At 39.9% G+C, this 127,431-nt stretch overlaps 4 protein-coding genes across 7 annotated transcripts; 3 read left to right on the top strand and 1 right to left on the bottom strand.

Moving 5' to 3' along the window:
- Nucleotides 1-13,259: 13,259 nt before the first annotated feature.
- FAM89A (family with sequence similarity 89 member A) lies at nt 13,260-17,455 on the top strand (the record flags this gene model as incomplete). The annotated part of the gene is made up of 2 exons (XM_080615644.1): nt 13,260-13,511; nt 17,297-17,455. The coding sequence occupies 2 exons, from the start codon at nt 13,260-13,262 to the stop codon at nt 17,453-17,455; spliced, it is 411 nt and encodes a 136-aa protein (XP_080471770.1).
- An 11,214-nt stretch (nt 17,456-28,669) lies between these two features.
- On the bottom strand, nt 28,670-49,619 carry ARV1 (ARV1 homolog, fatty acid homeostasis modulator). Of its 3 annotated transcripts, none has more exons than XR_013956717.1 (6): nt 49,497-49,619; nt 38,681-38,800; nt 36,834-36,987; nt 35,395-35,619; nt 34,693-34,934; nt 28,670-32,332 (listed from the first exon to the last, which is right to left on the bottom strand). XR_013956717.1 is itself a non-coding variant. In XM_080616776.1 (5 exons), the coding sequence occupies exons 1-5, from the start codon at nt 49,593-49,595 to the stop codon at nt 34,828-34,830; spliced, it is 705 nt and encodes a 234-aa protein (XP_080472902.1). In that variant the 5' UTR covers nt 49,596-49,619; the 3' UTR covers nt 28,670-34,827. The 3 variants fall into 3 exon arrangements, 1 of the variants encoding a protein (XP_080472902.1); XR_013956718.1 differs by having other exon boundaries at nt 28,670-31,815; XM_080616776.1 differs by having other exon boundaries at nt 28,670-34,934.
- Nucleotides 49,620-49,729: 110 nt separating this feature from the next.
- TTC13 (tetratricopeptide repeat domain 13) lies at nt 49,730-92,173 on the top strand. 2 transcript variants are annotated; one of them, XM_080615219.1, is made up of 23 exons: nt 49,730-50,042; nt 53,490-53,584; nt 56,425-56,500; nt 58,870-58,940; nt 61,170-61,235; nt 62,127-62,219; nt 63,371-63,487; nt 64,297-64,407; nt 66,887-66,969; nt 69,628-69,769; nt 71,057-71,231; nt 71,616-71,772; nt 72,909-73,039; nt 73,367-73,499; nt 73,982-74,074; nt 78,227-78,310; nt 79,493-79,577; nt 81,825-81,931; nt 83,256-83,385; nt 84,077-84,156; nt 85,264-85,342; nt 87,226-87,305; nt 91,016-92,173. In XM_080615219.1, the coding sequence occupies exons 1-23, from the start codon at nt 49,838-49,840 to the stop codon at nt 91,137-91,139; spliced, it is 2,517 nt and encodes an 838-aa protein (XP_080471345.1). In that variant the 5' UTR covers nt 49,730-49,837; the 3' UTR covers nt 91,140-92,173. The 2 variants fall into 2 exon arrangements, with proteins under 2 accessions (XP_080471345.1, XP_080471344.1); XM_080615218.1 differs by having other exon boundaries at nt 81,822-81,931.
- A 4,279-nt stretch (nt 92,174-96,452) lies between these two features.
- On the top strand, nt 96,453-115,648 carry LOC308220375 (uncharacterized protein C1orf198 homolog; the record flags this gene model as incomplete). The annotated part of the gene is made up of 4 exons (XM_080616299.1): nt 96,453-96,800; nt 104,355-104,405; nt 113,153-113,704; nt 115,592-115,648. The coding sequence occupies 4 exons, from the start codon at nt 96,453-96,455 to the stop codon at nt 115,646-115,648; spliced, it is 1,008 nt and encodes a 335-aa protein (XP_080472425.1).
- Between the last annotated feature and the right edge of the window lie 11,783 nt (nt 115,649-127,431).

Raw genomic sequence — 127,431 nt, 5'->3', positions numbered from 1 at the left:
TTCTGCCTTGTTGACCATTTCAGCAACTGTTGCAAGGGTGCTATTTTTCTCAGCACTGTTTCCAGCAACTTTTCCCTTCCTTTTGCCACATCTTTCTTTTTATTTCTTTCTTTATAGCCTCACTGGTTACACACCTCACCCTACTACTGGACCAATATCCCTCAAACTCACACTGCATATTTGCTTGTTCCTCCCCATTATCTTTGCTCTAGCCAAAACCCCAGTGATCTCTGAACTCAGCTCCTTCTTCCCTGCAGAGGTCTTAACCTCAAAAGAGGCTTTTCTTCTCTCATTACCTTTTTATCATTTCACTGCAACTTTTTCAGTGTCATTATCTCTCTTTTCCACCACCAACACAACCATCTCAAAGCTACCCTTCTGTTTTTTCTTCCAGCCTCTCCCGAGACTCTCCTCATTGAATTTCCCATAAGGATCCCTGCAAAGATCACAAGACCCACAGAAACCCCTGCCAAAGTGATGAAATATGCATCGGCTCTACCTGTGCTGATGGTGGTAGCCCTTTGGAGCCTCCCATGTCAATCACAAACTCTGCTGTTCACATGGTATCCTGCAAAGACGATAAACTAAGCACAGACTCCTGCAGAGAAAATAAAAGCCAGAAGGGCTCCCCTGGTGCTTCACATTACATTGGAGCTTCAAAAAGGCAGGGATAAATACATTCAATGTTTGAAAGCAAGGAAGTGCAGCAAATTGTTGTGGAATGACTCATTTAAAAGATTTTCAGAAATGTGAAGGAAATACACAGCACTCAGTTAAGACACAAGAGTGATGTGGAGCAGAGTGTTATAAAACTTAAGAAACTGCATAGGGAAAAAGGGAGATCAGGAGTTAAAACCTGGAAATTCAATGTTAAGTTAGCACAACTGCTGCGTATATAGGCAATCAGGACCAAGTTGACTTAGAAATGCTTAAACCTCTCTCAGCACCTTGCTGCCTCAGGCTCTCTAATAGTCAGTGTTTGTCCCTAGACTATGAAGTACTTGACTCCCTAAACCCTCTGTAGCTTTATCAGTTCTTTGGCCCATATTGCCAATACCATCCTAAACTAGGTCTACCACAATTTAAGTTGCAGACAACACACATAAGGGAATATTCTTGTGCACAGGGCTGCAGTCTTTTTGCAAATCGTAAAAGCTTAAAGTAGTTAGCAATTTCCCAGGCACTGACATCAATAAATTATATGAGGAAAGCAGGTTGGAAATTAACTGAATCTTTGAATGAAGTACAAGGAGAAAAGGAGGGCAGGCACTGCTGCTGCCTTATTAGAGCAAGGACAGGAATAAAGTCTGGAATCTTTTCATGGCACTTCGGGCAGGTTGTTGGACACAGCCATGGCTCACCCTGGGGCAAAGGTGCTAAACAGATTTGAGCTCTTTCCCCTTCCAGCAGGAGGCAGCATGAACAAGCATCACCTCCAGCCTGTTCAAGGATGTGTCCCTCGTTCACTGTCTAACTGATATGGGACTTAAAAACCCATGACACCACTACTGACATTCATGCATGCAATTCATTTCACACTAGCAAATTTTGCAGGTGAAGCTTTTGCTCCAGACCAATGGATTCTGCTTCAACTGTCTTAAAATGTGTCTTGTTTTCTCTAAAAGTGCATTAAAAAGGTCCATTAAAAAAGACCTATTAAAGGTCTATTTAAACTAGATTTGCACACAGATTCATCCCAACCTTACCAGTTGGATGCCAGCACCTGTAATGAATGCTTGGAGAGATGCAGAGCTACTCCAGCTGCTCTGGCCAATAGGTCAGGTTTATTTATTTATGCGTGGAGACCTCATAGCAGCCTTCCAGTATCTGAAGGGGGCCCACAAGGATGCCGGGGAGGGACTATTCGTCAGGGACTGCAGTGACAGGACAAGGGGTAACAGGTTCAAACTTAAACAGGGGAAGTTTAGATTGGATATAAGGAAGAAATTCTTTGCTGAGAGGGTGTTGAGGCACTGGAATGGGTTGCCCAGAGAAGCTGTGAATGCTCCATCCCTGGCGGTGTTCAAGGCCAGGTTGGATGAGGCCTTGGGTGGCATGGTTTAGTGTGGGGTGTCCCTGCCCATGGCAGGGGGGTTGGAACTAGATGATCTTAAGGTCCTTTCCAACCCTAACTATTCTATGATTCTATGATTTGAGGCTCGGCTCAGATGCCTGTACACAAAAACACATAGTATGGGGAATAAACAAGAGGAATTAGAGATGTGTGCATGGCTACAAGGATGTGATATCATTGACATCACAAAAACATGGTGGGGTGACTCCTATGACTGGTGTGTTGGAAGGGAAGGTTATAGGCTCTTTAGGAAAGACAGACACAGCATATGGGAAAGGGGAGTTGCTATTTATATTAGGGAGAGGCTGGAGAGTATGGAACTCTGTGTGGGGGCAGGTGATCAGTCAACAGAGAGTTTGTGGGTGAGGGTCAAAAGGAGAACTGTGATGGGGGACATTACTGTGGGGATCTGCTACAGACCACCTGATCAGGAGAACTGCGTGGATGAAACCCTCTATAGACAGATAGGAGCAGCCTCACACTCACAGGCTCTTGTCCTCATGGGGGACTTCAATCACTCTGATATCTGTTGAAGGGATGGTACAGCCAGACACAAGCTATCCAGGAAGTTCCTCAGCCACGGTAGTTGTGGAATACAGGTAGAAATGAAACAATGCATGATGATTGAGAAAAAATACTATATGAGCCATGTTTAAATGTATATAGTTGTACAGTGCTGTAAATTGAGAGGAGAGGAAGAGCCGGGAGGAATAATCCTTTGGTCAGGCTAGGCTGCCTCTGCTATCTGAGAGGGCAAAATTAAGACAGTAGGGCATTGCCAGGCTGCACTTCCACTGCCATCTGAGAAGAGCCCAAGGGGAGTTGCACTGTGCTAGCTCAAGCTATTTTCCTTCCCATCTGCTCAAGTTGATTTAGAGAAGTGCATTACGCAATCTAACTGCTCTGCTATGCTGAGGTTCAAATGGATGTGGAATTGAAATTAACACATCTAGGAGAAGTTTTGAAGAAAAAGAGTGATTGTATCAAACTGGGCTTTTCAGTCTGCAGTGGTAAAGGTATTGCTATATGGTTATTAAAATACTCCAACAAACCAAGAAACCAATAAAAAAGACAAAGAAAACACCACAGGAAAGATGAAGATTAATACTAAGAAGGGCTAAGTGTGCTCAATTGTATTAGCAAGGAAGAGTAATAGCATGAAAACCAGTCAGGACAAGACTAAAGACTCATTACTTGTACAGCTTGGGTGTGTGGCAGCAACATAGTGATGTTATCGTACACTAACAATCCAGGGACCGGTCACCTGCATTCTTTCAGATTGTCTCATATCACTGCCAGTGTAGGAAGTAGCATTTGTAAATCACATGTGAAGTTCTTGCCTTCAGCTAAAAAGTAGTTAAATATTTTACTGGCTATTTGTGAAATGTGATAAAACGTTTCTATTAATATTTAGTTTAATGAAGTCCTTCCTCAAATTTCCTACATTTCCTGTGATAAAACTATCTGATGGTGTCCTCCACACACCATCATTCCTGATCCTTGTTTATGTATTATGCACCTCCCAGCTCTTTTTGGTAAATCAGTATTGCTCTAAGGACCTAGCTTCCCTAGGGAAAAGGGTGAAAGCAAGTTTGTTCTTCAACTCTTTTCTAAAACACTCAACCTTCAGACACCACAGACATTCAGAGCAGGGAGAAGTGGTTGGTCACAGTGATCTGTGTGACAAACCCCTTCCAGCTCAATCTAGCCTTGTTTCCTCTGGAGGTGAACAAGAAACCCCAAACACCATCATTACACCGATTCAACAGTACTATATGAAACTATCTCAGGCTGGTATGTCACAGGTTTGCACTACTCCCTAAAAACCCGATTTTCCCCAAGAACAGTCTGAGTTGCAGTTCAAGAAGGTTAACCTTCACCCTGAAGGTAGTTCAGGATGAAAAGCTAAAGAGGCCATACCTCCCTAGACAATACAGTTGCATCTGGTGCTGGCTTCAAAAATTCCCCATATGTATTGATTTGGCTTTATTCTGTGCTGTGTTTATATATTACAGACAGCTCTAAGAGTCACTGCTGCTGCTGGGATGGATTTGACAACAAAGATGCTGCCTACACTAAAAAATTACGTAAGCTCATCTTTGAGGTTGAGTATCACTTCCTCAATGAGCAGGACATTCACAGGCCTTCAATATGGAGCTTATTTCAGTCCTAGAACCTAACCCAATTCCCTCCACAGATAAGTCAGTGGACAGTCACTGACATCCATGAGATCTGGACTAAGCTTAGGAACGCCAGAGGTCTCCAGAACATATTAGGAAGCATCTTCCTATGAAAATACAGGAAACTATCTTAAATTGCATGCTTTTTGCAGTTCTAACTAGCTAGGGCTTTGCTGATATTTCACCAAATGAATGAGAATTAAAAGTAATTAATTTTTGGAATCAAGTCTAGAGCAGAGACAGCAAAGTATTTAAGTTCCAAAACAATTAAAAAATCATGGTATTTATAAATTATTACTTTTTTATCTTCTGATCTTTGACTGTTCACCACAGTGATATAAAACTATCATCATATCTCTCTGTCTCTCTCTGACTCAAAGCAACATCAGAGCAAAGAATGACTCAACAAGAATAAAGTTGTTAGATATAAATGGCCTCATCAAAAGAGCGAGTGCCACAGGACACAAGTAACCTGTTTTCAGAGTACTGACAGAATTATGTCGATTCTATTCTAAAAATGTTCATAATCATTGAAACATAAAAGAACTGGTTCTTGTTATTTTCTGCTTACAGTTGAAAATTTACCAGAATTATAAGGTACCTACAAGTTATTTCAGGTCACTGATACTTAAAAAAGTTTTGAAAACTCATAATTCATTAAAAATCAATTGCACTCAGAAAAAAAGAGCATATGAAAATGGTAAGGTGAATGCAAAGCATGCATATGAAGAAGAAGAAGAAAGAATAAGGAAGGATGCATAAGGAAGAAATTCTTTACTGTGAGGGTGATGAGGCACTGGAATGGGTTGCCCAGGGAGGTTGTGAATGCTCCATCCCTGGCGGTGTTCAAGGCCAGGCTGGACAGAGCCTTGGGTGACATGGTTTAGTGTGAGGTGTCCCTGCCCATGGCAGGGGGGTTGGAACTAGATGATCTTAAGGTCCTTTCCAACCCTAACTATTCTATGATTCTATACCTTGCACTCCAAACCTTATTTCTTACACTGTAGGGGTTTGTGGCCTTATATAAATTATATTTGCTTTACTCTGTCACAGTTTCTAAAACAAGAAGCTGTGAGAGTAAGTAGAGTGAGAAGAAACAAGTCCCTTTTGCCTGTCAGACCTGTAAACTCAAGAGCTGCAAAAGATTTCCACCACTTTTGTTTCACTAGCACTCTTTGGGGATGCAAGGGGAAATCCAGTTATTGATGGGCCTCAAAACTGAATTTTGGGATGTATTTTTCACTCTTGCCTACGTTTACACATCAGTGCGAAGTTGGTAGTTAGTGATGCACAAAGCATAGAGGAATAAACAGGATTCTATGAAACAATGAGCTTGTACAACGTCATGTTATCAAAAGTTCATTTTCATGGCATGTGTTGGACTCGTTAGCAACCGTATTTCTAATGGCCATAATTCAGGCAGTCTTTGTAGGCTTCCATCTCCCTTGACCAATTCAGCAAGGACAGACAAAGCATCCTTTAGTTTGCCTTTGCCCAGGCAGAAGGATTCATATTTTTCCAGACTTGCAAAAAATATTTCAGAAATCCCTGTTCTTTCCTTCTAACTCATTTGCATTCCAGTTTGTTCTTATCAGTGACTGATTATGGCTGCAGTGATCAGCTCAACCTGATCTCATTTCCAGTTGTTTAGTTTTCGCAGCTTCCTCTCTTTGTGGATATTTGTTGTCTCATTTCCCCCTGCAGGGGTTTTAGTCTTTTGTTTTACTTTAGGTTTTGTTTCTTTTTGCAACCTTAACAGATACTGCAGGTTGCTTTTTGGTTTAGGCTTGCTCTGTACCATGCTTCAAACAGCACCGAGTTGTTCAATGGCAAAGAAATGACTGGATTATCCTGCCACGTGCAAGTTGTCTCCAACCATACGACAGGTGCCAGGTATGCACAGGAATCGTTGCACTCCAGCATAATGCCTATCTGGCAGTGATCGCTGTTGGAATACACAGCTCTTCCCCAATAGCTCTGCCAAGGGACAACAACTCTGAAAAGTTAGAGGGGCTTCAGGGAGGGAAGATGAACCGAGCCCTTGGAACCCCCAGTGCTCTGCATGTACATCTCTCAGTCTACACATCTGTCTGGGACAACAGTGTCTGGCTGCAATAAACTGAGAAGCGTGATTGTGCTGTGAAGCACACAAGAGCTTAGCACGTGATGAGGGGAAGCGTCCTCCCTCTTGGCAGGCACAGCTTGAATAGGACTAAGAGAAGCAACCAAACAGTTTGTGGGACCTGAGAGGGGCATTTCTAATAGAAAAGGAGGGAAAAGAGGTGAATTGGCTTTTGAGCTATTTGAAACATGAACTGCTTTGATAGTGTTTCTCTGACAGGTCCACATCAGGTAAAAATCTGGTAACTGAAGTACTTACATCAAGAAGTTATTTTCAAATTTCAATACAAGTTTGCTGCATGTAATATATTTTATTTTTAAATACTGACAGTATTTTAAAATTATTCTTTGCCTATAGCCATTATAAAAGTTGATTGCCCATACTGAAAAGGCTCAGTCTTATTGCTGTTTGGGTGTCATGTACTAAAATGCTGCAAGAAGCAATGATCATAGTTCAGCTAGTAGAACATCTGCCTCTGAGTCAGTAATTACCGAGTGCCCATGCATTGAATTTAGGGGTCACTGGGCTGCTGAATGTGCTGTTCTTGTATGAAATACGAAGCAAAAATTCTAATCACTTGTTGGCTATTAAATAACTGATGACAGCTTTCATCAGAGACTCACAATAGCTTTGCTCTTCTAACTATGCCAGGTAATTACATTCTCTCTACCTAAATGAACTTTCAATTACAGAGAGTACTTTTCTCCTCTAAACTGTTTAGAAATAGTGTTATGCCCTGCTAAATTACTGACCTTGTCCCACCTCAGAGGAGGCTCAAGTTCAGCACAAGACAAAAAGATCCAGGTACATACAAGGACATTCCACACAAGCTTTGTTCCAGCCTTGATTCAGCTTCTGGATGCCACGCACCTGGAATTGCTGCAGCCTCATCCACTCTGTGCAACCCCAGCTGCTGGAAGGAAGAGGCCCTACTGAAACCTTTTCATTGCTCTCCCCTTCTGAGAGCAGGCATAGGAGCACATGCTGTTTGCACCATCAGGTAGTACTCCTGCTGTATGGGATAATGACATTTGGCCCAGCTGAACTGAAGGATATGAACTGGGGCTATTTTTACGGCCTCAGTTTTGCATTTTATTATTCAGCAATTCAGTTCAGGCACAAACCTGTCTACTTGCATTGTGGAAGGTCATTTTTCAAGAACTCAGGCAAGCCTGAATGTAAAATTATGCCCCCTTCCCCAGCAAGCATTATAGCCATTTATAGATGAAGAGAAGGGTTTATCCGCTGAGCAGTGTAATCTGCGTCTATCTTATGAAAACATGTTGTCCAACAGATTTACCCATTCAGCCTGGGAAAAAAAAAATCTCACACATACATTTACTACGGGATAACACACAAGAAAGAAGCAAGAAACCTGATCTCTTTATTAACATTAGTTGAACATAGTAGTATATACAAACTCCCATGTTTGCTTACAACTGACCATTTTTTCAGAGAAATAACTATTTCTTTTAAAACAATGACTACTACTCCTCACTCAATAAAGCTTCAAGGCAGATATCAAATAGCTAGAAAATCTGCAATATTCTGCACCCTGCAAGCACAAATCCTTCTTACTTCTGCATACCCGCAGCCATCCCTGCTCAGTAGTGCTTGCTTTCTGCCATGCAGTTTTGCCTAGAGATTTAGAACGCCTGTCATTGTTACCTCAAACGACCTCAGCCCAGCTTAGACAGCATCCTCCAGATTTGACCCCGATGCAGCCCTCACAAAAGGAAAGGACCTGCTCAGTGTCACCAGGATAATGAGACAAATACCTTTAAAGCCTGGAGCTCTGATCCCCTAGCTATCTGCTTTCAGTAATCAGATTCTGGAAAGCTGTTACTGTAAGTCTAGTCGGTACTGGTAAGAGTAAGAAGCAGAGTGTTGTGAGGCCAACAAACTGAACTAGCGGCAGAGCAGCAGTAATAAATGTCCCTTCAAGCCATCTTTTTGAAGAGACAAATGCTTATCAGAACTATATTGAACCCATAGAAAAGGGGAGAAAATATCAAAAGGCACTTTGAAGTCCTTTTCTTTTGTACTTTTGACACAGTAAAAGGAGATGAAGAGAAGATGTTCACAGTCAGTAAGAGCTGTGGACATGAGGCTAGTTTATTATGTAATTATCTCATAAAACTCTGCTGGGTTCTTTCATGTCTATGAATTTTCACATAATACTGAAATTATTCATTCCTAGAGCCTACCATTTTTTCTCATTTCATTTTGGGAGACTTGTTTTTACCAGTTGATATGAAACACTAAAATGGTTTGCTTTCTTAATTGCAACAGAAATCCTGAAAACAAGGATATGTTGCAGGAATATGAATCTGGTGTGGTCTAAACAACAACTCTTTATTTTCTGCTAGAGTTCACATAATGGGGAAGAATCTATGAGACAGGAGAGGTAGGGAAAAAAGACTGATTTAATATGTGAGAGGACAGAGTGAGGAAATTTTAAAACCAGTGTGGCAGAGCACTGAGTGATGCACTGTGGAGAAGATTCTGTTTGATCCAAGGTTAAACAGAGACGTGAACAAGTCAGACTTTGGCATCATCAGGGAAATAAATGGTTGGTTACCTTAACTGTAAGTCCCACCGACTTATTATCAGATCAAGCCCTTATTTCTCCTGAGCATGATCCTTCCTATAATCCTGAACCAGAATTTCTTCTATGAAAGTACAGACTTGATTCTTTTTTTCCCCATTGCAATACTGATCAGCAGCACTTGGTAACTGATTGCAATGTAAAATAAAACCCAACAAAAAATGTGAGAGATTGGAATTAGATCCTTCATCACTGCAGAAATGCTACGCATAAATTAGTTCAAAAATCCATAGCATACTCATTGTGAAAAGGAGAGAAGGAACAGAGCTCTGCTTTGAGTAGCTGCCACTTGCAAACAAAAAGGGGGAAAAAATACCCTACATATGCACATTATTGCTGGCTGGAAGATGCCTTCAGTGGTGAAACAGATTCTCACACACTTACAGACCTCTACAGACCAGTACTTCCAAGTAACTCCTGATTCCCGCTTCCTTTTGAATCTACTGCCATTGCTCTGTCCAGTCCCTTCCCTATCTAGATCCCCAGATTTCCCTATTTCTGTATTTCTAGCAGTTAGCTCTGAACCCTGAAGACAAAGGTTGAGGTGTCCTTCTTCGCTATCTATGTGGTAGCAGACCTATAAAAAAGGTAACAGCCCACTATTACTCCTGTTTACTCAGGTAGCTTAAATAGGAAGATCTCTGCTCTAAATCTAAGGATATTGCTTTTCTAGAGACCTAGCTGGAAGCCACTGTGATATGATAGTGTGTTTATTAGAATTTATGTGGGTTTTCACCTTCTAGGCATAGACATAGAAATATACCTGGAAAAAAAAAAAAGTGCCAAAATTAGGACCTCACCATTTTTACTTAAAACCACTTCTCTGATGAAAAATGATGCCTAGGAATTGAATTACCTTTAGCCAAAAATCTAATTTCTTTTTGGATATGCCACTATGTGGCGTTCTATATCAAGTGCCAGTTATACCCAGCATTTCTAAATTCTCCTTAGCCAAAGGACCAAATTTCACATCATTCCCAGAGCATCACAGAACAGTGTAAGAAACAGGGTATGTTCAGGCATTCTGACTACAGGATTAAATGTAAGAGTGAAGCATGTGTCACTGATTATTAATTTGTCTTGCATACACCCAGTTTGTGATGCATGGATCCTGACATGTCCTTGACAAACAATCTTGACTGCAGGTGAACCCAATGAGAAACACCTTGCAAACACAAAACTGACTTAAAAAGGCAGATGGTACTGATGGATGGGCTCTGGTGCATCTTGTTTGGCAGGCAAATTTCACAATATCCCTGTTGCACAGCAGACAAAATGTGACATTAGCCACATCACCACAAAAATCTGGAGTCTTACTTTAAATTTCTAATGAAAGTGGCTTTAAGCAAAGGTGCTACTCTGTGCAGGGGAGCTTGAAGCAGAGGCGCGCATCCTTCTGTCAGTTCTGTTGGGTGGAAAATCAGCCCTAGGAATCACAAACTAGGCACTTAAAATTACTAGGCTTTTTCACCATGACCTACCTTTAGCTCCCCGTGTCCTGGTTCCAGTGTGGATAACAGTAACACCTTCAGCCTTGTCATAAAGAAGAATTCATTAATAGTTGTAGATAAGTCAGTTGTTAGATGGGAAAGCATCACAGAAAAGGCTGTAGGATGCAGACTTAATATATCAATTCAAGATACGCTACAGTGCATATAGGTCACCACATTTGGAAAGAGGAACACTAGTAAAAGATGTATAAATGATAAACAGGCATTGTGTATTCCCCTAATGAATGAGGAAAGGAAAAGCCATTGTGCATGAAGATGTAAATTAGAAATATATCATAACATATCCTTTGTGTAAGGAAATGGTATGAGACACCTCTCTTCCGGCACTTCCTAATGCTTTATGACATATACTACATGTATTTCTATTGTGAGTTTTTTAACTAACGCCCTTAATAAAGGACAGTTTAGACAAGTAACTTGTTTCTGTAGTTCAATTCTAGGAACCAACAAAGACCAAGACGTTTATACAGCTAATGAAAGCTTACTCTGTAACCAAGACTCCAGCTTCCATTATCACCATGTTATAACTAGGTCAGACTAAATAAAGCAGTAGATTTAGATTGTAGAGGATAGTTATGAATTTAAGATGAATGAAGGCTAGATGAGGTTGCCAACTGAAAGAAGGGTCACTGACAGCCCAGAAAGTCTTTTTTTTATATTTCAGATGATAAAGTTGGGCAGTAAGCCAGCATAAAGATTTTTGCAACAGTAAAGATATGGCAACAAGGTGCCTAGAGGACCTGAGTGTGAAGAAAATGCACTTAGAATCTAATGAGATCAGGCAAGCTGAAAAAAATAATTAAGATAAGCTGGTCTAGATAAAATAAGAATATTCACAAGCTTTTCCAAACAGCTGTCATATGGAAAAAAAAGGGTAGTGGATTGGAAGGAGAACAAATAAATGTATATGCTAGTAAGCAGGAAGATAATAGTGCCTAGATCCTTAGGAAACGGGATCAATATTTTTGCTGTCAAGTACCTTTGGCCTGGAAGGGTACTTTTAATCTACAACAGGGATGGTTTTAAATGCCTTTAGATTCATAAAAGCTCTCAGCACTGTTTTACTTTCCACAATTGACTGGGGCAAAAGTGGCATCATGACAAACAGGGGAAAAAATATCTTCTTGATGCCAATGTACAAAGCACTGAAAAGCACATCAGGCTTTCTGAAAAATGAATCCCTAAAATAGCATGTAAACATGAGTAAGATTGGCAAACTCTTCCTCCACTGTTTTTAACTCCGTGGTTTTAAAACAATTGTCACAGAGTCTGATGACATTTAAACCATGGAAAAGCCATGCAAGTCTGGGAACAAAACTGAAACCAGTGTAGAGGCTTAACTCAAAATCATTGTATCTGGTTATTTCTTGAAGAGAAAACCCCACAAACAAAGGATGGATGTGGCAACATGACTGCACCTTTAAACAATCTGGCTTTGCAATGACAGCATGTTCCCAGAACTCCAGTTTTATACCCTGCTTCGATTTGGATTTTGAATGATTCAGAATTACCGTCATTTATTCAAGAGACTCCAGAGATACAAACGTGTCAAGCAAAAAGAGGCAAAAACCTAACGGCATACATATGCACTCACAATTGACAGACCAAGGTTGTGTTCCTGTGATGCCAGAGCTAAGGCCACACTGGTAGCTTCAGGGACTCCCATGGTGCATTCCCCCTGCCCCAAACCACCCCATCCTGCAGCATGGCACCCTTCCTATTGCCCGCTCACATTAGCATGTGGGTATGCATACAAGTGCATGTAGTGACAAGGACAAGGGGGAATGGCTTTAAATCAAATGAGGGTAGATTTAGACAAGATACAAGGAACAAATTCTTTACTATGAGGGTGGTGAGGCACCAGCACAGGGTACCCAGAGAAACTGTGGCTGTGCCATCCCTGGCAGTGTTCAAGGCTGGGTTGGACATGGCTTGGAGCAACCTGGTCTACTGGAAGGCGTCCCTGCCCATGACAGGGGGTTGGAGCAGGATGATCTTTAAGGTCCTTTCCAACCCAAACAATTCTATGTTTTTACGATTTCTGTAAGCCAGAGCAATAAATTGCCCTATGAATAAACCTGGAACAAAAAGAGAGCTGTCTCTCATACTGATATAGCCGATTCACAGAGCAGATACACCAAAGTTTGTTTAGTTGCAAAGCCTGGAGATACAGACTTTTGATACAAAACCTGGCTGTAAGGATGCAAAGGGAAACACCTTGATAGGAAAAGGAGAACATTTTGGTGTTACCAGGTGACTGAAATAACACCATCACCAAGAAAGAACCGGCTACCCTCTGCATTTAAGCAGCTTTCATGCTTGCTTTCACCGCATTTCACAGTCCCCTTCATCCCGGTACCCCTAAAGGCAATGTCTCGTCCTCGCAGGGGCCTTCCGCCTCCCCACCCCAGGGCACATGGCTGCCTCGGGGTGCTTCTGCGGGGCTGCAGCTGGAGGCAGGCCGGCGAGCAGCCGAGCCTTGCCCGAAGGGACGCGGCCACCGTGCTGCACCTCGCCTAGCTCAGACAAAGCAGCCGTAGTGCGGCGACAAGGCCCGCCCCCAGCGCGTCCAGCATCCCGGCACCTGCGGCCCGGCCCCGCCGCCACGGGCCCCCCCCTCCGCCAGCCCCACCACTGGCTCCTCCGCCCCGCCCGCCGGGCCTCTCCCCCGCGCCTCGGCGCCGGCCCGTAGGCGGGGCGGGCTGCGGACGGCACCTCCCGCAGCGGGGCCGAGGCGGCTCTTTCCGTCGGTCGCCGCCGCAGCATGAGCGGGCCGGGGCTGTTGGGGCCCGGTGGCGGTGCGGGGTTGCCGCCGCTGCCCAAGAGCCTGAGCGGGCTGCTGAACTCCTCCTCCTCCGGCGGCGGCGGCCAGGGCGGGCGCTGGCGGGACCTGGAGCGGCTCTACGCGCAGAAGTCCCGCATCCAGGACGAGCTGAGCGGCGGTGGCCGGGGCTCTCCGCGCCCGCCCAAGCCTCCCAACCTGGACGCGGCGCTGGCCCTGCTCCGCAAGGAGATGGTGAGAGGGGCGGGCTGGGCCGGGCCTCCGCGGCGGCGGCAGACGTGGCGGGCGGCGGCGGGGGGCGCTGCCGCCGCTCAACGGCCTCCCGGGGCCGGAAGGGCGCCCGGTCCCGGCGGCGGAGCGGGCGGCCCGGTGTGGCTCCGCGTAACGCGGCCCGGGTGCTGCCGGTGCGGGGCCCCTGACGTGCACCGATAACGGCGTCGGGAGGCAGCCCATCGTGGCTCTGTAATGGTGGGGCTCCTCCGCCTGCGGACTGAGTGGCCAGTGGCATCCCCCTGAAACTGACACCCATCTGACAAGGCTGTCGGTAAAACAAATAAGTGGCAGCACTGATTCATTCCGTTCAAGCGAAGTGCAGTTAAACATAGTTTTCTGCAGGACTGTGTTTTGTTTCTGCGGTGCGGCTTTGCTGATGAAATCCCTCTGGGCCACCCGGCGCACCTTTTGGTTAAACACTAATTTGGGTGTTGGTGCTTTGCTGGTGTCAGCTGCAGTTGTAATGAGTAATAATAAGCTAAGCATTGTGCAGTCGGTATTCTGAAACGTAAAATATGATCTGGCTGAAAGTCTGCCTGGTTTAAGGCTGATTTTCTCGTTGTAAGAAGGTGTTTGAGCTGAAGAAACTCTCCTGAAAGACTCTTCAGTGGATTTGGAAGGACACTGTAGCATGCTGAAATCTTAGTCTGCACCAGTGTTTCAACAAGTAGCTCAAATATAGTTTGAGATAGTATTAAAACTGTGTATTAGAACTGCCAGTTTGCATTGAAGCACAAGTGGCTATTGACCGCCAGGGCTTTTTTCAACAGTGCTCAAAGGGGAAACAAGGATATGATCTTAGCTGTCTTAATCCTTTCCAAAAAGGCAGAGATATCTCATTATAAAAGTCTAGTCTATTTTTCCTCCTGGAAAAATCAAATGAGATGCTTGTTAAGACGTTTGATAACTAGAGTTCTCCTTTAATACTTCTTTATCCTTGGTGATAATTTGCTGAAACTCTTCTGAAGAAAAAAATAACCCCTGAACACATCAAAGACTCTTGAGCAGCAGTCTCCTTGGTTCCAGGTGTACTTTTTTGTGGCCTGTACAAATTAGAGAGACTCTTGTGTACTAACAGGCTGCCTTTCATCAAGTAAATAATAGCACTTTATTGTTTATATTGAACACACTTTATTGCAGCAGTCAGAGATAGCATTTCTATTAAGCTTGCTTTAGATTTCAGTAAGAGAATGAGGAAGAAATGCATAGCAGCATCTTTCCCTGCATGAGCAAGCAAGGTACTATGTATGTAAGTTTTTAAAGATAAGAAGGTGATGGATTTAGGTGCTTTGGAGGGGGAGGGAAGAAAGGAGAGGCCATTTCAGACCTGTGGTCCTGAGGAACAGAGTCGATTGTGTGGGGCTGTGCATTATGGGTTGTCTTTTAGATGCTGCAGTATAACTCGACTCAAATGCAGGTTGGCTGGAATTATAAACTTTGTGATTGTGCTAACAGGCTTGGATGTTTCTTCAGGGTTTTGCTACCTTGGGGATCATACTGGGAAGTTGTGAAGAGCTAGAGGCTTCATTTTTCTCAATAGACTTTCCTTGTTTGATTGACACTGGTGGCAGCTACAGAAAACCAATACATTAAATGTAACTATTTGGGAACTATTAATGCCTGCTAAGTAATTCTGCTGAGCAGTTTCTGTCTTGGAGGTTGTGCTTGGCATAGAACTGCTCTTCGCAGAAAACACTGAAGTGCTTTATGGAGCTGAAATGTGAGATCTGCTGGTAAAAATGCTCCCTCTCCCTCAGGAGACAAAGAACCAGTTGTCTGTCTCCAGGTTGAGTTTTTTGGCTCAACTGCTCTTTGAACAGTTCTTCACCACTGTCTTGTCCCTCAGACATTTAGCTCTGATGCAAGTCTGCCTGGTGGGTCTCATGTTCACATGTCATAGCATTGAGTTCAGCTTCTCAGCATCCTTTCTTACCTGAGGCAAGCAGTTTGTTTAGGTGGGGTAAGCCAAACTTCATCAGCTGCCACCTTCAAAGGTTGATGTTAAGACTTAATCCTTGGGCAGATAAACAGTCATTAGCTCAACAAGTCTGAAGAAATTACTTCAGCACAGCCGGATGGAGGGGACTGGATATGGTACAAATACTTCCCTTTTATTTTTCCCCCTGCGATCTTGGTTGGTTCGTTGGCTTTTGTTTTACATCTTTTTGCAGAAAGCAAGCACAAGTGCTTGTTTCCTCTTACAGGATAGAGAGCATGGAAGAGCAGCATATGCTTCCTGCTTCATGCTTAAGTGACAAGGGGAGAGAAAGTTATGTTTGCTACAGAGGAAAATGGAAATGGGCAAGAAAGGCAGCATAGATCTGAAAGGCTTATCGGTAACCTCCTGGCAGCTAGCGCAGCGTTCCACAGCTTGGTTCATGCCTTGTCCTAAAGTCCTCAGGTTCGATCTGTATGCGACATCATGGCTATGTGACCTCACTGAGTAATTTGTGTTGGTGCTGAAAGACAACGTATCCTATTTTTCTGAGTTGGAAGGGCATTGTGGTGTATGGTACTTCTTGTTTTCTCTCCGTCTTGCATCTTCAGAAAAAGGAGCTGGTAGAATAGGTCAGTAACACCAAAGGAAGATCTTCATGCTGGCTTCTTGTGGTTTTCTTGTGTGCAGAGTATATCTGTCCTTAGAAATCAGACATGTAAGATTTTTGGGGTAAGAATCCTCTATACCCTAGTGTTCAGGCTGTGATAAAGGCTACTAGCATTATTTGATGAAACTGCATCTCACTAGTAACAGCCTGTTGGCTTAACACTGATTTGAAAATTGAGGCAGAAATGGCTGTTTCTTGAGATGTTGAATTGAGTAGCAGTTTTACTGCAAGACAAAACCTAGACTGAATTTGATTTGACTTGGAAGGGTAACAATATCAAATGGACAATTCCCTCTTTGTTGCTAGAGAGGGAATGACTAGCTTTATTTTGCTTTGTGGAGAGACATTCTGCTATTATGCCTGACATGAAGATGCAGGCTACAAGGTAACCTTTTCTGAATGTTGCCCCAAATCTTTAATTAGCTCTGGATGTAATATTTTAGAAGTTTGGGGACCAAATTAACAGCTGCTTCATTGTAAATCAAACCTATGCTTGAGCAGCGCATGAAAATATTCTGAAGATTTGCAGGCTACAGTGCAGGCTCTCATCTTACTTCTACTTTACTTTGCTGCCTTCAAGTAGCATGCTGTATTGTGCTAGACGTACCTAGCGGTGTCAGATGTCTATGTATGTCAACACAGAAAATTCTAGTAGAAGATACTTAGCTGGGAAGTGGAAAATCAGCCAGAGCTCCATTTGCAGCTTTTAATACAGGCTGTTTTAAACAAAACTAGAGAGCCTATGATACTGTGTGAGACAGATGTGTGAAAGTCACACAGTGTTACTAGAAATTTATGTCCTCTCATAATGAGGAATATAATTTATGAATTTATCTCTAATGCTTCAGATAGGAATGAACTGCTTATTGGAAGTTAAGCACGGCGATGTAATACAGCAAAATCCTGAAGAACACTTTGGTCGTGTTTTGCTGTGTCACATTGTGTTGTTCCTTGTTCTGTTGCCCAGTTTATCCCATGGGGAGTCTGTCACCTTAGGAAATGAATTCTACTTCCATATTTCATAACTGTTCAAGGTGGAAAGAACCTTGATCCTTTTGTTAACAGTGAGAGAGATAGAGCATTGTATTGCCAGTAAGCTCACAATTGTAATGCTCTTTGTTTTAATTCTTTCCCCCATAGGTTGGCCTTCGGCAGCTAGATATGTCATTGCTGTGTCAGCTGTACTCCCTGTATGAATCCATTCAAGAATACAAGGGTGCCTGCCAAGCTGATTCTAATGCGGACTGCACGTACGCTATGGAAAATGGTTTTTTTGATGAAGAAGAGGAATACTTCTAGAAGCAGGAAGATTCACCTCCAGGCTGACCAAGGTTCTTTGGTCCTCTCCCTGTAACACACCTCAGCAAGAACGACTAGAGCCTGTATGGATCCCTCTTCCTGAGGAGGAGCACCCAGCTACCCCAAGTTGTGTTAAATTCGCTTATTTTAACAGGCTGTCAGTACAAGTTACTCATGCAAATACCACTTGAGGAAAGTGCTGTACTCTTAACTTTTGAAGAGTCCTCAGACATGCTTGACAAGAGTTTTCAATTTAATTTGTAAGGTGGGTGTTTTCGACTTCAAACCTTGGTAGCTTATAACTGGAATTTTAATCATAGAAGGCAGCAGCGACTTCCTGAGTTGTAATAACTTTGGGGGGGGGGAAGCCTCTGCTGTGGTGTAAAATAGGTGCTTTTGTTTTGGTCAGCAGTATTATTAAATGCTTTTTGAACAGGCATCTGGATGCACGCACATCCTCAGCTCTACTAAGCTAGTTCTTGCTCTTAACAGCTGTATCCAGTTTTGTACTGGGTGGATTGTTTACACAGTTTAAATTTTTTTTCCTCTAAGGTAACTTTTACTTTTCCTTATTTCTAGCTTACAAGCTGTACATGTTATCAGCAGGGTTCTTTTCTGTTGATCTAATTCATGTTCTTGGTACTGCCACTTGGCATTAACTTTTATACTGTTGTCTGGATTTCTCGCATCAACATAGCTCTTTGACCTGCTAAACTCTGTTCTGAAATGGTTTGCGTAGCTTTTACTGCACTGCATAGTAAAAGCACAGATTCAAACATAGTCTGTCTGCCACTGTGTGGCTTGGGATAACATTGAACTCTTGTGCAAGTGTTCTCAATCATATGAAGAATAAGGAAACCTCTCATATGACACAATGGGACAAATTGCAATATTTTATACTGGGTGAACTTTGTTTCTGTAAGGTAGAGTACAGCTCTTTATAAAAATGCAAGATAAGTATTTTGAGCACATACTTTGCATATGTTAAAACTTTTTATACTAACTTGTTCTTTGAAGTATAACTTATTTTTGTTTTCAGAAGTTGCTAAAGCACTCGGTTAAGTTTTTATTATTTCGTAGTGTGTAGATATAAAGCTTAATCAGCTTAGAAAATGAGAATTGCCAGCTATTTGAGTCTTCACCCTTCTCTTTTTTTGAAGTAAAATCAGCTCCCAATGCAATTTTCATTCCTTAGCTTTAATTCTGAAGATTGCTGTAAAGCACAGTGCCTGAATCTTGACACAAGCTAATAATTAAGGGCTTAAATCTCAAAGGGTTTTTGCATGGTTCATGTCTGGCATGCATACAGTTTACAGAAAGAATTGGAGATCACATTCTGAGGTAGCGCCTCTCTTAGTTTTATCAAAGGCTAGGATGTTGCAGTGATAAAAGCCAAGAGACTTCTAGGGTGGAGTTTTTGTGCATTCCCTCTAAATCCGGCTTATTTTAGTGTAATTTAAGGGCCACAAGAGACTGTGCTATAATTGTGTATGTGTGTAAGTTCTTAATCTAGTCTGTGGCAATGGTTGGAATTTTCTTTAATGTTAATTCTGGTCTAATTACTTCACTCACCCAAAACTAGAATAAGGCAAACACAGATAATCCAAATGGCTACATCTAAATTTTAAAAGTTGTATGTGTTTGTGTGTATATACACACATATATGCAACAACTTTGACTTAAGAATGTATCAGCTTCGGCTATAATTTGCTGTGCTTTTTATATTTAGATGAGGCTTTCTGTAGTCTGTTGAAGTACTGATATTTTCTTGCTCTTCCCCCAAAAATAAAAAGCATGATGTTTAGCATAATTTTATGTTGTGTATATTTTAATTTACCATTTCAGCGAATCCAAACCCTCCCCCCTTCCCAACTCTTCCCTCAAAAACCAAGGACTAGTCGTCACCCCTGGATTGAAGCAAGCATTTTAAATTACAGTGGAAACTGTTCTACCTGCCTGTATTTGGAATGGTAATTTCCTCTTTCTCTGTCTTAATTGGATTTTACTTATTTTTTTAATTCAACAGAGAAATCCTGTCTCTAGTAGAATTAAAGATTCTGTTTTACAAATCCTTACACAGTGCCATTCATTAATAGTCCCACTGGTAAGAAGGGATTTGAGCAAGATTCACAGTACCTCTCTTAAAGCTTAAGAACATAAATAATTTTGTCTTCTAATTTTAATGCAGCATACTTGTGAGTTGGGGAATGTGGAAAGTTTGGCTGGTATTTGCTGTACGCATAAAAGGCATCACTCCACAACATTATCTGCACTGGAAAAAAAGAATGGATTATTAGGAATTCCTAGGTTTTTAGCACCTTGTCCCATTTAATAACATCTTCTTGCATGGGAGAGAAGTTACAAATGGGGGGAGGAGAAGTTACAATCTATATTTCTAAGGCAAATTCAAACACTGTGAAGGTTGGCTAGCTAGACAAAGGTTTTAAAACCAGTAAATTTGTTACTAAGTCAATAAGCAATTGTTCCAGAGGCAGACTTCTGTGCCTGGTGTTTCACTTGTGAGCTCTATCTGTTTACCACATTATAATTGCATGAAGTAGGGAAATTGCTTTGAAAGAGAGGTGCTTGGTGAGAAAGTAAAACTGAAATACTGAGTAATTGTTACATGCAGCTTCAAGTCAGAGTTTGGTTGACTGCATGACAGAACAAGCTGTATTACTACAAAAGCTTGCTACCCTGGGTCCAGACCACATACCAGCATACCTTTCCCATTTTTACTCCATAACCCCAATTTGAATTACACATAACCTTTTAAGGGTATAACAAAAGAAACTCTTGCAAACTTCCCTGCCCAGTGAATACTGCATGGTTCTTTCAGTCCCACAGCCAGATTAGTACTGAGCGGGTGCAGGAAAAAATGGGCTTACAAGGAGTCAGGCTTCTGCTGCTCAGAGACAGAAAACTGAGTACACAAGTTGAGAAGGCAGTCTTCAGTGGGTAACTCTTCACTGGCCTTTCTCCAAAGGGCCTACAAATGTGGTAAAGCGGTTAGAAATAAAGAATTATTGGGTCTGTGCTAGCTGTATTTGAAGATTTTTTTTTTGAACAACGTTCCACCCTTATTTTATTGCTGTGACAACTGTAGAGTCATACAGCCACAACTACATTACAGTCTAGTCCCTTGGAAATGATCTGTAGTCTACAAAAAGAGCAGTCTGGAAGAAGTGTTCTACTCTGGCGAAGGTAGGTGTCATAAAAATGGGTGGCTGATGCCCTGGCAGCTATAAGAGATGAGCATGTAGGTTCATCTTTAGCTCTTGGTGTGTTCATTGTCAGCCCTTTTGATTGCAATGGGGATAGACTTCGAAGCAGGGATCTTTTTCCTGAAATTGGAACTGATGCTTGAACTCTTATTTCCAAGACTGGAAGAGCTGCATGGTATCTGTACTAACATACAAGAGGTATTCAAATGCATGCTACAAATGTTTTCAAAGGTACCACTTTGTGTCCTGGTTTAGCAGTAGCAGTCATTTTTTCTCCTTCTTAGTAGCTGGTGCAGCGCTGTGGTTTTGACTTTTGGCCTGGGAACAGAGCTGACAAAACTGATGTTTGGTCTGAGCAAGTACTTTGTGAGTCTCATGCTCTGCCAGGGAGGAGGAGAAGCCGGGAGGAAGCAGAGACAGGACACCTGACCCAAACTAGCCAAAGAGGTATTCCATACCACAGCACGTCATGCCCAGGATGTAGAACTGAGAGTTCCCGGTTAGAGGGCTAGAACGCTGCGGGGTGGGGTCAAGGTATCGGTTGGTGAGCGGTTGTATTCTCTTCCCTTGTTATTTCCTTTATCATTATTATTATTGGTGGTAGCAGTAGTGATTTGTGTTATACCTTAGTTATTAAACTGTTCTTATCTCAACCCGTGGGAGTTGCATGCTTTTGATTCTCCTCTCCATCCCTCCAGGAGCGGAGGGAAGAAAGGTGGGGGGGAAGTAGACTTCGTGGTTCTAATTTACGGCCTGGGCTTAAACCACAACACTTTGTAATGCAGTGAAACACAGTAGGTGCTTGTTTAAATAACTTGTGAAAAAGATCAGTGTTGCTTCTAAGAAACAGTTTTCCAATAAAGGTGGGGCAAAATTACACTTTATGGATAGCTTGGATTCAGATGCTTGCTAAAGTTGAGTTTTACTGAAGAGTTTAAAGTTGAGTTGTTTTACTAAAGTAATGCAAACTTTAGTGTAGTCACCTGAAATTGGAAGGTCAGGAGAATTGTTATGCAAAAATCACTATAATATTTATAATTAATTTAGACCCTAATCAGAGGTAACCACATCATTTTGTGTGATTTTTTTAGAAATTATGTTGACATTTTCTTGCAAATAATGTAGTTTGCAAGATTTTAAATTCAGTGAAGAGAGTAGTGAAGGCCTGAGCAGCTGTCTAAAAAAAGTTGATCCACTTAGTACTTATTTACAAACCTAAGGTTTTGTCTCCTATTTAGTCTAGTTCCTAAGGAAACAAAGCTTATGCAGTGAGACTGTCTGTGCATTTTGTCAGTTTGCTATAAACCATACCTGATAGAAGTTAGAAAGTTGCTCTGCTTTTATAAACCATGTAAAAATTGGCAGCTGGAGGAGGAGAGAAAGTTACTGCTGCTTCCGCACACAGGATAAAACTCACCTTTTCATTGCTGTCTGGTCACTCAGCAGCCAGAAAGCAAAAGCCGGGTGGTCACCCAGCTGCTGGCAGCTCCACAGCAGCCGGGACATGTGCCATATCTTCCATGGTGCTGAATGAAGGGGGTGAGAGCCTTCAGCACATCTTTTAGTGAGTGAGGGTGGAAACAGGATACAGCAGAGAGCTCATGGAAGACCCCAGGTGTTGCCTTTGGGACTAAATGGGATGCTGGAAGAGGTGAGCTGTAGTGAGGGATGTCACATTTTCTGAAGGTTGGAGCTTCATGCAGTTTGGAAGACGCCGAGGTCCTGGGACACAAGTTAAAAGTTCTGTTTCGCTCATTCTGCTGCTACGACCTGGGGGATTTTTCATGTCTTTTTTTCAACCTGTTTTAGAGTCTGTGTATGTGTTACTTGGCATGTATTTGTAATGTTGCAGTCACTTGTTGCAGGTACACAGTTTTGCTTAACTGAAAAGAATGAGTTTTGTTTGCCTTGCTGCCCAGCTAATACCATTCATTTTGCTTGAGGGATTAGGTTGCTCTGAGGACCAGGGGAACTAATTCCCCCATTCTGTCATTCAGCTGACCACGGGGGAGGAATGTGAAACGGGAGCATTAATCGGGTATGTGTCAAAGGGAACCCTATCAACGGGTCTTTTCTTCTCCAGTGTGCAGCTTTCTGTCCTTCAGCAACTTTGAAAGAATGCACTCCTGTTTTCATGATACCTGCCTGTAGAGGATACATTACCACAGTGGTTTGAGGTTCATATTCCTTTTCATATACTAGATGCATTTTCTCAGAAAACAACTCCTCCGAAGTACATTTTTTGATCCATTGTTATCTTTGGTTTACTTGAAGCTACTAAATTTAACTAGACAATGCTGCATGATCTAAGGAAATAACTCCTAACTAGTTTTCTTAGCAAACTAGTTAAAAGTTCTGTCTTATTTTGCAAAAATCATCTTATGTTGATTTTAATATTTTCTGGAAGTTTCAAAGCTCCCAAAACTACATGCTAAAGCTTTCTAACTGGCTGTTCTATGATCCTGTCAACTCCCAGCTCCACAACTAGCTTTGCAAACACTCAGGGTCTGCTGTGAGGATGAGCTTCTGCCCAGGCACCTCAGGGTCTGTGTAGATGTGATCTGTGACAAACTCTCCTGAGCTGAGGTTGTCTGGAGGAGCAGAAGTGGCCCTGCAGAATCCTGATGTGCTCCAGGGTGGATGTGATGGATTAAACAGTAGGGGATGCTCCCTGTGTGCTAGACTGGTGCCTGCAGCTTGCAGGGCAGTTGCGCTTTGTAAGGAAGCGGTAGGGTTAGCAAGGGGTTCTCCCTCCAGATGACCAGCAGTGAGTTTGGCCATTTGCTTTTAAATGATGGAATTTGGAAGGGGATGAATATTCACTGCAGAAGTCTGTTTCCTTTACTTTTCTGGCTCCCTTTCAGCCTTTCTATTCAGGAAAATTCATTGCATGAATGTTGGAAACAACCAACCCTGAGTAATGGTAATTATATCCGATTTCAGAGGAATGTGCTTTTAGCAGTAGAATTTACATTTTTCAGATAAGGTTGGTATGCATTCTACAGAGACAAATCCATTTGTGATCGAAATACACAGGCTTAGGACTGTTTCAGCTCTTTGCTGAACTGTTGTCATGGGGTTTAAATGCATTCATGCTAAGACATTATTAAGAAAGTATCTTCAAGAGAATGTAATCAATTTAAAATGAGAGGAGAAATCCCATGCAAATCATGGATTTGTTGGAATTAAAAAAAATGTGACCGGAGCAGACTGTTTAGAATTGTTTGTGCATAGAGTTCAATCCTGTGTCAAACCACTGCCTTAAATTCATGTTAGCAGTTCAATCTTCCTCACAGTTTTTACCACTCTCTGTCAGAAATCACAAGCATTTCTTCCATGGGTCAGAAACATCCCTGTGATTATCTGGCTAGACATACGAATAAGAGTTTGAGAGCTCATTTTGGCTCAGGATACCAGGCATCGTCACAAACAATAAAGTTGCCTGTCTGAGCCCTACCAGCCCTTGTTTAAACTCTTCTGACTCACCAAACAGCAGAACCTTCTATGTTGCCTTTTTGTAAATGATTTAGTAAGGTCCTAACTTCAGTTATAAAAGCACCTGGGCCACAGGGACAGTGCATTTCATTATTTTTCCTCTCAATCTTTACAGTGTCTTTAGTTTAACTGCATCTGAAATTTAACAACAACCTGTAGCACTAATGACTTGTATTGAAAGCCCTTACAACCTACAATTTCATTAGGGTTGCTTAAGATGATGTTAAGTTCAAGCAGGTCGTGCAGAGGCGAATTAACAAGTAGTGATGCAAAGTTCCAAACAGGTAAGTACAAGTTTAAACAGGACCACATTTCTAACTTGTTCCATTACTACTAAATACCATCACAAGCTGTTCATGTCATGGAATAAAATGATTTTTTATATGCTACATTACACAAAAGGGTAAAGTACTGAAATATTAAAATAGTTTGGTATAGGGGAAGGATGTTTTATCAGAATCAGATGACAGAAAAATAATAAATCACAGTGAAAATTAGTTTCATATTGCACTAGAATATCAAAGTCCTCTTGCCACTTGGTGTTTATCCTGTATGAACACAGCATGTCTATATTCTCTGTAAGAGTCTCGATACTCCTTTTTCTTCTGTTTACTATTGTACTAATTGTATACAATCTTGGCTTGTATCTTTGGATTACCCTTACTCTTTCTGACTAATACTTAGTCACATTGCTCAAATTGCAGAAGCATTTCCTTAAATACCTTGCATCATACAGTATAACCTGTAGAGAAATGGCATACATAGCACCTATTCAGTGTATAATTTATACCTCTATTTGTGTGCATTTTCGGAAGAGGAAATACATTTGTGAACAAAGCTCTAGTGTATTTGGGGGACCGGTATTGCACAGTCATTGTGCTTGCATAAAGGACTGAAATTTAATGATAAATGAGAGAGGTAGAAATTTGTGTTAATCTCTGTGGGGAAGAAGGAATTCTGTTTTATGCATTTCTTTTATCCTGTCTGGTGTCCTTTTCTGTAGGATCTGCTTGAGGTCTGAGTTTTCATATGTAAATAGATGTGTTTTGTCTCCAGTGCTTTTTTTTTATTGGTTAAACAATAGGACTTTCTTCTACTTATCACTATCCAGTCATTCAAAAAGTCCTTTCTGTTTCTGTTGCAAACGTAGGACTGTTCTAGGCTTTGAATGTCACTTCTCACAGAGAATAAACCTCTTTTCTATGCTTTCAAATGCAGGTGTGTATGGACAGAATACGTCAATCAGTATTAAAGAAGCCAAGCACATCTCACTATTACTGCAGACATTAATTTGTGTCTGCTTTAAAAGTGTGCTGAATATGGAAATTTACACTACAATTTCTTTTGCAAATTAGAAGGGATTTTGTACAGATGTGTTTATTCTCCAGAAACAGAGATCTCAATTCACTGCACCCATTCTCTGTATTAAATGATTTCATTTGTAGGCAGTGATCTTATTTTTGTTTCAACTTAATTCTGGATAACCAAGCGTGTAAATCCTCATCAGAAGCCTGTAGTAGATCTGAAGAGGTACAGGCTGCCTTATTTATGTAAAAGTCTTAAATGCTTTGCAGTCTTACAGCCAAGGAATCTGTCAAATGGATTTTTATGTTGCTGGCTTAGTAAGGCTGTTGCAGGGGGTAGCAGAGAACTGGATGCATGCAACCTGGAGGATAAAAGTGGAGGACACAAACTTAGTAAAAGATCAGGCCACTGTCTTCACAATGGATTCCTCAAGTAAAATCTTGTATTTTCACAAAAGTGTGTTGCTTGAATAAATGGTCATAGTTGAAAAATAAGAGGGCATCAAACTTCCACTGCGCACAGTAAGAGCTGACAGGTCTCCTAATTTAGGAAAGGTGTTTAGCTGTGGGCTCTCTGAGCCAGTTCTCTGCCTGGCAGTGAGGACATCTGTCAAGAGTGCCCATCCAGCCTGACAGCTGGAGGAAGGACCAGATGACCTCTGCATTCTCTTCTAACCCCATCAGATCCTGTGAAAACAAAGCTGTCCCCATGGGCAGTGGCAGAGGCAGCTGCCAGCTTGGGATAAAGAGCTGAGCCTTCAGGAGCAGCTCCTGTGAGGATCTTAGAAGAGCCAGCACTTTTCGGTGTAACAGCATGAAATTACAGATAGCACCTTCCACCCTGCCGTTTATAGTGAGGAAGGATGTGCACATGAGGGCTTCCTGTTTTGCCATCCTCAGGATGCATTGTAGAGGATTAAAAACACCTCTCTGAATGTTCTGTCAAAGCACTCCTGCAGCTGAATCAGATTAGCATAACCATGCTGGTGGCTTTTTTAAATGGAAGCAGATGAGTAACAATGAGGGAAAGGAGACATGATCTGTACGTGTTTCTGATGCTGTTTTATCAGAGACACAACTTTCTGTTTTTTAAAACTGATACAATCTTGTCCTTTTGCACAATAGCCAAACTATTGTGGGGATAAGGCATCTTTCTCCTAGCTGTCCTTTTCTTTCACTGTGGGACCTTTATATGGTCAGAAGGTACATAGTTTCACACACAGGTAAGGCAGAAAATACACACACTATAAGAATAGGATTGACCTTCCCTTGCTCTCCATATATACACCTCCCACCACCACCCATTTAAATAAATTGCACAATTGAGCAGGAAAGATTTCAGGGAAAATCCACTTAAAAGAAGTGTAAAATAAAGTTTGAAAATATGTGAGTTTTAATACAAATCAAGTCTTGTCATGTGGTTATATAAAAACCCAAATACCTACCATTGTGTTCATCCACAGCAGTTAATTTGCTTTTCCAAAGGAAAGGTTTTGAATAATATGTCCGCCCTTGCTGATTCACTAATCAGCACTGTTCTATTTTCATTTTGTTCCCTCCCAGAATGGAATGAGTAAGAGCTGGATTGTGTTTTCCTTGCTGTGCAACCCACCTGCCATTTCCACACTAGGAAATATCCTCATAGGGAAACAGATTCATGTTGTTGAAAAAATTGATGAAGAGAATACTGAAAGCAATACATTTGCTTTTGCTCCCTATTCTGCAAAGTCCAAGCCATTTTTCAGCTGCTGTCATGTGGCACTTCATTATTCAGTGGATGCTCTTGATGAAGAATGTTTTCTTCCTAGTTATCATTATACTTTCATTGGCTTTTGATTTCTGGTGATCAAAAGAATTCTGTAGTCCTACTGAGAGAAAGAGATGCTATCTCTGCTGTAGCCAAGACATGATACATCAGTGGCTTTGAACATCAGAACCAAAGCTGCATACTGGAAGTCAAGTGAGACACCAAAGAAGGGATCAAAGTTCAGAAATTATGTATGTACAACATCATTGATGGGCTACAGCACACATGGCAGGGAATCACTGTAAAGGTAGCACCCACAGATGCTTAGAGAGTGAATTAGCCGTTCTGAAAAGAGAATGCAAGGAGAGTAGAAGTGTGTTGATGAGATTTTGTTTTCTTGTGTAAATGTGTGCAATGTTACTGGATTCATTTACTGAAAAGGTACCAATGGCTTGTAATATTTTTTTTTAAGATTATTTTTATGCAAGACCTGCCTGGGCTTTCTACCTCAAAACCTCAAACTGCCAAATAAGATACGTTAATTTTCCTTTCAGATAGCTGAAAGTAAGATCAGTTAATGTGCCAGCTCCCTCCCCTATGAGTTTTTAAACTAATTTCAGATTTATTTGGGCACAGAGCAGCTGCAGTAACTTGGGATTCATGATTTGCTGTATATATCCCTAAAATTCTTCAGATATGTATGTTATAGAACTGTATTCCAGCAAGGGTCAGAATTAAAGCTTCCCGACATAACGAAGACTTTAAACACGTCACCTTCAATATTCACACTTTCTGGCTCCTGGCATGTCTGTTTCCGTATTTGTCATTTGTGGTGTTCACTGACTCCCAACAACCTGCGGCTGAAAGGACGCAAATGCTTTTCATCTTTTTAAGCAGACATGAACAAATTAGTCCTCCCTCAAATCCTGTGATGATGAAGGTACAATCATTTTATGGAGCCACATGTATGACTTGCTCAAGGTTGCAGCAGCAGTCAGTCTTATATTATAGCCAGGATTAGGCTTCAGGTCCTAATTGAGGTCTCCGCTCCTTTGCTCCGACAGCTATGGCAGGCACTTCTGTGCAGCTTGTGAACAACAGTTCTTTTGCCTAAAGTGTACTCAGAATTACAGTTAAGAGATTACAAGACATTATGGGCATCATCTGGATTTATTTCTGCAGCAGTCAGCACTTGTACTATGGGTTCACACTTATACTTTATATAAAGGAGTTTAAACCACATTCTTACGCAGGCAAAAAACAACAAACCAAACAAACCCAAACCAGTATCTATTATCCTAATGAACAGAAATTGAAACAACATTGGCAATATTTCCTAACTGCTTTGCAGACCTGCCATTCATCTATACAGGGCTCAAAAGAGCTTTACAAATTCAGGACAGCAGGTCATGTTTAGGAAAAAGATTTTACAAAGCTGTTCATGTTCAGATCTTCTTTCTAGCTACCTCAGTAATATAGTAAGCATTATTGGAAAGATTAAGAAGGTCAAAACAGCATTATAAGAAGCAGGAGAGAAAACAGGAATCTTGTTATCCACCTTCCTGCAAGTTTTAACTGCAACAACCTGGGTTTCACATTAATTCAGCAACAAAATTCCTATTGATTTTTAGCAACAGAGGAACACATTCACTCTATCTTTTGCCATATGAATTTTCTCTGAGCTCAGTGAGGCTGCTCAGAATAACCCCAGTTTACACGACCGTTTGCCTTAAACAAAGAGCTGCCATGCTAAAATAATTTGCATTTTATAGCTTCATGGTGCATATATTGAATTGATCCTGATACCAAGTCTCCAAAACAAGTATTGTGACCTGGTTTTCATCACTAACTTCACTCAAATGGTTTTCCAAACCGAAAATGAATGTTAGGTTTAAAAGCTTGAATTTTGCAAAACAAAAATTAATCACAGAATACGTATTTACAGTGCTTTTATGTTCCTTCCAGTTTCGGAAACAGTGCTTCCTTTTCCATCTCCAGATGGCACTGTGGTGCTTAACACTACCCAGCTGGGGGAGAGCTGATGGAGTACAAAAGCACGTGAGGTCCTGAAATACAACAGCTTTCTTGTTTTATGAGAAATCAGCTGCTAATGGTTTTCCAGTGCAGATGTCCCATTTTACTGTCAGTTCAGAGAAGACTGGGCTAACAAATGGTGGTTTATATGCCTGAGATACAACTTGTCATGGAAGAAAGGACTCGCTTGTCTGTACGTGCACAAGGTCACAAGGGTGGTAGCCCTTGGCTCCAGCAGCAAACCCAAATGCTACGCACACTACTGCAGAATGCAGCAAGAAGCTCTATTCACAGTGACTTATCTCTGCAGCTGCTTATAAAAGTGTATTTTCAAGGATGAGGTGCAAACCATTGAAATAATGAGTTTATGGGCAACTCTTCTAGGGAAACCCATAGACTTTACTGGTTGGAAGACATCCTTTGCCATTTAATGTTATCACTTAGACAATTACAGAAATGTCTACTTATTCTTCCTTCATGTTCATCCTTTGAAAACTTAGGAGTAGGACTTAGGAATAGAACATTCATTCACTCATACTCATGACTTACATATTTTCTCTATTCCCTTAGTTTTCAGTCTTCTCAACTCTTAACTTTGTGGAAGTCTGCCCAACACCTCTATTCTCTTTTACGCCCCCTCCTAGCTTATACTCTAATTATCAAAATTTGTGTAATTTCTACATACTTGGGATCTTCCCTATGGACTCAGTTAAAATTCCCAGCCCCCACTGTGCAATCGCTAAACCATTACTCAACCCAAGTTTGAATAACATCTTCCATGTATTTCATCCGACAGAAGTCTGGAATTTGCCCCATAGGCTAACAAATTTCCTATAGGTCATGAAACCCCCTTTGATTCCAAGCAAATCTCAAAAGAGTTTACATGGGTTCATTTGCAGGCTGTTATATTTTTAACCCAAGTAAATAATTTCCTTAATGAAGCAACTGAACATATATATATATGGGGCAGGCTATTTGTCATACATCTTCCATCACAGATGACTATGTCATTACAAAGAGTTTAAGAAAGAGGAGGAGCTGGAAATATAAAAAGGAATAAAAGCAAGAGAAAGATGACTGTTTTAAAAAGGCAGTACCTTAAAATAGTCTCGGTTCTCTCCAAAGCACCATATGGAACACTTTTCCAAAGGCATCAAAAATGCACACACACCTTCCCCCACACACAGAGGCATTCTTGAGTTCCCCCAAGATTTATCACATTTTAATGTATTTGTCATGTTAGTTCTGGTAAATAAGTAGCCCTAAAACCACACAAGGCAGAATGTCCTACATCACCAGACAACAATGATGCCTCTGAAGACTGAAAACCTGTATACCACCAGTTTTCATTTCACAGCTCTGTAGCTATTAATTTTCTCCTCCATCCTCAAAATTGCATAAGGCCAGTGGTCGTGCCTGATAGCATTACAGAGTGCATAACTGATGTGTTACTGGCATATGTGACACAACAGATAAGCACTTCATCTCTCGGAATGTGTTCATGTCCATTATAGGTCTTCTGAATAAAACTCAAAAAATGTCCTGAAATAATTTCTTTTAAATTCAAAATAAACTTTAATTTAAGAAATCTGTCTCCAAACAAAATTTATATGTATTGTATTTACAATTTTGCTGCTGACTAGGTAATACTTACATTACATGTAATGCAAAATCTTCCCCTTCCATTAGTCACACTTAATGTGCTCCACTCAGCCTTTAGACTGAAACCAGTGCCAGAGCAGACAAGGGAGTAATTTCAGGGAAAAATAAAGTCTTTTGTGTATAACCATGACATATATGATTAATAAGAAAAGAAAAAAGAATCTAACCTAAAAGGAACAAACTAAGGCATTGTTGGTAAGCCATCAGAAAACCAAAATTGGCAGTAGAAAGAATATGTATTTTCTGAAGAGGGACATACAAAGTTGTGGTAGGATTGACCTTGGCTGGATGCCATGTCCCCACAAAAGTTGTTCTATGATTTCCGTCTTCAGCTGGACAGGGGAGAAAAAATAGAACAAAACACTTGTGGGCTGAGATAAGGAAAGGGATAGATCACTCACCACCTACTGTCATGGGCAAACCAGACTTGAATCAAGGAAATTAATTTATTACCAATCAAGTCAGTGTAGAATAATGAGAAATAAAACCAAATCTTAAAAACACTTTCCTCCCACCCTTCCCTTCTATCTGGGCTTGACTGTACTCCTGAGTTCCCTGCCTCTTTCCTCACCCCAGCAGCACAGGGGGACAGGGAATGGGGGTTGTGTTCTGCTGCTGTTTCCTCCTAAGGGGAGGACTCCTCACACCCTTCTCCTGCGCCAGTGCGTAGTCCCTCCCATGGGAGACAGTTCTCCACAAATTTCTCCACAGGCTGCAGCTCTTCAGAAACTTCAGTGTGGGTCCCTTTCACAGGGTGCAGTTCTTCAGGAACAAACTGCTTCAGCGTGGGTCCTCCACAGGGTCATAGGCCTGCCAGCAAACCTGCTCCAGCATGGGCTCCTCTCTCCACAGGTCCTGCCAGGAGCCTGCTCCAGCATGGGCTTCTCTCTTAAACTCAAGAGAGAAGGTGAAGGAGGAAAATGAAAGTAGTCTATACCAGTACCCCTGAAGCTTTTCTGAAAGATCTACTGCTCTTTCCCTTTGCATCTTCTCCACCTGCAGCCTCTGTTGCAACACTGTCTGCTGGTGTTGTGGGAGGAAGATGTGCACTACTCAAAGCACCTTTGGCAATATGCCATTGAAAAAAAGCTTTTTGGGGAGGAATATCTCCCCAGATCTAATTATGTAAAGGAAAGCATGGTCTAGGTACCATGTTGCCAAAGCTGCTGCTCAGCCAGCAAGTCCACTACACATCTACACTCAATTATCTGGCCACTAATTCACACCAGTAGCAAGGTGGATCCCTCATAAGCCTTCAAAACTATGTGCTTGCTGGAGCAATTGTAGTGTTAAACTGTCTCATGGATGTAAAGGGTTTGCAATTTGTTGGGGTTTTTTTTTACCTTCTCTACATGCTCAGAAAGGTGTGAAGTGTAACACAAATGGCACAGGAGTGGTGTCATCCTCTGACCTATTAAAACAGAATCAGCAACCGTTTGCTTTTCTGACCAAGTAACTTACCACGGCATGGGCAGTTGCATCACATAAACATGCCTGATGCCTCCTGTGCTCATAATCCAGACTTACTCTAAACCTGTTAGAAATTAACTTCAAGATGTTGCAAAACATTATTTGATGCATTTTGCAAAACAGAGATAGGAGACTGCATCTGAGGAAAATGAAGTACTACCTATAGATAGTACAGACTACCAGAACTGAAGCAGGAAAATTAAACATTGGATGGCACATAAGGGAAACTGGTGTGCACAAAAGGTTTGTGCCCTTTCTTTGGCTGCTGGGTAAAAAGGTGCAGAACTTCAGTGTGTGTTTCTTCACTAATTCAGACCTAAACACCTGAACTAGTTGGCTAGTTTGTTTAACAAGTACTACTCTAATGCTCAGCAGCCCCATACTTCATTTTTTGCTTCCACTAAAACTGCTGCCACATGAGGGCTGGGTGCAGGTGATGTGGCTTAACATTACATGTAATATCCCAAACAACTACGTACACTGGGGATCAGAGTCACAGTATCACAGTATGCTAGAGATTGGAGGGGACCTCAAAAGATCATCTAGTCCAATCCCCCTGCCGAAGCAGGAATACCTAGATAAGGTTACACAGGAATGTGTCCAGGCGGGTTTTGAATGTCTCCAGAGAAGGAGACTCCACAACCCCCCTGGGCAGCCTGTTCCAGTGTTCCGTCACCCTCACTGAGAAGAAGTTTCTTCTCAAGTTTAAGTGGAACCTCTTGTGTTCCAGTTTGTACCCATTACCCCTTGTCCTATCATTGTTTGCCACTGAGAAGAGCCTGGCTCCATCCTCGTGACACTCCTCCTTTATATATTTATATACACTAATAAGGTCACCCCTCAGCCTCCTCTTCTCCAAACTATAGAGACCCAGCTCCCTCAGCCTTTCCTCATAAGGGAGATGCTCCACTCCCTTAATCACTTAATCCACTCCCTTTCACTTTTTTCAGCTTCACGAACAAAGCAGAAGCATTTATGAGATCACATAAAATTTCAAGGCAGTTAAAACTATAGTTCCTAGAGATTACTCTAGAACTAGGTATTACTCTGGATTATTATATAAACATGCCAGAGAATGCGACCTAGTTTTCCCACTGTAGCTTTACTCTGCAATACCTGCCTTTTCTCTAATAACCTGTTTGCACACCTTTACTTCTCTCTTTGAAAAAATCTGTTTCTGCAGAAATACAGATTTGGGCTTTTCCATTTTCCTCACTGACTCTCTTCTTTCCTCTTAAGGGAACAATTCAACCTCCTCTTTCTGCCAAAATGCAGTGATTGGTAGCAGTGCTCAGTAGCAGTACTCATTTTTTTTAGTGTACCTTTTTTGTTACAGCCATAGCTATGTGGCCAGATTCATTAAGCTGGTAGGATAGTGATGTATTCATATGTTTTAATGAGAAAATAAACAAGCTAAGGCTTGTCAGCGACATGGACAATGTGACTGAGTGCACCCTCAGCAAGTTTGCTGATGATACCAACCTGCGTCGGAGCAATCCGAGGCACAGCTACAGGCTGGTCAGAGAAGTGATTCAGAGGAGCCTTGTGGAGCAGGACTTGGGGGTGCTGATTGATGAGAAACTTAACATGAGCCAGCAGTGTGTGCTCACAGCCCAAAAAGCCAACCATATCCTGGACTGCATCAAAAGGAGCATGACCAGCAGGTCAAAGGAAATGATCCTGCCCCTCTACTCTGCCCTCGTGAGACCCCACTTGGAGTACTGTGTGCAGTTCTGATGTTCTCAACATGGAGCTTTTGGAGCAAGTCCAGAGGAAGGCCATGAGGATGATCAGGGGACTGGAGCACCTCCCATATGAAGACGGGTTGAGAAAGTTGGGGCTGTTCAGCCTGGAGAAGAGAAGGCTGCGTGGAGACCTCATAGCAGCCTTCCAGTATCTGAAAGGGGGCGTACAAGGATGATGGAGAGGGACTCCATCAGGGACTGTAGTGATAGGACAACGGATAATGGGTTTAAACTTCAAAAGGAGAACTTTAGGTTAGATATAAGGAAGAAGTTCTTTACTGTAAGGGTGATGAGACAGTGGAACAGATCGCCCAGAGAAGTTGTAAATGCCCCATCCCTGGCGGTGTTCAAGGCCAGGCTGGACAGAGCCTTGGGTGACAATGGTCGAGGGTGAGGCGTCCCTGCCCATGGCAGGGGCATTGGAACTAGATGATCTTAAGGTCCTTTCCAACGCTAACCATTCTGTGATTCTATGAAGTTTTATGGCTCACCACATTATATAACCGAACTTCTGAGGTTTCTCAGTTTGACTCATCCTAAATCTGTCTACACTTACCACTAATGCAAGTTTTTGTTATCTGTCGCCTTCTTTATCATGATGGAAAGAGCGTCTTTGAAGCCTGCTGGCAGAGATCATTCTTAGAAAATGATTATCATGTTGTTGGTATTTCTTCAGATCTGGGCTGATGTTTCAAACATCCCATCTCAATTTCTGGACCAAGCAGACAACACCATTTTCCAGAATTAATCCAAAGAAGATAGCTAACCAAGGGAGAATTCGGTTCAAGTTCAATGTAACTGCAAAAGAAACCAGAACAAATTTATAACTTACCATTGAAGATGATCATGTAAACATGTGGGATTTCATATTAATTTGTATGTATAAGAAATCACACAAATACGTTAAAAGTCTGCATTCCAAAGCCATGCATAAAAACAACACGAAATTTTCATCTTCCAGACACACAACAAATTCTATTTTATGTTTCAATAATCCACGATGAGTTGTTTCAAATTCTAACTGATGGATATAATACAGCATATATAAAGAGATGATGGTGAGATGAGATTTTTATTATTTTAATAAAGTATTTTGTTTCATTCCCTTTCTATTAAAGTCTACAAAACAGTTTAAAGCTAGAGCCATTTCAGTCACATTTCTGATACTGATTAAAAATATAACAATAATTTCTGTAACAGCTGCATATTCTCACACATTCTATACAAATAATGTAAGTAATAAAAAAGCAAAACATACCTCTAATTGCCTGAGAGTTTGATATCAAGACAAACACTTTTATAAATGCAAGGCACAAAGGTGTGTAGTCATGTTCCCAAATAACAGCTGGAATTAGCAAAAGCTTTCCATAGCTGGACAACAGCAGTGCTTTGAGAAGTAAAATGAAGTCAGACTTTGTTTTCAGCATCTCAGGTCTCATCCACCATAAGGAAATAAAAATGCCAATCAAAAATGAAGTTTGTTCTAAGAGGAAATAAGAGGAGTTGGAAAGAGAGAATGAAGCACCAAAATCAAGTCCTTTCTTGGATGAATTTCAGTGAAACAACGTGTCCCAAATGCAACTTAGCCACTGCTATTTAAAAGACATATGCAAATACAAACGTCTTCCATTTCCTGTGTTCACTTTAACATGGGAATATTACTTACTTAAACTAATTCTGCATAATGACATTCAGAATAATTCATGACATTCAGAATAGGACTGTCATACTCAATTTCTGACACCATACTGCACAGGAAGTTTACAATTATTTTTCCTTTTTAACAAAAGGAGAGGGGTCTTTTTCAACTGTCTGTTAGCCTATAAAACATAATCAGTACTTGTCATCTTTGAAAAGGTCACCAGCAATGAACTCTTTCCATCCAGCATAAGAAGATTAAGGTGAAAATATCACTATTAGACTTTTTTTACCACTGTGTCATTGTGTAACACTAGAATTAATGCAGATGTCAAGGCAACTCTCATTACAGCTGTAGTAGATGAATTACTACTGAAAAATGAGTTCCAAAATTTTTACTGATGTGTTATGAAAACCTACTTAGAGCAACATGAGATGACACACAACTTAAGTTAAACTCTGAATGTCTATGGGGAATACAGATTTTAGTCTGTGGCCTTGATTTAAACACTATTAACAGAAAAAGTATTAGAATAAAGTATTAACCAAAGTAAAAGAAAACCCCTCCCCTGCCTTCAATGTAGTCTTAAAGCATAGAAGTATTTATTCTACTCAGTATTTATGTGTATTCATTTAAAAAACCCCAAACAATAGATACAGCTTTTCCCAATTATTTACTTCTGTAAGGATCATCCTATTGTTGCATCACCTTAATGAATAAACCTTGGATTCAACATGAAATATGGAATTAAGCTGAGCTTTACACTGGTCTTCAAGCTATGTAAATGGATTGAGACAAAGATTTCTTAAGATTGCCACTTTTCAGTGTTTTAATACCTAATGCTGATCATATCTGTCTGAACTGTAATCAGGATCAAAACATGCATCTGCATTGAATGGAGACAAATTAGAGAGTATGTGTATAATGGTTTAACCACGCTGGGTTGGACGTAACATCCATTCTGTGTTAATTTTTGCACTACAAGCTTGTTGAAAAACTCATGAAGTTATTCAGTGCTTAAGGAGTAGATAGTGACATGAACTAATCATTGACCTTACCTAAAGAAGCTATACCAAACATTCTATAAAAATCCCATTCCTTGGCGTATCTGATTAAGTCATCAGGATCTGTATTTTGGCTTGAATCCTGTAGTTGCAACCACCTGAGATAAGCTTCACAGAGCAAACAAAATATGCAGAGCTTCCCATGAATCTGGTAAATGAAATAATAATAAAAACATTAGTATTAAACCAGTATAAACTAAAGCATCAGTATGAAATTGGTATTTAAAATATGTTTCAACATCTCTACATAAACAAGCTCTGTAGCTTTATTATCTTTGTTTAGAAATAATAGCAAATTACTTCTGTTGAGCCACTAGTTCAGCACATCACCCTTTTAACATCAGTTCACATGATAGGCAAATTAGAGGGTGTAGAAAACTGCATGAGCAGTTCCATACAGAAGAAGGTATGAATGGCATTTCTAAAGCTTGCTTTATACTCTTTTTAAAATTGTGAAGGCTGTTTCAGCTAGGAATATAAAACTGAAGCTGTTCCGTAGAATTATACTCATAGAATTGTAGTATCAAAATTATTAGCATTAGTAGAATCACACTATCAAAAATTAAAGGACAAAAATTAAGGACAACTACTCCATTCAGTGAACTGGCTTAAATAGCCTTGTTTTTTCCTGGAACAATCTCCTTAGCAAAAAACTAGTAGTGTAGTTATACTAAAAACATTTCTTAGTTCAGTTAAGGGTGAGGGACCAAAAATAAATGAAGCAATATAACCAAGCAAAACTTAAAAATATCCTCTGAAGTGACTGCAAAAATGTTATCATGAGGGCCCATAGTTACCATGTTTCCATATTAAACAAGTCTGTAAGTCTATGTGCAGTTAATTCTGGTTTTATACAGATTTAAATAAACCAGTGTAATTTCTGTGCGTGGATTCTACTTTTTCCATTACAGACTAGTTATGCCAATTATGCGTACAAGCACAGTTTAAAATTCAACTCAATTTATTTGAATAGATGAAATTTCCACACATGTATTAGCTCTTTCAGAAGCCTTACAGAAAACATCATGACCAGTCTCCAAAAGCACTGCTTAATTAAAAATCTTAGATTTATGCCTGAAAGACAAAGCGAGTACATTTATCTACATTGTTAAACACTGGACTGGCCAAAAGGTATCAGTGTTAACACAGGATACACTTATTCTTGGACAGTTTGTTCTAGACAAGCTTCCCTCCTGGGAAATTAATCCTTAAAGTAAAAATACACGATTCTGTCAGAAAAGCTATACTTCTACACTCCAGCCTGGCCAGCACAACTGACTATGTAACTCTGCATCAACACTTCATGTGAAAGCCTCTATCTTTTCCTATAGTTTCAAGGGTATGGTTATATGACAACAAATTGGTACAGTAGGTTAAATTAACATAGTATTAGTAATACGGTATGTTATGCCACTATAGCTCATTTCAGAAAGAATTGTTTCCAACAGAAATTTAGTTTGGAAATTAATTTGAAATTAGATCTTTCCCTTCCAATGCAATTTAGAACATCATCCTTGTAACATCAATTAACATGAAAGGCAAATTAGACTGCGTAGGAAACTGCAGGAGCAGTTCCATACAGTTCCTTCTCTTCCCTTTACATGTAAACAGACTGCTGTATTTGCTGGTATTGCAGCATCACAACTGGAGACAGTAACTTTAACCAGCTGGAGTTTGAGATTTCATGTGCTCCACTCATGATATAACTGGTTCAGCTTGCTGGAACCAGTGGAAGGGCAGGAGCATAACAGACTCTAAAATTTTACAACTATTGCAATCAACTTGCCAAATGTAATACATCTTTAACAAAAAAGTCACAGGGTGGGGGCATAGCAACTTACATTTATCTTTGTATTGAAAAGAATGTGTCTGTATGCTTGTGCTTTACATAAAACAGCATTAATCAAGATGATAACAGGATCATACTCAATGTATTTGTCCACTGGTTTCTGGCAGGATTTCTGAAAGTCACAAAATAACAAGAATTAGGGAAAAAAAAAGGCAAGGGTTTATGAAATTGGTTCCTCCAGTTGGAGGAAACTGGTTCCCCCAATCTTAGCAAAACTACATAAATCCAAATAGCTATTCAATTCTTATTAGTCTTTCCTTAATGCAATCTTCATTTTCAATCAGTTTTTAATCCATTCAGAAAAATTTCTTCCCCATTATCAACACTACAGTTGACACAGACTTCCCTTATAAAGCAAAGATACATTACTGATTTTTACAGGCTTCAGATTAATACAGATAATAAATTCTGCAAGGATGTATTTAGTCATCATTTTGTGCCCTACAGATGCAAAAAACTCCAAACTACCTCCCCAAGACACAAGAAACGCACTGGTATCTTGTTAAAGGTTAACTGATCATGGCTTACCTACTGGGTATCTTGGTGGGGGTTTTGGAATTTTTGGAAAAAAAAACATTGTTTTCCTCTATCACTTCCTTCTTATCACATCCCCCTATCCTACCTTTTTCTTCCTTACAAGAAGACAGTAATTGTTTTTTTGCTGTTGCATTGTTCTTCCGTCCTGATAAATTCTCCAGATGTTTCAACTAATTTTTCATTATTGAACAAACACCAATATATTCATGGTATTGATAATGTAGTTTTCACAACACAGATACAACCAAAGAGTCTGAAGTTGCTACTGAACAGTGGTAAAACATTAGATCATTACTTGTCCAATACATCTGCTGTTTCCCACTGTGCTTACTAGAAGGGTTATTTCACCCAGATCACTGAGAAGTGCTTGTCAATCCCCTTCAGATTTATTGATTTATCTTCATAGTTGAACATTTCTTGACTTGAGTTAAATGAGAAGGGCTAACAGAAGACTGTTACACTAACTGTGAACAGGATGGTTAAATAACAGTCCTACAAAAGGCTCACCTAGCAGACCTCAGGTGGAAATAACTTCTAGCAGAGAGCTAAGGTGCAGCAGCACTTGATCACAGGAAGTACTTCAGCTCAAACAAGTGCATTCACAGAAGGATGCTTGCCTGCAGGTCAGTTTCTCCTCCAACCTGTCCTCAGCTAATCCTTCTCCCCAGGCCTTCACATTAGCTGCCATCCTCAGAGTACAACAGTCACAGAAACTATCTCTATTTCCATTTTAATGAGTGCATGGCTGCACATTGCCAGAATAGAAATCTATGCACAGAGCTTTCCGAAATGGTGTAGCAGTCAAAAATGCAGCATTAGAGAACCCATACCTAAAGACAAACTCTCAGGAAAGAACAAAAAGGGTTTTTTCAGATTTTATAGAGATTCCTTATGTTCAAAGTTAAGTCTGCCTTGCTATTTACCAGAATTATTATTGGAGAATTTGAGGTTGCAAAATTTCATTATCAAATTGACTCAAAAGTCCATTATCCACACCAAGAACAATATCCAAACATATGTGTAAGTTTAATAGTGTCTAAGGAATATTGCTACCACTAACCCTTATTTCTTGGTCCAGCTCAAGAAAAAAGCCTAACAAAGTCATTTGGATTAGACAAGAAAACACTGTGTATGACAGTACATAATTTAGAAGTAATGAATTCAAAAACTGACTCAATTCACCAACAGTTTGAAAGGTCTAAAATTATACTTAGTGAGACAGAAGAAAGGACATAATTAACAGAAGACCACAGCTAAAGGAGTTAATAGAGTCAAAAAGAAATTGCAACTATAACTAAAGGCACTGCCTTGCTTCATTTATTTCTACAGGGAAATCATGACCAGATATCCTTATGGGTGGTAATTTACATGTGTCAAATCTCTGGGAAATCTCTTTTTTTTTTTATAGGCTTATTCACACAAGCATTAGAGAAGAACACACAAAAGAAGATTACCCTTGAATACAGTAGGAGTCATAAAGGTTAGATGAAGGATATCCTGCATACCCCAGGATTTATTATGCTCTTGAATTTTCCTACGACAGAACATTTTTTGACCAGGGTCAAAAATCTTTCTGAGAAGAGGAAAGAATGGTCTTTTCAAGTGGAGGGTGTGAACCAAACACCAATCAAAAACCTTGCAGTTAAGAGGTACTGAAGATTTTCACTGACTGCTGACATGAATTTTAGACATTTTAAATTTATCAGACCAACCCTTCAGGCAAAACCAATGATAGAGAAATTCTACTGCAAATATGTCAGAAGACTGCGACAAGAAAATACACGAATAGTGGTATTACCCATAAGAATGTGTCTTCTGCTCCACAGATATGAGAATGAAGTTTAATTCAGTATTTCAGCATACCACCACCAAACACTTAAGCATCCTATTTCTCTTATGTTACTTCAACAGGAAAAGAAATCTGCTGGGTTTTGTTATCACAAAACAGCAGCCATCTTCAAGGACTTTTCACACACACACACACACACACACACACACATTCACATCTACCTGTCTTCTACAGCTAGATGAGAGCTCTATTCTTAATATACTTTATTTCTATTTGAGTCTCAACTGTATGAAGGAAAAGTCCTCTGTTCTTATCCAGGCTGAGACCTAGCCAGCGTGAGTTCATTCAGGGACTTGTGAGACCCACAAACCACTTTACTGCAAAGACTCGTGTGTGCTGCCATAGAACAATTGGACAACATGAAGATGCTATACCATGAGAACATTACAGAATTAGCAGACTCTCTAGGATGAATTTTTCTCCATACCTGGCTTTTCTATTATTTTTCTCCCAGCTGTACTACTACAACATTTGACATTAACCTTAAATGCCTTGGAAGAAAACTTGTGACTAGAGCCTGACTTCAGCAAAATCAGTGCAAGGAAGCGTTAATGCACACATAGGTTTAACCAGGTAGCTTTATCTAATTAAAGTAATGGAACTTTATGGACATTGATAATTACTAACACTTTCAGAGATCAGTATAAGCAGCTCAGATACAGAGAACTGCTTGCATGTTTAGTTTTAAGATTTTAGTCAAGCACTTTAGAGTGAACTACAATACTCGTGCTCACATCTCATTCCCAACTGCAGTTCTGCACAGCTGTATTCAATGGCCAGTTCAGCATTAGAGACACACATCTTTTAATCAAAATCTAGCTTTTTCAGTCTTTTGTGTTTTCTCAAAGAAATGCCTCAGTTACCATAACCAGGTCTAAAATGATCTAAAGAAATAACTGGATTTCTCTGTTATTTTACCAGTTTTTAATATCTTCTTTAACTATGTAACTGACATCAAAACCACGAAATGACATGGAAAAAAAACACACATTATTTTGATTAAAAGATACTTTCAGATTACGCTGCAGAAGAGAAAGGTCAAGCTTGACATCATAAATTCTATTTACATATCTTCTTCTAAATTGGCAAATTTAAGGAAAATTATGAATATTGGATACCGACACAGAAATCCAGTAGATACTGTGCTCCCCTAAAAAGGGTACTGAATGTATTCAATATTCTAATTAATTTAAATGGGTATTAGTTTAGGAATTCTTTGATTAATCAAATATTTAGGAATATACTCTTCATAGTGTGGCATCAGATTCTTTCTGATCAAAGCAATCCAAAACACTTAAGGAAAGTAACATACGTTTTAACATTTCAGTTGTATTAAATAAGACAAAAGAAGCACTGAAACGTTATTTCTGACTTGTTTATCAGCCTTTTATAAAACACTACTCAAAAGATATACCTCTGTTCACCAAGGATACTCAACTGCAAACACAGTTCACAAACGTATGCCAAATACAATGCAGTGTACAAATATTTGAGGACATACCTACTGTCACTGAAGGGCCGAAGTTCCTATATGACTTTCAAAGACCTCTCTCCAACATTAAAACATAACTGAATTTTTAAGTAAAGGTATTTTGGGATGGGGATGGTCAAAGGGAAAAATGTTCTTGAAGAGGAAGCCATAGGACATGATTGAAAATAAAAATATACATATAACCGAACTTCATTCTGAACTAATAATACCATGAAACCACACCAGAAATACATTTGGAAATCTCTGGACATTAGAAACACCAGTGAAACATTTTCATTTTAGTATTCATTTTGGAATGTTGATTTGGCATTTGTCAAAATTAAGCTACGTTACTTTGCTGGACTACTTTTACAGCAAAATTTAACATTTACATAGCTTCAATATGAACATAGGTCCATTTACATAAATTCATAGGGGAAACTAACACGGACCCATCATCCTGTGAGAGTGCCCTTAATCCCAGTTGCATCCTTAAACAATAAAATGTAATTAGCTCTGCTGCTTTCAGGAATGGGTTCTTTATTATGGATGTGGCTAAGTGTCATAAGCAGCTAAAAACCAAACCAGCCCAGTTTCAGATGAATTCCATTTCAGAAAACTGAAATTAAAACCAGTTTTATCAATTTCTTATGTGATGTTTTCCAGTAGCGAGTTATGTAAATAAGAAAAAAAACATACATTATTTCCCAGAATAATCTTTGTGCTCTTGATAGATTCTTTACCTAACCACACAAATGCTTTGCATTCAAGCATTCACAGTCTCTGCCTTACTGCAATAAAAGAGCTTTTCAATTATTTTTCCATTGCAGAAAAGCTAAATGAAGTGTGCACTGCTCAGGCAATTTGGCTTTCTTATTACAAAACACAAGGGGGATCCTGACTGAGCTCTACATATTACAATGAATAATTTCTTTCCCTTTGTTAGGGTCTGGCACAATTAACATTTTTTACATACATGTAAACATAACATACATGTAGTTTAAAACCAAATTTTTTAAAATTGCATGCTTTGCCTTCTATTTCTGAATAAGTAAAGTTTGCTAATTTCTTTTTATATGCATTGCACTGCGACTGCAGAATTTATTCCAGGTTAGCCAAATGTGATTTTTTTCCCCCTATAGTATTAATACCATAATGGTGCAGTGTTATCAAAACAGTGTTTTTTGTTACTATTATTAATGGTTGGTTCATAATATATTCCATGAAGATTTGCTGTACTATTTAGAGATCATTTAAGTTTTAAGGATCTCAAAATATCCGTAAGGTCTCCTTTATAAACAGCCATCTAGGCTTGCTTTCACCATCACTTCTGGTTTGGAATAGGGAAAACATCAGCACATTCACAGCACAGGACTAGAACAAGATCCATGAGCTGCAAAGTGACCACCAGCAGTCACTTTCATTGGAGGCAACTGTGACATGCCTGTGCACCCCACCACCCCAGTTACCACTGAACAGGTCGCCCTGAGGAGGTGAGCTTCTTCAGAATTTTATTATCCACTTTTAAGTACCTTTAAGTTCTTTTTAAAGAGCAATATTCCACCTGTCTCTTGTAACAGCACTTTCACAGCAAAATATATGCAGGATCAGAAAAAGGTATGTTCACTAAAAGCAAAGGAATGTGCAACACCAGATGTTTGGGCTATGCTTCTGCTGAAACTGCCCTTGATTAAAGAAAACATATTAAAAAAGATATTACAGAACTTGAAGGACCTGTGGCAGTTAGCCACACTGCACAGCTCTTAACAAAAGACATGACCTTTCCATCCCAAGTTTCATGGTACTCCATGGACTTAATACGCTTGACAGAAGAAGGTTCCTTTAGTTTCTTCAGTATCCATTGCAAATTTAATTCCACAGTGGACAGTAACACTTGTGAGGTCTTTCATGCTTGCTTGCATTAAAATTACAATAGCTCAAGTAAACTTTTAGTTGTCTTAAGAGCAACAAAAATGCAGCAGGAACTGAACTGAAGCAGCACCATGAATATTACGCTGAGTTTCCAAAATTGTACTCTAATATTGTGGGCTGAAAACAGATGCTCCCTAATGGAATCTGTTAGTATTTGTCTCTGGAAAAAAATGCATTATTCTCTTCAACAGATTAAAACCACAATACAAATTATGGTATTTCACTTAGACATTCAAATCTTCCACCTGAAAATTACACTCAGATCAGGTTAAACACACCCTAAAAATAAATGCAGAACTAAATAGAAGATGCCGTCAGGAGAACTTGGCTTCTTCAGCCTCAGGATCATTTTCCGGAAGGTGTTGAATGACAGGAACAGCCTGAGAATCGGCATCTCAGATACAGATAACTTTAAACTAGGACTGGGAGAAGCCTGTAGATCAGTATAAAACAGTAATGATCTTGGCAATGTTCTGCTTGTTCCCAATTTTTTGGGGCCCTTTATATTACATGTCATATGGAACACATCAGTTATTGGGTATGTTTTGGTTTTTTTTTCTTAATGTGTCAGTATTTTAATGTATTACTTAAAAATGGGAAACACAAGTATCCCAAAGCTTTCCAACAACAAAAAAATTATCTAGATGATGTCCACTGGCTGAGTATCATTCTACAACCTTTCCATATTCTTTCCACTTTTTCTCTCTTAAGCTATAATGCAGTAGCAGTACTCAATGCTCTAATTCCACAAAGACAGATGAAAGCTGTTCTCAGGGTGGGTGATCACACCTTCTAATTTTACCTCAGACCTCCAATTTTCCTTAAATATTTTGCCTTTTTGTAAGCTTTTAGAGCTTCTTAAGTTTTATAAATACCTGATATAAATAATGTTTCACACTGGTAAGCGGGATCTTTACAGTTTCTGAAGTGGAGAAGACTTCTATGCTATCCTTACCATTAGGTTAGGATGGTTCCTAACACCGACAAAATCATACTGCTTGTGAAAGTTTGAGAAGGGTATCAAATGACATTCTGTACTCAACTATTTTTTTGTTATCACTAGTGTGACGGTTGTTCACATCTCTGGCCAGAGCACAGCATTCCCTGCACGGAGTAGAATGCCTGCAGAGGGTAAGTGCAGTCTTTCCAGATTAAAAGGAAAAAGTAAAACAAGAATTGCCCTGTGAGAAACCATAAGGTCTTGGTAGCAGGAGACGACAGCAATGCTTTCCTGCACTACACAGATAAAACTGAATTCAGATCAGTTCAACTGAAGGAATCTTTTGATCTTGGCAATCTTCTAACATTCTCATTTCCACTTTATAAACCATGTGTTTCTTACTAATGTGCTTTCAATTGCTTGTTCCTCGTGTGGACCAACCCTACTATCAGCACTTCCTGGGTGTCCAGAAATGGAGAGAAAGGCTTAGAGAGGATGACACTGTCGTGGTTTAACCCCAGGAGGCAAGTAAGCACCACACAGCCGCTCCCTCACTCCCTCCCTCCCCACACCAGGATGGGGGAGAGAATTGTTACACTAAAGGTGAGAAAACTCATGGATTGCAGTAAGACAGTTCAATAGGTAAAGCAAAAGCCATGCACAAAACCAAAGCTAAACAAGGAATTAATTTGCTGCTTCCCATTGGCAAACATTCAGCCATCTCCAAGACAGCAGGGCTCCATCACGCGTAACGGTTACCTGGAAAGACAGACACCACCACTCTGAACGTCTTCCCCCAGCTTTATGTGTTGAGCATGACACCGTATGGTCTGGGATAGCCTTTGGGTCAGTTGGGGTCAGATGCCCCAGCTCTGTCCCCTCCCAACTTCTTGTGCACTCCCAGCCTCCACACTGGTGAGGAGGTGTGAGAAGAAAAGGCCTTGACTCTGTGTAAGCACTGCTCAGAAGTAACTAAAACATCCATTAATTATCAACACTGTTTCCAGCACAAATCTAAAGCATAGCCCCATACCAGCAACTATGAAGAAAATTAACTCTGTCCTAGCCAAAACCAGCATAGGCATGCACCAGGTAACAGCAACTACATCTAAGACTGAAATTGAACCGTAACGACCCACAGCATAGACAGAGGAAACAGACTGGTAGAAGCAAGTGAAAAATGGTACAGATCTAGACCTGCTGAAAAAAGGTGGACAGAATTCCCATTTGCTAGGAGCATGTGACTATTTGCTCTTTCTTTTACTCTTTTTGTAAGAGTTTGATGCTTATGATGAACACAGCAACTGAGACCAAAGTGTGATTCTACACAGGATACCACAGCTCCAGAAGACCGGGCTCTTTGGTCCGCCAATGGTTAAACAATAAGAGGAACAAGTGCCATCTACTTGCTCCCAGTTTGCCCCAGAGATTATCATGGCCAAATTTATTAGAGTAATTGATGACTTGGGTTTACACGATGTCCTAAATCTTATGTGATATGGCTGCAGGCATAAGCTTTATACTTGTCCTTTTGTATCCAACTTATCCTTGATCTCAAAGGCAAGTTTCAAGTTCCACATGAACTCCATAGAAACTATTCACATTTTCATGATGTACCAATGACACATTTTGACTGCATGATCTGACTACCAACGATCTGATGTAATTTATATTCACTGCTAAATACGATGCATTATACTAACACAAAAAAGCAACTAACAATCAGTTTCTCCTTGCAGTGTGCATGTCTGAAGCCTGCAGAAATCAATATCTGTTACTTTGTCTTCTACTTAAGAAAAACGCTGATCTCTCCAGCTTTTGAAACATCTGCAGAGATTTTTGTATATATTTTTAGTTGGTTTATGCTCTACAGCAACAAGCCATTTTAACTGCCTGCTGGGCTGGGAAAAAGAGAAGGATGTGAATCAGCTCCTTCTACACTCGTCAGTAATTTGTACACATCTTGTTTTCACAGGCTTTTGTTGATAACAGAAGCTGAGATCTAACACATACATCTTTCAGCTTGAGCTAACCGCTATTTCCCCAAATACAAACCGGTCACAGACCTCTGTGATCTGGCTGCCCTTGATCTCTATTTTTGATCCAGGAAATGTTTGAATAACTCAAAGTTACAAAGTTGTAAAGGAATTCATCACAGGTTTCATACAAACCTTCTTGTCATCCATTATCTTTATAGCTTCAGGATTAGTAAATAAACTCATCCCCTATCAGCATTCTCAAAATGCCAAGGGCTACAAAATCGGGGGAAACCATCCAAAAGGAAGTTGAATGATACACAACTAATCCCTTACAAAACACAACTAATCCCTTACAAAGCACAGCACTTCACCAATTTCATAAGGAGCAGAAAGGATGTTGTGAAACACAATCACAGATAAAAGGCTTAGGCAAGATGTATTTGCAGATCCCTCTATTCCAAAGTTCTTTTTCCCCTACACTGAAATAGAGGGTGTTAAGTCAAAACTAACCACTGGAGATAAGACTCCATAAACCCTATAAAAAATGAAAACAATAATTTAGAAATAGTTGAAAGGACACTTGGAGTATTGTGTGCAGTTCCGGTGTCCGCAACATAAAAAGGACATGGAACTGTTGGAACAAGTCCAGAGGAGGGCCACGAGGATGATCAAGGGACTGGAGCACCTCCCGTATGGAGACAGGCTGAGAAAGTTTGGGCTGTTGAGCCTGGAGAAGAGAAGGCTGCGTGGAGACCTCATAGCAGCCTTCCAGTATCTGAAGGGGGCCTACAAGGATGCTGGGGAGGGGCTATTCATCAGGGACTGTAGTGACAGGACAAGGGGTAACGGGTTCAAACTTAAACAGGGGAAGTTTAGATTGGATATAAGGAAGAAATTCTTTACTGAGAGGGTGGTGAGGCACTGGAATGGGTTGCCCAGGGAGGTTGTGAATGCTCCATCCTTGGCGGTGTTCAAGGCCAGGTTGGATGAGGCCTTGGGTGATATGGTTTAATGTGGGGTGTCCCTGCCCATGGCAGGGGGGTTGGAACTAGATGATCTCAAGGTCCTTTCCAACCCTAACTATTCTATGATTCTATTAAAATAGCAAATGTTGGCTTGTTGGTTGTTTTTTTTCCCGTGGCTGCAAGATCTCCAAGAAAACATAGCAGACACTAAAAGAGAAGAGTTATTTTAATATCATGAAAACATGTTGGAAAATAATGAACTCTGTGAGAGGCAGAGTAATAACAAGAAGCAGTGAACAGCCTAAAAAGTGCTGGAACCATTTGGGAAGTACAGCCACCATAGGTGGTCAGGAGTACAGAGCTCCACACCTATATGTTGAATAATCATCAGTCATAGAATCAAAGAATGGTTAGGGTTGGAAGGGACCTTAAAGATCATCCAGCTCCAAACCCCCTTCCAACACTTTCCACTAAACAAGGTTGCTCAAAGCCCCATCTAACCTTGCCTTGAACACTTCCAGGTATGGGGCAGCCACAACTTCTCCGGGCAACCTGTTCCAATGTCTTAGCACCCTACAATGAAGAACTTCTTTCTAATATCTAATCTAAACGTACCTTCTATCAGCTTAAAGCCATTCCCCCTTGTTCTGTCACTCGTCCCCCTTGGCCTTGTAAAAAGTCCCTCTCCAGCTCTCTTGAAGGCCTCTTTAGGCATCAGTCAAACCTGGATGCTTAAGTTCAGCTGTTTCCTAGCTGTGCTGAAGCTGTCTAACCATGAAGCCGGGCTCAGCTCTGCAGTCGGTGAGTGGAAGACACAGAGCGTGATGACAACCTCACTCTGGTGCCCAGCACGGGAGTGCCAACACCACTGAGCAGTGCTATTGCACAGGTGCCCTCGAGGAACTGGAGGGAAATTATGTTGGGAAGCTCTACAAACAGAAAACATGGATCCAGGGAACACGGCCATCTGCCGGCCTCTGAGCCGGCCCTAGGCCCAGGGCCAGGTCCCGGCCCGAGGCAGGGCCCCACAGCACCACGTGCCACCGCCTGCTGCTGCTGACATCGAAGCCTCTCACTTGTCCCCCTCCTCTACCCTCCATCCTCCCACGCCCACTGCCCGGTCACCCCGACTCACGCAGATAGAGATCCGCAGCACCCCACGCTGGTAGTCCCTGTACAGCTCCGCCGCCTCCCTGCTGCACTCGATGCAGCGGTAGGCGCCAAGAGCCGCCATGGTGGGTGAATGCACACCCCAGCCCGTCAGCGCTTCAAATCGCCTCACTTCCGCGTTCGGGGGCGGAGCCGGGCCGGGCCCGCACCGCCAGGCATTCTGGGAATTGTGGTTTTCTGCTGCTGCCGGCGGCCAGGCCTTGCCGGCGTGGGACTCCATGTCCCAGGGGGTAGCACTGCGGTGCCCGCCTAGCTGATGGCGGGCCCTTGAGGGAGCGCCCTCTGTCCCCGGGCTAGCCGGAAGAGATGCGCATGCGCCCTGGGAAGATGGCACCTGCCGGCTGCTCCGGGGCTGTGAGATTGCTGTGGGGGTCGCTGGCCATACTGGCCATGGCCCGGACCTCGCCGGCCTTGTCCTTGCTAAACCAGGAGCTGCACCGGCAGCGCCAGGGCCTGACGGGAGGCTGCGCCTCGGTGGGAGAGTGGGCAGAGCAGTACTCGGCCGAGTGCGGTGAGTCGGGGGCGTTGCCGTGATGACCGCCCTCAGCCCCGGGGCGGGGTGAGACGGCCGTGAGCCCAGCGGCATAGCGGGGCCCTGAGGCCGGGGGGCGGTGGTTCTCCTCTCCTCTCCTCTCACCTACCCCCGCCTTGCCACTGTGGAGGGTGGCGGGAGAAGAAGAAAGCGTGGCCGCGCCTCGCCTCGCCTCGCCTCACCTCATCCCACTCCACCCTGAAGCGGCATGGGGACGCCGGCGGTACGCGGTGCGGGGTCCCGGCCGCTGGCGGGAGGGCGGGCGGCCAGGCTGTGTGTGTTACTGCTGTTCGCGTTCCTGCTGTTCAGCTGACTCATAGTGAGGAATCTTCTGTGTGAGCTGCAGCCCCGAGTAGTGTTGGGCCGTGCGGAGCGGAGATGAGACTGCTGCTGTGGGACTGAGCGGGGGAAAAGCGCTCACTCCTAGAAAGGGAAAGCCGTAGGGCCTGTTGTATCTGTCACACAGCCTCAAGGATTCCTGTTGTCCCACTCCCCAACCTGCCAAGTCTAGTTGCTGTGCTCTGCGTGCTTTTTAAACTCGGCACTCAGTAATGCATAGACATGCCAACTCTTTGTGCTCGTATTACTGAGTTGAACACGACATGATTCATTTTCAACTAGAGTTATGTATATTTTGCTGATCAACTGAATGCTTTTCTTTACAAGCATCCCAAGTTCAGGTAGCAGATCTGGTCTTAGAATCGTAGAATGGTTAAAGTTAGAAGTTAATTGATAGCTTGTAATGCAGGTACAGTTAAAACTTTTTTTTTAATGTGTTTAAGTATCTGTTGCATCAGGGTCATGTGACTTAAGTAATCTGTTATGATCTTTGATCATGAGCATAGTGTGAATGTGCTGTTAAAAATAGTAGTCTGAACCACAATGTGCATGTAATACAGATGAAGAAAAAGCTTTCATCAGTTCAATGCAATATAGGCACTCACTGTTTACATGAGAATAACTAGTGATGTGTCATAACTGCTTAGCTGTCTGCACGTGTTTTTTTCCCCTTACTTCATACATTCTGTGCTCGTATCAACAACTGCTGTGGTCCCTAAGGACAATATGCAGTTAGTGTAATCCACTGAAAATCACAGGCTTTCTAGAAATACCTTGTTAGGAGTTTCCTACGTTCGCTTTTTTTTTTCCCCTCTATATATGTGCTTTTTTGTCGCAGTATGTAAGCGCTAAATTAGATTGAGAAAGTTATCTCAGGTGACCGTTGCTCCAAGTCATTCAAGCTTAAGCATAAAATCAAAAAGACTTTCACCCAGTGTTAACAGCTGTATACCATACAAGTTAATAAATGGCAAAGCGCTTCATTGCATTTCTTCTGATACTAGAACATGAATGACTGACTCAGGATATTCCTTCCCAGGTGTATTTGGAAGGTTAGATTTTGATCTAATGGTGTACCTTGTTTTAAAGAGACCAGTGTAACTGAGATTGATACAAGGAATTCTGCTTAAATCATGAGGTACCTCAGGTACTTTACGTACACTGATAATAAGATAGTCCTTAGTTACAGAACAGCATACTTACCCTGAAATTGCTGTATATCGGTTTGCTCCTTTCTGTTTACATCTTGTGGCTAAATAACTTGCTAGTTAAGATTCCCTTAAGCTTTCAGTCTTTATTTTAGTACAAGTTCCCCAGAAGCTGAGAATCAATTAAATAGTTTCTCTTGTAGCCTACTACAAGGTCCAGGGTGATTTCTTTGGCTGATGTTTCTATGTTTACAATGAGGCAGTGTGGTATGGGTTTGACTGTATCTAACTTGCAAACAAAGGCAGATCCATCTTCCCTGTGAGTAAAGCAGTCTGTTGCCCCAAGAATTGCAAGGTTTGAAGGGTCCTTTTTTCCCCACGTAACTTGTAACAGGCTGTTCTTACTCCCTACCACCTTATTAAAAGATTTGTTCACTAAATTCTTGCTGTTATGCAGAAAATTATTCTCAAGGTTGTCTGTGCCTGCACCTCTTTGTTTTGTTCAGCAAAAAAGTGTTCAGAGAGTCCACAGCAATGGCTCTTAACTGTCGCTGACTTACGAGCACCAACACAGAATAAGTAATGCGTTAATAATGCTGTAGCACAGGAGGGTTTGGCCAACATGAAGAACAAAGGGCAGTGTTGAAACCTCTTCATGGCAGTGCTTTTGCTGGAAAACTATGGGGGTCAGCCACTGGACTTTCTGACTTTAAACTGTTCTGCTTTTCACCACTCTGACTTCTGTTGTAAACTTCTCCCACCAGTTATCTTTTATGGCTCAACTTAGTTCCAAGTTTCTATTTACAGGGCATGATTTTAGATGCTGTTTTGACTTCTCTTTACAAGATGACCGTTTCTTTTTCTCTTTTAGCACTGTACTTGTGAGAAATGGGGAGTTAGCTAATTGCAACCCTTATGTAATCAAAATATAAGTATAGCACTGCCTGTAAAAGTGAATTAGAAGCACACACTGCCCCCAGCCTTTCCAACTTAGCATAAGATTATATTTACAAACATTAGGGCAGATGATAAAATTTGGTATTTGCAACATGGAATCAAAGAGATAATACTGTTTATTTGATTTTCTTGTTTATTTTTTAAGTATTTCAAGTAAATACAGGCTTTAAGATCTGAACATTTTAAAGCTAACAGTTCTGTTGGGATAGCAGTTAAAGCACTCTGTAGGTGAAGTAGTGACATCTGTAGTCTGCTAGTCTGGGGGATTCTGTTGATTATTTTTGTTTCTTATTTGTTTCATTTGTTAAACTTTGCTATGCCAACATGCTGCATTTGACTTATCATAGATTTGAATCAATCTTATACTTTTTGTAATGGCCTTCTTAGTAATATACCTGTGAGAACCTTTGTAGATGTTCAGTCAATTATCGTTTACTATTCTGTCTGCTTTATACAGTCTTTATACCTGTTTCCTGGACCTCCAGTAGCAGCTGCTCTTTCCCTACCTCTGTATGGTCAATTCTGTTTATTTTCCTCTCTGGGATGGGATTGGAATGATAATTTTGTCTTTAATTTCTTGGGCCAGAGAACGTAATCATAATGTCAAATGGGGACATGTCTAGACCAAAATTTTCTTATTTGCTTCCAGCTTCCTCCTTTTTTTTTATCCTGTACCCTCTTTTTTTTTTTTCTTTTTTTTTTTTTAGATTTTTTATTATTATTATTTTTGTATTTTTAGCCGAAAGCATAAGCAGAAGTAGTAAGAAAACAAATTATGTAAAAGCATTCATGGCAACTATTACTTCCCTGGCTGTGTGGATGTAGTGCTGTGGGCAGAAAGAAGTACTTCATGAAAGCTCTGCCCTGCAGAGTGCCCAGTGGGGAAGCTGTTCAGATGAAGATGAGGAAGTGTGAGGTGTGATAACGACACATAAGTGTAACTCTTTGAGTTCCTAAATGTATTGTATCTCTTTTCCCCCAGATTCATCTTTTTTGCACTTCCATGAATCCGATTGTGACATAGGAGGGTCTTCATCTTGTGAATCTGTGCTTTCTCTCAACACAGAAAAAATTCTGGTATGCTATCAAGAATATAATGTACAAACCAATTTTTAATAGATTGTTGAAGTCACAGATCACTTTAGCTGCATAACCGGTTAGAATGAAGTTCAGGCAAATAACTACAAATGGAATTTATTAATCAGTAGGCATAGGTCCCTAAAAGGCTGCTTGTGAAAGTAGTACTGCATCATGAGTCTGTAGGGCTAATTGAAGCTGATGTATCCACTGAAGGCAAACCTTCACCTGGATTAGTCTACTAATTAATATTTTATTTTTAGGGCTGCTGAAAAAGGGAAAGGTGTTAATTTTTTATCCAGATTAAACCTGAGGAGGCTTACGACAAAATGGGTGTGTAGGATTGATAACTTATAATTGCTACAGAAATAATGTGCACATATAATAGAGTTAGAGGCTTCAGACCATGTTTCACTAAATGTGATAACAGCATCGTGTGTAGGGAATATTCTAACAAAAGTAGAGTGTCTCTTGGTAGAGACATTTTAAGAGGATTATTTTGGAATTTGATTTTTCTTGCAACACTACTGTGAAGCTGTTGATCTTGAGCAAATATAATCTTAAGTCTACATGAGAACACAGGTTTGATGTTACTTCTTTAGTTCAATAGAGGCACAGACATTGAAAATCTTCACATAATTTCCATGTGAATATACAAAGAAGCCTTGGCCAATCTGTAGATATTATTGGCTACGGGGAAGCATGAAAACAGTGTTGAAATATGAAGCAACTTTCATGAAGGTGGCATTTGGAAATAAAACCACTCTACTGCAAAATCTACCAAGTTAGTTATTTAACTTGAATATTCTCCTTCATCAGATATTGATCAGATTTCTGTGTAAAGGTACCAGTAATTCTTCCTAAAACAGTGGAATGTAAATTAGTTTGTAAGAAATTTCCTGTTTCAAAAAGGTTTTGAAGAGAGCAACAATTCAACCTTTTGGGAGTTGGTCCTGTGCAAAGATTCTTCTCATTTCTGAAAGGCAGAATGACTCTCAATGTTTGCTTGTAGAACCGCAGGATGGGTAACCTATAACTATTCAGAATTTGTTGAAGTATGAATCCCCTTCCTGTGCCACTACAAGAACCAAATACTGTTCTGTTAGTCTATGATAACAAAACAGATGAGGACAGGGAAAACTGTGATGCTTCTCATGCTGAGTGTCACATGCAGCTCTGCAATTCATAGAATATTAATGTAATGCCAGATTCCTTTGGTTGTAGCTTATTTTTCAATACCCAGTGTGGAATATTGCTTTATCTTATCTTTTGTCCACAGACCAAGGTATATTGGCTTTCTTTGTTAGTCCACCAAGATAGAGGTTGTACTTTAGTAAAAGTTAACTTTTTTAACATTAAGACAATTATAGAAGAATAATGTTTTGCAGAGTTAAATATTGAAGATCACTTTCTGAAGTAAGTTTTCTGGAAATTACCTGAAGGCTGCTGATAACATGAAAAGGCTGTTTCTGGAGGTGTGTGATTTGTAAATCTTTATGGTCTGCAATGTAGATGTAGTTTAATAATTGGTATAGCTGCTGAACCCTGGTCATTCTTGTGATGGTTTTAGTGACTTTTTTTCCTATGAGAAAAAGAACTTTTCCATTCTGATACTGTAGGTACAGCAGCAGGTGGAGTAGCAATTCTCAGAATGTTATAGTGTAATCATACGTGGTCTCTAATTGCAGTAAGCACAAAGTTCATAAAATCCAGTTTGCTAATCATTCATACCCTCCAAAATACTCAAGTTTTTAGATCAGACCAAACTTTCTTCTCATTCTTGAGATTATTAGATGAACAGGGCAGAAACTGTGCAAAGGGATTTGCCAGTTACTTTTGTGTTTTGTAGATCATTTGAATGTCTGTGTCATAGACACAAGTAGTGAGGCTACTTTCAAACAAGCAAAAAAGAGTGGAAGAGAGAATGACTAAGTGCAGTCTTTTCAGTAGAGGAAATAAGTTAAATATGTGTTCTGAAGTTTAAGGTGTTTAGCTGTCTTCTCTGAAGTTAAAGATTAACTTAAAGTGCTGCTTAGTGAAAGCAAAAGAAGAGAACTGAGCAGTGAGAGAAGTTTTTTTTTTTCCTTTCTTGCTTACTAAAACAGTTTGGAATGCCTATCAATTAAATGAGCATTTTGTTCTCTTCTAACATAAATTGCTCTTGCAGGCTTACAGCTGTCCATGGAAAATACTTGTGAAAATGAATAGAGCATTTCTGTATTTCTGAGGGGTTGTCTTTGACAGTATTAGTTTCTGCAGGAGCATTATTTGGGGAACAGCCATCTTGGATGAGACTACAATTGACTGAACAAAGTCTATGACTGATAGAAGGTCATTATTGAAAGGGCAGCCTTTTTTACTCTAGTATGGCACAGTTAAGTTAAACTTGTCTTTATTGCTGGAGCGATATTCTTCCCAGTGTTTCATTTCTGTATTTTATTCTTCTGTAGTATCCTTCTCTATGAGGAGATAAAGGAATAATTAATGGGGTAAAGAGTATAAACTTTCATCTGTAACAGTATGTGTCTTAGACTTCCAAAACTTCATGTTAAGAAGATGCAATGAAAAAACATGGGCCACTGGTAAAACGCTGACAATGGCCTTTCATTGAAAAGGTTTGGTTAGTCTTATGTTAGAGAGGAAAACAGCAGCACCTGAATGAAGAGCGGTTTTTCTCCCTGTGTAAGGCTAGGGATGAATTTGTTTTCAGTTACTTTGAGCAATCACATTAGTCTGAACTTTTTGATGTAAGGTATTCTCTGAAGGATCTAAGACGCAGGTTTCCTATTAAATTCTGTACTGTTGTCTGCTAAACACTTAAAACCCATGATGTTTTACAGAGTCAAGCAAAGTTACTTGCAGAGCAGAAACGATTTCCATTTGCTACTGATAATGACAACACAAATGAAGAATTGGGTAAGATGCCTTACATAAGGTTTATGCAGGTGAATTATGTACTAATTATTAGCACTGAATGTTTTCAAACTGAACTGATGATTCCTCAGTGATGCATTAATTTTAAAGTGATCTTAATAAGCCTGAAAATACAGTGAATTTTCTCTGGTCATATAAAGCAAATATGTGTATCTCTTCCTAAAATTCTTTTCTGCTTTGTTCTGTAGAATTCTTCTCTGTCTCTGCTTAAGCAAGTGTTCAAAAAGCATTTTGATTTAATCCCTTAAACAGGCTCAGCTGTTTCTTGCTTCCTTTTCTCTGTAATTATTGATAATTAAAACTATTCAAACATCCAGAAATCTTTACCAATGGAATATGCTTTCTATCAAGCACAGATCTAGTATTTGTCTTTGCCTTTCCACACACTCTTGCTGTCAATGCTTATAGGCTTTCTGAATTATGTCCTTATGCAAGCTGCTGGCTGATGTTTTTTCAAAGCATGTTCAGCAGAGTAAATGAAGGCATTTCAAATAGAACAGCAGGAAATACTTCTCTCAAAGGACTTGAGGAAGGACTTACATGCACTGCTTCTCCTAACTGATGTCCTCTATAGGAAGCAGAGGTATTATGAAGCAGCAAAGAGATAGTTGAGAGTGTATGCCAAGGAAAGCAGCAGACTGTCTACATATAAGAGCAAAGGGAGACTTTACTCATAAGTTGTTTAATGAAATTAAAGCAATTTAGTAGTTTTTTGTTGACATAATTCCTGCCTTCACAGGAATATTTGGGGGCTTAATCTTTTTTGATATTCCTAGCATATATAACTATGTTCATAGAATCCTGCCAGAAATACTAAACTTAAGTCCAGCAGGAAATATTTTATGCTTTTAGTATGTGCTCTGTAGACTTGGAAGATTATGCCAGAAGATCCCTATCTTCATGTTTGACATGTAGGCTGACACCTACCTACCCACTTGATTTCAAGTATGTCATAATGTAAGGAGCCTGGATCTTTCTTGTTTGTGTGTGATACTTGTAGCTGTTCTGAGAGAAAGTAGTGTGAAATGTGTGGGGCATCCTGAAGCAAAGTTGACACCAAAGTACTAGGGCTAATGGACCACTGTTAGCCCTAGATTCTGTCATAGTAGGGTACTTGTATTTTTGTAGTATATAATTAAAGATGAAAGATTAATCAAAGAATTAAAATTTAAGAAGCTGATACTGTATCAGCTTCTAGCTGCCAATCACTTGCTATAGTTCTACAGACATAGTCTGTGACCTCCTCTGTTTAACCAAGAGTCTTGGATAAACAAAATAAATGCATTATCAGCAAGACAATGAGTCTTCATTATGTTGCTTCCTACATTTTTTTCCTTAATACTGGCATGGTTGAGTTAATTTTATTTTACATGCCAACTGTTCTGTGTTCTGGGATTGGAACTGTAAAGATGATACTAAGAACTCTGTAGTCTTGGAGAAGAATGAAATGAGCAAAATTCAAGAGCTCTTCAACCTGTCTTACTCTGCCAGTTTTCTTCCCTTTTTTGACAATGCTGTGTCTCTGTACCAATTGAAGCTTTTTATATATTGAAGAAAAAGCTTATATTGCACACAGTTACTTCCTTCTGCATAATAGAAATGCTCCAAGAATAAGTCAAACTCTAGATTAAATAAATTACTTACCTGTCTTTCATTTAACTTTGTTCCTCCTGTAATGAGCAGTGTTTAGTGACACTGCCAAACCAATGTGGCTCTGCCTGCATGAAAGATAAGTGTCTGTGTCCTATTAAAAATACCTTTGTTCCTACTGGCTTATTTATCTCTTCTCATGTTTGAGTAAGTAATTAAGCCAATAGGTGCCTCTTCTGCCCTGTCTGTGTGACTGCTAAAACTTGTTAGGAGTATGGGAAAGGTGAATTCCACTCTTAGTTTCACCGTCAGCTGTTCATGGGAACTGCCTGGGGAAACGTTGTACTGTAATAGCTCTAGTCCTCAAGATACTTGGTTTTTTCTGGGCAGCGTACACAAATCTTTGTCCAGAGTTCAGAACTGTGAGAGGTTAAAACATGCAACATGAAACAATCTTGACATATTCAGCTGTCGGAACTGAACTTCAGTCATGAAAGCATAACCACGGCTTTCCAGTCTTGTGACTTGACTGTGGTTTTTATATCTTGTGGAGATTATGGGAATATGTGTCTAGAACAGTGGTCTGTTTCTTTTTCAAACACTTGGCATCTATTCCAAAGCAGAGGGATATGCATAAACTTTAAAGCCTTTCAGAATTTTAATATGGGTAAAGATTCTGTGGTTTATGTATTAAAATGTATTTCAAAAAGTATAATCAAATGGTTTTTGTTGTTTTATTGACATTTATGATGTTTTGTTAGCAATTGCTTACGTGTTGATTGGCAACGGCTTGTATGATGAAGCCATACGACACTTTTCAACAATGCTGCAGGTAAGTTTTCTGTTTGGACCTCTAAAAAATCACTTTATGAAGTTATCTATTACAACATATGGCTTTAGTGAATAATTCAGTTATGGATTTTAAAATAAGAGTAATTATTCTAAAATTTTTCTTTTTTTTTCCCTATCCAATAAGAATACTCCTTAACCAAGACGCTGAATCACCTGAGTTTATTTGCTGAGTATTTTTCTTATCTGTAGGAATAATCATTTTTTGGCACTGACAAAAAGAAAAAGCATCTTCAAAAACCTGACTTGGGCAAAACTGAAATGCATTTAATTAGACTCTTAATGTGTAGGCTGAGATATTTTAATGTGGACTTTTTGGGTGACAGCATGTTGCCAGTAACATCACAGAAAACCTGACAGATCACTTAGGATAGTGGCAAGTGGCACATTGCTTTCATGATGATAAATGATTTTGTATGTTGGGTTTATTCTTCTTCAGTGGTAAGTATTTGATGAGTTTAATATATAAGTAAAATATAACAAATACTTCAACATCCTTTGTTTATCTGACCAAAGTAGAGAATCTCTTCTGAGAAGTAGAAGGTGACCACTCTTAAAACGAAACCAACCCAAACAGTTTGAAAGCTTCAACTAAAGCTGTTTTCAAAATACTGTATTTTTATAGCTAAGAAGCTGAGACTACCAGGAGCATGGACCTGCTTTTTTGATCTAAACTGCTTGTAATACACAAATACAAGCTGAAAGTAATACTGCAAATACTAACATGTTTGGGGGTTTTGTTTTTTTTTTTTTTACTCAAATATTATATGGCTTGTACTTCAGTTGAGTTAAAGCATGGTAATTTAATTAAATTATTCCAAAGAATTTATCAGAGGAACAGAATGTTTTTCTTGTTTTGTTTGATTTGGTGTTTAGCCATCTCTGATTTTTTTGTTTTAATGTGAGGATTTATTTTTATTTTTACCCTAATGAGAACTCCTGCTTCAAAAATTACTGGACTTATAAAGAGGAGGCATTATATTAAGAAGGAAAGGATCATTATATTAAGAAGGAAACGCAGTATAAGTGAAGATAAGCAAGATACAGTGATTAGAAAGATGTGAGATATGTAATAATAGAATACCTCTGCAATGCACACGTCAGTTGAAATTAATAAAATGCTTATTCTATGCCTGAAAGGCTGTAAAGTGATTATAATTGTTCACTCTGTTCTCCATAAGGCATATGAAGTGAATATTAAAACATTTAACAGAACAAAACAGCCTTGCTTAGCTGTGTTAAAAGTAAGGAAGTTACCTGAAGCTGACATTGGCAGGTGTACACTTGGAGTCAGCTCAAGTCTGGCAAGGTGCTGGCATTGGTATGCCACACGTATGTTGTTTTGTCAATGAAATGATTTGCTTGTTGGCAGTTGTCCCAGTTAAATGAGACCAGGTCTATGCTACAAACAGTTGTAGCACAGCTGTGTTGGTTGCAGGTGTGAAGATGGTGTGATTCCTGACTGTTTTTCAGGGAAACTGGCTGCATTGGCATCGTTGTGCCAAGAAAAGCAGTTTTGCTGTTGGAGTTCTTCAAATTTGAATAGAAAACTACATTTGGAGTAAATAACATTGCACAAGAAGTAGTTTCACTATCTAAGATGCATCCCCCTAAGTTCCCCAGTTGGAAAGTCACAGACTTTAACTCAAGGAAGGTTTGTTTAAATTTTGCAAAACTATTTTGGCAGGATACCTGCCTGAATACAAATTTCATCAGGATGTCACAATTTCCTGCTTCCAAATTTTATATCTCAAATTTAAATTACAAATAAAACGAGCTTTGAATGGCTGAATTGTATGTTTATTATCACTTCAGTGATGTTAGAAGTCAGATAATTATCAATAAGGTTTCAAATAATGAAGGTTGGACAACAGACTATACTAATGTGCACATAGCTTCTGATAGGTGGCTACTGGCACTATAACTGCACTCTGTTTAGCTTATTTTCCGGACAAATGCTCCAGAACAATTCCAGTAAATTGAATTGGAAGTTGCAAGCATATAAAAGTATGGACCATGATATAGCCAATTTCTTTGCCTGACAGTTGTGATTGTTCATTGCTTACTACTTAGGATCAGCAGGAAATAAATACATATTGAAGAAAGATACCTTTTAAAAAAACCAAAGAGCCAGCCCAAACCCCAAATAAGCACAAACCTCAACTGATTATTGTACTCAACTGATTATTGTGCTCATGTTTAATCTTAACAGGAAGAACCAGAGCTGGTTAGTGCAATTTATGGACGAGGGATAGCATATGGAAAAAAAGGACTACATGTGAGTAGATAATTATTTAAATTAATATCCTACTGAATTATTTGAATCTAAACTATAAGAAGGCCTGTAACAGGAGGAGCCAGTCTTGGCAGATACATCCCAAAGTCTTTGTGCCATCCCTACTATAATGATGTGTTCATCCCTTGGTAGGTGCTCCGCAGGGGGAATCTAGTGGATCATACTGCTCAAGCCGTGGGCACATTTGCTTTGTTTGACTATGGAAGTGAAGCAGGGGTGCCAAAGGAGAACATGCTCACAATTGTGAGTGGTGGATAGTAAAACTGGGAGCCACAGCCACTTGAGCGAGTTTTCTAATGAGATTGTTATATCACCAGTTTGGAATTTTATTTTATATTTTTTCCAAGTGAGTAATTACTTCCAACCTACCATTTACTGAGGACAGTATGAAAATTTAGATAGACAAGATGCTGGTGGCATCAACCTGCTTGCCAGTACTATTTGGTGTAAGTTACAGACAGCACTGATGAGTGCTCATTAGGCACTCACTAGTGGGTGAGAGAGTGTGTGTTGGAGTTCACGTGAGAACTTGAGCCAGCTTTGCTGCCAGGAACGGTACCTATGGAGCTGTAAACCTAATGGTTATTTGCAGAGTTTTATGAATAAATTTAGAGGTACAGCACAAAAATGATGTGTACAAGCAAAGTTTATTTTTCTTGTTTATAGCAGATAGGTGTTTGTTTGTTTTTTTTTTCCCCCAGCTATTTGTAGAATCCCACATCTTAATGTGATTAGCAAAGGTGTGAAGGGTTTTTAATGTAAACTGATAATTTTCAGAGACTTGGGCAATCTATTTGTTGTCCTTCAGTCTTCAGGAGTATATTACTTTAAATATTCACAGTTGTTTACCTTGTTTATTTTTCTTCTTTTCAGGATATGAAAAATGCTGAACTTGCTCTGTTTGAGCTCAGTAGGGTGGTTAGTCTAGAACCAGATCATCCTGAAGTATATGAACAGCGAGCAGAAGTGAGTATTTTTTGTGTCTTCAGGTTTTTTGAGAAGTTGCAATTATACAGTGTTTTCAATTATTTCTTCACTGATTTAATGACTAAAGCTCTTATCTGTGTTTTTTTGTGAACATTCCTCCTTTAAAAATATGCATATTTGCTCTCACACAATGTAATTTGTGGAATATTTATTTTGAAAACGAAACGTACCATATGGAGTTACTATAACCAATAGAATAGCATATATTGTATGTAGTGATTAGTTTTTGACATGCAATCCAGCAAGATCATGTGGGTTTTGGTGTTTGGTTGTTTGGGGTGGTTTTAATATTATGAGTCAAAATATCACTTGAACCTTACCTGTTTGCACTTAGTACCTCCGTAGTAAATTTGTTGTTAGGATGAGCTGGTAAAGTGCCAAACTTGTAAAGAATGAATTTTTAATGAAATAGTTTGTGTTCATATTTGTGCATAAAAGTTAAATAAAATTCAGATACAGATATTTTTAATTTTGAAAATCCAGTTTTGTTTTGTCAATTACAGAATGTAAATTTGAAGACGCAGCTTTGTAGACAAATCAAAAACATAAGCATTTATTAAATTCTTAAATATTATAAAATTATAATTATTAATTATAATAATTATTATTGATATTAAATATTATTATATAACATGGCATACTGTGTAATGTTAATTGCCATAATATGAAATTGTAATTCACAAGTTTCATGGGTTTAATGATTTGATAATACATTTGTTGATAACCTTGATCTGAAAATGCAAAAAGCATTCAAATAATTGCAAAATAGACCATTTTCCTTTGGGGAGAGTATCTTTAAAAAATAAAAAGGTTTGTGAGAGTACTTTAATTCCATTTTCAGTTGAATGTGTTGAAATAACTTGCAATAGTGTTTTGCTTTGGCTGATTTATTTGGAATACTAGGTTTCTGCAGATGTGATGTTCAGGTACACTGAATGCAGTTTTCTCCAAAAAAAAATATCAGTTTTTCCCTTTGATGTAAAAGCAATAAGTACTGAAATTTATAGTAGAACTTCTCAGCAAATATACTTACTCTGTTTCAGCTGAATCTGGAAAAGAATAATCTTCATATTTCTAAACCAAATCTGTTCAGCCTGCTTGCTGTAAAATGTTTTTTTTTATACTCTTAGATATTGTCCCCGCTAGGACGAATCAGTGAAGCATTGTCTGATCTCACCAAAGCTATTCAGCTGCAACCATCAGCACGGCTCTACAGACACAGAGGTACCCTTTACTTCATATCTGAGGTTAGTAGTTTTGGGGTGTTCTGTTTAGTTTTAATTTTATGAATGTTGATGAGTATTTTGTTGTTGTTTATCCCAGTTGTCACTTCTGTTCAAGAGCTTCTTTCCTATTTAAAACAAAATAATAACAAAACCCCTGAGTTCCCTGTTGACTTTGACAGTTCTGAGGTGTTCTTTTAAGTATTTAGTCTGCATATCTATTTAATACAAGGAATCAGAGGACAAGTACCTTGTATGCATGTCTCATTGTTTTGTGTGTTTGAGGAGTAGGATATGAATAAAGGATTTGACTTGATTTATAATCTGCAGCTATATTTAAGAAGTATACAGTCTAAAAGGAAAACAGTTATTCCCAAGGCAGTGACTGCCCTATACACTTAAAAAACCCCGAAGAAACCCACACCACACAACAAACAAACCAACCCTACCAAAAGCTAACATCCCATTTTGCTATGTAATCTGTGTGTGGCATTTTTACACTTGAATCTAAAACAAGTAACTTTATTTTCAAAGATTGTGTGAATACTAAATAGCAGATTTCCCACTTTATTCTTCTGATTTCACTCTACTTCCAGCTATTCTTCCCCTTATTTTATTACGTTTTATATAAAATTTGCTGTAAAAGCTGAAAGTGTATTGTGCATTCCTTATTCTTTGATGTTCTGACTGGCAGTTGACAATCATTGCTGCTTAGCTCTGAGACTACATGTGTTAAACAAAATTGTGTAGTTTACTTTTATGAAAACAAAAGTATTTATTCCTCTTTATTTGTATGGTGTTTTGTCTGTCACCTAAAATCTATTTTACCACAGGATTATGCAACAGCCCATGAAGATTTTCAGCAGTCACTGGAACTGAACAAGCATCAGCCTATAGCTATGCTTTATAAAGGATTAACCTTTTTTCACAGAGGACTTTTGAAGGTAAAGCTATGTTAAATAATAATTTTTGTAGAGCAATGCCATCTATTTGAAATTACTTCTGTAAAACAGTAGAAACGTCATAGGTGTTGATATACATATTTTCTCACTTAAGGAAGGCTTTTTAAGGCAAAAGAGTTCAAGCAAAATGCAAATGTGTAATACTTCATGGCATGACATGTAAATACTGCTGGTCTTGCTGGACCCTGGTAAACTAGTGATAACCAATGTACTTATGGAGTGATTTAGAAAGTGTATGTATTTGGCACCTCTGCTGATCTCTGTATGGTTATATTCAAAATTTCTTTCCATGAAATAGACTCCCTTAGTTTTGTGGAGGCGAAAGGGATGAAAGGGAAAGTAATTTTAAATTCTTCTTCAAATGAGCTAAAAAGTAATCAAGGAAACTGCTGATAGAGAGCTCTGCATCTATGCATGTGTATTTCAGTTATATGTAGATTCTGAAATGCTCGTATCTAAATTGAGAACAGTTGCTCCCTCAGATTTTAAAATCAAGCAGGCAAGTTCTTCCAATGCTTTCTTTAATGTCTGACCATTTTCTGACTCAAAGCTTCTCTGTGTTTAAGGTGTAGTAATATTGCACCTGCTTCTTGCTTGTGAATTCTTTAGAGATAGTGCTGCACTTTTCCCGAGTGGAAAGTAATTAGATATGTTTTTACAGTAGAAGCTTTTTTGTTTTGGTTTGGTTTTGGAGTTGTTTTGTTGTTTAATCTCTGCTACAGTTTGGGATTCATTAAGAGTTGTATGAAGAAATTCTGGAAGAACCTGGAGACAATCCAGGACTCCTGAATTTCAGCCCAGTGTCTTTCACGGGCAATCACTGCACATTTTGGGGTTGTGTGGGTTTTTTTGTGGTGGTGGATTTTTATTTTTTCTTGTTTGTGTGGGTGATTTTGTTTGTTTGTTTTGTTTTGGTTTTTTTTTTGTGGGGTTTTTTTGGGGTGATTTTTAAGCAAATAAGCTACTTTTCTATTTTCTTAGTACCCAAGCTGGTATTTTTTCCGATATTGTCAGTGTATGCTGTGAGAACTTCAGGCTGTCATTGAATTTGCTGTTTGTATCTTATTGCAGCCAAATGAGATACTTGCAAATAATAGTCTTGATTGAATTTCTGACATTTGGTGTAGGCAGCAGAGAGCCCAGAAAGTGATGGTAGAAATATAACTGGAAAGGATGAATAATGTCTCGATTTGCAAAATAAAAGTAATATTTTCTTCTTTCTGATGTGGAGATAAACACAGTTCTATGCCACCACAGTTTCTTTCCTTCAGTTTCTTTTCTCAAAGGAAGAAGTGTCTTCCCTCTTTAGTGTTCAAGTTTTGAGACTGTGACCTAGTGGGTTTTCATTCCCAGGTATACCTTAGCATTCAGATTCAGACTGCCTCTTAAAGGAAGGCTATACATGTCATCTGCTAGGTTTTACTAGGCTTGCTCAAAACCAAGGTTTAGGGTTAGGTGGCAGAGTCTTTGTTTTGAGTGAAAAGAGATCATTGCTTTTGGGATTAATCTTCTTGGTTTTAAAACTTATTTAGAGGACATGAGCCTATCAGTAATGGTAGGTAATTAACTTATGTTTGTTACATTTTGTTCAGTAGATCATTTTTGTGCATATCATAGTGCTCAGAATATATTTGATAGTTTTTCTGAATAAGAATCTCTAAATTGGCTGAAGGTGCTCTTGATTTTTCCTTAGAGCAGTTAATTTCTTGCATTATACACTTAAATACTTTTCAGTCATTCGTTCATAATACAAAGCAGTTCATTATTACATCCTTAATTCTAAGTCTTTATGCTGCATTTGCTTATTTATACAGACAGTCCAGTTTAAAAACCTGAGTTCTTAATCATATCCTTTGAAGAGGAAGATCTGTTTGAATGTATGCATATAATTATTTTTAGCTATTTTATTTTTATTACATTTTATTCACAGCAGCAGTACATGCTATTGTGTGAAGATGATCACTTACTGATAATCTCTAATTCTTTAAGAGAGTGTTTGTGAACTGTGCAATGAACTCAGAATGCAATAAATGCAGTGAAAGGCAGAGTACAGATTTGAAAGGAGTCTTTTGGGCTGAAAAAATTAAGAAGTGTATTGTGAATGAAGAAGGAAGACTATAAGGAGAGACTGCTTTGCCTTAGGGAACAGACTGAGCTTTGAAAACAAACCCTGGAGGGGTTTAATCTCTGTATTCTATTAAAATGCAAAAAGAATCGCTTATTCCCATAGCGTATTAGACAAAGGAATTCTGACTAAGCCTGTCATACTGTAAAGAGTGTTGCAATATTTCATTTGTTATATTATTATTACTCTATAGGTTTTGTAACAAATTCATGCTTTGTTTATTCTTTCCAAGGGTTTTGATGAATAACTTTAAATCCATGGCTAGTAACTACTGAGGATGCTAAAACTAAATGAATGCAATAAATGACAAATTTTTTTGTTGGTGTCTTTCTGTAGGAAGCCATTGAATCATTCAAAGAAGCTCTGAAGCAGAAAGCAGACTTCATAGATGCATATAAAAGTCTGGGACAAGCCTATAGGTAATTGCATTCAGAAATAGTTGTAAAGTCAGTTTTCAATCTCATTGTGTTCTTTAAAACACACTCTTTAAATTTTACATGTTTATTACAAGACTGTGCAGAATCATGTGTATTTGATAGTTCCTAAAGCCAATATGACTATGTAAGGATATGTTCAATATAAATAATTTCTAGGTTTGCTTTGTATTTTTAATTCAGTCTCCAGTAGTCTTCCAGACGCAAACATTAGGTAAGTAGCAGTTTTAAGTAAGATGTGTTTTAGGTATGCTAAATTATTTTTAAATGATAGGAATGATTAATGCAAAGTGTTAGTTCCCATCTGAGATTGTACTGGTTGAATATATGAAAAACTCATTGCATAGCATATATTGTTTGTAAACTGCCAGATCCTATATCAATTAGTTTCTCACCAAAGACATTTACAGTTCTGAGAATTTAGCTGCTTTCCTCTATGGCTTATTTTTTATATGGACATGTAGGTTCTTAGCTATTGATCAGATAAAAATAAAGTCAATCCCTATTTAGTAAGGTAACTAGTCAGTTTTTTCTTCTTTTACATATATATAAATAATTTATAGTTGAATAAAATGTATTACTTTAAAGGGGATCTGCAGATAACCACTAGGGAGAAAAGTACATATAGTTTGTATGTAAGGACAAGAACGTAACATAGTCAGCAACTGTGTATCTCTGCCCTTTGTAGTTTTTTTCCCCAACCTGCTGTGTCTTGTCAGCGTTTTAATCCTTGTTTTACATTTTTTAGCTTTGGAAAGCACTGAACTACGTCATAGATGCTGCTGCACTATAAACGGCTTTTGTGTAGCAGGGGTTAAGTTAAATAGAGTTGGTGTGCAAGCATCATGTGCTGTTTTTTCTTCAGGCTTTATGTTTCCTTAGCATATTCACTGAAGGCAGTGTCAATTATTTTTTTTTTATTTAGTTTTCTTTCTTTGTGGACTTGTGCCTTACTTACAGTATCTAAATTCTGAACTCAATGTAGAGTAACTAATTTCTTCATGAATTTTTCTGAGATACTTGTTATTGTGGCATATAAGTGCTTTCAAGGTGCTAAATAATAGTAATTTAGCCTGAAGATGGGCAGTTGCCGTATGTTTCCAATAAATGCATACATGCTTCAATTTTTTTGTTTTATGTTTGGATGTGGGACTGCCTCTCTAGCTGAACAGTTGCTCTACCCTGTGCTCAAGAAACCTTAATCTGAAGAAGCTTTATTTTGAAGGAGACTAAAAAAAGCAAGCCTTAAAATGTCTAATTTTGCATTGCATTGTTGTTGTACAGAGCGAAAGTCGCATAGCCAGAGCATTCCTAATCAGCTTAAATGTGTGGCTTTGATTCCCTCTCACTGTCCTCTGCCTCCAGAAATTTGCTGATCCTCAGGAAGTAATAGGGGAAGGAATGTAAAGAAATCCACCTCTGTTTTTTTTTTTAAGTACCTTATTTGCAAAGCACAATTACTGTTGACCCTCCTAAATCCTCAGCAGTTAGAGGAGGCTAGAAGATGAATTGAATATTGTTTAATAACTGAGGACACTGTGACTAGTGACCAACTATAAGTCTGAATTAGTTTCCCATGAACACTCAGGTCTTAAAACAAGCAGAAATAATAATCTCATTTCTCCAGGGCACTGTAAACTTCAGCTGTCAAATTATTCCTTCCTTCTAAAATCTCGTATTTTAAGTTCATGCTTGCTTGCTTGCTTGCTTTCTTCTGCATCAAATAAGTTTCAAATACAATGCTTAAAAATAACTTTCAAAGAATTCTTTTTATAGTGGAAGTTGACAATTCTTAGTCTGATTTATCCTTCTGTACAACATGAGTTACAGCATTTTACTTACTAATTCCTGTTTCAAATCTAGTGACTTCAGTGTTTGTGCATTTATTTGAAACTAAAGAGCTGTGGTTAATTGCTGTTTTGTCTAAAAATCCTTTTTGGCAAATGTATTTATAACTAGTAGATCTTGTTTGTTTTTTCTAGCATTGCTCTTGTTTGGATTTATTTAATTTGATGTGGAAAGGATTTCATGATCTTAAACTTAAAAACCAATGTACTGGATAAAAAAAAAAAGAAGAAGAAAAATTGTGTACTATTTCTATTTTAATTTTTTTTCCTTTTAATTTCTCTGTGGCTATTTTTACTGAAAGCTGTCCTGCCCATGGAGTAATTTCAGTCAATACATTTTTAGTTAGTTCCAGCTTTCAAATGCCATATGCTTTCTTCTTATTCAGCATTGAAATAGTATATTTTTAAAAACATGTTTATATTTATAAGTTCAAAACACCTGTTACAAATAATGTTTTCCAAGAACTTCCACTTCTGTGGAAGTTTTGTTTCTTTTAGTTGCTGAAGAAATACCATTGGTATGTGTTTTTATGTTTTGTCTGCTGAGGAGATTTGTGGTCTAGGGTTATATTTCAGAGTATGCATTTCTGGGATTGAAAAACTGTGCAGCTGTTCTCTTACTACCACTGAGGAACAGTTGCAGAATTACTGCTTTTGTTAAAGAAATTTTCCATTACTACTGTGTTCCTCTATAATGATATCCTCTTTGGACACGTGAAACCAACTTTTAACAAGTAATTTCATTGTCACTGTTGCCTTCTATAATCTTCACTTTCCACTTTATGGCATCACCTAGAGAACTTGGCAACTTCGATGCTGCTACAGAGAGCTTCCAGAAGGCTTTGCTCTTAAACCAAAATCATGTTCAAACATTGCAGCTCAAAGGAATGATGCTTTATCATCATGGTAGCTTAGTTGAAGCATTAAAGAACTTTAAGGTAAGCAGCCCTAAGTAAATACAAAATTAAAATGCTTTAACAAGGACTAGTATTCAACAAGTGCAATAAAATGGATAATTGGTAAAGTTTTTCATTCAGAATGCAGGGAGGTTGGAACTAGATGATCTTTAAGGTCTCTTCCAACCCTTAACCGTTCTAGGATTCTGTTAGCATTTGAACTAAAATTAATTATTTTTGTGAAGTCTGTCTTAAAAGATATACAAAAACTTTTAGTTTTTAATTAAGAATGGACTTTTCCTAAAACTAAGATACTTCCTTTGTTTTATGAATTTTTACAACCACGCTGTTTGAATTGCTTTATCTGTGTTTTGTTGTTTGTTTGGGTTTGTTGTGTTTTGTGGTTTTTTGAATTTGTTTGTTTGTGTTAAACTGGTAATTGTGGTTTTGTTAATATTTTAGTTGAAATCTAAAGCTTTTTTTGTATCTGATGGAAAAAGGAATGTAGTCTTTGTAATTTTAAGCTTAAAGTAAGTATACGGAGTTCCAGTGCTTATCTATTTTTTCTATTTTCTTTGTTTTGGAAAACTCGGAATATGTTGTAAATCATTGAGCTTGTAAAAATGTGTGTGTTTCTGTAGGTAAACGAAATCTGGCCTCTCTTCATTGGCATTAAATAACCGCCTCATTTTGTAGACAGAACAATAAAGACCTATGTTAATCATATGTCCATATTATTAAAGCAAGGAACGAAATAAGGTGTAGAAACCATTACATCCCTTTCTGAATGAGCGTGTGCTTATCCCAAGGAGAATGCTTTATGTGCATTATTGCTTATACACCTTCTGTAACACAGTTTGTAGATACTGGTGTAATTGAAAAGATATTTCAACTTCTAAGGTGCAGACCCTCTTCTGAAGACATGTAATTGCTAAAAGAATCAGAGCATTAATTTTTGAATGATAAATATGAATTTGCTATGTGTTTAACATAGAGTAAATAGTTGACTAACAGTGTAATGCCTGATTTAGTGAAGATATGGATGAAATAACTGGGCGAATATGTATGTTGAACCAGCCAAAAATTACTTGTTACAGTTACTTTCAGGAGTATGTTTATTCAACTAATGTGAAAACTTTTGTAGTTAGAGCAAACATGATCTATTTTCATATCAACTAGAATGTGATCCAAAGCATAGTTGTACTGACAGTAATTGATCTTAATAATCAGTAAATGTTTTAATGCAATCTTCTGACCAAACAGGTTAGTTTATTTGAAGATATTTGTTCTGTCTTGATTTATGAGTGTTTTGTTCTTTTAATCTCCTAGAGATGTTTACAGCTAGAACCATACAATGAAGTATGCCAGTACATGAAAGGTCTCAGCCATGTTGCAATGGGACAGTTTTATGAAGGCATAAAAGCTCAGACTAAAGTCATGTTAAATGATCCACTACCAGGTCAGAAGGCCAGCCCAGAATATCTGAAAGTGAAATACCTTCGAGGTAATTTGGAATTGTTTTTCTTTTATTATTTCAATTTTCTGAAATCCTTCAAGAACTCTTAAAGTGCAAGCATGCTTGTAGTTATACGATTTTAAGGAAACCATCATACATTCTCATGAGCATTGTTTAGTATGTCTCTTTAAAAAAATATACATTGATTCTTCTTTGTTTGTGCATTTAAAAGCTAGGACCGCAAATGGAAAAGAAATAGACTTATTTCTGTCTTGGAAATTAGCTAATAGCAAAATTAAATTATCAAAGAGTAATGACTTATTAAAGTCATGTTGGATAGTTGTCAAGCATATAATTTGGGTTTTGTTTTTATGTAAATACATAAGTAGGCTTATTATGCAAAAAGTATTTAATTTTATTTCTTTCCTACAGAGTATTCTAGATACTTGCATGCGCATTTGGATACCCCTCTTTCAGAGTATAATACTGATATAGATCTTCCTGGAAATTTCAAGGACCACTGGGCTAAAAATCTTCCTTTTCTCATAGAAAATTATGAAGAACAGCCAGGGTTACAGCCACATATAAAGTGAGTTTTGTTTTGGGTTTTTTAAAGCCTACTCCAAATGTTCTTTTCAGTTCAACTTTTAAAAGTGCTATTCTGAAGTGCATTATAACTGATAAATGTTTAATGCTATATGAAAGTGTAATTCCACTCAGTGTGTAAATCCTTTTCAAAATCATAGGGATTGAAGCTGGTTTAGCTCATAAACAAGGAAGAATGAAGCTTCAGATTATTTTCTTCACTTCTGTCTTCACATTATCAATAACATCCACAAAATGTTTCATATTCTGTGACCTTACTGAGTAAATATTCTATTTCTTTCTTGTAATTAATGTTAAGGAATTGATAAGTTTGAGATGCTCAGTGTAGCTTTATGTAGCACTTTTATTAGTTTCTTGTTGTGTGTTACATTCTTATTTTTTTATAGGTGTAATTTCCTAAATACTTAATAGATTTTTTTAATGGTAGGTGTATTTCAATTGGAAAAAGTATTCTCTGGAGTAACTTAGATAACCAGTATTTTAGATTTATAAAAGGGGGGATTTATAAGAAAAGGCTTCAAAAATATGTAGCTAAAGGAAAGATAGCAATTTCTCCTGGTGTAGTCTGGTTTCTAGATATATTTTAATGTAGTTACTCTATCTGTGTAAAAAAATTACCAAGTTAAAAATCTATGGCTTTTTTGTATATGGAATAGAATCCACCTTTTTAGCACAAGAAGCTTTTACAGAATTACAGAAGTTACAGAATAAGGGGTCTGGTTTCTGTGCATAGTCTTTTTTTACTTAGTGTTTAAGGTCCTCAGGGTGAGTGTAACATTGAAGGTTAATGTATTATCTGTGAACTTTCTTCAGTATCACTTATAATGAGCAAATCTGAAGGTGAGATGCTGGTTGTGACAGTGTCCTGGGTTCAGGCAGACAGTAAAAAGATCTGCTATTGAATTTAATAAGACCAGAATTTCAGCTGAGATACTGAATGTAACTGCCATGTGCTGTGTGGGTTCAGTGGGCTGGGAGAAGGAATGAGTGTTCTGTATACTGCTTTTAAATATTTCTCACACAAATGATGTTGATTATTAGACAGACAAATCTGTGTTTTACAACTTTCAGGACTTTTGTGCCAAGTTTTGTCTGATGCATATTTTTCTCCTCTATAAGAGATGTGTTATTTCAGAATTTTGAAAGCTATAAGCCTGATGTGCAAGAACTCGTATGTGTAGCTGATCATCTGGGTTCCATGATGCAGTATGAGACACCAGGATTTCTTCCAAACAAAAGAATACATAGAGGTATACTGAAAAAAAACCAAAACCCAACCCCAAAACAATGTGGTGATAATTTAATGTTATACCTTTGCTGTCTGAAAATTAGTTTTATTCTCTGTTCTTTTCAAATCAGATAAAAAGGTTAAAATGAAAATAATCCTTATGGCAGCAGTTTCTTGTCCTAATTGGTGACTGGAAATCATAATCACCCAGATTCTATTGATGTTGGCAATTCTTTTCCTATAAATACATCACTTTACTGTTTCTGTTTTCATATCTGTAGCAATTCAAGTGTTTGGCCATAATTGATTTTCTGTTGTTTGTCCCTCTATCCTCCTTCCCCACTCCCAGCAATGGGATTGGCCACTCTAGAAGTAATGCAAGCTGTGCAGCGGACTTGGGCAAACTCAAAAGTTCGGATGAATGGGAAAACCAGACTGATGCAGTGGAGAGATATGTTCGATATTGCTGTGAAATGGAGAAGGTAATGAGGGGGGAAAAGAGAGAACAAGCCTTATGGCAGTTGTAATACTGGTATACTTCAGTTAACCAAAGGGCTGAAGTCACAGATGAGAAAATGCTTGCTACTGCTCAAACTAGAAAGCCTTCTGATAAAGGAGAAGGATGATTTAAGTACAGAAGTGCCCTTCTGAAAATACTCAATTCCTCTTGTTTTTTAAAAGAGGAAAAGAGTTGGGAATAGCATTTTCTGGTCGAGGCAAAGCTGTGAAAAGCCGTACGATACATTGCAGTTTAGGCTAACAAATACTAATAGTTTCAAACTCCAGTAACATGAAATGCATATGAGTTGTTGCTTTTCTCATGAAAATCGTACATGTGTTTTGATAAAATGTTCTTTTTTAGTGATCTCTGAATTCTAGCTTTAGCCTAAAATTAGTCTGTGTGTGAACAAAGCTTGATTAAAAATACTACATGGAGTGAAATTCATGTCCTTTGTCTTTGTAGGATAGCTGACCCTGACCAGCCTGTGCTTTGGTTGGACCAAATGCCTGCCCGAAGCCTTAGCAGAGGTTTCAATAATCACATTAACTTAATCAGGTAGGAGAGTTTTACCAAACAGCTTTCCCGCACACACAAAGGTGTTGTACCAAAATTTACCAACTGTTCACAGAACAGCGTATTAGAGTATAAGCATATGTGCTTATTGGTTTGCTTTAATATTTATTTTATGTTTTCTAATGGAACATTTGGGGTTTGTGCACCTCAAATTTTCCCTTACGACATTTCTCCTTTTTCCTGAATTTCAATTGTACAACTGAGTTATAGTAAGATGTAACTAGGACCCTGAAGATGCGCGATTTTATGTGCTGTTTTTAATTCCCAAATTACCTGTAAAAATTAAATTAAGGTGATCATAGTTGTAATGTTTCAAATGTGCTTCTCAAAGATAGTGGCAGCAGTAATGAAACAGGGCTATTTTACTAGCTTCAATACTAATTTATAATAGAAAGGAAAAACATAGTTCCTTTAATTGTTTTCAAAGCAGGCCAAAGTAAAAGCAGAAAAGGCAAAACAAGTAACCTGTGAAAGGTAACAGTTGCACTTTCAAACAAGGGTAAAATTTAAAAGATTCAACCACTGTTGTACGTTCCATCTTCTCCCATGCTGCAAGACTCAGTATTGTAGTCATGACAGTGCTACCTACCATAAAGTTGTAGAAGTATGAGAGACTCAATGTGGCAATATCACTGTCAATCACAGGAGCAGAGTGTGTTTGTGTAAGTAAATATGTAGCCAGCATTCATGTTATTTCCCTTCCTCACATCCTTCCTTAGGAATTATTAAATCTTTGATCTGTCATTCTGCTTTTATATCTTTCTTTCTTTCTTTGAGAAGCTGTGGGGAAAAAAGGATAAAGGAAGCAAAGCTTTCTTAAGAATTATTTCAGGCTGAGAAAACCAGTGATATTCTGATGTTCACATACAGAGGATAATACTTTGTCCACGCTCTTCCACTTTGCTGGACCTTAGCAACATGCACTTTAGGGAGTGGGTGCAATTTAGCATTAAACTCCAATGCAGATCAGTAGTTGCTTTGCAGGGTGTGCTGCTCCTTGAACAGTTTTATGCTCAGGCTTTTGTCATCCCCCAAGCCGTGTTACATTTGAGCTCCAAGTTCTGTCCATTTTTGGTGTTGCTGCATTTTTTTCTTTTCACATGTATGATGCAGCAGAAACCACAACTATCCGTACTTTTGAGACGAGGATGCGTTCTATACTTCATCTGTTTCTTCCTGGTTTTATTTTAAATGACAGAGTAAAAGCTTAATTTCTAGGTGTCTGCTGGCAAAAAGGCATTCAAGTAACAACACCTGATTGCCATGCTAAAAATAACATCTGGGGAAATATGTCCCTCTACAAGATTTCTGTTGTCAGCAACTCTGTTTTTCACTGGCCAAAGTACTTCACTTGTTTTCTTTTCATCAGAGAATGCTGTCAAAACTCATGATTCACTATGTAGGCCCACAGTGAATCCAGTTCTAACCTTTTTTGGTTTTGGCTCAGCCTTCACTTTTGGGGCTCTCATCAGCATTTCGGTTGTGCTTTTTTGATAGCTAGGTAGAGGTTCTCTGAAAATAACTGATTTTCTTGAAGGAAGAATAGATTTGGAGCAGCCTAAATACCACTGCCTTAGGAGTTGATCACAATTTAGTACTGTGTGGTGTTTGCATCCTTTTTGATTCTGGAAGCCTATACTTTGATCATTTTGCATCCCAAGTAATAGCTGCTCTTGTTGGTCAGCTCTCTGTAGTGATTTGTTTCTGCTTTTGGATTGCCTCACAATGATTTCACATAGGGCTAGGGGTAAAAGAAATAATGTATTAAGTGGTGGTAGTTTTGTTTGTGTTTGGTTTCTTTTTAATTACTTTTGAAACATGTTCTAGTTCATGATGATTTCTGAATGACAATTTAATCTTAATAGATTATACAGATCTGTATAATCTCCTTCATTACTCAACTGAAATAGCTGCTGATTGAAGATATTAATAGGCTACACAGCTAACACCTTTTTGTTGATAATTCAGAACACTTTATGGTCTTTTGACTGTTTTTCAGGAAGACATACATTGCTTTATATTTGGCTTATTATTTGAAAGTTATTTTCATAACTGTATGACTAAGGCTGAATTCTTTGTGTATAATGGCTACCTGAAAATCAGGTGTAATAATAGATTATTTAGGCTGAAAAATGGCAGCTTTCATGGTTATTAAATATACCAAGGTATAAGATGTTCAGCCAAATAAGAAGTGTGTAAAAATAGCAGTTGGGTGTTCTTTTAGTATTTATAACAGATCAAGTCATGCTGAGCTCAGGCTGTCTCTAGGCTTTGTTTGGTCTAAATTGTACACCAGTATTTCCTGTGTGCAAAAAATTTAGATTACATATCTATTAACATAACCTTTTTCTTTACTCAGAATTCTTTGCATTTGAAAGCCATTATTGTTCAGTGATTTTTGTCAAATGAGTCTTGGCATGGAGGCACTAGCATTCGGTGACTGCTGAATTAAAGATTCTTTTCCAGAGTGGCAAAATGTGTAGAGAGCAGCAGGAAACAAAAAAAAATTGTTTGTTTGTTTTGAGTCAGTCTGGGGACCTGTTAAAGGTGTGTAAAAAAACATCTTGCACTTCACGGTGTTTGATGGGCTTCCAGATCTTAACAGTCTGAAGATGCAAGTATATGTGTCAGGTGTCACTACTTCATTTGCCTATAGACAAGTGTTATTTTGGGTTATCTCCTTTCTGGCTTAAATGATCAAAGCTGCCAAGTTTCATTTAAAGTAGAGAAAATATTTTTGAAAGCTGAAGTTATTTCATAGGCAAAACAAGGTTTGTGATCCACTAAATGTTAGTGATATACTCGATATCTTTATAAGAAAATTAAGACACTCTCTTGAACGCTGCTTCTTTTGAATTCTTGGTGGTAGTGTTTATTAAACAAGGAGAAAGAGTGGGAATAAACACAGATCACTTCTGGCCACCCACCTAAAGTCTTTTCTCAGTACTACTGTTTCTAGATGGCCTTGCAGAATGATAGGTCTGGTTTGGATGTATTTTTCTCAGATGCCAGGAAAATACAGTTGCTTATACTGACACACTTCTGCCTGTTGTACAGATATTTTTTTTTTTTTAATACAGATGGAAAATGATGGGACGTACAACAAGGGCAAATTATGTGTATAGATTTTTCTTCATCCTTCCACTTTCCCTACCTCCCTTTCTGATGTGCAGATATGTATACGTGATCTATTTCTGTTCAGTTTTTAAAGACTGATTCTGCCATTATTCAGAGACTAGACCTATTGAATTGTGAGACCAAGCCAAAAATCACTTAGAGTGGGGGAAAAACAGAGGTGTACACACTTTCCTGTGATTGACAGTGGTTTTGCTTCCTCAGAGAGCGATAACGTTTGCTTTATAAAATCTTGTTTTGTAGACTGGGAGAAGAGGAAGGACTCCTACAAATGCAATAATGGTATGTAATTTTTCCTCTGAGTGGTTATAATCCTAGCAGGTTTCTATCAAGTTTTCAATGTTTTGGGTTGTTTTTTTTTTTTTCCTTAGTAGTCCAGGGAAAAAAACAACACCTTTTTGATGTTCTTGTTTAACAGTTACTGCTTGTAACTGTTAGGAGTCAAAGCAGTATCCTTCAGTATAGGCTTCATGCAGACAGTATATACTTCACTGTTACTTCATTATAGAGGAATGTAGGTGAATAAAATAAAATGTGTGTGGGCTGTCAGAGCAGGTCAGCATATATATTGGCAAATACGTAGAGAGTGTTGTTTCCAGAAGTAAATTTATGGGCAGATTAAGAATTCTCTCCTTGTTATGCAGTATCTACGAGTGTAAATAATTATTTAAGAAAGGTTGTATCCTTATACAAGCTGAGAGTTATCATACAGATTTACTGAACAAGGGCACACTGAAAATGAACTACTATGAAATGTAGTTTATCAGAGAACAACGACAGTAATCATACATGAGCTTTAGCAAGTTTGCTATGGATTCTATATTCAAAATGGAGGATGGACAATTCATCGCTTTAGACAAACCTCTAGTTCATTACCTTAATTTACAAAGCATCTGTGGATAAAATGCTGTCAAACATTAGTGGGAAATATTTGTGTCTTAGCCCTGGAAGGGTGGGTTGAAAAACCAGACTTTAAAAAACCTCTTATTTTCTTTGTAGGGGACAGGTCATTAACATGCGGTACCTGGAATATTTTGAGAAAATTCTTCATTTTATCAAAGATAGGATCCTTGTTTATCATGGGTAAATTATTGATATCTTTTTTTTTCCTGCTTCACTCCCTGGTAACACTGATTTGAAATTGACATAATATTCCTTTCAGAAAGCCTGAAGGATATGTTCTTTTTAGTAAGTTCTATTTTCTTGGTATCTATAATTATTTCCTATTGGAAACGCAAAATCCTATTCATTGCCACATAAGGTAACTTTAATAGGAAAAAACATTGTGAATTACAGTATACCTAGAAACTAATAATGGTGTTGAATTTGTACCCACAATTCTCATGAGCGGGTTTTAAGTCTTTCTAAAACATGATTTATTAAAGATCTTGGGTTTTCTCTTCATAGAATAGAATACAGTTTCTCTGCATATTGAGAGTAATTTATTAAATGAAAAAAAAAAAAAAAGATAAGATAATTTTAATTGAAACTGGTGTCTGACAAGTGGTTTTAAAGGAGCAGAGAATCTTTGCTACCTGCTACATAGATAGGTTGGTAGGCTTTGTCCTGAAACAGAAGACAGTTTTAGAATCTCGAATGAAAAAATTTGACTAAAGGTAACCTGAAAATTGATGTTAATGTCTGTTTCAAACTTTCATTAGTTTTTTATGAGTAAAGTGTTTTTGCCACCTGTGGTTCATTTGCGGTGACACTGTTCTGATGACGTTAAAAATTAATTAGCTTTAAACTCTCATTTTTCTTTGGTCTGGTAACTTTTATTAAATACTGAGTTCTCTTTCTCAATCTCATTATGCTACTTGAATATCAAACAACGAAAGTACAGAAAATCCTTATAACAATTGAAAATATTTTAAGTTTTGTAAAATTTATGATAGTTGCTAAAGATATGCAAGTTCTGTACTACCAGGAAGTCTGTTGTCTACTGGGAGAAAATCTGTTCATAGGAAGTCAGCAGCATTTGACTTTAAAACAGAGCAATTTGTGCTGTACTTCTTAAAATAATTCTGTTCTTAAAATCTGGGTGTACAGTAATGAGTCAGTATTAGAGCACTAGTTAAATAGGTTTCTTCACAGTCCAGCTGTGCCTGCATCTGTATTATTTACTTACCTTTGAGGCTACACAGATGCATATATTTTGAGAGTTAAGCTGAAAAATAAGCTGAGCTGATGTAGGATGAAATTACTTCTTTTCAGAAATGCTATGTGTGTTCAACCGTGGCCATTCCGTATTTAACTTTTTTCCAGTGCTAATAATCCAAAAGGGCTATTAGAAGTTCGAGAAGCTTTGGAAAAAGTACATAAAGTAGAAGATCTTCTTCCCATAATGAAGGTAAATTAAAGTAAAACTTCAAAACATGACAAAAATAATGAAATGTGTTCTGGGAGATGTCCAGTTCCTCAGAATACCACCATTGTGTTATAAACTTAGAATGAATAACTAGAAACACAAAGTTATTTCAAATTCGCATGTGTGGAGTATGATCTTCCCTTTTGGTATATGCAGATGTGTGACGTGTATTTGAAACACTTGGCCTAGCTGTGAATTGGTAAAGAAATGATGGGAAGACAAAATGTTGCATGTAATTCTTTAAAGCTAGCCTTGTCAACTGGGAGAGTTTGTGGTCAGACCCACCATAATGGTATCACAATATGCCTACACAGTGTGAAGGAAAAAGAGGAAGATGTGTGAAAGGTTAGGAATATGGAAGCTCTCTTTACGTTAGGTTTATTGGTACAGGTTAGTATGTGGTAGGGCTGGTAGGGGGAAGCAGAGGAGTAGTTGCCCTTGGTGTCTGATATCTAATCTGAAATTAAATCTTGGTTTATGTTCTTGTGCTTTGGAGGCCTGTCAGAGAAGGAGCAGGGAAATGTGCAGGTTTTCTTCTTTATTTATATTCTTACCTCAAGTAATAAGGCTTTAGCTGGGTTTAAGTAAGAGGTCTTTCCCCACTCCTGCACGTTAAACTGGAATGAGTAGTGTCTAAGTATTCAGGCTTGGGGAAACCTGTTACAAAGTATTTCTTTCTAAAGGATTGGAATTGGAATTTAGTTAGAATAGGTTAACATTTGGGAAGAAGCATGTCTAAATAGAGACAAACTCATTGCTTTCCCCCCTTTCAGCTGCGTCCACATTGCATTTTTGTATCTAGGCAAAGCTGACAGATTGCCATAGAAAGAGCACTCTGAAGATATATGGCTGTTACTACTAATAGACTGTCTGGGTTTGGATTTGTTTATGGTAGTAGTGCTCACTCACTTGTGCACTGTAGGCATCTTTACAGCAGCTACATGACTCAAGAACTGCATTTTTATATTGGTTTCTTTTACTATGTATTACAAATATAAGTGTCTTCAAAGAACATATAATTTTGGAGGTAATTTTTACATTACTGTCTTGTTCTTTGCCTGGAAAGATGAAGCCAGGTGGGTACTAACTGAACTTAAGTAAAACCTTGTGATAAAGAGGTAATAGATGTTGGGATGGATAGACAATTAAGTGTTCACTACTAACACACAAGACCTGGAAAGCACCTAATATGGCTACTGTTAAATTGTAGGCCAGAAAAAACGTTACTAATAGAGGTAAAAATACAGATTGCTCCAAGAGAATGATGAAAATGTATAAACAGAGTGGACTAAACATGACTTAATGCAAAACAAATGTTTCAGCTGGCAGCAAATATTCTTCCTGGTTTTCGTAACCTGTACATTTTGCTCTGGTTTGAATCTCCTGTATCCCATTATGAATTGTATTGAAATGGAATGCTGTCTCTCATTAGAGGCTTTTAGTTTTGTTTCTTTAAAATAAATGCAGATTCTCTTTAAACAAAACAAGTGCTATCTTAAAATAAATAATCGCCCAAGTAATTCATGCAACACTATTGCATTATAGTCATTAATATTGCCTGTATAAAATTAATGTCTGCTAATATTGACGTAGTTGGGTTATTCAGGTAGCTGGGGAATGTATGTCAAGAGCTCAGCTTTTGGCTTTACTTAAATACAGTTTTGCCTGGTTTATACAACTCTGGCTACAGTATTACACTTTTAGATAATGTAGCTTTGTGAAATTCTAAAACTTTGTGATATTTTTTCCTTTTATGAGGAAGGAACATTAATTTAAACTGAATCACACTTAAATCATTGTAGAGAGCTGTGTTCTGGAGTCCACACTTAAACTGATGCTGCTGCTTCTTAGTGTAAACATAAAACAGGCTGTCAGATTCCTACTTTTGCATTTACGTTGTTACGCCAAAAGGTTACTGTCAACATGCAAGTTGGGGAGGAATCTGCACAACTCAAACTGCTTTGCATAGTTATTTCTCATAAACAGTGCTGCTTTATGTTTGCTATAGTTATAAAGTTAAATGTCAGTATGCCTCATTAAATATTTATGATTTCCATTCAGTAGGAAAAAAAGGATAAAAGAAATAACATAGTTGACAATAACTCTTTATCCTGTTTCCTCAGTTTGTCCATTTTCATTTCTACTGTATGTATTTTAAGGATTTCAAAACAATAGCTAGGCAGTCTGTCCTTCTTCACTCTAATATTACTTTTTTTCTTTTGAAAGCAGTTTAACAGTAAAACAAGAGATGGGTTTACTGTGAATACAAAAGTCCCTAGCCTCAAGGATCAAGGGAAAGAATATGATGGATTCACAATTACAATAACAGGAGATAAGTATGTTTGCTATTTTCAGGGGTTCAGGTACATTAGCTAATGATGAAGTATTAGCAATTAATCTTCTCAAATGCCATTTTTACCTGCATGAAGTGGAGTTTGTTTCTCACTCATGGTATTTCTGTAAATAAATAGAAAAAATTGTTCATTTGGGGAGTTCTGTTTCCTGTTGTGTTCCCTAATAAAGAGGGAATATGGATAACATTGATGGATTCCTCAAAATCACTTGTTGAGATGATTCTCTAATTTACAGCATAAAAGTGGAGGGAGACTTTGTTATTAATCTTAAACTATAAAATACCTAAAAAGGAAAGATCTCAAAAGTCTAAGTCTTTATTAATATCAAAATGCGTTTCTTTTTGTGAGACCTTATCAATTTTAGTGACTGCAAAGTCCTGAATGGAATGGGAATTTCTGTGTTCTAAGAGTGGAAGAGACAGACTGTCTTCTATTTCAATAGTACCTGTATGTACAAGAATGCCAACAGGGGGCTTTGGGACACTGGGTGAGATAGTAAATATCTGGCTTCATGGATCCTGACTCCTTCGTGAAGAATGAGCATTGATCTGAAGCTCAGAAGCTCTCTCCTGCTACTAAAACCTTTGGTTTATGTGATTCAAAATTCTATGCATTGGAATTTTTCCCAAAACTTGTGTGCTTTCAGTGAGTTGCATGGAAGCCAAGCTTCTTGCTAAAATGTTAACATTATCTCTTGGATTTTAATTTTATATACTGAATTATATGCCTATATGCAGTGAAATGGCATTAAATATATGGCCTCAAAGTTTGAGGAAAAATATTTTGATGTCAATAAAACTGTTTAACTTTGTTCTGCTCAAACTTTGTGTAGCAGTGAGTTGGTTTTGATCCATAATTTGTAACTACGCTTTTATGCAAAAACAATTTCATTTTGATAATTTTAAAGTTAACAAAACTACACATTACATTCTATACAAAAATCTCAAGGCCATGAAGATATTTTAAATTTTTATATTTCTTCTTTTTACCTACACTTTAAGTGAAATACTAACGCTTCTCAGGTATTCTTCAATGGAAATACTTCATCTGTGGTTAGACAGCAATCTTTATGAGTTTTTTTAGACAACTTACAATGTCATAAAATGTTTGTCATTCAGGTTTTTTTGTTTGTTTTTTTTTTTTTTTAAAGGGGGATAATGCACATAATCTTCTAGAGGAGAAATTATAGGGAAAAGTTCATGGTGTGGTATTTAACTATAGCATGTTTGTAACTTACCCTGGGTATTAGATTATGCATCTGTTACGAAAAATTCTAACCTTCTTTTTTGTTTCATCTACTTGATAGAGTGGGGAACATATTATTTTCGGTGGAAACTCAAACAACAGAAGAGAGAACACAGCTGTATCATGCAGAAATAGATGCACTATATAAGGATCTAACGGCTAAAGGAAAAATTCTGTCTGCAGAGCTGGGGGTGAGGCTGTTTTAATGGAAACGATGAATTCCCTGATAAAGTTCTGTTATGTTTTTATACTTTCTCTTTAACAGTCGCTGTTCTAATAATTTTTGACAGAGATTTTAAGCAGTAAAATCGACTGCTTGCTTAAATTCAATTATGGCAAATAGCATAAGAAGTTGTCATAATTTTATCTGTTACTGTAAGATTTGCAATGCTTTGCTGCAGTAAGAGTCCAGACAAGGTCTCAGTACCACAGTGTGTTCCTTCCCTCTCTTCCTTCACCCTTATTTTCTTTGTTTTCCTGTGTGTTCGCTGTTTCATTGTCCTTATAAGCACTGCTTAGGATTTGGCTCATGGTGGCTACATGTAATATGAGAAGTAGCACAAATTCATGAGAAACACTGGAATTATGTTTGTGTTGATTTGTATTGCAGTGATGATCTGACTGTATTTGAGCTTGTTGTCTCCATTTTTCATCCTTTAATACTTCACAGATGAAGTGTTTCACCTAAATTTTAAAGATCTAACAAAATAATTTGCTTAAACGTAGGTTAATTAGGCTTCAACTTCCCAGCTTGACATTTTTCACATTTGAAATTGTTTTAAAAAAGTAATCACAGTACTGTAAGTCTTTCCAATATGTGTTCCTGTATGTGGTGTTATCTGAATATTAAATTATCTTCACTTATTTTTTTCTGTTGCTTAGGAAGTAGATGCTGTTTGCAACTTGATCCTGTCATTAGTTTATTACTTCTATAATTTAATGCCACTTTCAAGAGGATCAAGGTTAGTGATTGTCTTTATCATGTCTGTTATCTTGGATGCATGCTGTCAAATATCCATGTGTTGCAGTATCTTAATATATTTTTTAATATTAAAAATCTAAAAGAGCCGTGGTTGAGTGGTGAGTTACACAGCCTCTCATTTTGTGCTGCCATGACAGTGGGTACTGACTTAGTACCGTTTTAAAAGCTGTTTTGTAATTGCTGATGGTAGTTATTCATAGCTGCATGTATATTTAAATGATGGGTAGTCTGTATTTATAGATTATTGCTCATAGAATGAAAAATGTAATTTTTAAATTGTAATGCTTAGGTTTCTAATCTGTATTATGTTACTCCACTGTAATTTCACTCAAAAAGCTTTACCAAAACATGTATTTGAGATGAAATATACTTTGAGATCATTTATTTTAAGGAAATACATTTAAGTATTATGTTAGTAATTTATTGCAGCTGTTAGGGTCACCGGATGAAATCCTGGAATAAAGTCCCATATGTCACAGATAAACCTGGCTATATCTAAGACTGTTATGAATCTGTTCCACAAAGCACTTACGATCTTTAAGCTCATTATTAAGCACAGTTCTGTAGAAAAAAAAATCTTAAAAATCCAGAGACTTCATTTTTATAACCAGGCTTTGCCTTTCTCTTGCAGAATGTGGAAATTAAATTCTGAATTTCACAATTAAAAAATTAAAAGTTAAAAGAAGTTAAGTAGCTGAAGAGCTTTACAGGGCCTCTGTCTCTGTTGCAGTAAAGTTCATAAGCTCTTCCAGGCTACAGCCAAGCTTCTGGGGAACAGGGGTTTGCTTTGTTTTCAGCTCTATGGAGTCTTAAAAGCTTGTAAGTCTGAAATTGTGATTCTGACTACTGTAGAAACAGTGCTTTTCAGCTCCATAGGATCATAACTACATTCCAGTGGTGCTGGAAAGTAACAGTGATTTCACTTTTTAAGTGTTTCATGCTTGGTTTTACATGTAAAATAAATTAACCAGCACAGTAATTTTTGCTAGCCTTCTATGAAATGGCACTATATTATATTTGTTTTGTAGTCTAAAATAGCATTATGGAAAGACTTTTACTGTTTTGTGGTTTTGTTGGGTTTTTTTAGTGTGATAGCTTATTCAGTGATCATGGGAGCACTGATGGCAAGTGGAAAAGAAGTATCAGGAAAAATCCCTAAAGGAAAGGCAAGTATCAAAATATATTGATTCAGCCGGTATGGAGGAAGTGATACTTATAGATATGAGGAAGGAGCTGTAAGAATGAATATGAGTTGCACACTTGTTTACTGGAGATGGATGAGATGCATGCTGTGGTGTCTTGCAGCCTGAGGGAGTTTTGAAAATCTCATCGCTATTCTGACAGCCGGTGAGATTAGAGATAGCATGTGTAATTCTGGTTAGTCAAATTGTAACACTTTGTATCCCGCAGTAAATACAGATTTGTAACTGAAGCTTCTAGTGTGCTGAGCTGCTTTTTGAGAAAGGTTCTGAGAGTACTTGGGCAGAATTAGAAATTTTCGGTCTTTACACTCAGTATGTTCCAGAGTATTTTAGGGCTTGCTAAGGAAAAATGTATTGGCAACTTCTCTTGATTTCTTGTGTTCTGCTTAATTGAAAATAAGTCCGAGCTTTTAAGTTACTACTCTTGAATATTATACCATCTCACTCAATAAAGGGTTTCTTTTATTCTATTAGCTGTGTTACCTTTTTAGCATGAAAGGAGTAAAAGGATGTCCATTTTTCTAACGTATTGTAAAAAGAAATTCCAGTGAGAATCAAAGTTGTTTAAGAAAATATCCTGCATGGATAACTGAAGAAAAAGGAACTTTCCCTTTTGTTCTAGAAAGTCCTGAAAACAATGAAGTTTGTCCTTTCAGTACAATGAAGTCCTAGTAGCTCTTAAGAACAAACTGTACTTGCTTAGTAGCAAGAAAGATTCCTTTTCAGTATGCCATTAAGCTAAAGTAAAAGACTTTTGTGGGTTTTGTAGGGCCTCTTCTCAAGACTTCATAGGGTAGTGTATTTTGCTGTCTGGTTTCATGCAGGCAAGCAGAGCTTCAGGTTTACTAAAAAGCAGGATTTCTGACTTACAGGAAGTTCTGGAAACATTTTTCATTTGAGATATTTTCCTGAAACAGAGTGCCTTACATGGAACCAACCTATTTTTTAGAAAAGCTTTCATCTGCTGGAAAAAGTTGTTTTCCCCAGTTGAATGAAACTGGAATATATAGATATAATCTTTACGGGGGGGGGGGGAGAGGGGGGAAGGCTAGATTCTCTAGAAGGGTATTTCTGCTCCCAAGCTTATGACAGCATGGATTATCAGTCTGCTCCGAAGACACAGACATCCAGTAGTCAAGAGTCCTGTTATTGCCTGGCATATCAGTCAGTAGCCAAGGTCACTGTAGCTTCCACTGTTGGTTGTGCAAGCCCACAGAGAGTTTTAGTGCCTGGCATGCATGCTGACTTCCAAACTAGTGAGTGATGAGGAGTGAAGTAGTCTGAGCACAGACTAGTAAGTAAGCTTACTCCCGTTTTACCAAGAATGTAGGTAGCATGCTCTCAGAACAATTCCTTGAATTCAAAGTTCACTAAGCCACAGATGTCTCCTTAAATGTTGTAGTACTAAGGAACTGATGCTTTTGACTGAACATTGTTTTACTGAAAACTTATTTTCAGCTGTAGATACGAACAGAGTTCTTAGCTATATGTAGTTAAGCTTGTCTGAAAACCCACTGTGGAAATGAGTAATACAGAATGCCCATAAAGTCCAATATAAATATAGCAATCACGTGATACAATAATTTGCTGAATATAGTACGTAGAAATCAGAAATTTCCCCATTTCATTTAGACATTGTAGTGAAGGGCAATATTTTCTGGCACTGACTCATTGGTATTAACTTCTTGTCAAGAGATTTAAAAATAACTGTATTTTGTCATAAAAGGAAGGAAATGTTTTTAAAGTAGAATGTATATGTTAAGAATATTTGAAGATTAACTTCCTGAAATTAGAGAATTTAGAAATTAGATATTAATTTCTTTGTATCTATTTTATTGCATTTTCAGCTGGTTGATTTTGAAGCAATGACAGCACCAGGCTCTGAAGCTTTTAGCAAAATAGCAAGGAGCTGGATGAATCTAAAAAGGTAATCTTTCTGTTCAGATGGGGGGGCAAGGAAATATGAAGTACTTTATATGTTCAATTTTAAAATGTACTAAAAAATGTTACTTAGAAATTATGAGCTGAGTAAATGATTCAGTATATATTTTTAACTGTTTAGGAATTGATAAGATTTGTACTTACACACAGTAGTGTATTTCTAGACTATTTCTAGGCTACTAGTGGTTAGTAGTCTAGACATTCAGTTATGTGTTATTCTCTGAGAAAATATAATATTTTCATTTCATTCAGTGGTCAAATTTGCTTTTTTATTATTATTTTTTTATCATTAGTGTCCTGGGTTCAGCAGCAGCAGTCAGTTTTTCTCCTTCTTAGTAGCTGGTGCAGCGCTGTGTTTTTGACTTTCGGCCTGGGCATAATACTGATAAAGCTGATGTTTTCAGCTGCTGGTCAGAATGTTTACCCTGACCAAGGACTTTGTGAGCTTCATGCTCTGCCAGGGAGGAGGGGAAGCAAGGAGGAAGCAGAGACAGAACACCTGACCCAAACTAGCCAAAGAGGTATTCCATATCACAGCATGTCATGTCCAGGATGTAACTGGGAGTTACCCGGAAGGGCTAGTTCACTGCTGGGTGGGGGTGAGTTATCGGTTGACGGGTTGTGAGGTGTTGTATTATCTTCCCTTGTTATTTCCTTTATCATTATTATTTTTGGTGGTAGCAGTAGTGATTTGTGTTATACTTTAGTTACTAAACTGTTCTTATCTCAACCTGTGAGAGTTACATTTCTTCAATTCTCCTTCCCATCTCTCCGGGAGTGGGGGGAGGAAGGGGGGGAGTGAGTGAATGAGCTGCCTGGTTGGGTTTAAACCATAACAATTAGTAATTCAGGTGATTGAGTGAACAAAGCAAGGAAAAATAGTAACTTTTTTTCCGCTATTCTTATGCGTCTCTTCAAACTATATATCAAAAGTAATTTATTTATCCTTTTAGTGCTATTTTGATTTAGAACGTGAAGTATTTCTGAAGTAGGTGGAAGTTCTAAATATACAGAATTCCATCACTTAGTATACGTGCATGACTTTTGTGTATTGCTTTAAAACTTTAATTTTCATATTAATTTATTTTTGAATACTGAACACATTAATTCCTTGTCAATATTATGAATTTGGTGCGTTTGATTTGTCCTGTACGAAATCTAAAAATCCTCCTGAGACAAAACCAGTTTTGATACGTTTCAAGTCAGGCTCAAGACACTTAAGGGGTGCTGAGAGAACTAGCTGGTGTCCTTACAAGGCTGTCTATAATCTCTGACAGATTATGCACATAAGGGGACATTTGTAGTGACTGAAGGAAAGAAAATCTTCCAGAAGTCTAGAAGGATGACTCAGCAAAACTGTAGGCTGGTCAGTTTGGTCCCTGGGAAATGGTGAAGTTAGTCCTGTAGGAAAGTATTTTGGGGTATATAAAGGAGAAGGTGACTGGGGGACTGTTGTGTGTCCCAGTTGATGTTGTTTATTTTTACTTCAGCAAGGACTCCCACAGTGCTGTCATACCAAGACAGCACAGTATGGTCTTGACGAACGGCCAGCTAGATGGGTAAAAGCTGTTTGGATAATCAGATATAGAGGGTACTCGGTGCTTCAGACCATACCTAGAATACTGCATCCGGTCTGGGGGCAGTGCAGGAAAGACTGATAAACTGGAGCAAATTCAGAAGAGAGCCACCAAGGTGATTAGGGCACTGGTGCGCAAGCCTTAACTGGTGTGGTTGGGCTTGTTCAGCCTGGAGAAAGCTTTGACCCTAACAGCAGCTTTTCAATACCTGTGTAGATGTCGTGGTTTAAGCCCAGGCCGTAAATCAGAACCACACAGTCTACTCAGATCATCCCGCCCAGAGGGATGGGGAGGAAAATCGAAAGAATCCCTCGGGTTGAGATAAAAACAGTCCAGTAACTAAGGTATAACACAAATCACTACTGCTACCACCAATAATAATAATGATAAGAGAAATAACAAGGGAAGAGAATACGATACCACCTGCCGGAAAAGAGCCCGACAGAGAAAAGGGACGTGCCCTTCTGGGTAACTCCCAGTTACATCCTGGACATGACGTGCTGTGGTATGGAATACCTCTTTGGCTAGTTTGGGTCAGGTGTCCTGTCCCTGTTTCCTCCCAGCTTCTCCTCCTCCCTGGCAGAGCATGAGACTCACAAAGTCCTTGGTCAGGGTAAACATTCTGACCAGCAGCTGAAAACATCGGCTTTATCATTATTATGCCCAGGCCGAAAGTCAAAAACACAGCGCTGCACCAGCTACTAAGAAGGAGAAAAAGTGACTGCTGCTGCTGAACCCAGGACAGTAGAGAAAATGGATCTGGGCAGTGCTTGGTGGAAGGGCAAAAGGCAAAATGCATGAGTTGAAATGAGGTTCAGGCTGAGCATAATCTTTTCACCCTGAGGGTAGTCAACAGAGCAGAGAGGCTGTGCAGTCTCCATCCCTTTAGGTTTTCAAGACCTGACAGGATAAAGCCCTGACACCCTGGTCTGAATTTGCTGTTGACCTTGCTTGGAACAGTGTGTTAGATCACAGACCTCCTGAGGTCTGGTCCAACCTGAGTTGTTCTGAGAGCCTAAGGAACTCTGCAGCTGCTGTTAGTGCTGAATATCTCACACTGATTAGTGTTGTTTAACTTCATATCAGTGGTTCTCAGCCTGATGGTTTTCACTAGACTCTAAAATCCTTTCCTAAATGAAGAAAGCTATTGTGAAGACTCAAGGACATCTTTGTCAAACTCAGGCTAAAAACCTACACGTAAATGCAGTCAGATTCAGCATTTATTAAGGAGTAACATTTTTAAACTACAGTGTAGCAAGTTGTGGTTTTTATTAAAAGTAGTCCATGCAAATATTGTGACTTGGTAGTCTTGGAAATATAAAATATTTATGATTTCCACAATTTTTTTTTTTGCTTTCAATCTCCCAATTTATGTATTCAACTTCTTTCTTGATCCTCTGTTCATGGGTGGCTTTTTTGCTTGTTTGTTTTAAGACATATCTTTACCGAAGGGGAACTTCTGTCTTGGGAGCAAAGTCAGTTTAAGCCATTTCAACTGTACCTATGTGTATCTGACCCTCTCAGTTGTACTGCTAAAATTTGTGGGAATCCATAGCAAACCAGATCAGGAAACTGATTTGTGTTAAAAATAGCTGTGACAAAACCAAAGTTTATTTTTAACTGGGACCATTTCATAGCATAGTCCCACTGATGGTATTTCTGGCTTAAATGAGAAATGTAAAATGGATGAGGAATGAGCCAGAGTGGAGAAAATGCTGCAGTTGGGTTTGCTTGATGCTGAGAAAAATATCTGTAGAACCATAGCCCAAAGGATTTTGAGTAATAATATGGGGGTAATTAACCTGAGCAGCTAATTTGTCTGTGGCAGAAGAGTAATAATGGTTAGTAACTTAGGCTTGGAGACTTAAAGCAGTAGAATTTTGCTTTTAACTTCTGCCACTTCCAAAGGCTTTTTTATCCAGTCATTATTTTCATTCTGTGTAGAGAGTGAGGAGTTACAAGAAGCAAGAGCTGGTTGTGGGCAACAAATTCTTGATTTCCGTCCCAAATTTGTTGGAGAAGGCCATGAAGAGAAATAAAAGCTAACGTGTTAACTTCCAGGTAAATCATAACACTCACTAAAATATAAATAATTTTCTTTTTTTTCCTTCTCTTTCAGTATTTCACCTTCTTACAAGAGCCTACCATCAGTATCAGAGACTTTTCCAACCCTGAGGACGATGATTGAAGTACTAAATACAGACTCATCTCATTGTATAAAAAAAACTATAGTTGTTGTATGATTTATACAAATAAAAGGCCAAGAGGTGCTGCTTCGTAAGTTACTTTGAAGGGGAAATTGTGGTCAAAATAGTTTTGTGGGTTTTGTTGTTTTGAGGGGGTTTTTTTGTTTGTTTTTTGTTTTTAAGAGATTAAACTTACTTGACTAGTTATGACTAGAACAAAAGGAATCTTTCTATGACCAATACTAAGAAGAAAAAAAAGTAGAACAGTTGATTCCCCGTATTGAGACATACTCTAATAAGAAATACAGTTGTTCAGGGACCAAACGAAAAAGCAGTAAGCAACTTGATCACAGTTATGATCTGAACATGTTGCAGGTGAATTTTTATTTGTTTATTTTCTAATGTAAAAGTAATCTGCATTAGAAATACCATTAACCTGCTTCCCCGCTTGGTTTTTCGTTTGGGTGGTATTTTTTTTTGGGGGGGGGGAGGGGAGGGTTTGTTTGGGTTTTTTTTTTTGTTGTTGTTGTTGTTATTTTGTTTGTTGTTTGGTTTTTTTGTTTGGTTGGTTTTGGTTTGTTGTGGTTTGGGGGGTTTTTTTGTTGTTGTTGGTTTTTTTTTTTTTCCAAACCCTCTGTCTCCTGCATGGAAAACCTCATGAACCGTATATGTGCAATTGGTAAATACACAGGCATTTCATGTAATGCAGGCCAGTGAAGGACCAGATGTCAGCTGAAAAGAATGGGTTTCAGGAAAATATCATTTGGAAACCAAAACAAACAAATGACATATTTGGAGTTAAGCTCTTGGTGAGTAAATGTCAGAAACACAGCAACTGTACGTCAGCCTCCTGTTCCAAGTACCCACTGTTGACTGGCAGAAGATACCAAAGGATTGACAACACATTGGGAGAGCTATAAGGCGCCTTGAGTTGTTTGTGTTGGAAGGGCCTTGCAGCATTCTGGAAAGGCAGGCTTCCCTGTAGGGCAGGGCTAACTCAGTTCAAACAACATGGACAGTATCATGAACCAGTGTCTGACTGTAATAGTGAGGATATTGTTTCTGGTGAGTCCTAACTGAATTATACTCATTTTAGCTTGAGCTTTGTGACTTTAGAACTGTTTATCAGGTTAAGTGATTTCAGAAACAGCAAGCACTGGTAGGGCAGAATATCTGGTTTCCTCAGTGGCTTTAAACAACATTTTTTTTTCCCTGCCTGAATATTCAGCATTTCAGAAAATCTACAGAACTGTTCTGTTTCAGACATAGCTTTCAAGTTGTTTAATATTGATGGTCTAAACTGTGATTCTGTTACTGTTAGCTTTTACGCAAATATTCTGTTTATTTTGTTTGCTTCCAATTTTCCAGAGGTTAGGGCTTTGCTGGGCAATTGCAAATATATGGCCTAATTATGTAATATGAGATATGCTAAAGAATAAGTTATTTACCAAGGGAGAGGAGAAAACATCCTGCATATCCCAAAGTGTACCAGTAGCAGTGGTGTGGTTGTTTATCTCTGGCTACAGTGCAGGGCAATCTCAGTCCCCTCTTTAACGAAGAAAGAAATGCAGCAAAGCATCAAGAATGTTGTTATAGGTGACATACTTTTATAGTGGTACTGAAAGCAGGGTGGATTTATTGAATGGAGGGTCTTTTACTGATGATTCCACACAAGTATTTATCAGATTCAAGTTAGAAGCTGCTGTGAATCCTGACATCCATTGTAAGAAAAGCCCTGATGATTTAGATTTCACTATTTATTACCTTGATCACTGGCGGAATAGGGCACCTATGGGTTGCTAGAGACCAAAGTGTTTACATGTATGAAGGATTTTCATAGAGATAGAAGATGAATCCCAGAAAGTGGATGCATACTATGCCTGAATTAGCAAGCAGTTCATCCTACCCAGTATGAGTAACTCACTTCCCACATTATGTGCATTTCAGAGGTTTTACTTCTGTCTGCTTGTCTAGTTTATGCTGCTCATTGCATCTGAATGCATGTTAGCAATGCATCTTCCAAATTGGATGTCTCTTGGATGAAATGACATGTATTCTGAAACCTCTCTGGACTGAGAACCAAAAGGTGCTAAGTGGAGAAGGTGAGGAGACTCACTTCAAAAGTGTGCTCCCAACTCAAATTAAACCAGTGGTACATATATACCTCTGGGAACTTTTTTTCATGAACTCTTACATTCAGATTGTATGTGGAAAATACAAGGGTAGGGAAAGTAAGTGCTTTCCTTCCATTTAACACTTTTTGCCGTCTATTGCTGGAGCAAATGTTGCTGTCTATGTAGTAAGGCAAATTCAACCACTTGTCTGGCTGAAATTAATGGAGATGCATTTTACATTTTCTTGATCAGAATTTATATAAAGGATGACAGTAGGTACTTCTTTCCATGTAAGGATAAAGGAGGCTTGTGAGTTTTCATTGAAGAATCAGGCTGCTGTCCAGTTGTGACAAAAGGTATTTTCCCACCTTTCTTTTGTCCAGATACCTTCCCCTACCCCACTAGAAATTAAGCACTGTTTGCTTCTGTGGTGTCTTCTATTTAAAGGTCTAGAAGTTTCAGAAACTCTACTAGATTTCATTATGGAGGAAAGGGGTTGTCTTTTGCTGCCTACCTTAGGCAGAAGCAGGTACAGTAGCCAGGAAGAGATGTCTAGCTTTATGCCTTGATTGTATTTTGATAGTATGATCTTTCCTTTAGGCCTCTAAGTTTTCTTATACCTTGTATTACTCATTGAGAAAGGTGAAATCTGCATTGGCATTGACCAGACAGTTCTTGGAACAATGAAATAAGAGCTTTCTTGTTTTAGGGATCACACCAGGGAGAGTGGAGGAGGAGTGGTGGGAAGAGGAAAACTCCCTGGACAAACCAACCATGTACAGTTGTCCAGGTTTCCTTTTCCTCATTTCTCTTACTCCTGTGACCAGCTTCATACCTACCCCGTGCTAACAGATGAAAAGGTGGTATTAATGGGAGATCAAGGAAGGGTAGGTGTAACATGCATTACGCCTCTATGAGTGCGTGTGTGTATACGTGTTTCATAGGCTTGTTTCTCTGGGCGTGATACAGATGACTAAGAAAGAAAGCAAGCTCAAGTCAAATGCACCCAAACAAGTTTAACAAACAAAACAGGATTATATAACTGGGCTGGTATGTGATGACTTGGAGAACTGTAATTACCTCCTAAGAACCAGATACATGGAGAAACCTAATTATCATTTTCCATCCTCTTCTGTGTCATCTTAGGCAGCTGGTCTAGCGATACCATTTGAACTCTTAAATGGGAACAGTAATGTATTGCAGCCCCAACCATTTATCTATTAAGAATAACATTAAAGAGAGTAGGAAGAAAAATAGGCTAAGCAATGAGAACCCATTAATCTGAACCTCAATATGTGTGCAACTTTAATGTAATTTGAAGATGATAAAAATTCCCATGCAACTACCGAGGACAAAAGGCAAAATAGATTTAGTCTCGGATAAATCTTGTTGAAATAGTTACCAGTCTTTGGAAAGCTTGCTTTGGTTTTGTGTCCCTCCAGAGCCTTTGGGGGTCTCTTGGGAATTTGGCAGAGCATTTGCTGAGGTACCATACACAAAATTAGGACTTGAGACAAGAGAGCATTTGTGCAGTGAGTGAGGAGCTGTCAGGAAGGGAGCAAGAGGGTGGTGGGCTGCCACGCAAGCTAAGGTTGGTAATGCACTTTCCCAATGAAATTTGCAGGTTCTGGAATGTTAATAAAATGAGACTCAGAATAGCAAGTAGGGGGAAGTCAGCATCTGAAAGTACCCAAAATGGATTTTAGTGAACACAATTTCTTCTCAAGTATTTTGGTATTTGGAAATTACAAGTTCCAAGTTTGGGTAATACAAGTTGAAACCCATAAACTCTGCTTTTTTTACCTGGATGGTTGGGGAAAGGTGCATGGAAACCCCTGCATGTGCCAGGAAGGAGAGTCAATAATTTTTCAAGCTGTCACATGGTGCTGGTGGGCTGCTCTCTGCACTATGGGTGTAATGGGGAGTTCTGGTGGATGACTCCGGTCATGTGTGGTTGGTAAAGATGGCTTCATACAGCACCAAGCACAGAGAAGGGCCAGCAGAGTGTGTAGGGTGCTGGAGCTAAGGTTGATTTAACACAGCATCTCCCTGTAATGCATGAGTCGGAAAAACAGACTCAGAGAAAAGAGTTAAGGCTAAACAGACCCTGCTTTTGACACAACCTGGTCACAACACTGGTAACTACATTTCAGGAAGTTGGAACGGTTTGGCAATGAAACAGTCTTTTAACATGTTGGTGGTGTGCTACAATTATTCTTCACCCCCCATTCTCCTAATTCATTGAACAGTTGGAAGAAAGCATTATTCTTCCTGCAGCACATCAAAGGCCAAGTAATCCAGTTATTTCAGCCTGCATGGAATCTGCTTTACCGATATAATTGATGCCTGCTGCATGGACTTGCTATGCTTGGGCTGCAACTTTTTTATGTAAGAAAATAATACAGAGGCTTTGGACCGACTTGCTGCTCAACCTGTTGAGTTGGGTGAAATAGCCTGTCGCAGACGTGGCTTTGAACTATAAGAGGGTATATTTAGATTAGATATTAGGAATAAATTCTTTCATGTGATGGGGGTGAGGCCCTGGCACAGGGTGCCCAGAGAAGTTGTGGCTGCCCCATCCTTGGCAGTGTTGAAGGCCAGGCTGGACAGGACTTTGAGCAACCTGGTCTAGGGGAAGGTGTCCCTGCCCATGGCCGGGGGGTTGGAGCTGGATGATCTTTAATGTCCTTTCCAACCTCAACCATTCTGTGATTCTGACAGGAGCTCCTGGACCTCCTATCACCCTAAGAATCAACCAAGACTTATTTAGGAGTTCGGGAAGGCAAGTTCTCTGCTCCGGGGCTGTGCTGCCGGCTGGGGCAAGTAATTTCCCAGTGCTCCTGTCCCCGGCAGTGTGCGAATACAGCTGCTCCCCTCCTCTGGGCAGGAGCACCGAGGGCCGACCTGGTCAGCCGCGCGCTACCGACGGCAGCTACAAGGCAGCCAGCTCGGGAGGCGGCTTCTCTCCCCTCCGCCGACAGCTGGGAGGCAGAAAGGCCTCGCTTCTCGCCCAGGAGCGACAGGAGGCCGCCGCCGCTGTGGAAGCAGGCAGGGGCTGCCGCCGGCGCTGGGCGTAAGGGAGGCGGGGTGTGCGGGGCGGCGGCCGGCCTTCATAGGGATCGAGGGGAGGCGGTGTCTGCAGCAGGGAACGGGGCAGGGAAGGGGAGGGAGGAGGCGGTTCCCATTCCTATTCCTATTCCCGCCGTGCAAGTGAGCCCGGCTTGGTGCGTGCGGGGCTGGCGGCGGAGGGGTGGCCATGGCTTCCATGGCGGCGGCGATCGCCGCCTCCCGCACGGCCGTGATGAACGGCAACCGGCCGCTGGACGAGCGGGAGCGCAAGCGGTTCAGCTACTTCTCCTCGCTGAGCCCCATGGCGCGCAAGATCATGGCGGAGAAGGAGCGGATCCGCGAGCGCTACGGGCCCGAGTGGGAGCGGCTGCCGCCCCGACAGCAGGACGAGATCATCGACAAGTGCCTGGTGGAGCCGCACATCCAGGCCCGCTACGCCGCGCACCGCGGAGCCGCCCGGCCCGCAGCGCAGCCCGCCTCCTACCCCAGCCTCCGCCTCAGCACGGGCCAGAAGGTGGTGCACTTCGGCGACGAGGTACCGCCGCGGCGGGGGAAGGGGCGCCGGGGCCCGCCCTCGCGTCTCAGTGCCCGGGTGGGGGCCGCGAGCACCGGCCGGGCGCGGCCAGGAGCCGGGTCCGCTATGGCGGGGCCTGGCTGGGGGGGACGCTCCACAGCCCCGGTGCCGCCGCACGGGCGGCTTCGCGGCTGGTTCTGCTCGCGTGTGCCGCCGCGGAGCCCGCGGCCGGCTGAGGGGAGGGACAGGGCGAGGGTGAGGGCGTTTGTAGGCGCTGGCAGCGGGGGGAGTTGCTTGGTGATGGGACTGATTTCTTTCCTGACTCCACGGCGATGCAGGAGTGTAGGATGTTAACACCCTAAGCGAGAGAACTTGGTCAGACCAGACCGTAAAAGCACGGAAGGCACCAAATCGAAGGAGTTTGTCTGTGATAAGCAGAAGTTACTTTAAAGTGGGTTTTGTGAAATGCAGACTTACAGAAGAGTACGGTACCAGCTTCCCCGAAAGGAGGGCGCGACCGTGGCTAGCTCTGGGAATAGTCCCTTGCTGAAAATGGGCTGTACGGAATGTTTACATTGAATTAACTCTCTTCCTTTTTGCTTCTAATTTTAGATACAGTTAAAAATATAACGCTGAAAACATTCCAGCTCTTGGTATTCTTGACACCTTAAAAAATATAGCCTGTTCCATGTCACATGCCAGGAAAAACAAGGGTGTGGAAAGACAGATGGCAAAAAGTATGGATTTTGAACGTTCTGTTTTTTGAAGGTGTCTGTCTAATGGCAAAGCATGGCAGCCCTTCTAGAAACCCATAGGAATAAGGGTGCCTCGTCCAGAGCAGTGAGTCATGTTAGCGAGTGCGATCCCTTGAAGAGGAGGGTCTAACAATGCTTGCAAAGACCTGACGGTGCTCTTCAGATACTGTCTTTCTTATTCTGCATATGAGATTTCCTTTGTTTTCTTTTCTTTTACATCCTGGTATGGTTGCAGAGCCAGTGTCTTTTCACTATACTCATGTAGTGTCTAAAAGTGACCTACTGTTAATTAACTTACATGGCTTTTACCAGAAAAAACAAGTATCTGCTTCTGCATTTGTGATCATCAATCCAATTTAAAAAGAACAGTGCTGCTTTTAGTCTCCTCACCAATATCCTTTGCTATGGGATTTGCAAGAAGCATTTGAAGCACATAGATACTTGGCATCATGGTTCCAGCCAGCTTTGTGCTACAAGACTGCTGCCTGTGTTTCACCTGTCAGGAAAGTGTGGTGATGTGCAATGCACACATCACACCTAGAGTTAGAGAACAATATGGTCAAGCTCAGTTTTGTTTACTCTGTGATACTAGAAATTCTGGGTAAATATTTGCTAGTAATAGACCATAACTCCAGGTGAAAAAGAGGTATAGAAGGACGCAAGACAGTGAATGTGATTGTGCAAGCAGTAATTGAAAGAAAACCTAAACAATTAAGTTAGTTGTGGAAGTCTGTGACTGCGGGAAGTACGTGTGGTCAACTTTCCCAGTCTCAGACAGCTCTGCTGTGCTTTCTGCTTTGAATTATGTGGATCTGGAAGGAAAGTAAGCATGTTGTAGGTTGTTGTGCTGTGCTGTATGGAAATAATAATTTCTTGCTTGACAGAACAGCTAGAGATCTCATCTGAAATTTGGCAAGTGGTTTTCTTTCCCCTCTTCCCCCAAAATACAGCTATGATACAGATAACGTTGCTGTTAGCGTTTGTGTAGTCATTAAGCAAAGAAAGCATGGTTCATAAAAATGCTTGGTGCAAAGTGTTTAATTTTGGAAGCATCTGCCTCTACTGACTTCCTCCTTAACTTCCAAGCTGAAGTTAATATAAATCATATTTCTGAAGAAAAGAGATTCCACTCATTTTGGCATCCTCCGTTTCCATTTTAGTTCTTCCAACTGCACTATTGAACCTTGGAGCCTTTCCTGGCTCCTCATCTGATAGCTTCCTCTCCCCCTGCTCCCTTGCTGGCATTCAACCTGATTCTTGGACATTTGCCCTGGCTCACTAATTGTTTCTCCTTGTCCTGCTGTTACAGAGCCACTGCGGCCGCTCTCTTGCCATTTCAGTTCAACTTTCCGGGCTTGCAAATGCTTCACCTGTGAAGCTTTATGATTGTGCTGGCTTCTGGTCTCACAGCTTACTGAGCTGTACTGCTGCTGTCTTGTGAGACGTAACAGCTGCATACACCATGGTCACCCAGCCTGTGCTCTGGGCAGCTAGGATGGTCCTGGCTGCTGTCCCTGTCTCATGGTGAACGGCAGGGAGATGGAGAGTAGTCTGTGTACCTTAGAATCACTTGTTGATGTTGCAGTGCTTTCAGCGCATGTGTATTGGTCTGATGATGTTCTTGCTGACACTTGCTCCAAAAGCTTCATGTTTCCAGCCACAGCTCATCTTCCCTGTTAACTGATGTTGAAATCTGTAGTGATCTACCTGTGCTTGCTTAAGCATGGAAAGTTGATATCTTTCGCCTTGTGTTCTCTGGAGAACTTGGCAGAAAACAAAACAAGGATGAATGCTGAAGATACTGATTTACCCATCCATGACTCTCACTGTTTCAATCCCATTTTCAGGCATGTGATCACTTTGATAAAGTGGTCCAGAGGATACATATAGTGGTCTTCTACCTCTGGACAATTGGCTCTCTCTTTCTCACTCCCACCATTTCCCATATGTCTTTTCTAACACCAAGCTCATCTCCTGAACTTGTAAACCAGGACTGTAAGTTCTCAAAGTGTAGGCATCACTTACATTTTCAAAACACTTTTCAGTATAATGGCTGTGTGGGAAGGCGGTGATGGAAAATACATGTGCAGTAATAGGACCATGGCATCCTGTAGCCATGATCCAGTCGTTTCGTCATGATTGAGCACTGCAGCACCATGCGTGACTCTTAGCAAATGCCTGGTCTCAGCTGAGTGCCAGTGTTCCTTCTCTTATCTTCACTGCGGCATTGCTAGACGTGGAGCTAGTAATTGAAGCTGTACATGCACTGTGAATGCAGTTCTGAAAGAGGATCAGTACCAGGACACCAGAGCTGCCTTTTTAGTCTCCCATCTTGCTGTCAAAAAGTTGAAGATATTTTAAAAAGTCTCAAAAACCCTGATGAAAAAAGTGGAAGTACAGGAATGGGGCTCCCTTGATTCCCCAGATGACACTTCTCTCTCAAGCACAGAGTTGGGTGGCACCCAATTCACTTGGTATCTACCTGTGTGCGCCATGCTGTCAGTGCTGAGGTAGTACGCAAGAGCTAACACCAGCCATTATGTGTCCATCGTTGGCCTCACAGTGTCAAGTTAAGACCTTTTTATATGTAGTATAAATGGGCTATTTTTGGAATACACCATAAATTATGAGCCATCACGAGAGGAAGAAGTGGAAAACCAGCAGTGTGTGAGAGGCTACCACCCTTTGGCTCTGTAGTGGTCAGCTTATGTTAAGCATCTGATTTGATATTACTCGATGCCACTGAATTCTCCTTGTTTAGTTCAGTGAAAGGTAGTTTAGATATTCAGTTTACAACAAGTTCTCACTATTCTCTTAGTACTGTCCCGCTATTCAAAAGTGTGTGGCATACACATGGATTTAAGTTCTGCTTTTCGTTTTTTTTTTAAAGGGATATTGAGTATTTGAGTGGTACTCAGCAGCTCAAAGGATTTGACTTGAAATAACTACACTTTTCATTGAAGAAAATGCCACGTGCATTAGTAAGTAGTAAACATGTGGAGGAAAGAGAGTGGTTAGCTTCATTCATCATCTTTTAACAGGGAAGCTTGACTTGCCTACCCAAAGGCAGGTAGGGTATTTGTTTTGCTTAGCCTTAAGAACTTTGGCACCAAGCCAAAAGATCAGCCCTTTTATCTCTTACTTAAAACTGCTTTAAAGCAACAAATATTCAATATAGCAAGAACGTTTATGTTGGGACTTGCAGATTATAGACTTGTGCTTTAAAAAAAACCCAGAAAATGAAGGGCAGCTTTTTGAGCAGAGTTAAACCCCAATAACCAGCAAGTCTTGTTCTGATAACACCTCTAAGATGCATTTGTTGGCAGGTTTGTGACTACCTGGTTACTGTCCCCTGCTCTGAGCAACAGTCATGTCAAATACACTGGCACGTTTCTACCAGTGTCTTCCATTTTGAAATTCAGATGCTCTTTTGCAACAAGCTGCCTACATATAGCAAATGTAATTTGTGATTCTTTTTTAGATACTCTGCAGCTGGTTATTGAAATCAAGTGTATGACCAGATTTTTGCTTCTCTTTCTCCTTTCTTTTTCCAGCTATGAAATATGTTGCATGAGGTCCTGTTTCTTACAAATAAATTCTTTAGCACTGGTGAACAAAAGTTTGTTTATTTGCCTTCTTTCTGAAAGAAGGCTTTGTTGTGTGCTGAAACAACGGCTGACCAGATATGGATCTCTTCTAATCTGGGTTGATGAGAAATGGCCTTGAAGCTTTTTTCTCTAAAATTTCCACTCTTAATTTATTTGTGTGAATATGGAAATAGTTGATGCCTTTGCTCCCATTTTCTTCAAGCGTGTGAGAACTTGTTTATTCAGCAGAAAGCAAATTTATTTCTCAAGTTTTGTTGGTGATAAACATGATTCAGGCGTATCAGTCAGGAAAGTGTTGAACCTGTGTTGTTCTCCTGCTTCTCATTTGGTCCTCTGCATGTCCTGTGTGTGAGAGCACAAGAGATGGAAGGATGGTAGCCACAAATTTCCTTCCCTTCCCTAGCAATGGACAAAATCTGACAACTGTCTCCATCCTAGCTTCAAGTATGTTTCAGCTAACCACAGACATCAACTCCTTGAAGCTTTGTATCCTCAAACCATGTCTCATCCTATTTTATCCTTTACTAGATCCCATGGAAGATCTCTTGAATGCGGGCAAAGCTCCTCTAGCTTACTGGCTCTGAGGTGTGCTGGGCCATGCAGGCTGAGATACAATGAGACATCTTTTAAGAAGTAAAATCTACGGTCATTTTCTTTCATGGAACTGCTCCTGCCTACCAAGTGTCTACACTTCCCTCTATTGAAATAATCTATGAAAGTCTTAGATTTTGCCTCTGACAAAAACTTTTTAACAACTGGTACCAAAATAGCATTAATTCATTTCAGGAGCTTTTTGTCTGTCTAAGCTGGAGGTTGAGGTTACAAGTTGAGGTGCCAACAAGTGCAGTGGGGTTGAGCAGACGTCAGATTCTATGAAGTGGGAAGCTGGCTTCAGCTTCGTCCTGTAAGGAGTGACATATCCTGGTGCATGGCAACCTCATACCCACTCTGCCTTTCCCATGCTGGTTTTCTACCCCTCTGAGGGCAGCCTTTTGTCAGCAGGGCTTGCTTGCAGCAGCAGTGTTGTCACTGTGTTGAGAATATGCAGGGAGAGTTGGGGGAAGAGGTGTCCCTCCCAACTGCTGTCTACAATTGCCTTAAATACAGGAAAATAAAGAACTGGCTGTCTCACATGCAGGATGAGGATTGTCTTGGCTTGCTCCCAAATTTATACTGGTCCACAGCTGGTTTGCATGTCCTATAAATGGCAGGAAGTCAGAGCTTCCTTTGAACTCCTTAGGTAAAACCCACTGACATGCATACATGCCTGGAGCTTTAAGGTGCTTTGACAGTGTGAAGGAGTATTACACTGCTTGCTGGACTTCATTTCTGTTCTTTACTGCTGTGGGTGAAGTCAAGTACTGATTTGTCCAGACCCCATAGGGACAGAAGGATTGCAGTCTTACCTTGTGTGTGACTCTGTCCTGTGGCTGGGCTCTCCATTCTCTCTTCCCTCCTGAACTTTGATTACTGTCATGTGTGCTTCAGAAATGAAATGCCAGCTCCACCATTTTCAGAGGCAAAAGATGCAGTCCTAAAATGATTTTGAAATAATTTGATGCTCACATGCTGCAAGGCATCCCACCTAAGTGGTGTGGTGTTCCCATGTGGTCAGTAGCACTCCACAGTGCAAATACCGATAGAACACATACTAAAAAGCAGACTTTTATTCCCTTTGTTTCCCTGAAATGTTAATAAATATGAGCATCTATTTCCTGGAATTAAGAGAACCTCGTATTACACTTGTGTTCTTGACAAAAATTTCCTGTACCAGATTTCCTTTTTGGCCAGAATGTTGGTCCAGCAGAGCCCAGGCCTTTCCTTTTAGATGATGTCTATTAGCCCAGTTCTTTTTAAGAGCATGGGATCACCCTCCTATATACCACAAATACTGTGCTGCTAGAAACCCTGTTTCACAGATGAGTAATAGTTGGGGAATGACACATTTTCATGTTCAGGAGGTGGTTTCAGACACTTCTAACTGTGATTTCATCGCCCTTGGCCAGCAAAATCTGTCAAGGTGGTAAAGTAAGAGATGGCAGATTAGGAGAATGCTATCAGATGTGTGAGAAATGTCTTTCTATAAAGGCAGAGGTCAGAAATAAGAGAAGGGCAGTCTGGTAAGATGTGGGATTCCTGTGTTAACTTAAAACATGGTCTAGTTCTGTTATTCTCTGAACAGCAGGAGTGTGAAACAAGCACTGCAAGTCTTGTCCTGTCCTCTCCATCCCTGTGCATGATTACTTACAGCTTTTCTCTTTCCGTTTGCTGTTCTGACGCCTGTTCTTCCCTGAAGTACTGGGGTGTCCAAGCAGTGGTATGGAGGGGGCAACTCATTACCTCTGCCAGCATGAACATCCAATGTACAAATGAGTCTGATCCACCACTAGGAATAGAAGTGTGATCATTTTGTTGCAAATCTTGAACGAATGTGAACAGCAGTTATTTACTTACTGATTTTTCACCCCTGCTTTTTTTGATGTGGGTCATGTGTATTTCTGTAAGGCACGCTGTGTGTGAAGAGATTGTTTAAATTTCTCAAATTTAGATTATTTCTGAAAAAATAGCTTCTTAAAAGAAGCTTAATAAATAGCTTAAAAGAAGCTATTTCAGGTCGGGATTTTACTCTGGACATGGTGTGGTTCTTTCAACAGCACTGAATACTTTGGAGTGATTGTCATTGAAGTGGTGTAATGATGTGTCTTGTCAGGGCTGGATCCAGCTGTGACGTGGCCTGATGGACACACAGCTGTTGCACTGCCACGTGACTGCCTGGTTGCACACGTTTTGGTCTGTGAAGGGGCGGAAATGGGACTTTATTTCCCTAAGGCCTCTGCTGCTCTTGTTATTTCTGTCCCTGTGTGTTGCCAATGGCTACCAAAGAAAATGCCTAGTAGAAAACTGGAAATGTAATACATTTTTAAAGCTATTTATAGAGAAGCTGTTTCAAGAGGTTTAGACCACCTTAAACCTTCATGTATTTTGTAGGTTAAATTAGTATCCTAACTGATAATCTTCCCTTCAGAGAACTTGCTTTCAATCAGTCTTAAAATACAGTCAGTGCTCTCTATAAGTAGCGCTTCCACCTTTTAGCCAGTTCTGTGGTAATGGTCGTTATGCTTCCAGCAGTGCAATGTAATTTCGTTTGTATGATGCTCCTGAGCAGGTAAAGCTGCTCTTCTAATTTTTAGTCATTCTTGAATTTATTTCAGGACATAACTTGGCAAGATGAACACTCAGCTCCATTCTCCTGGGAAACAAAGGTAAATACGCAGCAATCTTACTTTTAATGTTGGTTTGTCATTTTGTACTGTTCCTTGTGCACTTACACTGTCTTCGTTTTGAGACTTGACAGAATAATGTCACCTTTATTCTGTGAGAGCTGTGCAAAGTGACCATCCTGCAAATGAAATAGGACTGGTGTCTTTGATTTACATTAACAGAAACACAAAATGTACCAGTGTTCTGGCCTCAAGTGCAGGTGTAATACTGATTCATTACAGATTACTTGGTTTTTTGTTGTTGTGAACTTTTTAAACAACTTTCCATATTTAACAACACCAGTGTCTCAGATATTGTATAAACATAACTGCATTTCACTTCTGACATCAGGAGTAAAGTAGCTAGGAAATGTGGTGAGAAAGTACAGATAACTAATAACTTCATTGCGTTCTTTGTTAAAGCCTTGTCTTCAGCTTTTTGTTACATGCTAGAATGTAATAAAACTTGTTAAGCCTGGGGCTATGCTAGAATTGTGTTATTTCTTCTCCAAAAGTATTTTTCTATGGTGGGTTGGTTTTGGGTTTCATCCCTCTCTTCCCCCCTGTACCTCTGGTGTTTTGTTAAAGCATTATTTATGATGGGATTCTTGTAAGGCTGACACAGAGCCAGAGTTCTCCATCTTTCTGAACCTGCAGTGTGAGGAAATACAGTTGCACCATGTTTGTAGCTTGAAGTTTAATTCTTCTTGAAGAAAGTCTGGAAGCAAAACCACAGCCTTTCTAAACTGGGTATGGTGGGCATGGTAAGTTTAATCACATTTTAAACTCTCTGTTTTCTGGCTTTATCTGCTAGAGAAAGCTGCTTTTCCCCCGTTTCTTCCAATTTTTGCCCTTGAACTATGTAGATAATCATGTCTGACCTTACAAATATAATCTTAGCCTAATGCAGAATAATTATTTGGAAATGCCAGTGAATGCTAAATTAATCTGGTTGACCCTAGACGACTTGTCAGCCTTCCCAGCTCAAGGTCACTACTGGTAGCTAGCACCCCTTCCCTGCTTTTCAGATACTTATTAACCTATAACTTGATGTGACTCTTTGGTCCCTGCAGTCTACAGTGCTGCAATTTAAGAGAAACCAATGCCAGTCTTCACTTGCATTAAAACCCCCTTACAAGCTGTGGTGGTTCAGGAGCCAGTGGAGGATTTCCTGCAGTGGAAGTCTGGTAGCTCAGGCAAGCCCTCCTGTCTTTCAGGACCCTTAGAAGAAGCCGCCACTGGTTTTTAATGTAATACTAAAGAGGCTTTCATCATCGGTGAAACTGTCAAGTAGTGAGAGGAGTATAGAGCTCACTGACAGTAGGGTGAAATAAATCGTATGTTGGAGACAGCAGTGTTGTCTCTCCCTTACTTTTTGATGCAAAAGCTAAAACTCAGTTTTGGGAATGTGATAGCTGTAATCAGGCTTCTAGGCTCTGTCTTGATGGGATTTTTAAAGATCTGAATATGTGAACTTCTGGAGATAGTGCTTTGTGTAATGCACTGACCAATGATCTACAATGAGATGCATCTGCACTCAAATGGATTTTCTCTTTAATTGATAGTTGTCTTTTCTTTTAAATACTTGTATGTCTAGTGAAGTGTTTTTCAACCAAGCCCGTGGTTTATCCCTTGCTGATTAAGATTTATTTTTACCTTCTTCCTGGTGTCTCAAAATAAGGGACCAAAATGGATAGATGCTCTAGTTTCATGGTTCTCTGTAATGAATTGAGGATCACAGAATGATATGGGAATGCTTGTGTGACTGATGAGAAAAGTGAGATTGGAGGAGGTTGCTTTAGAAATAATTGTTACAGCTTGTCAAGCTGTGCTTCCCTCTTTTTCACTGCTCCCTCCTTGCTGACCAGAGATAAAAGCTGTGCCTCAGCTGTAGGTTGAGAAGTTGCATGAGTTTTTCCTCTAGCAAAACTCTAGAGAGCTTTGTCTGGCTTTACAGGGTGTGTGTTGGTTGGATTGTGTGGGTTCTTCCTTTTGTTTTTTCGCCGGTTCCTCATACTGTGTCAGCCTTTTAGCCAAATCCTTCCAGTGCTGAGTCTTCCATTTCTAAAGGTGGAGATCCTGCTTTGTGCTTACTCTTTGATCTCTTCCCTAACCAAGTACTTTAATGAGATAATTATGGAAGGCAATTTCTCCATGAGGTACTGGCTGAGGAAAAAGTATCCTTGCCCAATTGGTCCAGCGTGGGGAAACAGTGAAGAAACCTGAATGAGCTGTTTAATAAGGTTGATATGTTGTAAATGCACGTTCAGTGCCTTGTGAGCCACATCTGTTCCCGCTGTTACTTAAGGCTGTCAGGCTCTTTCCATTCCATGAGCTCTACCCTGTGATGGGTTATTCTTTCCATAACATTCTTTCCCCCAATCTCCCTTTAATGCGAAGGTTTTGGTTTCATTATTGTCGTGATGGCGAAATTCCTTCGTTCTTTTGCAGCTTTGCATGAATGTGCTCAGGCTTACCCAAGGAAGGGAATGTGGTCTTTGCCTTCTGATTTTGAAGAGAAGGAGCAAACAGAGAAGTAAATCAGTAAAACCAATAGGCACTTTTTTTTTGTTTTCTTGTTTGTTTTGCCATTGAAACATTTAAAATACTAGTATTTTTAGTAGAAAACTGTGGCACTTCTCAGAAGGAAAACTACTTGGGAAGCGATGAGTTCTCATGGCATTGCAAATAAACTGACTTTTTAAAACTAGAGATTGAATTGGGAGTGATTTGGTTTGTGGGTGGAGCCCTTATGGACGTAACGTGTCTTGAAATATGGGTTACATTTTTAACAGGAGCTGAAGCCAGATTTATGAACTTAGGGCATTCTATTTATGGCTTCAGGTTTAAGTGAGATGAAAGCTGCCATTTTGGCTGAGTTTAGCCTTTGAGGTTTCTTGGTTTGTTTGAACTAAAAAGTCAGTGAAACTCGGCACGGACCCCAAGATATAAATGGAAAACAAGACTCGCGCCGGGGTTTGGAAATAAAAATTCTCTGCAAGTCTTCCTGAACTCAGAACTTTCTGGTTTTGATGTGTTTAAAAAAAAATAAAAATTAGTAGCGGGCGGAAAATATCATTTCAGTCTGCCACCTCAGCTGACGTCCTGGACGCACAGAGCAGCATGGGAACAAGCTGCTCATAATTCATGCTCTTAACTGAAATAGGGTTTATTCCAAATGCTTAAAATTGACACATGCACATCCAAAAATTTGTTGGTCTTGATACAGGTAGAATAGTTGTGAAGGCAGCTTTAGAGAGTCCTTTTTGTACTTTTCGCTTTTTAACTTCTGACTTTTCCCTCTTTCAGCTCTCCTACTTTCAACAGGCCCTCAAATAGTTGTTGAAAAGAGAAGCGTTTGAGGTGTGTTTAAAAACAAACAAACCAAACACTAAAAGAGAAGGTTGTCAAGCTTCAATCCCTTCAATAATCTGGTTGCTGCCTCCCTGTCTGAATTCCTTAATTATATTGCATGGAAGTGATCTGATAATCGTTTAGAAAGAAAAAAAAATAAAGTTGCACTTAGAAAAATTGTGTTTTGCAAACTGTTTCCTTTATCTAAAAGACTAAATATCCTTCTTTGTACAAGTCCTAGTTGGTCTGGGGCTTTTGTTTGCTGTTGCTTTTTAAATATGGAGAAAGTGGCAGAAAGAATTTATCCCCTCCTTCATTAGCAACCTGATATTAGAAATTTTGTTAGAAACTATACTTCAGTGTGATTATTTTAATCAAGCTGGCATAAATGGCAGTGCTTCCTTGGAAAGAAAGAGGAGTGATGCCTGAGGTTTTTGGGTTTTCCTTCACTTTTTGATCTAGACTACAGACGTTTAAACAGTGCTCTACGATTGTTGTTGACTATTAGTTCATGAGCAAAAAAAAACCCCAACTTGTGGTAATATAGTAGCTGTGTTCGGGGTTTATTTTAATCTTCATTGCCAGATGTTCTCAGCTAAGGATTCAGTTACCTGCATCAGTCTTTAGACAGTTTATGAGCATAAACCCATGCACATACCTGATACTGTCAGTATGAGTTTGCTCAGGCTGACCAGCGATAGTGGCAGACTAGACTGCTGGTCTTACCACCAAAAAGCAGATCATTAAATTCCCTCTGAAGCTCCATACTATATACCTTTGGCATTGTCTTCCTGTGTGGATGAAAATTACTTAGATTGGTTTTGAGTGCTTTGCTCTGATTTTGTCCTCACAATTGGTCTCTGCTGACCTAAGGATTTCTTTCTGACTCTCAGGAGATCCTGAAAACACCCATGGTGTGCACAGGAAACAAAGGAAAAACTGCAACTGCTTTGGATCTCATATTTACTTTGGTTTTGTCCATTCAGCAAAGCAAAGTCATCTTCTAAATCACTTTAAACTTGGCTTTCTTACCTCTACATATCAGGCTGTGCTTAAAACAAGTTGCTTTTGACAGTGTTTCTGCAGTCTTTGTCTCAACGATTTGGATTTTTCAGGCTGCCAAGCAAAACAATTTGTTTTGGCTGTGTTGGCTTGACTGTTTAGTAAAATACTACACATTCCTGATAAGTGAATAAGATGCTTAAAAAAAAAATACCAACAAAACCCAAAAAAGCAAGCTCCTGGGTTCTTTGTGGTCATCTTGTTTTTAATATAAACTTATGAACTGAGTCCTGATTTTATACAGTATTATTAAATCATTTCGTTCTTAGTGTGATGTGCTTTTCTTTTAGAATACATGGTTGCCCATGAGTATGTACAGCCAGTGTTATGATTTGGTAGATTATCCCTGCCTTGAGACTGACGTTATGCCTAAATTTTTTAATCCAATAAATAAAATTCCTGAGTACCTTAATATCATCTTTTAAGGAAAGATGGACACAGAACTTCCTAAACCCCACAATGTGTAATATTACTTACACTTATTAGACAGAAAGATGATCCAGGACCTAGTCATCCTTTATTTTAACCCTTGGAATGGTTTGGGACCAGAGAGAGGAGACTGAAAAGAACAGACTTCTAGGTTTGCCCCCCCCTCCCAATGTGTTGAGAATGACTTTCTCATGCAATATCTTGAAAATACTACTGCTGTTAATAGTTTTTATTTGAATTCTGATAACTTTTAAAAGTTACAGTTGGGATTGTACTGGCCTGTCTGTAAACTCTCAAGACTTTGTGGACTGAACAGTTCCCAGAAATACAAATGGTGGGGGAAAGAGTCTTTGTATTTAATTCTTTAGATGGGGAATTAACAGTACAGAAACTGCAGCTCATTCATTCAGTGTCATACAAAATCAGTGAAAACAGCTGGAGACTGAAACTCTATCTTGAGAATCTCAAACTCTGCCTAAATGACAATCACTTTTGACTATCAGATCTTACCACAGTGTAAGCATTTGCTTCCCTGGGGTGGCAGCTGCTAGGGTGCCACAAGGGCAGTTCTGCTGCTAAATGCTCAAGTGCACAACACAGCTCACAGCAGTTCTGTCTCTGCCTGAGGAAAGCAAACGTGGTATTGCCACCATAAGTTTGATGGGGGCCAGGAGAGATGTGCATCAAGATACTCTAATGGCTGGCTGGCTTAGGGAAAAGGAAATGGTTTTTTTTGGTGGGGGAACTGTCTTTAAAAAGTCACCCTTCCCCCTCCTGCTGACCCAGTCAATTGTCAATTTGCAATCTGATGTGAGAAACTGAAAGCAGAACACCAATTAATCTTGAATTTCAAATGTCTAGTGACTCATTAGAATGTACAGTATTACTCATGACTTAGATGTCAGCCTGGGGTATTTCACATGTGGGTCTTCTCCCTCTGTACATGACATTGTCTCTGTCACTGCTGCTCAGTTGTTTGTTTTGGGTTTTTTTGGTTGGGTTTTGGTTTTTGGGGCGTATTTATAGTATTTTATTGCTAACTTTGTGACTTGAAAGATACTGCATATTAATAATTTTCTTCCATCAGCTACGTTTCATAGGGATTCAGATGTCTCAAGTAAACTTGAAAGTCAAATAGAAGCATTATATGTTTCAAGGAAAACAGGGTAACTTGTGACTGGTCCACAGTTCTTGGCTTCTTGAGCTAAGTGTTAGAAGCAGAACTGTATATCTGACCTCTTGGGGCTGTATTCACATCATGCTGAGATGCAGTGCTCTCAGAACCTGTCAGGATGGTCTTATCTTCTTTGCTTTCCTTGGGGGAGAAGGCAAACTTGTGAAGAAGTATTTTCATTCCTGTTACTCCACGTCAGGTCATGACCTGTTTGATCTCCAAAGCACACTGCGACACAAATATGCAGTCATAAATGTTGAGTTGTCCTGTTTTCTGAAATGGAAAGGTGTACGTCGTATTGTTTCCTTTCTAAAAGGACGAAGAGGGCATCATCTCCAGAACATACGAGTGGGTTGGAAAGGGTACAACCACCTGAAGGTGTGCTGTAATGCCACACTCTTCTCTACACTTGAAGCAGTTTGCCACTTCCAAACCAGACCTCTGAGCTGCTATTTGGACCCATACATAACATAAAACATGACCACAGTCAGTGACTTTTGCTCTACAGCATAAGAGCTTCCCAGAAAGCTTGACTTTGCTTGTTTGTCTTGCTGCCATTTCTAATTTTTGTTCTAACAGACCCCTACTTCCCTTCTATCATTGTTTTTCCTGGATCTTATTTCCATCACTGTTCTGGTGGATCTGGGGCTGTGATGGCCCCTCTGCCCTCTGGGCACTGACTTTCCCTCCCTCTTTGGCTGGAGGGCGAAGGAAACATTAGTGAAACTGGCTGCTGTTGTAGTGGCCTTTAGCTATTGTCATCTCTAATGTGAGTCCTGGGGCAGGCAGCTAAGAAGGAAGACTGCTGAAGGATGGAAAGCTGCACTGTTTTAATTCCTACATTACAAGGTAGAAGCCCTCCCGTTGGATATTAGGGAAGTACAGGTTTATTTCATATTGTTGCTTTTTTTTTTTTTAAGCTGGGATTTTTATCAGTTCTGAAGTCTTAAAGCATCTTAACTTCAGGATGGTAAATCTCTATTTGGTAGTGTTGCCAAATAAGCTTAGGGAAATAAATCCCTATATTTTAATATAGGGAATGGCAGTCACTGTAAATAATCCTCAGCATCAGTGAACCCATAGTTTGTTTACGCAGAATTTATTTAGGGGAAAATATCCTGCTCTTAATTGCACAGCATGAGTTTTGTTTAAAAAAATAAAAATTAGAGCACTCAGGTTTTTCCTTCTTGCAGGCAGGGTTGGGGGTTGAGCTGTCGGGTAAGAGTTGCACGTATCCTTGCACTCACCTTAGTTTAGCTGAGCTATAATTACACATCACTTGTTTATGTTCTGCATCTTTTGATAACAGAGTGTATTGTTAATGAAAGCACGGAACTTGGTGCTTCTTTGCCTATAGCCCTGGAAAAATATCTAAGGTATCTAATTGTTTAAAAAGGTTGGGTGCTGGTCCCTGAATCAAATTATGTGTCGTCAGCTGCTGACTGATTAAAAAAATTGGTTGATAAATAATCAGTTGCTGAGTTAACATTTGCACTTTGATGAGAAGTTTCTGAATATTAAACACTAGGCATGTGAGACCTGCCAGTTCTAGAGTCCCTTTGAACTTAACATGCACAATAACGCAGCACTCAAGATCAAACACTTCTAGTGAAAATGATATGCAACTGGGACTTGTTTCAAACTCAGGCCCATAGGCGCTTTTGCAATTTTATTCAGGAAAGGCAATGTAATGAAGTAAAATGGGGAAAACATCACAAATTTGTAATGAACTTCAAAAGTATTTATTAACTGCTTGTATTTGAAATGTCTTCTGATTTTTTTTCAAAAATAAGCAGGTTTTGTTGCTTTATTTTATTTTATTTTTTTATAGTTTGTTCCATTTTACAAACACAAGTCTAGACATTAGGTTGTTATTTTCTGGTACTTGCTATGGTGCTGTGCTCCTAAATACAGTAACTCTTACGTGTTCCTTGGAGTGAAATAAGGCTTAACTTTTATTAGCCTAAAGGGGGTCCAGCTAGTTAACAATCAAGGTTACTGAAGTGGTGGTAAGTAAAATGAACATTTTGAAGTACTATTCACTTCTGGGTGGCTTTTGCAAGATCTGTGTCATGCTCTTAAGTGTGGTCGCTTGCTTCCTTGACCTGGTGTTACCTCTCAGAAATGAGTACAGTTATCTGCACTGCAAGGGAAAACAAAACAAGGCTCTGGAATAAATGAAGAACTGGTCCTGCTGGAGTTGTTTCTTTTCCTTCAGAGGGGCATTAGAATTGTAAAATGCACTTATCTACGCATACCCATTACATCTAATCCTTTATCTTGGAAGTAGTTAGAGTTTTAACATGTTGCCAACTATTTCAAAGACTATAATGGAAGATTGCCTTTTCAACTACACTGTAAAGCTTTTTTGCTTTTTATTTTCATGTAAAACATCTGTGGCTTTCAAAATGCTATTCAAATGTTTTATGGCTATGCATGCTGTGCCCTGCTATCTTGGATGGCATCGGATAACTCAAATATGATTGCTTTCTCTGACTCCTATGAAGCAGGTCTAGGACTCTTGCAGTTTAGACTTTTAAGAAGTATTGTTCTTATGTAGCTACGAAAGTAAACATTTATGGAGAAAATATGTAGCTTTGCTGTGGTATCTGCTCTCTGGGAGTTGCTTAGCTGTGGGTAAAGGTGTTATCTATGTGACTCAAAATCGGAAGTTCAAAACTGTGTCATTGTGAAGAGCTTTGAAATACTATATGTCTTTAACCCTGAACAGAGTCAGATGGAGTTCAGCGTTGCATCTCTGTCCATACAAGAACAAGGTGGTGCCCAGTTGCAAAATGAACAGAGGCAGCCTGTTAAAGCAGCACCTGGTGTCCAAGTCCCTAAATCTTCTCAGGCCAATAAGACCCCTGGTTCTGATGGGTTGATAGCATCCAGAAAAGAAGAGGAGTCCTCTTTCTGGAAGATAAATGCAGAGCGCTCAAAGTTTGAAGGACACAAGTCTGAGTTCCAGTCCCTCACTCCCAGCCAGATCAAGTCCATGGAGAAAGGAGAGAAACCCCTTCCCTCTTTCTACAGACAGGAGTCTACTCCAAAGGAGATGGCAAAAGCTGAGAAGCCCAGCATAACTAAACCAGAGAAGTCTGTTGCCCCCAGCCTACCTTCTGTATCTCTTGAATGGGAGAAACCTCGACCCACTCAACTCCCTACTAGTCCCCTAGATGAGTTCTTTCTTCCTGATCCACCACAGGACCTGGCATCTTCTAGGACAAACAAGGAAGATCCTGATGGTACTATACTTACAGATCTGCAAATGCCTGGACAGGTAAGGACTGCTATATCCACTGACCTTAGATTAAAAAACTTTAAATCTAAGCATTACATTTTTAAAAAACTAAAAAGCACATGAAAATCTGACAAGGCTGCTCTAAGATTAGGGACTCCATAAAGCATTAAACATAGCTAAGTTTGCTGTCTTTTTATCCTGCAAATCCAAAGATGTCTATTTAACCAACATGTTAACTGCTATTGTTTGTTTCAGTCAAGTATTCTTCAATGTAATAAAGTGCATAGGATAAAAGCATCATTTAAATATAATGCCAGAAACACTGACATGGCATCCAGTGGCTGACAGCAAGCTATGGAGCAGTTTGGGGTAAAGAGCTTGCTGTATCAACTAAAGAGTTTGGGGGTTTGTTTGGTTTTTCTTAAAACAGCAAAACATGGGAAAAAAAATTTAAACTTGAAGATAAACTGGAGTCTAGAATACTTCATTGGTACACGCAGCATAGCAGTGAACGTTGAACTAGTTTCTCAGCTCTTTTAAGTGGCAGCCCAACGGTCGCACCCCAGTGCTTTATCCCAGGCAGCTGAACTGCTTTCAAATGTGTTTTTCCTTGAGGTCCAAAATGGAAATGGAATAAGCTTCCAGAATTAGCCTTCTTAATGTTTTAATGTTTTTTGGTTTTAATAAAAAAGTAACCTTAAGCAGCTCAATAGCCAACTGAAGCAATTTAAAAAGCAAATGCTGATCTGAGAGAAAAGAAAGGGAACAACAGGATATGACATTATGAGGGAAAGAAAAGGAAGAGATGTGAAGCCTGAAAACTGTGAACTAGAGGCGTTGTTCTTCAAACAGAGCTGTGCAGTTCTGTTTAGAACCTGTGGCATCACTCTGGCATAAACCTGACATAGACTGTCAGCATGTCACACAGCTTTTTCTCTCACATTTTCCCAACAGTGGTTGTTTAAATTCCAGACAAGGTGATGTAAGGTCAGATAGATGCAGCATGAGGTAAATAGTTGCAAGAGAAGTAAGTGGTAGCACTTAGGAGAGGACAGTACTTAAGCCACTTCAATATTTGGAGCCCTATGTTGGATTTGTTTTGTTGGTTTTTTTTCTCTGAAGCTAAGAGATAATGCTTCTTGAGCTGTTCTGCTACAAATTGTGACCATGGTAGTCCTTTAATTTTAATTGAAGGCTTTGTCACGTTTTCCTAGAAATTAATGGCTTGTTACAGTTCTGATTCCTTTGTGAATATTTTCTAGCTAAGTGAAATAGTTTGAGAAGCCTGATTTTATTTTTTCTTTTTTCATCCCGGTTGAGAAACAATCCTCCCATGTCAAAATGTGAACAGAGCTGCAGAGATGATGGTGTGATTGAATTACTGAATTTTCCTCCTTTCCTATTTCTGGATTATCTTCCCTGTTCTGGGGAAGAGAATCCAGAGACTCATCTGTGTCCCTGCATCACTTTAAATGTCATGGCTAGAAGTGCAGCACTGCAGGAATGAGCACGTTCTTGATGGCCTAGTAAATAACTTGTCAACAAAGTTAAAGGGTGTATAGTTTTCTGGAAACAGCTGGCTGTCATTCCAGCAGGCAATCCATTGAACTGGTGATACTTACATTCTGTGTTTCATTCTCTGCAATTCCCACTCTAGTCTAAATATTGAAAGAACATTTTACCTACAGACCTTTACAAGAATTTTGGGTTTTATCTGGAATTGCCTTTTTGGTCATTGTGAGTATTTTTCCTTGTTTAGCATTTTCTGGTGTAGGTTCTTAGGTATGCTAGAGCAAGGTAATGAAATATTGGCAGACAACATTTTAAATTTCGTTTTGTAGATAGGTAGTCGAGTACTGAGTTTGTAATACCTTGTTTAACAACTACATCTTATTTCTTGTCTGTCTTTTGTTTTTTCCCTTGCAGACTAGTACAAGCAACGTTATCTTGAAGACTGGCTTTGATTTTCTAGACAACTGGTAAAATACACTTCAAAATAGATCAGATCAATTTTGGGGAAGGAGTGGAATATCTTGCTCCTTGTACGTTAATTTACTAGCATTTGTGTCTTTTTCTAGAAGTAAATTTCAAACTCTTAAATGTTGCCTTTGTATAAACTTTTGTAATACCATATGCAGTTTTGGTTTTTTAAAGTGATAGAAGTGTGGTTTCATTTGGGTATTTTTTTAATATCTGTAAAAATTTTTAGTAGCTACTGTATTGAGAGGATGCGAGAAGTTACCATACACGTTAAAGAAAAACAGATGAGAGTCTCCATGTGCTACAAGTGGAACTGACAGGACCAGATTGCTGTTTTCAATCGAAACCTTGCTGGCATGGCTTGTAAGAGATAGTGTAGCACATGCAGTGGTTCCAGATAAGCAAGTAACTCCATACTTCAGAAAACTAGCAAAAAAACAGTATGAAAAATAAGCATACAGATGAATTGCATTGATTTCTATACTTCATTTTGTTTGAAAGTAACTTTTGTACCACTTACTTGAAAACACGTTTCTTTTAAAGAGGGCAAAGGCATTGCCAAAATGATGGATCCAAAGAAGCACTGTGTTTGTACCCTACAAATCTGCTAAAATAACATAAGCGTGTTAGAAAAATGACCTGGGGAAATGACAGCTTTTTCTGGTCTTTGGATTAAAGACTTAGGGGTGAGTGAAGTGGGATGGGATAACACCTAATGAATGGGAGAAACTGTCTTCAGGGAACACAAGCCTAATTATTTCACTGCCTCCTTACTAGAGCATAACTCTTTGTGATAGTAGTGCTGAAAGTACAGCACTGAGAATTGCTGGAGTGTAGATTACCTTTGTGTCAGGCAACCACTATGTTTATGGGAGGTCATAGCAGTATAAGGCTTCTTTGTTTTTTAAGCAGCTTATCGTCTCAAGGACTCATCAACTTTGGTGCTTTCTCCTCCTTGTGGGTACATTCTCTTCAGTGTTCAGGATGTGGGTTACGTTTGTTCCTGAGGTGCAGAGGCATCTCAAGGTGGCCCTCAGAAGACTTGCCTCCAGTTCTGCTTTTGAATGATCTTTGGTGTTTTAAATGTAGAGAACAAGACTAGCTGTTGTTTGAATCTGTCGTCTCTGAAATGCAGCATGATTTACACACTGACTCTCACTGTGTTTACCTCACCTTGAAGCCTTAATTCCCCCTACGCACAGCTAGTGACTGGTCTGCTCCAATGCCAAAGGTTTGACCTTTCCCTTTACCTCAGCAATAGTCCCATAGTATTTGTTTGGGGTAGAAGGCAAAACACAGGGGTCTAATGGGTCTCATGGATCCCAGCCAAGGCTGTGAAGGTCACCATCTCCTAGACCATAATTGTGCTATGCTTTTCATGGATTAGCACTTGACATTTGGTTCAGTGCCAGGGGCAGTTAAATGTGCAGAATTGGATGCTGCAGGATTTTCTTCTGCCTGTTACAGGAAGTTTGAGATGGCCTGGAAAAATCCTTGCATCTAAGTGATGTGCTGCTTGTTCTGAACAAGAGCAGGATGTTGCTAAACATTAAAACTTACTTGTTGATGAAGGAAAATGCTGTAAGCAACCACCAAGCCCAAAACCCCAAGTTTTTCTAGTGTTTTCTTAAAAGGTTTCTTAGCTAACGAGAAAGACTGCCACAGAGTGAAGTGATTTGGTAGCCTCCTTATTTATAGACTTCTGAAAGCTTCTTTACATCCTTCCGGAGATGTGCAAACTCCTGTAACTGGTGGGTACTGTCTGTGCATTCAGCAGTTCAGAAAACACTTGCTGTTTCTGCCAGCCTCGACTTTACTGTGTTTTTTTCTTAGCTGACCATTTTTAGCATTTGCTACAAGCATCCAGCATTAATACAGCTCAGAGAAACTTTAGCACAAATTCTTCAGGTGTGTAATTAGTGTTGACTTGCACCTTCTTTTCAAAGCTGACAGACATTAACCCTGGGGCTTACAGTTACCAGTGAATCTAGTTTGCTGTACATTCAGCTGCTGAAAAGTTGTAAATCGAAGGTGAAGACGTGCGTTCTAATCTTGCTTTGATATGGGGAGATCCAAAACCAAAGTCTCCTGCTGACATTTTAAACCTCTGCTAAATACCTTAAAGCTTCTTAGGGAAGAACCTGGGCTGCCTGTCGATTCCGTCGGCTAACTCGACCCTAATACACATTGGGACCAGCTGGTAGAACATGCTGCAGAACTTTTTACTTATCCTGGTAGGTTTTTCCTGTGCTTTGACAAGAGTTGATGCTCCTTCTTTCTTTAGTATGTTTTTATTAAACCTTCTTACAAAAATAATGTACTTGGTCACATTTTATATTAACGATGTTTTAATAAAGTCACTTTAAATAGAACATTCAAGGCTTTTGTGTTGCTTTGTGTATTGTCCTTTAATCTCTGCTTTCCTCAGTGCCATTCAAGTTGCTTGGGGCATCTTGAATCTGCCTGAGAGTCAGCCAAGAATGATCTGGTCTAGAATTTAGAAACCAAGTTTTTCAGATCAGGAAAAAGAAATCAATACAGCGCAATTGTTTTCCAGGCTTTTAAGTGAGTCTGTTTGGAGAAGTGTCTTTGCTTTATCATCTTATCTGATGGCTGGGGACAGGTAAAGACTAAAATCTATTTGTACTTCACTATAATAAACTTAAACCTAATACACACACACACACAATACCTTCAGGTAATTCAAAGCAGTATCTGGATATAGATTGCAAGAGCAATTTGAAAATGGCGTCATGGTTTAGCCCCAGGTGGCAACTGAACACCCTGCAACCACTCATGCACTTCCCCCAAGCAGGATGGGGAGAGAATCAGAAGAGTAGAAGTGCAAAAATGCATGGGTTGAGATTAAACTAAAGGCGGTTTAATAGGGAGAGCAAAAGCCACGAACACAGGCAAAGCAAAGTAAGGAGGTCATTCACCACTTCCCATCGGCACGCTCACTGGACTTAGTGCAAAGGACCAGAACTGGTAATGACAAACTTTCAGGCAGTTTTCCTTTCAGTTGATAGTTACATTATGGGTTTTAAAAGCATGTCACAACAAGGAAGATGCTAGCAGAGGATGCTGGGTAGACTCCCTTTCTGCCTTTTGCCTTATGCAGCAAGTTATCAAGGTGTAAGAGACTCAAATGTGCACCTACAAGGATAGTTTTTCCTCTGCATGCCCACTTTCCCATCTTCCAGAAATATATTTTGAAAAACAACTCCATTTCTTTATACTTGAGCTGAAATTCTACCAGCAACTAAAAAGGCATTAGAAGAATTTGGTTAGGAGAAAATCAACACCCAATTAAAGGGGTGGTGTTACAACTATATTTAGGATCTGGCCTACACATAGTTTGCTTCAGTCTTGTTTAAGCTCCATCTTAAAAGTCCTCTCATAAAGGCATCTGGGTGCTGTCTCAGCACATGGAGTCAGCAGGCCTCATGACTGAGTGAAGACTTGCAGAGGCAGAGTAGAAAACATGCTGTGGCTGCCTGCCGAAAGTTAGCAATCGATTTACTTCTTGGTGACTTCAGTTGCTGAGGTTCAAACAGCACAGAGGTGTCTTTGAGACCATGGCTATGGAAAATCACTGTTATTGTCCCCTTTCCACATATGAACTTTACACCTCAACACATAATATAACCAGCAGGTTCACAAGGAGGATTTACAGCTTCATCTGACCTCCCACCATATGGGGAGCTTTGACAACACCCTCTAGAGTCAGTGGATGTGAGGTGGGAGATAATCACAAGATTGGTTTGCACCCCTAACCCAGCAGTTCCCCACTGGTACTGAACTGCAACCAAAAGATGCTGATGTGGGACCCAGTTTATTTCACCCTAACTGAGCAGAGGAGGAAATCTCAGTTCTTGATGTTCTTCAACAGACCCTCTGTCCCCTAAAGTTGTCTTCCAAGGGGCATGCTCCTTGTTCTCCTCTCTGCTCTTCACAGTGAAGATGCCAAGGTGCAGGCAGCAGCTCATCCTGCTCCTCACCAGCGCCCTGATTTTCCGGCCAGGACAAGTTCCCATGTACAGCACAGCAAAGCTACCTTCTGTTAGGGAGCTGCTGGGCTGGGCAATCACCTATTACCCCTTAGCCAGGCTTAGCTGAAGCCTGGCAGACATGTCTCCACTCACCTTCAGCCCAACACATCACATTTCAAGCTTAGCAGTTTTCATTGGGCATCACTGTGAATTTTACTCTGAATGTCTTCTGGGGCAGAGGATTCCATTAGGCAACCTCTAAATCACAGCTTCTGTCATCAGCTCTGCTGCCTAATGGATGTGAAACTTGGACCTCATACAGGACCAAGATACTGGGCTAAATGCCCTTGGCAGGTCAGGATTTTACTGGGATGCCAACAAGTCAAAAACCATGTAGCTGCCCCAAAAATAGCTTACTGCAGTTTTCCTATAATGCTGGTTTCCAAAATGAACAAGGGTATAAAGGAAAAACAAAATGAGATGAGTGGGGGAGGGAATGAGTCCTCTGTGTATTTTGGATGGTTCAATGATTTCAGTGACCAACCAGAGGCTTACACAAGGGCCGGATCTCAGCCTCAGCTTTCCTTGTTACCAAAAGCGGCAAGAGTGCTGGCGACCCTGAAGTTCAGCTGACTATTCGCCTCCTGGGCTTGTTCTCTGTGGTCCAATAACCAGAGTGAAGGCAGCCTTTGGAAATTTCCAACTTGCAGCTAGATAAAAAGTATGTTACAGGGATTGTTTTTTGTTAGGAAAAGATGCAGCGCCATGCAGCATTGCAGCAGAGACAGGAGAAGAAAGAAAGGTGGTGGAAAAAGGAACGATGTTCATATGGAAGGGGAAGACTCACCACATGGGCGCTCTCCACCCTGACATTTCCTTGCTACGTAAGCTGAAGCACTGGCTCTAATTAGGTTGGTGGCAAACTTGTAGGAAGCCCACGCTTTATGACAGCTGTTTATTATTAAAGGGTTGACCGAGCATCCTGCTCTCCTTGCCACATTTTTCAGAGCTTACATCTGCCACGAAGGAAACTTTTGTTGTGTGCCTATAAGCTTATGTGTAAGAGAGCCTGCTCTGGCTTGGGTATTGTACCAAACCCTTTGGCTTCCGTCCGTTTGGCCGGAGCACAGATGTTTGCCCAAGCAAATGTCTGTGGCCAGTAATTACAGCTTCTTTTTCACTTCTCCATCCTGGAGAAACCAAGCTGCTGATGGTGATGGGAGCTCCCGTCAGGCTGGCAGCAGTGCTCACAGTGACCGGTGACTGCTGGTCCTGCTGCCCAGGGCTGTGCCATTGCCTCCAAGCCCTTCAGCACATCCCATGACCTGCAGCCTCAGACACACTGAGCTGGTTCCAGGAACTGAGTCTGGCCAAAGTCACAGCAGAAGTACCAATAGATGAGAGTTTCTTGGCCCACTGCCCTGCCAGCACAGGAGTACTGCTTCTTGCTTGTCCTCTGTTTTGTTCTCCCTGGCTCTCATCTCACCGAGAGAACGGTCTTGCTGTCACTGAAGGTCACACAGCATCGTATCAACAAGAAGATGTAAAGTTGCAAGACATTTTAATAATATAGCTAGGTGTCAGGTGCTTCCTTGCACAGAGGCACACTCAGCATATTGAATTTCATGCATATCTTGGCTGTATTTCCTCCAGAAACCACTAAAAGGAGTTGAGAAAGGGGAAGACAATGCTAGATCAAATAACTCCAACTGCCCTACCTTTGGTCAAGTTCTACCATGCCTCTGCCACCAGGCTTGACCCAAGCTTTGGGTCAACCTGCAAATTTTGGTACCAACTCAACTGACTGAGGAACTCCAGCAACAGCACCAGGGAAGCTCCTCACCATTCAGAGTTCACCAGTAACATTGCAGGAGCACAGATGACTAAGAACAAGCTCACCAAGGAGCTAAGGATGCTCCTGGATGGTCTTTCTGCCAGCTGGTTCAAAACCAGTCCTGGCTAGGAGCAATCAAAGCTTGCTTTATGACTTAGATGAATCAACTTCTGACCTGTAGCCCTGTGCGGTCCCTTGTCACTGATGTGTCCAGCATCTCTCTGCCAGGAATGGTGTTTGCTCCCTGCATTCCCAGCATGGCAGGAACTTGCCCAAGCACCAGGCCAGGTCCCTCAAGTCTACAGCCATCCTCCACTGACTGAGGCCTGTCTGTGCCCAGACAGTGACTGGCTTAGATCACTTCTAGCAGCCATACACCCATTTTGGGTTATGCAGGCTCTCCAGGGCTCTAGGGGCATGTTGGTGTTGATGGGCAGAGCAGGAACTGGGGCTGGCAAGGTGGTCACTATATTGCCCACCTCCAGGCCAGCCTGCTCCAGCACTGGACTTGGCCTTCTTCAAAAGGAAGGCTTCCCAGCTCCCTGCCCAGCGGCACGGTTCGTTGTTGCAGAAGTAGCTCAGCAAAACGCCCTGTGCCAGCACAGGAAGCTTTTCCTACGAGGCATTTGGCTGTCAGGAGCGTGTAAGGCAGGCATCAGAGCCCATCTGCAGCCCCCTGGTGTGATCCTCATGCCCCTCAGTGCAGGAAAACATTTCATCTTGAGCTGTTACCTGCTTCCCTGTTCTGCCTTCCTGCCAGAGCCCCCACCCCTGCAGCAAGCATCTCAGTGGCTAGGCCACAGGGAGGCTTCCACAGCTGGAGCAAAAAGTCTCCTATACCACTCTGCTTAAAACTCCCTGCGCAAACTTCTCACACATGCCTGGAAAATCAGGCACAGAAGTATTTGCAGAGCACGGCCATTCCGAGACCGCTGGATTTTTGTGGGCATTCTTTAAATAGGTTATTTTTGTCTCTCTCAACATCTTTATTTTCCACCCTAAAGGGTGCAGAGCTCTGAGATGATCAGAGCCAGCCCTCAGTCTCTTTGCTGGCATCAGCCCAGGGGTGGGCACTGCGGACCACAAGGCCACCAGCCTCCCACTGCCCTCTCATCACACCAGAGCCCAGCTCTTTCTCACTCCAGCGCCACTTCCCGAAGACAAGCGGCTTTCTCCAGTGTAAAACCAGAAAAGAGATGGAAAAACTGGGTTGTGATGGAAAAATCCTGGTGAGGGAAGGAACAACAGAATCGGGGGTGGCTTCTGAATCTGGTCTCACAGGCTTCACCCAGCAGTCGGTGAACGCATTTACAGAGGACTTCAAATGACATGAAAAAACCACAAATCTTCCTCCTTTCAAATGTACAGATTCAGTTAAAATCCGTAAAGGCAACAGCGCTGAGTCCTTCTTAGTTCATTTGCAATGAGTTCCCCGAGGCGTTGCTTTTGCTAGAAATACCGTTAGCATTTACTGTTAAGTTCACTGGGAGGCACTTCTGGTTTTAATTATATAGCCCTTATAATGCTTCCTCTGGCACTCTCTTAGTATGGAAAAAATGAGCATAGGATGCCGACAGATAAAAAAGCTATTAATTCCAGGGCTAACAATGCCAGATCAGTATAGTTACAAACAGATTGGTCCCTGTTACCCAGCCCAAACAGCTGGCTTTCAATGTTCAAATAGGAATGCACCAAATATGACAAAAATGTCTGTATCAGGGGAAGCTAATTTTAGGCACCATTTTTGGCTGGGCAGTAGAAATACTTAAGGAAGAAATTATTAAACTTCCAATTTAAAAATGGGGGTTCAGGACACATTGCACCCAGCATTTCAGAAGCTGTCTCCTGCTTCGTCCATCACAGGTTGACTCTGGACACAAGGACCTGCGTGTGCCACTGGTCCCCACGTGGCTGGGAGAGGTGATTGCCAGCACAGCGGTGTCACAGCCTCCAGGGCAGCACCATGCCCACCCCACAGCCTCACCCACGCTGGGCAGGCAAGGCACTGTGACCAGTGGGGGAGTAAACCAGGTTCCTGCCCCACAAAAGGGGGAAATCCAGCATTCCAGAGCTTCCCACTGCCTCAAGACAGGGCTGAGGTACGCCACACAGCTTCAGCATCCTCAGTTCCCTGCTCTGCTCACACAGCTGAGCCACTTGCACAGGGCTGAGCAGCCTCAAACCTGCCCTAGTGAAGGATGGGGAAGAACCAGATTTGAGCTGCCGGACTGTCTCAAGAAGAGCGGGCAAGATGTGCGAGTGCATTCACCACACACAGCATTGTAGGCAGAGTAATTACGACCCAATTAAAGAGAGAGGAAAAGCGCGTGGCACATAAACAAGTTGTTACTAGAGAGGTACACTGAAAGATTTTTAATTGATCCAGAGCTTCGTTGTTTAAAAATTCATAGGCATTGAGTTACTGCTGCCATATTTAAAATGGTCTTTGAGTTCAACAGCCTCAGCGCTTGCAAGGATCTACCTGCAAAATGGGCTCAGTTCTAAATCCCTTAGAATCATAGAACTGTTTGGGCTGGAAAAGACCTTAAAGATCACCAAGTCCAGCTGTTAGCCTAGCACTGCCAAGTCCACCACTAAACAATGTCCCTAAGCACCACATCTACACATATCTTAAATACCTCCAGGGATGGTGCCTCCACCACTCCCCTGGGCAGCCTGTGCCAGTGCCTGACAACCCTTTTGGTGAAGAAATTTTTCCTAATATCCAATCTAAAACTCCTCTGGCACAACTTGAGACCATTTCCTCTTGTCCTATCACTTCTTACTTGAGAGAAGAGACCGACACGAACCTCACTACAACCTCCTTTCAGGTAGTGGTAGAGGGCAATAAGGTCCCCCCTGAGCCTCCTTTTCTCCAAACTAAACAACCCCGGGTCCCTCAGCTGCTCCTCATAAGACTTGTGCTCTGGACCCTTCATCCAGCTTTGTTGTCCTTCTTTGGGCACGCTCCAGCACCTCAGTGTCTGCCTTATGGTGAGGGGGGCCAAAACTGAACACAGGATTATCACTGATGATGTCCCATTGAGGGTCAGTTTTGTGGCTTTCCAGCTGATCTGTGGGGCAGACCCTCCTGGATCAGGGGGGCATGACTGGGCTCTGGGACTGACCCCACCGCAGAGCATCTCGCCCTGGTGCGACAGCTGGCACAGCCTGCTGGAGCAGAGGAGGGCACTGTGCTCCATCGATGCTGAAACATAGCTGGAGCGTCTGATTTCAGCCTCAGGAGCACTGAGAGCCCTCTTGACTTGCAGCATACCTTTGTAAGTCATCTAAATCAATGCTGCTTGACCCACAGCTGGCTTGCAGACCAGAAAAGCCAAGTGCTAAACTTTAAGCATAATTTTAACTGGCTTCAGCAGCTACCCAGGGTGTCTGAGTCCTGCAGGGACTGGGAGTAAAGAGAGACACCAGGAAGGGGCAAAAAATGCCTGGGATATTTTTGTTTTGCTGTCTAATGCAAATTTGACTGAGAACAAAACTAAGTGTGCAATGTACGTGAAGGATGAAATCTAAAAGCATAGAAATAAGCAGCAAATACTTGCAGGGTGCAGAGCATCCTTCAGGTCTATGGGTGGAAACCAGGGACAGCTGGCTCCTTGTTTCAACACTGTAGAGGCTTCACCAACCTACATTGCAAAGGAACCAGCCAGAAAAATAGAGGTATTTTGCTGTGAGTTCTCTGTTTGCTATTGCCTGCTTGGCCCAGCCATTTATTTAGGGGTTTGAAGGTTGGCTCCCATTTAGAAGCAAAAAACAAGTGATGGAAGTTTGTTAGGGCCTTTGGCATGATGGGGTTTGTTGATGGAAAGCACCCACAGTGGCTGGTTCCCTGACTGCTGCAGGCAGTGCCCAAGTGGGCTCTTCCTTGCAGCCACCACATCCAGGTTCCCCATGTAGACACACACACATGTGCCTACGTCTTTCCACTCAGGGGTCCATGACACCCATGTTGTATTTCTGTTGGCTTTTCAAGCCCAGTGTGTTACCGAGTAACTGGAGAAACTGAATTTCCCCCTTGGGACAGAGGTGAGTCTGTGGCTACAGGCAATTGTCTGTGCAGAGCAGGCTTGGGGATTTGGTACCCTGCCTCTGTTAATGTGAAACTGGATAATCCATGTATGGCGTGTCAAAACCTGGCTGTCAGTAACTTTATGGGACCAGATGCCTCACTACTGGGAGTTGTGACTGAAGCCTTGTACACAAGCTGTCCTGCATGCATATAAAATAGAAAAATATATAGAAAAGATCACTATTTGTAATACCTACTTTATATAAAGCATATACACCTAAATTAATATGCCTCTGTAGTAGTGGTTTTCCATGTCTCCCTCCCTTGTCCATGCATCTGAGAGATGCCCAAGAGTAGAGAGACTACGTGAAGAAAAGGAATACCACTTAGTTTAAAAATGCAGAGCTAGAAAACTAATGTTAGGTCTTCAAATGTCTGTAAATCACTAATTCCCACTCTTGTGGTAGTTTGGTGTTAATGTTTCTCAAGAGCTGGTTGTTAGCGATCAGGGAAACTGCTAAATTAACAGCTCTGGAGACTTAATTGTCTGAACACTTTCAATCATTTATTAGGGAAGGAAATCCCTGCCTGTAAACACAGCCAATGTAGGGTTATTTTATGTCAGGAGCAGGAGTAACACATCAAAGCATTCACAAGCCATGAATTAAGGCCACTAAAATTATCAACAAGGTTTAGAATTCAAAACCCAATAAACTGGGGTTGGTGTTTATTTGTACCCTGGTTCCTGCACCTTTAAGGCCTGCTCAAATGCCATTTTATAGATATTCTCTGTAAACGTAAAAGCTGAAACTTCCAGCAAAAGAGCTGGCAATCCTCCCTTTCTCAGAGGCTGCTGGAGAAGATGAATTTGTGTGGCACTGGCAGAACAACCGTGAAGGCTGCCAGCAAGGGAGGCACCTTTCTAATGCAGATTGACATTCTGAGCAGCAGTGGAATGATTTCCACCCCACAAGAGGCACAGAGCGTCTTTTAGTGAGCCCAAATCATAGACCATGTCTTTCCACCATAAGCAAGGCAGAGATACCTTGCCTGGTGTCTTCTGGGCTGTCTTAGGTCTCTGGTTGTACGGTAATGGCACCTTGCTGGAGAAAATTGCTGTGGTCTATGGGGGGAAATAAGGATGGGGCCACATTTGCCTTACACAGGCATATTGTCCTTGTGCCTTGGGTGTTGTGGGTACATCCCTGCATCCATCCAGAGCAGAGGGGTCCAGCCGCTGCCCACCCACCGCCTCTCGCCATCCTTATGGGGGTATTAGGGGTGCAACATGACTGGATCCTGGCAACAAAGCCACTTTGTCTGCACGGCTCTTCAAATGGCCTTTGATATGAGACCTTTTTTACTTCCAAATTGGCATCTATTTATAGCCAATGCAGAAGTTATATAGTTGCCCTGGAGGATATGCATGGAAGAGCATGAGGTCAGCTCACATGCAAAATTTACAGAGAGTTGGGAAAGTTTCTTTCCAATGCCATCCACAGGGTTTGATCAGCTTCAATGGTTTTACTGGAGGTCTCTATAGGCTAAAACAATGAAGACAAGTGTCCCATTCCCAGAAACTGCATACAGATGGCCTCCTTTTCCTAGAAAGACTTGCCCATCCACTGTTCCTTGACACCAGTGGGCTCTGTGGGACCATCAGTCCCCCTGACAAACAGGTCTCTTCTTAGGCCTTTCGGAGTAGGGATGGAGCCTTTGCTTCTTGATTCCCAAGGCTTAAACCCATGACAATTGCGTCTGCTTATGGCTCATACACTTTCACTGCACTGGCAGAAGGGAGCAGCACATTTGCTCCTTTGTGGGCCATGCAGGCTGGATTGCCACCCAGCTAAACCAGACTTGCAATGAGATGTTTGCAGACCAGAGTGCGAGCTGCGGAGGGAGCCATTGCTCCCTGGCTCCTTGCAGG

The sequence above is a fragment of the Psittacula echo genome (assembly GCF_963264785.1).
Source record: "Psittacula echo genome assembly, chromosome: 4".
Classification (NCBI taxonomy): domain Eukaryota; kingdom Metazoa; phylum Chordata; class Aves; order Psittaciformes; family Psittacidae; genus Psittacula; species Psittacula echo.
Note: the sequence above shows the minus strand (reverse complement) of the source record. Positions and strands in the feature narration are given on the sequence as shown.

Excerpts from the sequence above, each read along its gene's own strand:
- ARV1 (XM_080616776.1), bottom strand. The coding sequence starts at position 49,595 with ATGGCGGCTCTTGGCGCCTACCGCTGCATCGAGTGCAGCAGGGAGGCG. Across the intron at positions 35,620-36,833 it reads GTTTGGTATAGCTTCTTTAG|AACAAACTTCATTTTTGATT; the intron begins GTAAGGTCAATG and ends ATTTCCTCTTAG. Across the intron at positions 34,935-35,394 it reads AAACTCTCAGGCAATTAGAG|TTACATTGAACTTGAACCGA; the intron begins GTATGTTTTGCT and ends TTTCTTTTGCAG.
- TTC13 (XM_080615218.1), top strand. The coding sequence starts at position 49,838 with ATGCGCATGCGCCCTGGGAAGATGGCACCTGCCGGCTGCTCCGGGGCT. Across the intron at positions 61,236-62,126 it reads ATGGAAAAAAAGGACTACAT|GATATGAAAAATGCTGAACT; the intron begins GTGAGTAGATAA and ends TCTTCTTTTCAG. Across the intron at positions 66,970-69,627 it reads AGTCTGGGACAAGCCTATAG|AGAACTTGGCAACTTCGATG; the intron begins GTAATTGCATTC and ends GGCATCACCTAG.